The following is a 144179-nucleotide window of genomic DNA, read 5'->3' as shown; positions in this document are numbered from 1 at the left end:
TCTAAGCCATCAATCCTTATTCAGCAGACCTCCCTTACCTCACAAACCATGATGAATATACAGAGATTCATCATGGTTATGTTGTTGCAAGGACAGTTTTGAGACTCTTGCGCTCTGCAGGGACAACATGGTGTCATGCTGACAGAGGACTGTCTTTATCACAAACATCAGATTTTCCAGTACAAACCAGCAGTTATTCAGCGTTTCCTGAACCCAACTCATGATGGACAAGCACCCAAAGGATCAGCCCAGTAAATCAGCGGAACGGCAGCCTAATCATGTTAGTGACACCCACAGACATCTGGTAAACACTTCAGCCGGAACCATGCAAATGAACTCTGGCGTAATAGACAGGCAATTATGGATTTGAGTGATGGGACGAGCAGAGGGGGGTGGGTTGATGAATTTTATGTGCTTGACGATGTCTTTGAATTTTTAGAAAAGCATGTAAGATTAGTATGTATACATTTGCATGTTTTCATATGTGTGCACAGTTACATGCAGATGCTGTGTAATTGTGCACAGAAGCTGTGGGTAGTGTGTTTGTGCTCACTGATGTGCTTACTATTAATATTCATATATTTTTGCTGCATTTTCTTCTGTCTAGGGCTTAATTTGGGTCTTTCATATACAATAAAATCCCATTTCTTTTGTGGATTTCTCATGAGTTTATGTAAATATTTTGTTGCAGGCAAAAGGGAGGACTATTGTATGTTTTTCAGTGTGCATGCAAATGCACCTGCAGAGTTCCTCATCTGTGTGTGACAGCATGACAAATTTACTTTACAGAGCTCACCTGTTGACGTGCATGGGGGGTGGGGAGGCAAAAAAAAAAAAAAAAAAAGATAGCTATCGACATTGCCATGGCAACAGTCACCCTGCTGTTCCCGGAGATCCACAACAACACAATGCAGAGCGTGTGTGTGTGTGTTGAAGGGCAGGGAGGGGGGGCTGGGTTGCTGTTACTTGCGGGGGGTTGGATGTTCTTTTGCAGAGGTATAGTTTGCGACACAGCAGGTAGGTGACAGGGATTACAGCCGCAGCCAGAGGTAAATAAAATGGCCATGCTGCTAAGTCCCTGTGCAGAGGAACCTCTATATTTCTTACTGGTTGCCTTGGTAACTAGGAGCAAATAGTGGCCCTAATTTTGTGTTGGACTTCCTGAGACAGATGATCTGTTAAGCATGTTGAGGAAGGTTGCTCTTGTGTGCTTGTGTTTGTGAGAGGTAGAATCTAGTTAACGCTCTAAAAGCTTTAACAAATATGAAGGCATATGTGAAGCTTCACTGTGAGTTCAGCTGATAAAGGTTCATTTTTAGGTTTATTAAAGTGTTTTCTCTATTTTCTTATTCATGTTTTTGTCTACGTATAAGAAAAAAAAATACAGGGTGTCAATGCCTCTTGAACTCTGATCAAAATCTTATGCTGTAGACATGAATTAAAAATGAAACATCAAAACTTAAATTGCACTTGACCTCACAGCGTTTAAATGCAAATATTGTGTCCTATCAAATTGGCCACTAGCATGGCATTTAAGACGACTGGAGTTTCACAAAAGTCGAAAGTGCGACAAACACCTGCACACATAATGTTTCAGAAAAGTCTTACAAGCAATGGCTGGAGCCAATCCTAGCATCTACTAGCTGAGAGGCAGGATGCACCCTGGACAGGTTCCCAGTCCATCACAGCAACCAGGGAAGCTTTTTCTGGGGAAAATAAATGTTGGAAAAGAACTGATTTTTTTCAAAAAGCATTTGTGAGTAATTGGATGAATCACAGGTAACCTTTAACCTGATTAGCTCAAAGGAGCAGAATCAGTTGGTATAATTCAAACTTTTGCCAAAGAAGTTCAAAGAAGACTGGAAACTTTCTTTTCTTTCTCCAACAGGCCAATCATATAGTTTTACTTTTTGACCCTTTTTCCTCTCATAAGTAGCTCTTCTGTTCTGGTTTAAAGTATTGTGCAATGCTCTTGAGTCATTCCTTATTACTTCATAAACCGAGAAGAAAACAGGAAATCAATGCTGTGACTCACTGAAACGTATCACAACTTAAAGGTAATAAGTTTGAAAGTCAACTTTTGGTAAAAAACACTTATTATTCAGCACAGCTTGAACCTTCTTATGGTTTTAAGGTAACATACTGTACTTGTTTTTTTTTTGTTTTGTTTTGTTGTTTTTTTTTTTGTGCCACTATATAAAAAGTTTAAAGACTGAGAATTGGCACTAGCTAAATAATTAGCATTGCCCACCACTAATGTCACTAAACTAATCCTTTATGATTAAAAGAAGGCACAAGTTCATATTGTAATTGGTATATTTTCTTAAAATATTATTAAAGAGTTGGTTTAGAAACCTAGTTATAAATGCAAGAAGTTAAAAAAAGAAGAAAATGAAAGAAAAAGGCAATAACATGACTGACATCCTGCCAAAACCAACTCAGTGGATTGTTAGCACAGTAAATTATGAGCTACGATTACATTTGAAGATTTTATTAAAGTGTTGCTAGATTGTTTTGATTTGATCTAGAAAAGCAAAAAGTGAAACGTTGTCATGTCTTGGTCTTAATTTAGTGTCCCATGCTGTGATCCATTGCCTCTCTATTCTCCTGATTATGACGTTGTGTCTTATTAAGGAAAACACATAAGAATGATGTTTGCTCCAGTTTTGAAGCCGTCATATTGAGAGAAAAACATATTTTCTATAAGGTCCCTTAGCTTTAAGATGTGCTCTACCTCCTGCTGCTTGTACAGGGTTACCAGTTTAGTAAATGCCCTGATGGGTTTTATTTGAAGGAAACATTGGAGCCTACACAGCTTTGCTGCTCAGCCTCCAGTCTTGTAGTAATGAAGATATGAGGAGCACACAGCTCAGTTTCAGCTCAAAACCTGCATCACTTACTGCTGATGATGATGAAGAAACCAAACCATCATAATCTTTCTTTTGCTATGAATAATGTACAACAACAAAATCTGATATAAATGTGATGTAATAGACAGAAAATGTGATAATGAGCATATTTGCCAGATCTTTCAGTTCAGAAAAAGAATTACACCTGGAGGAAAATTTTACTGGGAAATTACCTGGCAAAAATCTTGGCTTTTACTAAATGAATATATTACAAATGAGGTAACATGATCTATTGATACGTGAGGGTGATTGATCCTCATGTATCAATATTGATTAGTACAGTGAAGACAACAATGATGTCTTATAGAGTTTCAGTCCTGTTAAAGAAGCCGAATTACACAGCAGCACTGTGACATATAGTTGATTGTAAGAAAGCATCACAAGACAGTGTATTTTTATTCATTTCACAGTATTGAAGGTAATATTTATGTTACAAAGTCTGAACCTGCAGCCATCCTAAGTAACGCTACGTCATATAGACGTATATTCTGATCTTAAACTCAAATAAATCGGCTCACACTTAAATTGAACTCAACCAGTTAACAACTGGTTTGGTTAGGAGAGGGGTCTGCAATGTTTATGAATAAAAGACATATTATTGTCCCTCTAAATGAACACGGTTTAGAACCACAACGCCTATATGTGACTCTTAAAAGTAACTTACATTAAACAAAAATACCAATATTTTATTGCTTTTTATGTGTCATGACAAAACAAAACAGCAAACCTGTGCACCATCAGGGTTCATATATCTGCACAACAGCTGTCTGATCAACGTTGTCTTCATCGCTCGACTCATCAGAGGGGATTGAGTCTGCTGGAGCTGAACCAGTTTGCTAAACAGTGATGTTTATTCATGTTTCAATGGTCTTGCTCTCGATGGTATTTGCAGAGAGACATCTCTCTAGTTTTCTTTTTTGTTAAATTATTCATTCAAAAGTACAAAAAAGTGAGGAAAATGTGTAGTCCAGATGTAAATATAACGGATTTAAATGAAAGATTAAATAAAAATCAGAATAGTAACAGTAATATTATGATCACTAACCAAAATAAAATCTGAATCTTCGTTGTCATATATGAATAATAATAATGACAATAAATAATGAGAAATATGCAGGACATAAATAATTGAAAGAGAAGGGGAAAACATCATAACTCTGATTTTCTGAACTATTTAACATTTTTTAAGTCCAAGTAGAGATGTTCTGATTTTTAAAATGAATGATACTTAGTGCATTCTCAGTTTGTGAAAGGTTATAGGTGCCTTACTGTCTCTTAGCAAACCTGCAGCAATAATTGAGTTTGGGGACCTGATCCACTGCTTAAAAGTATCCACTGCTCAGCTTAGATAAAAAGGTTCATAAAGCAGGTTGAAGTCGGGGTGGTGGTTAGACCAGTTGGTAGAGCAGCTGTGGTCTGCCGCAACATTCTGATGCTTACAGCTCCTCGATGCAAGCTCGAATCCTGCCATGAACAGGGGGGTCAGGGCAAGATTCAAACTCTCTCTCTGATCCCCTTTCCTATACTGCTACTCCTAAATAATGGCCACTAAAACCCACAAATCTATAAAAAAAAAAAAATAAACAGTATAATATCCATTCTTAATCATAGAATGAATAAAATAAAACTTAAATATATAATTTAATCTAATGAATAAAAGAAAATCAATCAAATCCAATAAATAGAATCCGTTTCTGAAAATGCCCAAACAACAAAAGACTGTTATGTTATGACAGCATAACAGTCAACTTTGATACAGGAATAAATGAAGTAGGTAACTGGGCTGTTTATTTATTTTTTCTTAAATCATGTTCACCAGCTCAACTGCAAAAGTGAACTGGTGAACAAGAGTGGGTGAGATATGAACAATTTCAGTCACACTATGGCATCCCAGTCCCATTCAGGAAATTTAAGTAGGATACAGGTTTACATGCAAAATAACCTTTAAAAAAATTCAGCTAAAACTCACCAGTTTTAGTGGAATGTTGCCAAGGAGATAACAATGCACCTCCCTGTCTCATTTATACTATATTCAATCATTTATTTGAGCCTGGTACACACATAACGATTTTTAAGCTGTTTTTGTCCTGATTTTGCCTCTTCCCGACCTCGGACGGCAAATGCCTGATCATCGTGAGATTTCCCTGTCCAATCATCACTTGGTCTGAAGTGAGTTACGAGCCGATTTGTCCCGATAATCCGCTCTGAAACGGGTCATAGCGGACAATCAGGAATATTGAACATGTTCAATATTTCAGAGCCGACTTCTGAGGAACACCGATGACTTGTGCATTCGGACTGCGTGGATGGTGACGTGGCACAGAACGTAGCCAATCAGAGAGTGAGCTGGCTGAGGAACAAGGAAGTAAATAAAGTCCGTGTTCACGTCGTCACCAGCCTTATTTTATTTTTTTTTTTTTCAGTTCTGGCTTTTCCTGTTAACAATAGTCCCAAGACCACCACCATTCCTTCGTCCTGTATATCCTCTTCCATGCTGTGTGTTGTGTTTTCCATTTGTTACTATGTTTCTTCTTCTACGTTTTTTGCTAGTTGCTGATATGGTTCTTCTTCTACGTTTCAACGTTTGTCCAGCTTGGAGGACTAGATTGTAGATGAGTTGGGGAACAGAATCGTTATGTGTGTGTTGTTCTGTGATTAGATCATCGGTGCACACCACACACAGTATGTGTGTCATGTGTGTACCAGGCTTTACTTTATAGTCATGATCAAACAACCTTTTGAAGAGTTTACACCCGTCAAATTCCCATAGAAAATGTGTGTTTGGGTTAATTCTAGCAAAAAGCAGTTATTTTATATCGTTTTGTTGGTGAAGTCACACAGTCGCTCATCAAGCTGTGCTGATGACAGGTTGACAACAGCGAAAACAAACAGTTCAGTAACATTAATAATATCATTGACTTCCTGTCTTTTTCTTGGATCAGCATCTTTTTGTCCCTCTTTCAGCATCTCTCACTTGGTCTCTGCCATTCGGTGGGTAATAAATCAATAGTGTATGATTGAAGCAGATGTCTGTGGGAAAGTGGGGGGATGGGGGCAGAGAGGCTGGATTGGATCCTCGGATGAAGTCTGTGAATGTGGTTATTGCTGTGTGTGTTTGTGTGTGTCTCTGTGGTACAAATTTGAGCCAAAGCTGTCAAAATATAAGATGAGATTTAAAAAATTACTGATATGTGTTCCTATGCCACATTTGTGTTGGTATATTTATACAGCTTGTAAGGGCTAATTTTAGTTATGGACACTTGTGGAAAAGTGAGAACTTCAGAAGCACCATTTAGGATGAGGGGGAAAGAAAATAATTAAACTGGAGAATCACTTGTTCATGTCTCTGCATCCATAACTCTGTTGGTGCAACCGATACCTCCCTCTCTGTTATTTTGTCTCTTTGATGGAAGGTGCACTTCATTCATAATGTATTACTGAGACGAGTGCATATAAAACATTACCAGACTCCATCAAATTCCAGACGGTAAACTGTCTGGCTTCAGTCCCAACAGCATTGCCAAAGGCAGCCACATACACACACACATGTGAACACACTCCCATGTGACTAAACCAAAGCACTTCCTATTCAAATATTGATCCGTAGGCTTCTGTTTTCAATTCAACCACACTTATGGAATTCTCTTAAAACGCACTTCAAAGACAACCAATGGCCAAGGGTGACGGCCTGAATTGAGAATGAAAAAATGTGCTGCTTAGAGGGTTTTTATTGCTTTCATTTTATATCCAGAATCTCAACCCTGTTTTGCTGTTGCTGGTTTGTATTCCAGTCAAGTTTCAACTAGGAAAAAAAACAATAACAAAAACAAAAAAACAAAAACGTAGAAATGTTTGTCCAACTCCAAAATGTAGAAGTGTCCCAGTGCACAGCTGTTAACTGTGAGATATCTTTGAGCTGTCGGGTTTCTACGGCTTAGCATCCATAGGCACATGTGGTGCAGCATGTGAACTCGGTGATGACTGAATGTTGAAATAATTAAGCCATAATAAATAAAAAAATAAATAAATAAAGTTTGATTTGATTTGACTTTGATTTAATTAATGATGTATTTTGTTGCCTTGACTGAATATTATTCAAAAGTGGAGAAAAAAGTGGAAAAGTACTTTCTTCTTATAGCCATTTGTGGACAAATTATGTCAAATGTGTAGGAGAGATGTGGCTAATGTAGCCATTACAGGCGATCTTCAACTTATCTCCTCCTTTTACAAAACAAGACAGACTCGGATGTGAAACTATATTGTATACAGTAAAGAAGATTTCAGTGGATTAAAAGGAATTTTTAAACAGAACTCACCATGAAGTGCAAAACACAGAAAAGTTTAGAAAGAATATCAGAAAAAAATGTAGGAAAATAATAGATGTTTTCAAAAAGCATTTGTTAGTAATTAGATCTAGATTAGAATCTGATTAGATCAGATGAGTGGAATCTGTTGATACAAATCAAACTTTTGCCAAAGAAGACTGTAAACGCCACATGTTTCCAGTCAGGAAATCAGGAATCAGTGCGACGCCTCACTGAAAAGGAAGCACAGCTTAAAAGTAACGAGTTTGAATGTTTGGTAAAAAAAAAAAAACACTTTTATTATTCAGCACAGCCTGAATATAGGTAACATACTGTACTTGTGTGTTTTTTTGGTGCCACTATTTAAAATGTTTAAATATTAAGGATTGGCACCAGCAAAATAATTAGCATCACCCACCTCTAATGTTACTAAACTAACTAGCTTTTTTATGATTACAAAAGATGGCATAAGTTCACATTGTAATTGGTATATTTTATTAAAATATTATTAATTTGATTTGGTTTATAAACCTAGTTATAAATGCAAAAAGTAAAAACAAAAAGAAGAAGAAAATTAAAGAATAAGTAGAAGCAAGACTAATATCCTGCCAAAACCAACTCAGGGGATTGTTAGCACAGTAAATTATGAGCTATAATTGCATTTGAAGATTTTATTAAAGTGTTGTTAGATTGTTTTGATTTGATTTAGAAAAGCATAAACTTAAAATTAAAATGAAAATTAGATGGTTGTCCTGTCTCTGTCTAAATTTAGTGTCCCATGGTTTGAAAGAATTGTGCATAATGATGTGATCCATTGCCTTCCCATGATTGATGTTGTGTCTTAATAAGAAAAACACATTAGGATGATGTTTGCTCTAGTTTGGAAGGCCTCGTGATGAGGGAGTAACATATTTTCTATAAGGTCCCTTAGCTCTTAGATGTGCAAAAAAAACCAAGAAGTCAACAAATCGCTAAATATTCCACAAAACCTGTTTATGAAAACAGGACTTCATGACCAATGGCTACAGTTGTGTTTTTGTTTTGTTCTGTTGGTGGCTGGTGTTTTGGTTGTTAATTTTTTCTTCAGCTTGTCCATTTACAGTTGCTCCCAATGATAGTGAGCTTTGTTTTCTTACAAAGGTGCTGTTCACAAATGTTTCATGTTCTGTCTTACAGACAGAAAATTCCAGCATGTTTGGATGCATACTCCTCCAATATACCTGAAATTACATGTGGTGTGCCTCAGGGTTCAGTTTTAGCCCTTGTCCTTTTCAATATGTGCTCCCTCTTGGTGGCCTCAACAGGAGACATGGAATTAACTTTTACAGTTATACTGATGACACACAACTTGTTATCTCCATGTCTCCTGATGATACCAGACCAATGGATGCCTCAGGTATGAAATCTTTGATGGCAGAGAACATTTTACAGCTTAACTTGACAAAACTGAAGTTTTAGTCACGTTAGTGTGCGTATGTGTGGTGATTAAGAAGTGGTGTTGGAGATGGGATGTTGGGTGTATGGTGGTGGTAGAGGTGTGTGTGTGTGTTTGTGGGGGGGGTGGTATTCTTTTTAATGCATTTTAAACTCTGTAAAACACCTTCTTCTACATTTTATCGTACGAAAAGTGCTTAATGAATAAAGTTTGATTTTTCTGGGGGGTTTTTTGTTGTTTTTTTTTTTTTGTTGTTTTTCTTTTTGTTATAGTTGAACAACTGCTGCTGTTGCTTTCTTTTTGGTCTCCCTTTTCCTCTCTTCACTCTCATCTTCTCTCCTTTACGTACTCTCCTCTTTCCTTTGTTTCTCCATGTCAAGTCCTATACATGTAACTTAGCAATAATCAAAATTAGGAGCAATGCTAATACTTAAGCGTCAAAAGGGGCTTTAAATCCACGAAGCTTCACAAAGATCTATCTACTAAGATCCCAAAACAAACAGATTGTTTGGCAAAACACAGCAGCCGGACCATCGTTCTGCTTGCCATGATGCTGGACAAGACAGGATATAACTAACTAACTAACTAACTAACTAACTAACTAAATATCATAACAATGTTTTAAATGGCAAACACAACAAACCTAAATGAAACACTACACAGGAAGCCTTTGTGCCAACATATTTCAGAAAACATTTCAACATTTTATACAATAATACATGTAAAATAACAATGAAGGAAACAGCTTTAAAAAAAACAACAACCAACCCTCCAACAACAGAAAACATTTTCTTGTAGCTTAACAAACTATGTTTCTCAAACAGCAATTAGACAACAAACCCATAGTTTATGTGAAGAAAAAAACTATTTGAAGAACAAAGTTTTAGAAATTTCCATTAAAAATTTATCACTTCAGAAAACAACATTTCACGAGGAAACAAGATTTTCAATTTTATACTAACTATATTTTCTCCATATTTTCATTTTCTGTCTTCAGTTATTTTTTTTAATGTTCTTTTGCACATAATGAGTGAAATCAAGGACCCATTATTTTAAACACAGAAATGTCTGAAAATAATCAAATGATGTAACAACCATTCCACCAGGTTGTGTGTGTTTGTGTATCCTGAGAGCTTGAATAAAGGCAACTGAATTTCTTATTACCTGGTTTTTGAAGACATTTTACCTTGCATCCAAAAAAAAAAAAAAAAAGAAAAAGAAAAAAAAAAACATGAAAAGAACTGAACTAAGAAAATGACTTTAATTGCATTTATTCAAGTTTTAAGATTTACCATAACCTGGATGAATTCACACCAACATGCGGTATTGCCTGGTCCTTTGGGAAGACCACCCTCGGAATGGCGTGGTAGTATGAAAAGATGTCAAAGGCAGAACTGAAGAAGCCTTTTGGATGAGAGGTAAAACATCTTCAAAGACTAAAATAAAAAAAAAGTCCAGTTACATTTATTCAAGCTCTTAGCATTACCTTGACGTGGATGACTGAGAATCGACACTAACATAATATGTGTGTGTGTGTGTTTGTGTGTGTGTAATCCAGTTCCAATTATTTTACCTACAGTGTGTTGAAAGAAATATGGTTTGTTTGACATTTTGCATCACCTGTCAAAATTCTTCCATATCCATTACCTTCACATGTCATCTCTGTGGAGAAGAAACAAGCTAGAACAGCAAATTAAACCTGGCTTCTTAACAAAGGGTGGCATGTTTTTTTTTTTTTCTAACCAACTCATAACGCTGCAGCATTCACCTTACCTACAGTAGATTCTTTATTTAATCAATATTGCCAGGCAACCATTGTGCAGGCACCAAGGACACCTGTTACATAGAAATATACAAGTATAAATAGAACATCACACAAAGCAAGAGCTTTTCAGAAAATAACTACCACAAAACTCATAAATGTCATCTTGTTATAAAGTTTTAATTCCTCCAACAGAAATAAAGGGAGCTGGCTCGCGAGCTCTTTGCAGTTCATTCCATTTAAATGATGCATAAATCAAATCCTGCCAAGATTACTGCACAAATAAGCACAGCCTGCGCTGTAATTATTGGACTGTGAACAATAATTGCAAGATTTAAATGAGAAGGGTGTGAATTCTGCCTCAGATGAATGAGATTTACTTATATAGACAAAGCTGAGCTCACAAGTGTAGACCATTCAGTTTTGCACCTTGTAGCAGGAGTAATTTGTTCACGTCTGCACCCCCACACAAGCTGACCCGTTTCAGATGATGCAATGGTTTATGGATTTGTGTGTTAGCATTCGGCCACACTTCCGAGATTCCCCGACTGAAAGAATGAACAGCTGCTTTCATTCATTTGTGTGAGTAAAATTTACTCTAATTATTGATTGGCCTGTAAACTATCGTCTGGTCTGACCAAATAATCAATGTGATGGAGTGACACGATGTTTCTGCTGACAGGCTGGCTTATTTCTAAATGAGTCATTCTCGACTTGTTTAAACCTCAGACAGAACGGCACATCAGCTCGGATCTTCTTTCTACCTCAGCTGGCTTTGTTTTGGTGGACGAATACATTTAAGGTGCTCAAGTTTTGCAGACATAAGTTTTGCAGAGCTCATGTTGCAGTTATTGATGAATGAAGAAGAAAAGAAATGGGATTAAAACATTCATTAAATAACGAATTTAGGAATTACTTTAAGTATGTCTAAAATAAACCATCTTCAATATATAAAATAAACAAATATTAACTGTAAAACCCAGTTCTATTCATACTTTTTAAAAAAGAGAAATCCATTATTGAATTAATAATATTTACACTGAAGCTAAGTAAAAAGACGTATGGTAAACATCAGCAAACAGTGAAAATGAGAATGTGGAGACAGAGAGAAACATTACTTTGTAATGCTTCAGGCATGCTGATAGCTTTATTGTTCAGTTTCACCGAGTTACATTAAAACACTGCATAGAAAGAAAAAGACTTTATGATTCATGTGTTAGTGCAGAAGCCATTAACATTCCAGTATCCAAGGCACATTATTTTTGTGCTTACATCTGATGAGGGAAACTGTATTTTAAGTACATTTAATGTAAAACCTAAAAGATTTGCTGCAACTTATGAACATAGCTTTTCAAAAGGAAAAAGCTTTTGGCTGAAAACTACACAACTTTAATCCTGAGAGATAAAACTGTTCTTAATATCATTGCACTGATCCAGCACTTTAACCTGTCTATGTCTGTGTAATGTTTTTAAAATATTCTGCTATAAGAAATACCTGAAATTCAATATATCGAGAAAGCTTTGCAACTCACAAAAATGTTTATTTTCTCCAAACGTTTAAGGAGCATTTGACTAATACACAACCATATACACACTCTAACCTGGAGAACCACAGGTTAACGTTAATTAGATCATTCTTGCTAAGCCATGGTAAAACATGGTGGAGGTTCAATCATGCTATGTGACTGCCTGCTGCATCAAGTACTGGAGGTACTGAACATTTCAATGGAATTAAAACTACTACTAGGCACTTTGAAATAAAATGTTATAAACGAAAAGCTGTAAATTGGTAACAATAAGTCCTAACCTTAAAAAAAATTTTTAAAAGCCTTTAAAAAAGGAAAAAAAAAGTGGAGAACTTACTGTTAAAAAAAGAAGTAGAGTACAAAAAGTATGTAGACACTTAATAAGAATGAAAATGGCGCTTTCCTGTATATATTTTTTTTATTATTGGTTTCTTCCAACATCACTGAATTAATCTTCTTTTTGTTTTGGTCAAACATTTTAAAATATTCTGATCATCTAGTTATAAGGCTCTTTCCGACTGTAGGAACCTTTTGCAGTTCCTATAACGTTCTCAGGAACCAGGCCGTTTTGTCGTGCATTCCGACACATAGGAACTAGGGACCAAAGCCCCCAGTTCCTATAACCATTTTAGCTCCTGCTCCGAGGCAGGGTCTGAACGGGGTTCTATAGGAACCCTCATGACGTAGGTGTTCTGTGACTGGTAGCTACGCCCCTTGCCAGATTTCCGCATTTTGTGTCCCCGCCACATTTAAAAACACGGTTGCACATACGGACAAAAACAACAACAGAGCAAGCGATAAATGGACCGACGAGGAGGTCGAAGCTCTTCTGACCGTCTACGCCACAGAGGATTTTCAGAGAGGTTTTAAAGGTTCGCAGCGAAATATAAAAATATTCCTGACGATCAGTCAGAGAACGCGGTATAACGCGAAGCAGCGCACGTAGAAAACTCACACAACACTACAAATAAATTAAGGACCACAACAACCGGAGCGGGACGAACCGAAAAAACAGTAAATTTGACAGCTTGTACCACCGACATGTTTACTCGGGCAACGCCGCAGCAAATGACTCCTGCGTGCGGCAGGAAAAGCCAGTGTGATATGCAGCATATACACACATGTAAATAGTTATTTTTGCTCTGCTGTATTCATTATAAAAAAAATAAATGACTTTGTAAAGAGTCTGAAGTTTTCAGTTTGTGTCTGTTAGATGTGGTTTGGCCACATCTATAAAATATTAGCCAGTAAAAATATTGAGTAGTTATTAACTTATCACAGCTATGAAATATTAAATAATCTTTGGTCTTATCCTGGGTGTAAATTACATTAGTTTATCAACTTTATAATATGCTTCATATCACAGAACGAAGTTTATCATGTTTAACCAAGATCTGGCATCAAATACTTGTGGACACAAATTACACACCTGTAAACATTTCACCACCTCTTTTTATATTTTTACCTTCATCTACGCTAAATCTGTGTGACTATGTCCTCATAATTCTAAACCATAACTCAGTCACAGCCAACCCTTCAGTGACGGATTACTCCTCCACCTTTCTACTGATGATTCCATAAAACACACAAAGCTTTATAGCAGATGATGAGATCTTTATTTTGCACATAACACAAAAAAAAATGAAAAAAAAAAAAAAAATGAAATGATGCTTTTTCTATGGAACATTTTCTCTTTAAATGTGTACATCATGTATACATGTATGTTCTGTCTGTGGAACTTCCAGAACATGATGCTTATTATGAAGAGGTGTGTTGTGATTAGCTGGAAGGCAGGAGGTAAAGCATCCAGGCTGTTCTCCATCTCCTTCAGTATCTGCAGCAGGTGGTTGTGTCCATCCTCTCCAGTGCAGCTTCAGGCGGCCACAGATGTATTGAAATGTCTCCCTGGACATCCAGAAATTCTCTGTCCACTGCTCATCGGTAAAACTTAGAACAACCTTTTCCCACTAGTTATCAGCTTTGCTCCGGACCAGCCGGGCGGTGAAGAGGTTCAATGAGCTGCAGCAACGTCTGAAACACAGAACACGAGTTACAATAAACCCGCCGTCTGAAATATTTACTTATTGTAATCTGATCAACACAGACAGTAGAAAACCGTCTGAAACGTTTACTCATAAGACACGTATACAATCGACGCATGTTCAATAAGTTAAACTTACAAGTCGTCTCCTCTGTCTGCGGCGTATCTCTTGCCGCTGGATTCTTCATCTTCTGACTTTCAGGAGCCTTCCAGCCTCGACGTGAGACGCCTGGTTGTATCGTCCATCAGTAACATCTCCATCAAGCAGAGCATGAACTCTACGATCTCTTCTTTCTCCATATTAGCTTGCCGTGTTGTTTTGTTTTTAGCGGGTTTTGTTTTGTTGTTATTTGGCGCTAAAGTCACACATCACTGTAGCAGACGTATGCGTCAGATCGGTCCCGCTACCGCCCCCAACTCATGTGCGAATGCGACATGAAACAGTTCCCCTGGAGAAGGGCCGTTCTTAGAACTAGGACAGTTATTAGAACTGCGTTTTTAGAACTTCTCTGTCGGAATGCGCCTATAGACATCTAGTCTATAGATCTCAGTGCCTTAAAACCTGCAAAAACATACATTTCCGTATTAAAGATGGCAGCGTTAAAGCCCCACTACTATATTTTGGCATACTGCTGCATTTTGGCGCTGCGTAACGACGGCTAATTCACCTTCCTTCTTGCATCCTGTTTCTTCTCTTAGCTCCAACCAGTAAAATTCGGTCTGATGAGCCCTTTGTATTTTTTTTTTTTTTTTTTTTTTGCACTTCAGAACAGCCAGTTTGTTGATATCCAGTTGCTAGCATGTGAAGTGGTACGGTAAAGCAAAACACAGATATCCCATGATGCCCCATGCAAGACGACATAAGTAGTGCCAAAATGAGGCAGAAGTACAGAGTTTTAAGGTTGAAATGTTATGTAGTGCTGCTCTAACAAACCTTGTCCAGTTGGATGTTGTTTTTCTTAAAATAACACTATGTCAGCATCAGGAGGACTTTGATATTTTGGAGAGAGCTACAGAGTACAGATTAGATGCAAGATGGATGCCAAATTAGCTATTGTTAGGGTACCTTTCAAAAAGTTTTGAATTGTTTCTTTAAATCACAATGGTTTCCTAGTTGTAAAAAAGTTGTTTCTAAGTTGTTTTTATTTAGAAGTCAAAATCTACATCTGATTCTTTTAAGCTGGAGTCATGTTTTAATACTGTCTTTCTCCACACTGGAACTTTATTTATTGCATTTTATCTATTTTATTTTAGCTTCTTCCTTCTGTTTTTATTCCATTAATTGCATTTCCTTTAATCTTTGTTTTTTAATGCACTTGTATTGCTTTCTGAACCCTGCTGTAATCTTTTATGTAAAGCACTTTGAACTGTCTTGTACATGAAATATGCTATACAAATAAATTTGCCTTGCCTTTCCTAATGTCTAAACCTAACAAAAAATAAAAGCAAAAGTAAATGTGGAAAGTTATGGGTTGGACAAAGCGTGAGTCTTTACTAAATATGTTTAGATTTGAATGAGATGGTTGCCTAGTCTTGTTTACACATCCTATGTATCCTTGTACTTTTTCACTTTCTTTTCTGGCTGCAGTGTCAAATGATTGATAGTGCTCTCTTTCCATCCACCAGTGTGGCCTCCATTCTCCACATGTACCTTACTACACATCAACAAGCCGTTTACTGTTGAATGCTCATCTCCTGCTATGATTAGCAAGTTTATTTAATTCCAAAGCAAATTGTCTTTCAAAACACATTGAATCAACATTGATTAAAAGACAAACATAATCATTGAAGTCAACACCACATTTCTGGAAGCTGCTGTATTTAAATGGAAAGTTTGACCTTGTGAAGTGATTTATAAAATACAGATTACATATCCTGTAGAAATCTGCTTTTGCACACTTTTTTCAGGAGAATCATGAATTATACCAGATTAAATGACTTGTTAAGATAGATTTTTTCCTTGTCCTGCTGGCTGCTAGCTGGCTGGCCTGTCTAGAGGAAGGGAACAAATCGGCTCCTTCATGGCCCAGTGAACCATTGACTCTGTAACCAGCGGACGCCGTCAGATAGAAAAGATGCATGGTGCTTTAAACCATTGCAGGCCTCTGCTCTCTCCCCCATCCCTTCCTCTCCTCGTGCTCAGGCTTGAAACCGCTGCTCCTTGACACTGGACATTACACATGGAATAGAAATGAGGTGAGGCAGCCGGAAAATTGAACATGTTGTCAGGCTGCAATGGCTGTTTTCGGTGATTTAGGAACTGAGGGCTTTTCTCGATTAGGGTCATTTAGTCTGGCTAACGTAAATACAGTGATGGTGGGGTTGGTCATGTGAGGAAGGAGGGCGTTTGCTGAGTTTATTGGTAATGGCAGTGATATTTTAAAAATGCTAGTCAGTGGCTTTTTTTCGTATGGAAACTGTAAGGATTATTGCAGTGTAGCATTTTGAGATATAACCATATACAAGCCATAAATGGTGTTCGTATCTGCCAGTTTGGTGGATGGCCTCAGTTAGAGGGTGCCATGGAAGAGTGCAGGTAAATCAAACCCCCAGCCCTGGAAGTGCTCGTGTCTGCTGAAGTGAAACTTAAATAAACCTTATCTTCCTGACTTCTGTTTCTGCTTAGTGTACCTTGCTCTCCCAGACTAAATTCAGAGCAAACCATTTAAGATTCCTCTGAGTAAAGGTGTAACCAGCATCACTCTCCTCATCTTTAGTGCTCCTATTTTTTCCACTTCCGTCCTCCAACAAATGAAAAAGCAGATTATCTCAACAATACCAGACAAGCAAGCCGCTTAGCTTGCATGCAATCTTTGATCCCCATTTCCAGATATAAGGAATCGGCCACACAGAAGACTGCGTGTTCACATGTTGCTGATGTGTTCTGTACAGATGGGACACGTGTGATGTTAAGCTCTTCATGATCAACAAATGAGCTCTGAACTTATCTCCACACACCTAATTTTCCTATTTGGAACTTCACTAGAGTCATATCTGAATTTGTTTTTGTTTCCTCATGAAAATTTCAAACACTTTGTAATAAGTAAACAACATTGGAAGCCATCATTATCTTTTGAACCAGTATTAAGGCATAATTGGATGGTTGTGATCATCTGACTTTTAGGCAGAACTGCATTACAAGCAGACACCATTCTGCAGTGGAAACTGCTGCATGGGGTTAAGAACATAGAAAATCAGTCTATGGATGTAATTCATCTGCCATAGAATTTTACTCTTCATCAGTCAATCATCATCACTAAAGGCTATGTGGTTGTTTCTCCCCCTAAGCTCCTGGTCAGATGAAAACAGCTTCAGTGTGTAGAATTATAGCACAACGCTATCTGTGTCTTCACCGTTAGTATTAACTGAATTCAGGTCGTGGGTAAGAGAAATAAATCGGGGACAACTTCTGGCTTGACCATATAATGCTGCTTTATTCTCAGCTGGCACCTGGTCACCTATTCTCCATGTTCAACCATATCACTCCGCCTCCTCTCTACTAGCACAATATAGTGCCAACAAATGTGTAACTTATGTTAGAATCTCATCTTTCAATAGTAACACGTCAGTAACGTTTTATTCACAGTAATGGTAACGAAATGGTCTGAGCTTTTGAGTCTGCAGTGCAAAACATGCATGTCTCCTGCTTCTCATCATCTCTGTCTGGTAATACTATTTCTCTGAATATTGATTATTTAAGCTGCACACATATTTGGTGCACCAAGTCCTTAGTTACATTTGATCTGCTGCAGTCACTGCAGTGGAAACTAGTGGATCCTCCCAAGCAGATGAGGTTAACAAAAAGTAAATAAATAAATAAAAATAAAAAATAAATAAATAAAATAAAAATAAATACATACATACATCTCTCCTTATTCACTGACTGTAAAATGTCTATTTAAGTTTGGGTGCTGAACTGTCATGCACTGCTGGCTGATTGGAATGCATGAACCTATTATTTCCCTTTAAATTTGGGAGTTCCTTTTTCCACTTTATGTTTACTCTCAAAGTTTTTTCATTAAAGTACAGCAACAAAAACAGCATTTGGAGGTGAAGAAGAGATGGTGGGCACGAGACCTGAGTTTGAAAGAATTTGGCTATTTACTTTTTTATAACATTTTTGCGTTGTTTTTCTTTTCATTAAGCATCTGTGTTTTAATCTATTTTAACATTAAGGTTATAAAATAAAATTACTTGCCTTATTTTAGGACAGGAATTTGTCTAAAATATGTTGCTTTACTATGTTAATTTACTGGAAGATGATACAAAAACACCGTTTCACCATTTTTAGCTCAATGTGCTGTAAATTGGCTCCGAAGGCTTCCTGGTGTGTTGATTTATGAGGTCAAGAGGTCCTGACAAACAGCAGTTACTAAAGCTGTGGGAGTGAGAATAGTCTGGTTATTACTGCATTTTTGTTAGATGACTGTTCCTGTTGAAAGCCACATTCAAATCTTTTAAACATGCTTTTGTTTTTGTTTTTTTGTTTGTTTGTTTATTTTGTTTATTGGTTAAACGTGCATTGAATCATTGAAGCAAAACTTATTAAATCATATTTACTGACAAAGTACAGTTAATTATTCAAGTCCAGCTATCTAGAACTAGTTTAATCAATGTTAGCAATATGTTGCTAGCCACATGCTAATGTACGTCAAGTCAGTGTGAGAGTCTCTGCTGCTTTGTGCCTCTCTTTCTGAACTCTTTCCTGTTTATCTGCTGCTAAACTCAGTTCACCATGGTCATTTGGTTGATAACACCTCACCACAGAAAACACCACGGTGTGTACTTTCTTCATTTATATATGTATGAATGAAGTTCCTTAAAATAGAGTATTATATGGAACATATTTATTTAAACTAATGTCTCTTGTATGTTTGTTTGTTTGTTTTTTTCTGGGTTTTTATTTATGTATATTTATGTATGTATATGTATGTAAGTATGTGCGAAATGAGCGAAATGGGGCTTTTAAAGCATCTGATCAGTTTTGTAGATCATAATTTAATGTACTGGAACAAAGATGGTTTCAGGAAGGAAAGGTAAAAATCTGTTATTTTGCTGATAAAAGTTGCCAGCATTAACTTAGTTCTGTGACCTTTGAAGTGAATCATCCAGAACTTTTGACCCAATAAAAAAAACATTGAATTTAAATGTTTTTCACAAGAACAGAAAAGCAACTTTTTTTTTTACTTTTGTTTTATCTTTTCATTTGTTTCTAATTAAATAGCTTAAAGGATTTTCGAGTCATATAAATCAGCAATTTAGATTCTACACAGCATTCCAGCTATTTTCTTTTCTTTTTGGAAGCATGGTTGTATGGAAACAGTTTTGATAGTTAACATAAAATCAGAATTAAATTCAAATGCCTTTGCTTTAAAAGCATTCATGATTTAAAGTCAGACAAAGCAGAAAATAATACCAGCATTTTGTCTGGAGTGTGTTTGTTAAAATAGTTGTGTGGTGTACTAATGTCAAACATTAAAGGAAAGTAAATAATCTTTGCATAGCAGAAGTGAATATTCTGTTGAAACGTCTAATAAAACAACAGCCGGTGGCCGCGTCTTTCATTCCTTTATTAATTAACTATTCAGTCCCCCAGAAGTCAACCAACGGTGACCTCCCTGCTCTTTGACCTCTTGTAGCTGCTATGCTGTAATTGCCATGTCGGAGTCTCAGGCGGGTTGGAGCATGTTCTTAAAAGATAGTGATAACACCTTATCTAACACACAAAAAGAGACCTCTCCCACACTTTCTCCACTATAAAATACACTATCTTAGGCACATGCTCACAGCTTTAACCTGACACATTTCAATCACACACACTCCCATGCATTCCTGTTTGCAAACACACTCCCTACCTCTCTTATATTCTAATCTGTATCTCATGTAATGTGAACGTTTCCTTCTCCTCGGAGGACTTTCATTTTGATTTTCCTGGAAATGTATCTCAACCTACCACTACATTCAAACCCAACCTCAACCTAAATGTACATCCACACAACATAAATAATACAAGTACGCACTCCCACACATGCAGACCCTCACCTCTCTGAATAAGTAACATATCTCTGGCTCCTGCTCCGGGTCACTGACCACACTCTCTGTGACCTTTCAGTCATGATACCCTCACATTCCCGTTGGCTTTAGTGTGCTAAGTTGGATACATTGCCACCGTTTCCTTCTTTATTTAGTTCCATTACTAAGTGTTTATGCTTATTTAGCAAACTTGTTAACAGACAGTGACTTGATGAGAGAATTATTAGTTAATGGAGTTTAGTTTAGAGCTATGAAATCTACTCTCATGAGAATTTCTTTTTGGTAAAACAAATAAAATTATGGGTAAAGTCAATGACTTTCCCTTTTCTTTGTTGACTCGACTAAGTGAAAACAGAGAGCCACTTTACAGATACATCCTCTGATATCTGTGTTGACACATCATTATTGATGTTCCAGGGATCACTGGGGGCTCTTTCAACATCATACACCCTCATCCAAGTGACCATACCAGGGCTAATCAGGCTCCAGTGACTGTCCAGACAGCTTGTAACTCTGATCCTATCTCTTTCCTTTTCTAAGCCAAAGCCATGTTGAGCCTCTCTCTGTGCTGGCTCTCCTCTTAATCTCCTCATCATTGTCAAAATGTTGAAGGCTTAAAGCAAAGGGGCCGTGAATTCTCCGCACCCATTTCTCCATCCAGACTACTGGTAGTTGCTAACCATATCTGCATACTTTAAGAGCTCCTTTGTGGTAGACCTCACGCAAGCCATCTTCCCTTTAGAAACACATCTCCAAGCAAGATTCATTTTAGGTCTGAATCGTGTCTGAATGAAATGATTTTTGGTTGCAGGGTTGTTGCAGCAATGGTGCTGGGGAATTTCTACTGTTGACTGTCTTGTACAGCTGCTGAAGATGTGCTCTAGAAGTCCTCACTTGAAACATAGTGGGCATGCTAGTAACAGCCCCAAGTGTGCAGATTCGCCCGATTTCCTTTTTCCTCTTGTTTTTTCCCTCTTGGTCAGTGGTCGTGTCAAGGAATATCACCCCTAGCGAGCAGTTACTGTAACTGTCTGACTTTGTCCAGATGGTTTGGTCCACTGAGTAAAGCGCAGTTTGAAAACAAACGAAAAGAAAGGTTATCCAATAAAGTTCAGTGTCTATAATTTTCTAAAGCTGGTTTAGTTCTTATAGTATCAGGCACTTTGCTTTATTATAAGCCTACCTGACATTGGATCCAAATCATCAGAGTGACAGACTGACACTGCTGATGAGTCGGATTAACAGATCAACCCCCCCAATGAACATCAGCTGATTTGTACCATCGAAACATGTCAGGTAGGCTTATGATAAAACTAAGTGTCTGATAACATAAGAACTAAGCTACAAAAGGAAGGTGGGACATTTTTTTACAATTCTCCACCCAAGCAAACCGAATCCATCGGAGTCTGCTGGTGTGTATGTGCCCATGTACTACCTGAATAAGAAAATTTAATGCAGTGAGGATTGGTCTTCCAGGACACAGACCAAATACCCAGAACTGTTTCCTCTGTCCTCCTGCATATGTTGACACAAAATGCTGCATCTAAAATAGAACATTTTTAGCAGAAAAAGGCTTCCAACTTTATTGAGGAACCTCTCTCTGTTAGACTTCAGCAGAAAGTTGTTTTCCATTACATAATACAGTACAGTTCATCTGGTCCTGATTCTTTCCTGGTACCTGCAACCCCTAAACATGCAGCAGGATCAGCAGTTGACATTGCACTTTGTGTAGCTGCAGAGATAACAAAACTTCCCTGTGTGTGTTTATCATATAGTGATATAGAAAAACCTTTGATCCAAAGCAGCTTACAGGCAAGAAGTACAAAGGATTGAATAGGGGTTATTTTACTCAAATGTAAAAGGTTTTTCTATATATTTATATTTAGGGGTGATTATAACTGAGTACGACAGACATCGACTCTGGTCAACCAAGAAACAAATTAACTAATAAACATGTTTATGTATTCATTAGTCATGCACATGATGTGAACAAATGATATATTTGTTATTTATGTTGTAATTTGCTCGCCAGAGTTTCAAATGACTTCATACAACAAGGAAGTGAGCTGGTGTGTACAGCTGTAGAAACATTGTTTACTCAGCATGTGATTATTCTCTCTGGCGACTCAAAAATGAGCACAGACAAGGTTAATTTGAAACCTCAACTAAGTGAGCACCAAAAGAAGTATCAGCACCAATTATGTTTTTCTACTACAATTAAACAGAAAAAAAACTATCCATTCCACCATGTGAAAAAACATAAATGTCTTCAGTGGGAACCATATCCAAGTGATGCCACTAGCAGAGTTAGTGTCACCATGGATACAGTCAAGTACAGAAGTTTGTTTTTGTGGGGAAACATGTATGAGTCAAAAACCGTATGTTAACAAAAGTTTTCCTAAACTTAACCAAAAAGTGACTGAATGAGGCTAAACGGACACCTGGGGTCTAGTTGAATAGTCCTTCTTGACAAGGAAAATTCCTGAGTGAAATGACCTGGGAGTAGCAGTCATGCTGAAATCTGTCTGAATTTTCTAAATCATAAAGAAAAGTGCTTCAGTGCTTCCTTTGACTTTTTAGCAGAGGAAACACTAGAGCATCCTTTGTGAAAAGACGGAGATAATTCGGAACTACAATTCCTTGTGGCTACAATTTTCAAAGCGATGCTGGGTTGTGTTTATCCAGCTGTACCAACTGATTTGTTTGGATAAATATGAGGAAATTGTGTTGATAGTGAGACGCCTCTGGTGTTTTACTTATTTCCTTTTTTTTTTTACCATAATCCATAATACTCCATAATGTCTTAAAGTTCAAATCCTTTTTTTTTCTTTCATTTTTGGTCACATTATTATTTAAATGCGACCTTCATCACACTTCAGTGTGACCTGTACCTGGTAACCAGCATGCGCATAAGAAAACATGATGTCACACGCAGTGCACTGCGTTTACGGAAGCAAATATAGATGCTATGCATGTTTGTGTATTAATTTGGACATTCTTGTTTGTTGAACAGACAAAATTATGACCTACTAATAAGGGAAATCAGCAAGTCATACGTGTGTGGATACAGAGTCAGAATCGTCTGTTTCACTTCAATCAAGTATAATCAGATTAAATGCAACATGAACATTCAGACTGAGCTCACTTTAAAAAGGATACAATATGTACCTGATATAGTGAAAGGTACCTGGGTCAAATTTTAAAAATAAAATCAGATTTGTGCCATTTAGGCTGTGATAAAAAGATCTGAAATGGGTCACACATGAGCAAAATAGTGGGATTTGAGTCACTTTTGCCTGCAGTGTGAACTGAATATAATGGATTCTATGTGAAATGATGCCTTAGATGGAATATCTAAAAGGCTTTTTAAACATTTAGTAAGCATCCTTAGTTTCAGAGCTGCAGATTCACATACAGGTCAGAGAAAGCAGTTTAGTTGTCTTTTCCTAAGTCCTTCCGTATTTTTTCCATGGCATTTTGTAACAAGGGACAGCGCTTAGAGAGAGATGAAAGGTTTTTTTTGTTTGTTTGTTTGTTTTTTTCTTATTTATGTATTTAAATTTGTTTTGGTTTTTTTTACCAGATGTGTTCAGGTGTCTTGACCAAGTATGTGTAAAGGTGAGAATTAGAGCATATTGGTCTTCAGGTTACTCAAGTGAATTAAAGCAATTTCTTTTAATTTTTGTGAAGCTGTTTAGAGAATTTTTCCCCCCATGAGACAATAAAGATTAGTTTGCAGTAGCCTTTATCATCCTGTTTGAAAAAATCAAATTATTTATTAAAATATTGAATAATGCACCATATGGTGTCAGTTTTGTTTATTATTGTCATGCACAAACTACACCACCCTCTGTCTTACACATAGACATTGAAGAATCGTTCTCTCTTGACGAAACAGCTCTTCATGTCCCATCACAGATTATCAGGGTGCCTGGAAGTGTCCATTTTAGCACTACAGCACCAAAGCCTCCCCACAAAGATTTTTCAGTGCCAAGAAAGGACTTGTACTGAACTGCTGATAACTCCTCCAAGAGATAAGAGTACGTTTTGAACCAGTGTTCATCTAAATAAAAGTGGAACACATCAGCGTCTATAGGTGTGTGAGGAATATAAGTGGATGCTGTGAGAAGATCAAAACTGCATCAGGGTCATTTTAAACCAAAGTCCAGGAAAAATACATTTTTGAGTAAGATATGCTGATAACTATAAAACATGATCAAAGACTTGTTTTTGTATAGCTTTCAGGCTAAAACCACAGCTGTTTTACAGTTTAAAAGCTCAGAATGGTTCCACTTTCTTCTTTGGTTGATGATTTTATGGTAACAGCTCGAATTTCTCATTCCTGTTAGACCATAAACTTCAGATTTTTTTAAGTGTTTTTTTTTTAACAAGGAGGGGAAATAATGATAAAATGAATGAAAAATGTACATGTTAAGTCATATGTTTGGTGTACATTTTTGTCTTTAACTGTGTGGTAACAAAAACTTGTAATGAATCAGATCTCTGTGAAATGTTGATTGATGATTTTTGGTCCGACTTTGCGTGATAAACACTGACTCACTACACAGCTGCAGTTTGGTTTAAATCCTGTGTGCATGGCACTGTGGGCTTTCTGAGTAATGATGCTTAAATCCTACTAACAGGCACAAAAGGTATGACTCGGCTGTCTCTGACTCAGATATGAATCAGCAGCTAATGTCACAGCTCTTTGGATGAGGAACAAGTTGAAGGAAATCAGATATTTACCTCAGGCTGGAAATTTTAAACCTTTTTCATGGGAAATGTCAATTTCTGAACTTGTTTGGGTTTAGTAGTATTGAGAGGAAAGCTTTACCTTTGCAGTTTGAGTTTTAGAACCACTATATATGATATATGTTTAACTGAGCCAGCAGGTTGAAGACCTGTATACAAATCATGCTAATAATTACCACATGCCAGCGCTAGCTGTTGCTTTTCAGACAAGCCCCTGCTCTTCCCAGGAAAGGAGCTGACAATACCTTTAATTTCCTCTTGTTTTTTATTCTGGTGATGTTTAGTACTTGGAAAAACCATGTTAGTGGCTGACTTTGTTTGTTGTAAATCTGAAACTTAGAAGGGTTTTAAAAAAAACTTTTAATTTTTGTGTTTGTAATAATTTTCTCCAGCTATTTGGCTATAAAGAGACATCTTTAATCTGAGATAATGTTGCTCTTCTAAAGAAGAAGATAATCAGTCAGAAGACGCAGATGCCTTGGTTTGAATTACAGCTACAAGCTTTGAAATAAACATCAAGGAGATTTCAAAGGATCATCTGCTTAGAAAAGTCTCACTTAGGCTGGAAAGAAAGTTTAATAGCGTATAAGAAAGCCCTGTGTAAGACTGGAGCAGATTATTATTCATCATTGATAGATGAGAAAAAGAACAACCCCAGGTTTCTCTTCAGCATGCCAGGCTGACTAAGAGTCATAGTGCCGATGAGCCATGTTCTCTTAACTCGCAGCTGTGGCGACTTCATGAATTTTTTTTCTGAACTTCTTGAGAAAATAGTATCAACTCAACTATGTGCCCATTTGAGCAGAAATAATCAGTTTGAAGAGTTTCAGTCAGGATTTAGAGCTCATCATAGCACAGAGACAGCACTGGTGAAAGTTAACAATGATCTTCTCATGGCCTCATATAAAAGACTCCTGTCTGTACTTATCTTGTTAGAGCTCAGTGCTGCATTCGACACCACTGATCACAACATTCTGCTACAGAGGCTTGAACATGTTATTGGGATTTGGCTGGTTTAACCCTGTAAGACCTGGATATAGAAATAAATTAGGAAAAGAAAAGATTTGCCTGCTAGATGTCGTTGTAGGGGGCCTCAGATGCAGAAAATAATGTATTTAATCTTTTTAGTTTTTGAGTTAGTTTTGAAAGCAGAATTTCTGTATTTCTGCTCACATTGACTGAACAAATATAAACTATATTTAAGGACTAATTTGCAGGTGTGGTTGTATATTTAGCCCCATAACAGAATATATTGTGAATAATAATCACATAATAGTCACAGTTATGAAAAGTGATTTATTAAGATAAACATGAAAATATACAAAACTTACTTACAGAAGGTCTTGGACTAGGGACTCTCATCTCATGATGATCGGCCATATTGAACATTCAAAGACCTCCTGAATGAATTTTGTCATATCCAGTTGCAATGATAGTCCTGACAGTTCTTTTCCTCAGAGAAGCACTGAACACAGCGTGGTTGTGGCCCTCATGCTCTGCATCGTCTTCTCTTTTTCTTCTCTACAAACTCATGTCTTTACGTACCTCCTCTGGGGGTTTGTCTGCTGACCTCTTGGGTTGGGGACCCGCACCCTCTGAGGTACTTGATAGAGGTACTTGATTTCACCATCTGTGTGAATGCGTTCCTGGTGCCTGAAGATAGTCTCTGTCTTTGGTGCTGTGCTACATGCCAAGCATCTTCTCACTTCTCAATGGGTATTGGTGTTTATAGATGCTCCATTCTCTGGCAAGCTGCAGTCATTTGTGTTTCTTGACAGAGCCTCAGTCATGTCTGCTGTAACAAACTTCTGAAAAGTGGAACAAAAGTAGATCATTGGTGATGCCTGATGCAGCAAAATCAGTCATTGGACTGATGAAATCCTTTCTCAGCCAGCAGTATCCATCGCAGCGCCTGGAGTTTGTTTTTGGTCCAGGTTCACTGTCAACCTCATCAGCTGGTCAGTCAGTAGTTTGGAAGTTTTCTTTATCGATTTCATCTTCATCTGTCTGACTCACTTGCATCACTTGAATCCGATTCCATTTCAAAATCGCTCTCTCCGTTAATCACATCCTGCACAGTGAAGCGAGGACTTTCAGCGCTGGTGGCATTCTGAGATGGAAAAAGTAAAAAATAGTTAATACTTAAAGAGTTCAGGGCAGAAATTCAAGTATTTTCTATGATAAACCATTTCAATGCAAATTAATTCTATTACACTTTTACAAACTGCTGTCTGGCTATCTTAGTATGCTCTGTCAAGATAATTATCACCTGTACCTCAGCAATCCAACACCCCAGACATTAAAACTAAGCCCATCTTCAGGTACATTAGAAGCAAAACCTTGAATAAAAACAGACACCCCTGCCCTAACCCTTCCTGAAACAATTCAGAACATTCAGAGCCTGTTCAAGCAGCTATTTGGAGAAAACACATGATGAAAGAAAAACTGATTAAAGTTGCCCTAAACGTCAGAAACAATTGAAACTCAGTTTAGAGCTCATTTACAACTGAATTATTGTGAATCATGAAAGTCTTTATATTCTATGAGTTCTTTTTGTTCATGAGTGAACACAAGCGTAGTGCAGTGTCCCCATGCAATGTGTCAGGTGCACAGACCATTTCAGCTACCACTCTAACTCAGCATTTCACTATTGCAACATAGATATAAAAAGCTCTTAAAAACTTTTACCGGTGGGTAGCGGCGACCAGACGTGCCAGCGTCCACCCAACCGGAAGTGTATTATAAGTTGTATTATATAAAAAGCTCTTAATCAAATTTGATTGTTTTCCAAAATAACTAAATGTCTATGTGTTCAAAATATCATAATAAATCCCCAAAAATATATTTTAGAAGTTTTACTTACTTGAGTTTTGTCAGATCAAGTTGAATAAAACAAAGAAATGACCCTGATTAGAAGTTTAGTGTGAAGTCTTGGGCAGATTACCAGGCCTGTAAACCCATTTTCTCTCCATTATCCTTATGAAGATAAAACAATGAAACCCAAGGAAAATATAAATTTTGTCCTGAGTTAAAAAAAAAAAAAAAACAAAACAAAAAAAAACATCTGCAGATATTTATCTAGGAAGGCTAATAGTGATGTCTTAATATTGCAACGATCATATCTATCTGATAGATTTCAGTTTGTTAATGTAAATGATGAGTCTTCCTCACACACCAGAGAAAGTTACGGAGTTCTTCAGGGTTCTGTACTCAGATTTACTTATCAATTAAATCTAATGAAATCAATCAGTTTGTTACAAAGATGTCTTAGAGACCTAAAGACCTGGAAAATTTTTAACAAAGCTGAGGTTGTTGTCTTTGAACCTGAGAACCTCGGGACAAAACTGTCTAGCTATGTAATTAATCTGAATGGTAATATTTCAGCTTCCAGTAATACAGTGAGGAACCTTGGAGGTTATTTATTCATTTATTCATTTATTTTTACCAGGATTTGACCAGCACTTCATTAAAAAGAGACATAATTCTTTACTGGAAATCATTGCATGGCCTTAGGAAGACTTCCAGACTGTCTGTGAACACAGTTCACCCTGAAATCCAGAAGTTAAAGTTCCATTATGTATGTGAACACAATCCAAAAACACAATTGTCTTCTGAGGGCCAAAACTGATTTAAAATAGTCAGTGAAAAAACTAAATGCTAAGCCACATACTGCTCCATGAGTCGGGCTGCTGAACTGGCCTGCCTGCAATCCAGACCTCACATCAACAGAAAACATTTGGAGCCTCATGAAACTAAAACTCTGGCAATGAAAGTTGAACAGCTAGAATCCTGCATCAGACAATAATGGGACAACATTCCTCTCCTAAAACTCCAGCAGTGGCTGTGATCTGATTAGTAATTTGTGTAACAGGCTCCTGATTGTGTCCATGTGTGTCTGGTAATTATACCCATGCTGTTCACCGGTTTTCCTTGTATTTAAAGGCAAAGGCAAATTTATTTGTACAGCACATTTCATGATCAAGACAATTCAAAGTGTTTTACATAAATCATGACAGCAGGGTGCAGAAAGCAATACAATTGCATTAAAATAAATAAATAAATAAATAAAGATTAAAAGAAATACAATTAGTGAAATAAAAGCAGAAGGAATATACTAAAATAAAATAGATAAAATGCAAGAAATAAAGTTAAAGGCAATATTAAAACATGATTTCAGCTTAAAAGAACCAGATGTAGATTTTGACTTCTAAATAAAAACTATTGACATGCAGCAGAGAACAGGAGGGTCTTCAACCTTAATTTAAATAAACTGAGTGTTTCAGCTGATCTGAGGCTTTCTGGGAGTTTGTTCCAGACATGTGGAGCATAGAAGCTGAATGCAGCTTCTCCATGTCTGGTTCTGATTCTGGGAACTGATAAGAAACTGGATCCAGATGACCTGAGGGATCTGGTAGGTTCATAATGGGTCAAGAGGTCACTGATGTATTTTGGTCCTATTTAAGCCTCCTCTTTTTACTCCTCCAGTGTCAGATTGTCTGCCATTTTCACAACAATCCAGTGGTTTTTCACAGCTTTTTCACCAGAGTGTATGGTCTTGCTTTTTGCCTCAGCCTTGCCTCAGCTTTTATTTTGGATTTCTGCCTTCATGTTGATGACCCTAGTCTGTCTGTTTTAAACTTGCCTCCTTGCCTTGTCCATGACCAGCCAAGATTACTGTTTACACCCAGAGATACTGACCCTTGCTGGCACCTTTGTTACTATTCTGGCTCACAGATTTAATAATTATATGGATTTCTTACGAACCTGCTCTGCAGTTTTTTGGGACTATGTCATTCATCCTGTCATCCCTAAGCGCTCCCCTCTGTTAACTTCAGTAAAGCATCTAACCACTTTGTCAGCTGCTTCCCATCTCAAGCTCACATCTCCCTCAGCTAGACTCAACCATCTAAAACTTTCAAAACTTCTTTTCAATCTGAGTTAGTGTTGTCTGAGTCTGAGGTTCTCTGGTCTTTACAGCAACTGGTCTCCTCACTCTCCAGACATCTAGAGAAAGCATTAAAAGAAAAGAGGATGCTACAAAACAATAAACATTACCCTGTAATCCAACTGTATGAGACGTTTTGCTGCCATTAAATTCAAAATGAGCAAATATTCTCCATGGAAGAGTAAAATGTCTGTTTCTTTTTGATAAATCCTATAGTTAGGGGGGGATCTAGTCATGCCTTAGCGACTCCCACATGGTTTAAAGTGCCCAACTTTGTAATTTGAGGACTTGTTTTTTGGGGGATGTGTCCTAATATTAAGAAGTTTTTTTTTGTTGTTTTGTTTGTAATTTCCCTCTATAAGCAGGCCTTTTTTCCAGCATTTTTGCATATTTGTAGCTTTCTGTGACATTTTAAGTTTACTTTTGGATACCAAATGTGATGCTTGCTTTTCTGGCAGTACATCTGTGCCTGAAGCATTTCACTGCTGCTGTGTTAAAATGGTAATTTTAATAAACTTTTGTTGAGGTAATGAGGGAAAAAAAACACCACTGTGGCTGCCAGGAAATATGCAGTTTCACAGGACATGCATTTTTAAATGCTTAAAAACATTAAAGAAAAAAAAAAGTACCCTCAATACATTCACGCAATGTGGATGAGTCATCTCTGTCCAGTAGAGTTTTTGGGGTTTTTTTAAGCCGACTTTGTAAATTTATTTCCAAAAGAAGCTCTGGTGTGTTTGGCAACTAGTTTTAAAAGAATATTTATGTTTTCAGTTATTTCCACCAACCTAAAAAGCTGCAGGCCAAGCCAGCGGCATCACAAATGATGGTTTACTCACTCTTTTACAGCTGGACAGCCTGTTTTTCAAATGATCTCCTTGGTAATGACAATAATTATCACAGTCCGAGTCCTTAAGCAAGGTGTTTTTGGCTAGCACCGTCCATTTCACTACTCAGCCCAGAGCCTGTCATCATTAGGTCCTTTGGGAGGTTCATATGGCAAGACGACTGCAGATGTGTGTGTGAAAACAAAAGCTCAGTCCCACTGTGTGAACCAGAGAAGGCAGTTTGGCTTAATGCCAGGCGGTGAGATCTTATCACCAGTGCCATGACCTTATGTTGTGTAGAAATATTTCTCCAGAATGTGGGTACATTGTGTGTGTGTGTGTGTGTGTGTGTGTGTGTGTGTGTGTGTGTGTGTGTGTGTGTGTGTGTGTGTGTGTGTGTGTGTGTGTGTGTGTAAAAATGGGGGTTTGACAAATGCGGTTTTGAAAAACCTAAGAGGGGGTGTGTTAAGCAGAGCTGGGGGGTTTAACTGTGATATGCATCTGTCTTCACTAATGTGTGTTCCTGTAACAACATCATCTTCTGTGTGATCATAACCACGGATAACATTTTTTGTGTATCCCTCCAGGATGTAAAGAAGTTGTGTGGAGTTTAAAAAGAAAAAAGTAATAATAATAATATATTACAAATCAGCTATAATTTTTTAGTGAAAGGTCCAGAGGTACAAGTATAATAACGAGACAGCATTTTATAGAAGCATTTAGAAACTCTGGGAAAAAAAGTGAATAATATTATCTGCACTGTTTTCATTCCCTCTAATGCACAACCTGTCTTCTTCAAATCAGGTTAAATCTACTTCAAACAACTATATAACTGTTTTGCTTTTTTTCTTCTTCTTCTTTTTCCACTTACACTCACCTTATTTTTCAATTTGTCTATTGCTGATTTTACATATTTATGCTGGATGTGACAAGAGGGTTGGGGGGGTAAGAAGAAAGTAAATGAAAAGAAAATGAAAGAAAGAAAATTCAAGAGAAAAAGAGAGTGAGGAGACAAAAGAAAAGAGAGCAAGAAAAAGGATAGACCATATATAAGGAAACAGTATCAGCTATTATTTACATAACAACAACAACAACAAAACACCTTCAACAACTTTAAGAATGTTAAGTTGTTGGTGATTAAACCCACAGTGACTGTCTCAGCATGCAGGTTAGATAACTGGTAAGTGATCAGTGATTGTGCAAATGCAACCAGGCCACCACAAAGATCAGAGCCATCACAGGGGACCCCAGGATCCAGGAGACCAGCACCCCAAAAAAGCATGTATCCCAGCCAGCCTACTACCAGGATGACCACGCATCCGCCCAGAGGGTGGCAGAAAAAGGCCCCAACCAGAACACGGTTCCTTCTGGCAGGACTGCCGCTGTCGACTCCGTCAGACCCCTACCCCCCGTCCTCCGATCGCCCAGGAGGATCGGGTCCCACTAGACAGCCACCTAATGCAGCCAGCGCCCACCCCGACACCCAACAATGATTTTGATTGATAGTAATATTTGTTAGCATCCAGCACTTCTTTTACATTGGCTAAAATGCATTCCCTTAAAATTCAATTTAATTTGTGAATGTGATTTTATAACCAAATATGCTCCATTGCATGTTTAAATGAATAATAATATTAATAATAATACATACATACATACACATAAACATATTTGTGGTAGCATTCATATATACCAGAGGGCCAGTTTGTTGCTGTTGCTGCTCTAAGCCCACCACAACAGGCTAATGGATCACTGTCAGTGTGTCCTGTAATTACTGGGATATGACTGTGTCATTATAGAAATACCGTCCCTCCTCCATCATTCCATAGGGTTAGATGCATGTGTGTGCATGTGTGGGTGTGTATGCTTCTGCTTGAGTATTCACATAAACAATAACCTCAGTGTGTGTCCATTTGTCTGGTAAAGCAGCTTCTGTATCACCACTGGGGTTTTTTTTTTTTTTTTTTTTTGGTCTCAGATTTGTTCAGTTTCTGAAAATATTAATCATTTCAAGAGTTTTATGTCCATGTTAAAATTAAGAAAGCTGTCACTTTGGCTAAACTACTGCTAGGAAAGCTATAAATAACATGATTAATTAAAGTGGAAGAATAGTGCAAAAATAATTTAACCCAACAAGGCTAGTTCAGAAAGAAAGAAAGAAACAGCAGACCGTAGTAGACCAGCTCTAATCCTGCTGATTAGCTGAATTCCTGAATGCATCCAACAAGCAGTAGCCATATACACTGTATTCCCAGCTTTTAGTTGTGTGATTAAGTGCAGAAAAAATTCCAGAAGTCCAAAGTTGGCAGTGTTCCCTAACCATACAGGACTCGTTACCAAAGTATTTAATAAAATGGAGGAGACATATGTTGTAGATGGTACAAGTGAGGATAAATATAACAGAATATAAGCTTGTAAAAAAAATTATTTTTTCGGTCAACAAGGTTTAAAAGATATGTATAAAGTTAGTAAGATTATCTTTTATTATGGCAAGTCTTTTGTTATGCACACCAAGTACTTTTACCCTTTAGTGACCTAAAATACTAAGCAATTTGAAAAATGTGCTTAAAGTGACTGGCTGTTTGCTCTAATTTTTATTATGTCATTTGGAACAATGAAGGATACGTAGCTGAAGATTATAAAATATTTAATAGGAACATGAAGTAATTTTCTTTTAAAGAAAGAAAATGTAAAACGGCTTTGATGTATGATTAATCAGAGATTACTGCTCTAAGACTATATTATATAAGCGTATTAGGAATATATAAAATATCAGACTGGCACAAACATGTTTCACTCTAAACAGCAGACATACTCACACCATCATACTAACGTTCTCACTGAAAACAAACACATTATAATTAATGAACATGGACTGCCGTAATTTATTAGGCTGTCACTATTGTCTCTGATTTATTGGATATACTTTGCATGAAAAATATGTAATGTCAAGGTGTCAATAACCAAATATCAGCGAAAAATGTTTCCAATCACTCTTCAAAAGCTCAGGTTGTGTTGTGGCTGTACAGCGTTCGTCACTAGCATGTCCTTTGCCACTAATGCTATTTCTGTCATGCTTGGCAGTGTTCTGAGCCAAACACTTTTTACAGTTTATAGTCTCCACTGCAGAAAATGATCTGTGGACCAAAAGCAGAATCTGAATCACATTTGACTGGAAACATTAAAGTCTGCTGGGATTTTTTGGATTGCAAAACAAACTGTTTCTGAAAGGAGACTTGTGTGTCTCCCCGCTCTCTGCCAGACCCACTCAGCTGCTCATTTGCTGATCTCTTTTTCTGTTTTTTCTATGAGATTTGGATACAGTTTCTGCTCACGCTTGCCTCCTCGCTGTTTACAGTCATGTTCTTACAAATATTTAATTTCTCTTTCTGTCAAAGAAGTGATTATGTTGAAACAGTTGGAATCCTGTAATTTAGGAAATCTTATCAGGAGCATTTATGTTACAATTTTTTGTGTGTGCGTTTGTTTTTAAAAGGTCAGCTAAGAACCAATCCCAATTTAGTTTCTTGGGGGTTTTTTTCCCCCTGTCCCATTGCTTTTCCCTTCCCCCTCATCCCCTATTCCCCTAGAGAAATGAAATACCCCTTCTTTACCATTATACATTGTCAGAAGTGTCATTTTGAGGTTGTGTGGCCCTCACCCTTCATCCAAAAGAGAACTGAGATAGCTCTCCCCCTAAACATGCACATGCAAAACAAAGGGGAGGGGCCAAGGAGTTGGGCTAAAAAGTATAAATGGGATTCAGCCTAAGTCAAAATTTGGGAACTTCAGTTCAAAATTTCTGTTACTGCAGATGAACATTTTTTCTATAATTCAAATTTCAGTATGAACCTAAAGACAAAACGTACGCAAATGAATGAGCACCTCTATAGCTTTCCCTTTTTAAATGTCTGACCTTAATGTTTTTGTTAGATTTTTAATAAACCACTTAGAGAGGCTAGGTAGCTCGATTTATTGTACATTTATTGACGCTCTCCTTAAAAAGATTTGCCATGCACTCTGCTTCGCAGTTTCTTAGCTTTCTGTAAAAACAGCTAAAAAGTTATGACTGCTAATGCTTGGACATGACCCATTGCTTTGGCTTTGGATGCAGAAGGTACCCAAAGCATCACTTTTGGACCTGCAGGGTTCCTGAACTGATAATGTAACATGTACTGGACATGTCAGTAAGGCTATGTGCAAAATGTCAAAGCTTTCTGCAGAAAAATATTTCTAACTGTGTATTCCAACACCTAACCAGAATGCTCTCTTAACTTTTGTCAGACACTGTTCAGGGATAAAGAAATTGATTTGATGTGAGAACCAAATAAAGACTGAAAACAAGGTAAATGGAAAAACAGCAGTATCAAGGATGGGCCTGAACCTGAGTCTTGTGCTTTGGCATCAGATGTGCAACCTCTTCCTTTCTTCCAGTCTCCTTGCAGAGTATGTTTGTTAAATAAGCAACATAAAACAATGTTTTCCTCTCTGTGTTCATTCTTGGCACAGCTGCTGCATCACCTGCAAATGCAGAAGGATGATTGGCAAAATGCAGCTATGAAGCAAAACTGAAAATGCATGCAAACGGCTCTTGACCAGACGTCTTTATGTGACATGCTGGGAATGAGAATGTGTTGATTAAAATAGTTGATGCCCACAGAGCAGAAGTATTGGTTTGGAATGTGATTTAGAAATTGCAGTTAAGAGGAAAGGCAGAAGTCACATTTCAGATAATGCATGTTGTATGTGTATGAGTGTATATAAGATGGAGAGAAAGATTTTGATCAGGTGTGTTAAAATTGATAATTGTGTGTTTTTATGTAGAGCACTTTGTGCTACTTTTTTGTAGGAAAATTGCTTTATAAATCAAATTTGATTTGATTTATGATTAATAGAAAGAAAAACTGGAAGTTGTAGTTGTCTTACCAACAGTTCTTCGTAACAACAGATTTTTATGTTCCTTAAATGTGTTTGAAACTAAACATGACCTTCACAGAAGAGTTGTCTAAGAGCTGACACAACTTTGCCTACTTTCAGGTGCACAGAGAAGGTAAAAGTCTAAAGAGGTCAGAACTCCAGCAATGTTTTTGGTATATATAGAACGACTTTATTTTTTGACCGAGTTTTAGCTTGTGGCCTTCATAAGGGTCAAACAACAAAGTTGTTGTGTGGTTAGTGTTACTGAAGTTCTGACCTCTTTATAAAAGAAATGTAAGTAAAAAGGAATTTCTGTGTCATCAATGCAAAATACAACATCAGATGTTTTCAGTGTCTAAACAAGCCTGATCCATTTTGAAAACAAGTTCCAGGGACACTAATTTCCAAACATTCCTGAAATTTAACTCCATGTTAACATGACAGCATCACACAGTTGCTGCAGATTTGTCAGCTGCATCCATGACGAGAATCTCCCGTTCCACCACATCCCAAAGCTGCTCTATTAATTGGACTGAGATCTGGTGACTATGGAGACCTTTGGAGTCCAGTGAACTCATGTTCAAGAAAGCAGATGATTTGAGTTTTGTGACATGGCACATTATTCTGCTGGATAAAGGGATGGGCCCAGTTGGGTGGTGGCCAACCAACCGGGCATTGTGATCATGGGTAAGCAGCAAAGGAAAGCCGTAATAATCGTTAGTCGAATTAAAATATCTGGAAAAAGGAACATGAGGAACTGAAGAAATACCAAGGACTCAAGAAAGAACTGGAGAAAGTTTGGAAGGTGAAGGCAACAGTAGTACCAGTGGTCATCGGAGTACTGGGGGCCATGTCCCTACACTGGAGAAGTGGCTTCAACAAATACCTGGAGAACCATCAGACATCTCCATCCATAAGAGCACAGTCCTATGGACAGCTGACATACTAGGACCCTCAATCTCCCAGAGGACCCAAGCTCGATATATCAGTGACTTCTGTAACAAGATACAACTAAATCTGTTATGAATTACTTCAGTGGGCCCAAACAGAAGTTTTTGTCATGGCCTTCATGGTAACTCAACCTAAACATTGTGGGGTCTACAGAACTAGAAGCCAGAAATAACAGGGGGAAAAAAATCCCCCAAAGATGGATTTGAACACAGATGTGGCTACAGAGTGTTTTCAAGCTGTGATACTTGACACAAACGTGCAGTAATAAATTCTAAAACTACGCTCAAACTTGTACTTTGGTTTTTTTTTTCATTCAACTTGTTAAACTGTAAATGTTAACATGACACCTTTTAAAAACTAGGTCAACTTTCATTTGCTTCAGTATAAAAAGTAACAAATTCATCCTTCTGTATTCAATATAACATGCTGCTTGTACTTGCAGTTGTAATTAAATTAACTGCTGTTCTTGGTGCTTTTGCATGAAAACAAAAACTTTTGTTTTGCATGAATATCACTTTCTCTACTCTTTACATCCTTACTGTCTGTCACCAAAACTAATATTCAGTGTCCAGAGTCCTGAATGTCAATAGCAAGGTTATGTGTCTTGTAGTTCAACTTGCGTACAGTCCAATTTGAAATGCAATTCACTACTATTATTTTATTTATTTTTTTCATGTTAAAACCCTCTCCTGAGACGCTGCCCTTAATCTGAGCAACTGTTGAAGAGATTAAACTTCCAGGCTGCAGTTCATTGTGAGGATGATGAACGCTGACACTGAAGAAAACTGAGCAGCTCTTGTTTGCAAAGAGCAGAAAACTGCTTGAATTTTGGTTGAACTCCAACTACGATAAATTACATTGCCTCAGTACATTGTGGTGAACCATTAGCAGCTCATGTAAGTGTCTGATAATCACATTTTTATCTTTATTTGGCAGGCAAGGTGTGCTGAACAAGCAAGCTCTTGTTAATTACAGGCAGCCACAACTGGGAGTTGCACTCTTCTGCTGATTACCACAGAGAGGATCTGACAGGGCTGCAGGCAGGATTTTAGATGGGTCATGAATCAAAATATGCCTCCATCCTCTCATTCTTTTTGTTTAAAAGAAACCCTTTCTTTTTCGATAACGTGTGATGAGGACAAACATCTTTAAAAGTCCCAAATGTCCAGCAAGCTGAGAGCATTTTCTAAATGGAGGATTTGTCCTTGAACTAAACCCGCTTAAAGACCTGCCCAAACCGAAGAGGGAAAACAGTAACAGCGGTTGATTGTTTGTAGGGATTGAAATAACAGACATGTCCTTGTCCTCAATAGCAAAGTGAAACAGAAAAATAAAGTGAAACTTCCCCCAAACAGTAGAAGTTTGCAAGCTAACATGTGGCCAACTTTGAAATAATGAGTCTTAGGAGGTTGTGTTAAAAAGAAAATCAGTTTGCTTCCTAAACACTCTTTCATGCTAACAGTTGGTGCAGCAAAATGTATATGGCGATTTGATTATTTTGTTTTATTTAACCTTTATTTTTCCAGGTAAAAATATTTGAGAACCAATTCTCAACCGAAAGGAGAAAAATATATTAAAGTAATATTAACAGAAAAGAAGAAAGAAGAAGTATCTGTATGTGTATGCATGCATGTATGAGTGCATAAAAAAGATCATTAATAATTTGTTGCAGTTTGAACTTGAAATGGTAAGAACTTTTAAAGTTGTGTGTTTGAGGGTATTTTGGAAATTTTTCCAGTCGTTCTCTGCTGCAAAGCAAAAGGATTTGCATTCAAAATCAGTAGAGGTGTTGAGAATGAAAAACTTAATATATTTTCTTGAGCTAAAGGTACAGGTACTGCAGGCAATGTGAAGAACAGATTTCAGATATGGTGGTGTCAGGCCCAGGGGTTGTGAAACCACTTTCACAGTGACAAAGTGAAACCAGTGATGAAGCCGCCCGAGTATGACGAGAAGAACCAAACCAGCAATTTGTAAAGATCACAGCGGTGAATGGGAAAGCGAGCGCTAGTAGCAAGGTCTCTTTCATAATATTCCAGTCGATGTCTCACTATGGGAAGCAAGCCTCTCAACAGCCCTCAGAAGCATTAATATCATTATGGTTGGTGAACATGTGAACGTATCCGTCCGCATCACGTAGTGCCATCTGCCTTAAATAGCTCATGAAGACGGACCAACTCATTCATAAACCTCTTCTCACTCTGAGCATATCTCGTGTCCACGGCTAGTCTCAGCCTCCCCATGGTTAGCACACCAGCTAGCTGCCTCGACTCCCTGCCTGCACACCAGCTCGCAAGGAATGGAGGCTAAAGCCCCTCATATCAGAGGGCTTGGAGACTCTGGGGCCTGTCCCTGTTGTTGAGGGAACAAAATATCAAGCAGAGACCCACAGCAGTTCTGCTCAATTTGCCTGGGGCTGGAACACACCCGACTGGCCATCAACGTCCCCAGCTCATATCAACACTATTCGGTGTTCACCATTAAGAGTCTCCGTAGAAGACTAGCCCGCCAGGTTAGCCTGTCTAGACAGGACCTCTATCTCCCCTCCGCTGGTGCTGAGGTCGAAGAGGAAGAGAAGAAGGGGGCTGCTGCGGTGGTGGTATCGGAGGCTGGAGCCAGCTGGGGCTCCCTGCTTGATGTAGCTATGGATCCCCCGCATGAGGAAGACGTCCTGGATTTGGACTACAGGGAAGACAATGATGTCGCCTCAAACCTTCTCATTTTAGAGGATGAAGAGGAGGACGACGTCTTCATTACTCCGACCCATGCAGCTCAGCAGCTGCTAAGCTTCCGTTGCTTCTCGGGATGGAGATGAGAGTGGCACACCAGCTTCTCCCCTCCCAAGCTCGGACATGCTCGATGTGTGTAAACGTGCTGCCGCCCGACTGGCCATCCCCTGGCCCGCGGTTGTAGCTGAGACCACCAGATCCATCTACTGTACGAAGAAAAGAGATTGCCCTTGGCCAAGAATGCAATGAAGCAACTTCTCCCCGTCTTCCCAGAGCTGCTAGTTGAGGTGGCACATTCATGGAAGGACCGCCCTTACAACAGCAGGAGCCCGATCTCCCGGGCCTCGTCCCTTGACTGTGAGGCAATGGAGAACCTGGGACTGCTCCGCATGCCTCCGATGGAGCCACTCGTTGCAGCCCACCTTCACCCCTAGCTGTTGGCAGTGTCCTCCAGGAGCCCCAGCCTGCCATCCAAGTCGGACTGTTTTCAGTCGGCCCTGACCAGGAAGGCTTATAAGGCAGCAGCACTTTCGGCCCAGGCACTCAATGTCCTCTCCCTGCTCACTGCTCATCGAGCCGAGTTGTGCGAGGATTTTGGGCAAACACAGGACCCACCAATGTGGGAGGAGATTCCAGTCATCACTGATCTATGTCTCTGCATCCAAAGCTGTGCGGTTCAGACCATGGGCAGAGCACTGGGAGCTATGGTGCTACAGGAACGGGAGCTTAGACTCAACCCCGCCAACCTGTTGGATAAGGAGAAGGATGAGATGCTGGACATGCCCATTGTCCCGGAGGGGATTATTGGCTCTGCATTGGCCTCAATGCAACAGTGATGTGAAGCCAAGAAGAAGAAGGATGAAGAGCTCCAGCTCTGCCTCCCTAGGATGCCTCCTGCTCCCTCTCTGCCTTTGCAGTTTCCCAGGTCCCGCATTTCAAGATACCCAAACAGCCAAGGCCCCAGTCCTCCCCGCCTCCTCTGCCCGGTCGGGCCGGTCGGGCCAGCTGGTCCAAGAAACCCTCAGCTCCGTTTGCAACCTGGCCGGCTCCCTCCACGCAAGATACTACCTTCCAGGCCAGGAAGAAGAAACGAGTGGCCTGACAGCCCATCATCTCCCCATTGCAGCTAGATGTTCCTCGTTCTCTAGCACCAACTGTTTGGCTTTCAAGCGTGCATCTAGGGATTTTCCCAGCTGCCACGAACCTTGCAAGAGCATGGAGAGAAAAACGGACATTTTTCAGCAGAGGTTTTGATGGTTACCCCTCTTAAAAGTCCACAAGCACGCACACACACATTGTTCTCTCAGAAAGAATTAAAATATGTTCCGCTGAAGCATCCAGGCCAAAGGCCGGAGCGCAGCGCATGCTGATCGAATTGGAGCTCTTTTCCCTATGGGTTGGTAGACGCTAGACAAGCTTGTCTGGCAATACAGGAAATACCACATCCCATAGTGAGACATCAAGCAGAATATTATGAAAGAGAATTTTAGGTTATTTACATAAGCCCGGGTTCTCTGAGTAATATGAGCGAGACGTCTCACCAGACAACCCTTCTTTCTTGGGTGAGTGAGAAGAGGTGCTTATCTTGAATGAGTTGGTCAGTCCGCATGAGCTATTTAAGGCAGATGGCACTGCGTGATGCGGACGGATAGGTTCACACGTTCACCACCCAATCAGTGTTGGCATCATGAGATTAATGCTTCTGAGGGCTGCAGAGAGGCTTGCATCCCAAGTTATTTTAACCCCTTAAAATAATGCATTAAACAGTCATAATGTGAATAAATTAGAGCAAAAGTTGTCCAAAATGACTGGCAACATGTCCAGGGTTCACCCCGCCTCTCACCTTATAGCAGTTATAGGATTGGCTCCAGCACACTATCCCACGACCCTGATTTGAAGTGGATATAGACAATAGGTGGGTGGATGGTTCCAAAAGTGGTGTGCTATTTATATGCCATGAGATGTAAGGTCATGGAAACCTTCCCAAATATTAACATATTAACATTCTTCATCACAACATCCACCATCACCATGTTTTCATACATGATGAGTTTCATTTTTCACAAATTCTTTTCTATATTCTTGGCCAAAATTGCTTAAGAGCAGGTCAAAAGGGATGACAGAGTGTGCAAATCATTGACATTTGTGATGTCCTAACCAACTAACCAATAATTTGCTCTGCAAAATATTTTTAACATTCACACTTTAGGAATAAAAGTGCATGGTTAGGGTTATAGTAAATATACATATATCTGGTTTGGTCTACATGTTACAAAATGCATGGTTACAGCTGCACTTGTTTATATTAATGCACTTTGATTCCCAACATCTAACATGAACACTGCCCAACAGAAAACAACAGCCTCAGGATATGTTACCATCACATGATTTACAACACTATATTCACTGCTATGTATTAGACAAGTAGACAAATATGATACATTTTGGTTGGTTTTTGTTTTTCCCACCAATCACAGCCCACTTAAGGCTATTGTTGTGTGTTACGGCAATTTGGTATATTTTAAAATACCTCTGACCTTTTAGGAACTTTTTAAATGTAGTACCAAACATTTGGACACATTTCACAGTTTCTGTATGACTTGATGCTGTTGATTTATGAAACTACTTTTTTTACATATTGAGAAGAGCTTATTTAATCCTAACTCTGTTGTTTTCCAAATTTGCTGACCTAAACTAACCAGGTCTAAACAACATAAACACATGGATCCATCCTGCCTTGTAAACAATTCAGGCTGCTTGTGTTGCAATGATGTGGGGGATATTTTTTGGCCCACTTTGGACTCCTTACTACCAACATGGCCTGGTTTAACCAGCACAGCCTACCTGAGTATTGTTGCTGACCATGTCCACCCCTTTATGACCACAGTGTAGTATCTTCTTCATCTACTTCCAGCAGGATAGTGCACCATGTCACAAAGCCTAAATCATCTCCAGCTGCTTTGTTGAACATGACAATGAATTCACTGGACTCCAATGGCCTCCACAGTCACCAGATCTCAATCCAATACAGCAGCTTTGGGATGTGGTGAAACGGGAGATTCTCATCATGGATGTGCAGCCAAATCTGCAGCAACTGTGTGATGCTATCAAATCAATATGGAGCAAAACCTCTGATGGCCGTGCATGTCTTTGTTCATAATATAAAGTTAATTTTAGGCATTTTTCCATACAGGAAGTAGGGAGAAGTATAGTCAAAAGTTTAAGTAGATTTTTTTTTCAACCTGATTAAGATTTTAGAAGGTTTGGGTGACAGAAATCTAATCAAATCAAACTTTATTTATTTAACACTTTCCAGACAAAAGTAACTCAAAGTGCTTAAAACAAATCATCAGGTGCAAACATATGCATACAAAAAATAAATAAATAAAAACACAAGAGCAACGATAAGAGCATAATTGTGCATAAAAAGCAGCTTCTCCCAGCAGGGAAGACGAATGCAAGTTAATAAACATACACACATACATACATACATACATACATACATACGAAAATAAAAACACGAGTTAAATGCAACAGTAAAAATATAAGTTATAAGAAGTGATTTAAAAGAAGCCAGAGCTTCATCTGACCAGAAGTTCTGTAGGAGCAGCTTCTCCATGTTTAGTCCCAACTCTGGGATACAAAGCAAGCCTGATGATCTAACCTGCCGGGAAGGTTCTATCAGAATGTACTTTTGCCCCAAATCGTTTAGAAGACAAAGATGTCGTTAAAAGTTTTTCAACATGAATTCAAACCACATAATTTAGGCTAATATTCGACAATGGTCTCAGCAAATATTGCCAAAAATGAACCTTCAGTCAGACTCGTGAGCATATCCGGTCAGTGGGGCAAACTATGTGGGTCACCAAAGAGGAAGCAAATAAATCTCCATCACATTTTGCTTTCTCGCAGTCTCATGTTCATACCTTTCTCCCAACTCCAACATGCCACTGTGAGTTTGAGTGCCCTTTCTCTCCGCCTCCAGCCCTGCACGCACGTGTCGGAGGCGCACAGAGGGCGCACCGATGTCATTTTTGCTCCAGTCCTCCTTCCTGGTGGTAACCCGCTCGCTCGCTTGTTCGCTGCCGGCTGCGCGCAGCGGCATCTCGGAGCAGGAATTTTGGGGAGTGGAAATTCCGCTGTTACTTTAACGACTCGTCTAGTATTCCTGACATTTCTGCTGTAGCGGTCATTCGCTGCGAACGGAGAGGAAACGGAACAGAAAAAAGGAGTAAAAGACTCGCAGAAAGGCACTCCAATGGCCCTCACGGCTGTTTTTTTCCCACTTACTACCGATTAACTAGTGGTTTCAACATCTAATTTATAATTTTCTTTTTTATTCCCCACTTGGAAGCATGTTTATCGTTCTTGCTGGGTATTAGAAGTGTGAGGTCTGAGGAGGAAATCAGGGCGCACAGCTACCACTTTTGGGTATTGGATTTTTCCTTTTGATTTTTCCCCCTTTTGCGTTTGGATTATTTTATTTTATTTTTTTTTCCAGGAGATGACAAGTTCCCTGTCAGACGCAGGGCTCTGGTGCTGAAGCTCACAGGATGCTGGGGACCATACAACCACCAGATCTCATACTTTGAGACAATATCGGTTATTTCTCCTCTGTGGACGCAAACTGTGTGGACGCTTCTTCCCGTTGTTTCTTCTGTTTCTTTTTTATTTTACAAAATATGGTGTGCCATTTTATAAGGATGCGTAGTGGATTGCTATTGTTCCTTCTCACCCAAGTCATCTTGGTGTCTTCGTTGGCTCAGACTGGTAGGTGTAAGCTGGTTCTCAGTGTACATGTGGCTTGACAACAGGCAGCCTAGCTGAATATTGATCAGTTTTGCACCATTGTTACCTTTCACCCGTTATGCATCGGCTTTTCCTTTGAGAGGACGTTCGCAGGGTCTCAGTTTGGACTAGTTTTGTTAAGCATCATACATTAAATTGGGTTTTTACTATACTTACAGATGGAAAAAATACAGATTTTTTACTTAAAACATTTTTTAAATTACAACAATGTGTCATATAAATAACAAGTTCGATCACCATTTGAATAATTAAAGCCTCTAACGCACAAATACCGATAATGAGATTTTATAATGAATTTAATAATATTAAACACACATATCTTTTAAGGTCTGTGCTTTTCTTTGATTTAAAGGCGCATTTTTTTTTTTTTTTTTTTTTTTTTGGGAGCTTTTGCAAATGCTGGCATTGAAGCATGATCTCCAGGCAACAAGCAATTTTACAAATCATTCACTGAGAAAATTAAATTTAATCATCCAACATGTTTGTTGCTGAGGCAACCCACCTCACCTTTCAGGAGCGCGATCACACCTTACGGCATGCATGCAATAAAACCCTCACTGTTTACCACACCTTTTCTAAAATAACCTGTGAAGTGTAAAGTTTTAGCACATTTCCAGGGTGAGAGAAATTTCTGCGACAGGAACCTACAGCTCCAATGTGTTTATGGGTTCCTTGCGCAAGATCATTTTTGGATATTTGCATTTATGGTCTCCCTAAATTGAAAATGTATTTTAATCTTTATCGCCAGTCAATATCACAGAGCAGCGGAACGCCCGGAAAGCCGGCGTCTCTCCTCTAAACTGAACTTTTTCTCTTCTTTTGCGGTGCAGATAAATGCGGGGGGAACATAGAGATACATGACGCGGACTACCTGACCTCCCCGGGTTATCCCGGCGCCTACCCGCCCTCCCAGCAGTGTGTGTGGGTGATAACCGCCCCTGAAACGGGTCAGAAGATTCTCATCAACTTCAATCCGCATTTTGATCTGGAGGACAGAGATTGCAAGTAAGAGTTCACTTCTCATTCCCGTTTCTTTAGTCTCTCTACTTTCTTCCTCTCTCACGCTCTTGAGCTTTTTCCTCCCTCCTTCAATCCTGCCTGGATACAGTGGCAAATTCTGCCATCTATTGGTGAGGGACTCGTACGTCTGCTCCTAGGGTAGAGATATGGCACAGACTCTGTGCCACAGAGGATACAGGCCATTATTAAAGAGTAAAACCCACGTTTGATGGGCTTTGTAACTCGTGCTTGATAAGAAGGGAGGTTAACTTATGGCACGTGTCTTTGGTTGATGATTTTACAGAGCAGTAAACTCAACAAAGGACTGGCTGCACCAGCTTGATTGATGATGGAGTTCATTTTGCTCATTGCATTAAAAGAAGAGCTGTGCTTATTTTTCATTTGAAGATAAACTCAACCTGTTTGTATTTGTGGGTGGCTTGCATTGCTTTTTTTTTTTCTTCTTTTTTTTTTTTTTTGAGATTATGCCAAGTTAGATTTGTGAACTTATTTTTTCTCTGTATTTTTGCCTCTTCTTTTCATGTTTGTCATATTTCCTATTGATAAAGCACGGACTATGAAAACAACAGGAAACTCTGGTTTATTTTTGAAGGAGTTGCCAAATAATGCAAAGGTGTTTTGCTTTTCCTTGTCTTATAAGGAACACAGTTTAATTTAAGGTCATTAATTAAACAAAATATGGAGAAAAAGATCCAGGAAACTTGTAATGTCTGTTTTATACTACTTTTTTAGCATTTAATGGAAGCAATGATCATCTCTGAGCTTTAAAAAGACAGTTTAAAGCCAAATAAAAATATGTAACCCTGTTTTTTTAATTTTATTTTAATAAATATATGTTTTGCACAGGCCTGTCAGGAAGCAGTCTTACACATTTAGAAAACTTTCTGATCATATACATGTCACATACATTAACTCGAATCCTTCCTGCAAGCTTGATGGTGCCTTTTTTGCATGACTCTGCTAAACTCGTAAACAAGCTCCCACACAGGCACTACATAACCCCTTTATCCCCTCTCATTGACAGAGGAACACAGTCTTGATTGTGTGCATCCATACAACATGGGCCATGTGTTTTTATGGCGGCTCCTTTGTCCTCTTTTTTAAAGGCTCCATAAACGACTCATGCGTAAATCACAGCTAGCTGTCCCGCTCTGCCTCACAGATGGGAGTTCTCCAATACTATTGGATCATGTTTCACCACCAAGGGACTAATAAACCATTAGTGCTTGGGACAGATAGTGGATATCATGTGTCTTTTAGTGGATTACACATCTTCTTCTGCTGTGTTGCAAGCAAACATGCTGAAAAGCTGCTGCCTCAGTCGTTTATTCAGGAGTTGCGTTATTTTTTGTGATAACCCAGGGAGCAGTGTAAATGTGGAATAATGTGGTTTTAGGGCTTAATGAAATGTAATAAATCCTGGTGATAAAACTTGAGACTGTGGCTGGCACTGTAGTACACCACCAGTGGAGTGTTATTGTCTACCTAGATGATTTTTCCATAGGTTAATGTGCTGTAATAAAGCAGTTGTAGGATAAAATATTACACTTCCATCAGGGATCATCATGAGCTAATTGTTTTAGTATCAGGGTGTGGGAGAGCAGATAGGTTTCTCTATTCTTCATAGTGATGGGATTCTTCACTTTGGCCACACGTGCCTGATTCCCCACATAGAAGTAAGAGAGCCCTGATTTCCACTTTCTGATGGCCGCAGGACTCAGAGCTGTGACCGTTGAACAGGCCGACCACCCTGCAGCCACCTCAACAAGTCATTTGGCTGCTGCCTCAGGGGTCTGTGCCTCGCTCGATTGGTTTCATTATTTGTTGTGCGAGTTTGTGTTGGATGATGATGGGGTGTAGCTCATAGCTTTCCGACTTGGCAGGAACTGTGTTGTTTTTGGGAGCGAGTCAAACGTTCGAAATATGCCCGTCGAGGGAGGCCTTTAAGCCGTTTTGGCGAGACCGCAGTCCCACTTAAGAATTTCCTGAAATGGTGGAGTTTTAGTTTGTGGATGGATGGCCAAATGTCAGGGGCAGAGCGTGATGCTGCAGTCAGGAGAGCATGACTGGAAATTGAAAACAGTTATTTTTAACCTTGGATTTAAATAGTTAAACCTTTTTGCATAACTTATATTGGTATTGTGGGGCATTAGTGAGCTTTGAGCATAACATGAAACCATTATCAGCTGCACATTTGGTTTCTTTGATCATTAATTAGGCCCTTTGTCAAGAAATCAGCTTTTTTTTTCTTTTGTAGCCTTTTGAAGCTAAGCTCATTATCTTTAGATGTTGACTGTCAGACAAAAGAAAACGTTTCAGGATGTTCTTAGACTCTGTGCGGAATAATATTTAATTATTATTTATTTCAATGATAAAATGTCAGATAAAGGAAGAAATGTTCACTTTAGCCAGAAATCAAGATGATGTCTAATTTTTAACTTTTTTTAAACTTAACTAAAAGCCAAACAAATTTAGATTAAACAGTAAGATGAAACCCTGAAAATCCTCACATTTTTTATGTAAACAACAAAATTGTGTTTGTTTACTTCTTTGTCTAATAAATGTTTCTAATAAGTCCCTATAATTATTATAAACCATAAAAACTAAAGCAGTGACCCTACGAATATTTGGCTGTAGTCTCTGAAATCAGTGTGAGAAAATCAAAGCAGTGTGATTGATGTGTCTCTAACATCCTATACGGCATTCATTTCAACTAATTGAAATCCATTGCTGGAAATAAAACCCCGCCTCCTCTGTCATTAAGTTGCAGCTCGCTGCTTGCCCATTACCCCCCCCCCCCCCCCCCCCCCCCCCAGTTCCATAATGAAATTATTCAACCAAAACAGAACAAACGTCTTCCAAAGCTGTGAAAAAACGTCTGCATTTAAGTATCCAAACAAAGAAACCATAGCGCTTGCATCTGCTACAGTAACGTGTGTAACTGATTTCCCTCCCCATACACCCTCATCAGCCATAGTTTACAATTATGCTCCCTAATTACATTTTTTAAAAACAGATATCAGCCAAGAAACAGTTTTAGGGGGTAATTTATGAATGGAGAACTATGGGAGGAGTTGCTATGCAACCAGATAAATACTGAATCTACAGGATTAAAACAGGGGCTACAGTTCAACAACAAATCTGTAGCATCTTTTGAGAAGAACTTTTAGGTTAATAGATGAATCTGAAGCTTACAAGGTCGTGGTTACCTTCTGGGTGATGATTCTATCAATGGCCTTTTCCCTTCCACAAACTCTCCGGCACAAAAGTGTGTGCTCAGTGAACAGACGAGAAGCAGCAACACTCTCCTTCAGATGCATAGAGATCTTTTGGCTTTGCCTCTTATCTGGAGCGGCACCAGAACAACTCTTGTCTCATGTCCATGTCTGAAATAGCCTGCGAAGTGAATCCCTGTGGAGTGCGGGAAAATAAAGCAGAGGCATGGATAAGGAACATGCGTCGGCGGCCGGATAATTTGGGACATCTTTTTAGGAGTTGGCTGAACTGTTTCCTCCTACACGAGGCTTTACTGGAACAGTCTGCTTGTCGCACATACACAACACACACAGGCTGTCCAAACTTTCTGTCACTTACAGTATGCTACAGTATGCACAGTGCAAAATCTCCAACACACATTTATACACAGAAGGTAACTTCAAGGGGAAAATCAACCCTTTCCATCTCCTTTTGAAGATGAATATTGAAATAGTAGATCTATTACGTTTGTTTGGTGCTATCTTTTTGTTTCTTTTGACGTATATAAGTGGAAAAAATGAATTGATGGCAGATTAAAGAAACCTGAAAACCTAGGTAAGTGAAACAAATGGGAGATGCCAGAGCAATATGTTAGTCACTATTCCCCTATTTTGCTCATACAGTTTAAGCAACCAGTAAGTGAATATCTAGGGGAAGAGTGCCTCCACAGGATTAGGTTAAAGAGCACAAAGGCTTATCTGAACATTTTAAACTTGGTGCATGCTTGTCCTTATGTCACCCAGATTCTTATACAGTATATAGCCAGAAGCCATAGTAAAAAACTGACATGATGAGACGTTTAGTATTGATTTCTACAGCCACGGAAGTCTAATTTGACCCACCACAAAGCAGCCATTAATAAAAGTCAGTCAGTCATTCACATTTCAACTTTGATAACCCTTAAAAATGGAATCATGCTTTTGGTCTTAACTATGCTGCCTTTTGTAGAAACGCATAAACCCATGAATAAAATAAAATATCTACTAAAGATAAAAACAAAGACTAAAGTGATTAGTATGGGGCTAAACAGCAATCTATGAGGAAAAAGAAATGTAAATTGTGAACAAGGTGACAAAATATGTTAAGTAAATGTGTGCACCCAGTCAACCACTTTGCCAAAATTTGTTAGTAAAAATGTGAAAAATTAAAAAAAGGGGCATGTATTTAAAGTGTTTCGACATTTACCTTAAAAAAAAGTGGCTACCAAACCTTTGTTTAATATATGGCTGCTCATGCCGCCATCACAGGGATTAATTCTTATGTCCGATTTCACTCTGGTCAGATTTTTATATTCATAAAGATTTTGATGCTAAATACTTGAAAAACATGTTGATTCCTGTGGCGGTTTCTAAAATTGTGCTTTTACGTCAGATAACAACCTTCAAGATTTTATAGCTTAATGTAGTTAATAAACTGGCAATCTGGTGTAAAAGCTACAAATTTACAGCAGGAATGAGAAGGATTGGGAAAAAATCAGTCTTGCCATAAAAATGATTACAGCAGTTAATCATGAAGTTACTGCAATGTGAGGACCACCTTGCAATAATAAATGACCACATGAGATCGAGAACTGAGGCAGGAGGTGGGGATATCGAGAAACAGAATGAAAAGGAAAAATAACTTTTAAAAAAGGAAAAAAGATTCCAGACTCTGATGGGAGATTGGTTTCTCCTTAATGTCTTCGCTCTATGACAAGTCAAGATTGTCACAAGACCAACATCTCACAGCCTGGAGGTGTCACATGAATGGAAACACACTCTACAAGCAGATTTGTGTGTTTGTGATGGTTGAATTATTCCAGTCGATCTTGCGTGGGGTGAATGACATTTGCATAAAGAATTAGGACTTGTTAAGGTGTAATACATCCTAGTCCTTGCACAGTATCATCTTTATATAGTCTGATATAGTTTGATGCTTTAAAGAGTAGGAGGTGGGTGGCAGTATGAATGGTTGGAGGAATAGCAAGATGTTTCTAGATAAAACATAGATGGAAGATTGGAGAGATAAATCAAAAGATGGACAAATATGTAGACTGTCATCTGGAATATCTATTTATGGATAAATGGATCGGCAGCGGGATGATTGTTGTTAAAAAGTCAACCGACAGGGAGGATTAATGAATGGAAAATGATGGATAGTTGGCACAGTTACATTAATTGATCGACAGATGGATAGATGGTAAGATGGGCAGCCAAATAGAGGGTGTTTCTGGATGATAGGGGTTATAAGTGTCAAAATTTAATCACATCTAAATGAACTGATGGATGGATTATGCTTGATGTAAAAGAAACAACCTGATTAGCAGATTATCCCTTGATGGAAGGACAGAATGAATAATAATGCAAGAATATACAAACTGAAGAAAAGCAAGCTGGATTAATTTCCCCAGACATGAACAGATGAACCTATAGATTGATGGTTATTGAATGGAGCTTTGGATTATGGACAGAAGGATGTCAGAATGAAAGGATACAAGGCTACATTGGTTGACAGCGGATTAACAGATGTCTGGATGATGTGAAAGCTGAAAGGAAGGATGGATGGAAAAATGATTGTGTGATAATGAAAGGATGGCAGGCTAAATAAATATGAAAGTAAATGTATAGACAAACTGATTTTCTGGTTATGGCTGGATGGATTGATTGCTAGTCAGAAGAATGTTTTCTGATTCAGATCCTGAATGATAAATGGATTACTGGAGGAATGATGAGATGCATTTTTTCTGATGGAAGGAAGGATGTGAGAATGGAAGGTGGAATCAATGAGTGTATGACAGATGAATGACTGGATCAATGATTAAATAAAACAACATGAAGGAAAAATAAGTAGAAACATGGTTGAATAGTCAGAAATTTATAAATGATAGATTAAAGATGAATAAATGAAGGAATCAAATAGTAAATTGAGGAAGTAATGGTAGAACAGATTAATTGTTTAATGGATGGATGGACGAATAGATAGATGGCAGAATGAGAGGGCATCAATAGATAAAGAATTCATTGACCAAATTGAGAGTTATAAAGGATAAATCCATACTGAAATGCTATAAATAGCAGATTGAACAGTGTAGATGGAAGAATGGTAAACAGATGGACACACAGCTGGATAAACTTTGTTCTTCTGTCGTCTGAAACAACATTAGTCAGCGACCCTGACGTAAGTTGTTTAGTCTTTTGTTGTGCCACAGCATGAAAATACACCACATGAAAAATTGTCGTCAATCACAGCTTTTTTTTTATGTGGCTTTAAACTGCGTGGTTGTTTGACCAGTCCTGCACTCAGTGTTCAGCTAGACTTTGTCATTTTCAGAAAAAATGAAAACATGTAGTCCAGATGGTTGTGTTTTTCAATTATCACTGACCACATAAACAGGAAGACAAAATGTGCTGTTGTCACAGAAAGATTAGTCTGTGGCCCCTATCCAAAGAAATCTGGGGAGTGAGTCTTCAAAATTAGCTTAGTTGTTTTTTGTTTTGTTTTTTTGTGTTTAGTTGTGACATTTTACTTCTTTTTAGCTCTTATAAAATAAGATAGAAAGTAGTTCTCTAGTTTCTAAATTAAATCAGTAATTATATCTTGTTAAAGACATTTTTTTAAATATTTCTTGTACAAGCAAGGTCTTACATAGGTGTAGAGTAAAAAAAAGATTAACCGTACCTTAAATTCAAAGTCTGAATAAAGATTTTTATAACTAGTTTTGCAAAGTTGAAGTCATTAGCTTTCTTTTCCTTTGCTTATCAAAATGTCTGAATTTCCTTGTTGTAACAGGATTTCAGTGTGGCATTCCCTCCTGCCGAGGTTAGAAAGCTCAGAACGAAGAGTCGTGCAGTCATTAAATCCTTCATGGTCACAAACTGAAGAAAGAAGAAAGTGGAAAATGAGCAGAAAATATATAGCCTCAGAGATTAAACTTTGAGACGAATAGAGAACAACGGGGAAAAGAGTAGAAGAGAAACAATGAAATGAGAGATTAAAAAGAGAGATCAGAGGGGTGTAAATGGACTTAGAGAGACAGAGGGCTTCAGGCTGGTTTATCATGGTCAGTCTAATCCTGACCTCTATGACAGTCCTCTCACTGTTTCTCCTCCTCCTCCTGTTTTTCCTCAGGCTGTTCTGTCACTTTTCTTTTTCTCTGTTTCTCATCTTTTTTCTCTTTTCACCCTGAACTCCATGTGCACTTGTCCCGTTTTCATCCTTTTTTTCCATTCTGTTCACCATATGCTCTTCTTCTCTGTCTCTTTGCTCAGTTTGACAAATGATAGTGAACTTTATACTTCGTGAGGCATGAGCTCTTGATTTTAAGGAAGAAAAATACAGAGGGATGGAACATTGCCATACTTACAGCTACAACATGATCCTAAAGACTTTTTGTAATGTTGTTGGTGTAAATTAGTCAAATCTCAGAAAAGCAAATGATTACACAAAGAAAACAGATGGTGGCCATAGAGTTTTAATATAGCTAACACATTAGCATGCACTTACAAAATACAGTCAGCATAATTTGTACTGTTTCTGGTTTAATTGTAAATACAAACTCATCAAACCTTCAGTGTAATAATTAATATTATTATAAACTGTAATTGTAACCTTTTTTTGTATAAGAGGAGGAAAAATATGCTTATACTGTGAAATGTTGTCACTACTTTAGTTTTTTGGCTTTGGAGGATGTGGTTCATTTTCTTTTGCTTGTTGTCTATTTAGTCTGTAAATTAAGAAAAATAAAACTAGGAAGCAGAAGTTAAAGTGTTTTGAACTTAAAGTACTATTTTTCTAAACTTTATCCTTCACCATTTGCTATTCTTGCTCAGCTAACTAGCTAGTAGCTAACTGATATTAAGATAGTTTACTTGCAGAGGGTAGCTAACCAACCAGGCAAAAACATAATAGGTGTCAGTGGACTTTCTTTTTTATTTCATCTTCTTCTGTCTTATATTTATAAATTATATTTCATTATGGGTAATAAACTTTTAATTCAGTTTCCTCTACCAGCTCATAAGGTTTTAACTTAACAGGTTATCTTGACAAACAACAGGCTGCAAAATCTAACAGAATAAGGCCAATACACAGGTTTCTTTCTTAAAAGCATTACAGCTAGCTGAGAAAAAAGTTTATATTTATATTAAGAAAAATCTTTACATTTAAATCCTTGGTTTCATTTAACTATGTTGGCCATGTAGCTAGCCTGGCTTGAATCCACATTCATCATCTGTTCTAATCAAAAGGATGCTATTAGGCTATTCTATTATTTTCATCTGTTTTTAATTTATTTATTTATTGATTTTGTGGTGGACAGTGCAGTTGTAGTAGAACAGCCTATTGTTTCTTCTTTGCCTTGTTTGTGTTTGGCTCTGCTAAATAAACTGGAGTGAACATTGCTTTTAGCACCCAGTTGTGAGGACGTTTAGATGTGGCACAGAAAGTTGTTTTGATGTTGACAGACAGAAGTCAACATTCAGAAGTGGCATAGCTGCAGAGCATTTAAAATATTCAATTGATTCAAAAGACTTGTTAAAACTACATGAAAGCTATTTAGAGGTAGTCATGAAATTGGGATTGTCCTTTTGAAGGCACTGTAAACAAAGACCACTACCACTAATTGTGAGATATGGTCAAATAGTTTGAAGGAACATTTTCATTTGGGTTTACAATACTGCTTGTTGCCAGAAGGTTTTGATTTACATACCAGCAAAACTTCTCCTATGTATTCAGTATATCAGAGTAGGAACAGTGGAAAAATACTGTCGTATAAACAGACTTTCACCAGCTGTCTCTGGTCTTTCAGCAGCAAATATTTGTCCAATGGGAGAAAGAATGAACTTTGAATCCTGCTATTGTTTCTCTGATGTAAGTGAATATTGTTTAGAATTGCTTTTCTAAACATTTATGACGACAAGCTGTGAATCAGCTCGTCCATATGGAAACACTGATGCACACGTACTGTACCAAGGGAGATATTTTATAATAGCTCACGAATACACACAGTAACAATCACAATCTGTTGTTAAGGAATTTAGACCTTTTGTGGCTTCCTGCTCGTCGGTGAACTGCACACAAACTTTCACACAGAAATGAAAACACATGTCAGATTAGACCTTAACGAGCAGATTAACGAGGAGAGAGTTTTTGCAGAGGGAGAGGGGAGACCCACTCTGCGACGTCACACACACCACACAGCTGCAATCCCAGGATTTACAGGATGCACTAGCTGATGCACTCCAGATGTCTTTAAAGCATCCCACCCCCCTCATGCCATGACAAGGGAGCTTCCATCAAAATCAACATCTGGACTCTGCTGTGATGATAAAGCTTGTTTCAGTCACTCAGGTGCTCAACTTCTATTGGCTGTTATGTAATCTTCTGGTAAATAAGTAGATGTTTTAAGAAGCAGTAAGGTTTCAAAATAGATATCATGTATACAATAAATGGGTGTAATCAAGCAATGCTCTATTTTAGACCACAACTGGACAAGAATGAATAACATAAAGATTTTGAAAAAACTGTCTTTTCACTGTTTCACCAGCTTTTTTCACATGAGAAAATCCCTCTGGGAAAATGATCTTCTGTCAAAATGAAAATGTGAAACAGTGAAAATGACCTGTTGTGAACTCTAAAATACCATTAAATGGACAGTATAACAGGAACTTGAAATATCTTGTCAGCTCACGAATAAAGAGAAAACCCAGGCTCATTTCTGTCTTTATCAAATGAAAATCAAATCGAACTTTGTGTGTCAGAATGTCCCAAGAGTCACAAGACACTTATCAGAATCAAAAACAATCTACTAGATGCAGCTGTGACTGAACTTCATGTGATTTACCTCCTGTCTGACTTCCTCCATGAAAGGAAGATGCTAAACCAAAACGAGGTCAGTGTCAGGATGTAAGGGTTGGAGATCAGTCGGCGGGTCAAACTGTGTTTTGACCTCTTTCGGGGCGGATGAGCAGCTTGGGAGGTTTTAGTCCATTTTTCAATGCATATGTGGCGGGAAACCCACCCCAGTTAAGCCGGAGTGGTTGTTCAGTAGCAGGGATGCACAATAAAGTCTTTCTCTTGCTTGTAAAGGAATGTTGTGTGTCTGTCTGGGTAGAAACGCCCAAGGGTGACCACCATTTGCAGAGGATACTTATCTTCTGGGAAGATGATAAACTGATAAATATGTGGGAGGTAGACACGCAAATTCAAATGCAAATATGGATGCAACTTGCATAAATAAACTCATTTTGTTGACCCAAATCTTTAAGGTCAGCTCTACACTTTGCCTCAAATCAAAAGCTGTAGCTTTTTCTTTATTTAAAAAAAACAGCACTCTAGCATAGCTTGCACTCCTTGGCCGCCTGTCTGTGTTTCTGAAACCCTATTATATTAATTTTTCAGAGCATTAAGGAGCTCAGTGAACACTGGAATGACTCTATGTCATGAGCTCTAGTTAATTATGAATCAGACTGCAGAATGAAGGAAAGTCAGCAGGTTTAAAGGAAATTAATGCATTAGTCTCTGTATGTGTTGAAATCAAAGAGTTCACAATCATCAGCGTGTCGCCATTAAGATCATCTGTTCTGGTCTTCTGTGCTCAGTCTGAATTTGCTCCACATTAGGATGAGTGATAATAGAAAGTAGTTGCAGTGTTTGGATGTTCTCCCTAAGGAGAACCTCTCAGGTACAAGCAAAACAAGCATTTAAAAGTGAAGCTTTTCTAATGCATATCTAATATCTAATGTTTTAGCTTGTTCTTGTGAGGGCATGTTGTATAACCTTGTATGAATCACATGCTCTTTCAGTAAAATCTTTTATTAGCATGTCAATTATAATGCTAAATTGCTTACTAGAAGCTTCAGAAGCGATAATCCTAAAAACTAAATAATAATGATTTCAGTGTTTATGCCTTGATGACTGAAAAGCTAATTTAGCAAATGGGCTAATCTCCATATAACTTGTTTTATTTTTCAAATGTTTGTCATTAAGTCCCATCACCAGCAGGCAGTTTGGCTCAATAACATTTTTTTTCTCAGAATAAAGACTGTTTCAGAGCCTCCAGCTCAACATCTCTCTACCCGCCTCCATGCGTCTGTCAGCTAGCTTCTCTTGTTGCCGCACTGCAACAATCCCTGCAGGACTTCCTGAATTTGTATCTGAACAGAGTTGGCTGATTAATGTCACATGTTTTGGGGAAAAAGAGAGGCGAAAGCATACACAAACAAGCCGCCCAGTGAATGCAAATGAACTTGTCAAAGGACTAACACATGTCAAAGCACAGTGGAAGTGACATTGTGTTTATTGCTTTGGCTTTAGAGAGGTGTGGATTGAGTGTCGGTTGACAAAGCGTCTTTTTCCTCCCAAATCTCTCAGGTACAAGCTGAGTTTTGTCTTACTTGGGATTCAGACTCGGAATCGCCCTACTGTGTTTGTTTAAGCATAATGTTACTCAGACAGGACAGAGCAGGTCGATTCAACTTTTACCCATTTTCTCTATAGAAAGAAAGAGTTTGTGCTTACATGTGGATCTTTATTAGCATAAATCATTAATGCAAATAAAGTAACAGAACCTCAAGTCACAGAGGAACTTTAAACTCTCCAACTGTTTTTTTTTACTTTTCCAAATTAAGCACCAACGAGTGTGCACCAAATCTTATTTCATCCTTCAGGGTCCGTAATCGGTGTAAGAGAAAAACGGGGGGGGAGCGGTGTTCTTCTTTTCTCTTTAGTCGAATTAAGGCTTCCTAAATGAGAACAAATTCCACCTCTTCTTCGCCTTCTTTTTCTTTTGGGTAATTTTGGCAATTTCTTTATTTTTTTTTTCTTTAGTTTCTTTAGTTCGACTGTTTAGAGCGGTATGTGTTTGATCCTACTAGCCTTAACAAGATTTGCTCGAATATGTGTTCTCCATTTTTGTCTATTTTATTTATAGCGCAAAAACTGAACTTTAGAGAACTTGTCATCAAACACCAAACTTGTCATTTGAAGGTTTCTGGGGGTACCTATGTGGCGTTTCCATGTTCTCCACCATGAATGTTTGGGTTCTCTTCCGGCTTCTTCCCACAGTCCAAAGAAATGCATGCTGGGTTGGTTTGAGTCTCTAAATTCTTGCTAGGAGTGAGTATTTGTCTCTCTCTGTCCTGTGATCAACTAGTAGCTGCTGGGAAATGCTTCAGCCACGCTGCGACCCCTGCATTGGAATACATTGTTATAAGATAATGAGAAAAGTATAATTTTATCTTGAGATAAAAACATTTTAAAGTTTTTAAAGTGAAACCTAACTTTTGAGGCTCTTTTGAGCAGATCTTGAAGGCTGACTCTGCTCTCATCCAGCGTTTTAGTGACAACATTCATTTATAGAGGCAAAATTTGGATGTTCAAAGTCTTTGAAAGGGAAGTCCACAAATTTAAATAAATAAGTATCTCCTAGGAAGCAGGTAAATCTCTTAGTGTTGGATTCTAGGTATTGACAACTGAGGTATCTGTATGTAATTGGATGTGATTTTTTCTGCATATGGAGGTAAAAATGGTTTGTTTGCATGTGAATCTGATCATACTGTATGTTTTATATGTAAAATCTTTAATCTACATTTCTTGTAATCAGATGTTTAACAGCTTAATTTCTTTAAACATTTAACTGAAAAAAACTTTTCAAATAGGTAAATTCGGATTCTCCAAGGTATTTTTCATCTATAAAAGAGTCAGTTCAGGTTGTGACAGGAGAGGTTTTATGAGGAAATATTGTGTCAGAGGGAGAGCATGATAATAAATGTCTGCACATGTGCATGTGAGCTATATGGTGGTATTAATATACAGGACATGTGGAGTGAGTAAAACAGCAAACAGGAAATTATTATGGTTTTTGGTGAACACGAGGGAGGTGAGAAACTGAAGTGTGTTTGTGTGCGTGTGTGGCAGGTGGCATCGTAGTGTGTTTTTAGCTCACACACACATGCGTGCCATCTGTAGCCTCCCAGCAGAGCTCAGCACGACTGGTCAGATTGAGTTTATGTGCCGTCAAACACAGAAACTGCTTGTGTTTTACAGAATGTGAACATTGTGGCCTACGGCATCCCCTGTGTGTGTGTGTTTGTTTTCTTTTTACTTGTACTGTAAGGACAAGAAAAGCTGCTACACAGTCACTTTGTGGAGGCTTAGCTTGCTGTTTGAGATGAAAGCTGTGGACTTGGGTCGAGCTGGGAGTCGGATGGACACTGTGGTCGGGTTCAGGTCGGGGTGAGTCCCCAGAGAATCAGTGTGAATCAGCTTTCTGGTGAAACGAAATCCTTAACAGAACTGTTTGTACAAAAAGCCCATTTTAGATCAAGGGTACTCAAGTTTTGATCACTGTGCACCAATTTAGGGAGGCAGCATATGACTGAAAGCCACAGAGGAGGAATGCACACATCAAACAAACCACACAAACTCACTGAATGGCTGACTTTGCTCAGAAACATCATCAGCTAGCACATTGCTTGCTTGTTACAGCTTCAGAATTTATCACTTGTTTTGGGAAAATGGTTTGTGCTAAGTTTGACTGAATAACAAATTCTTTCAGTACAGACTTCACTTGTTTGTAACTAATAAAGAAATAGGCAAACTATTTTACATGGTGCCATTTTTGTCTCACTTAAGCATTAAACTGCAGATTTCATCTTTAAAGTTAAAAAGCTTTAGGCAGTGTTGTTTGTAATGATGGCAACATCATTTTAAGACAAAATATTACACATAAAATAAAAAAAAATTGTGCAATACTTATATTTGTCCACTTGTTCAGTAAATTAGTAACGTACCTGGAAGTAGTTGCTCCCTGTGGCATGGCATTCATGCAACATGGGAAGAGTTGTGACACATAAATATAAAAATATTACATTCGATTAATGGTACACTTGTACTGTGTAGTTTGTAACATATAGATGTAACCATGTAAAAAATCTAACACACCCTTAGAGCTGGTGGTTTTGCTTAGTTGCACCTAGATTAAGACTGATGAGAAAACAACATAAGATTAGTCTGGTCTACATTGAGAACAAGTTTTAAGTCCCAGAATCTCTAAAAGAGTTGACCCACGGCAATAAATAAGTGTGTCATTAATATAAAAATGTAAATTGGCATCTGACTTATTTAGACCCACATCAATAATATAAGCAATGGAATACGAGGGGACCTAATACTGAACCCTGCGGCACCCCATAGAAACTTCAGATCTATGTCATTGTTTGATGTAGTGTTTTCCTTTGCACTTTCTACCTGTTCTGCTGATCTGGAACATCAAACAATAGTTGCATTTTATAGGTTTATTCCTTGAAAGCAAGCGTCCATTAAGGCATCTACATGAAGGAAAGACCAAGTATTCCTTTGCAGAGCATCATTTATACAGTGCCGATATTTATGGTTTCGGTGCAAAGAGCACAAGCACAGATTCAAGGACGGAGCACAGAAAATCACATATTTTCTCCATTCTCCATTCACGGACCAATTAAAGCATGAATATTTTAACAGAACAGACTAATTTACCAAATTACAGGATCAATATTGCAGGTAGCAGACAAACAGCACAAATTAAAGTAACCCCAAAGACATCTGTCTTCTGAGCTTTTCCATTGTAGGTCCCATGGTGGTTAGTTTGAACCGTGCGAGCTAACTAGGAAGGACAGGTGTTTCTTTTGCATGAAGGAAAATGACTCTTGCTGTGCTAATTGTTCATCAATATCTTCCAACATATCACATGTATAACAGACTAATTCCTATTTTAACAAAAGTAACTGACATAATTAATATTTTATTAACAGTAAGCCATAAGAAAAGTAATTCAAATCCTTCCACAATGTGAATTCGTGATGTACATGTGAAGCCTGCCTTCATATAATCGCTAGGGGTCATGATTTCAGACTGGTATTCCTTGTTGGTAAAATCCCCGCGTGCTTACAAAAAAATCCAACAATAAAAGAATATAGGCAATAGTTAACCTGCTTTCCTCCATGTTTCTGTTTCTCTTGTGTTGTTGCTCTTCGCTGTAGGGCAAAGATTAACAGCAGTCAGTGTGTGTTTTCACTGCTTGCTTATCACTAAGGTCAGTCTGTTCACATGTAACAGTTACTACTCATATTGCAGCATTTCTAAACACAACCTTCCTAGTTTTAAACATTGCGTTTCACACTTTACCCTACACACCAAAATCATGGTACATCTCTAGTATTCTTATTTTTGTGCCATATGCTTGTTTTTATAGGAAAGTCAAGAGTTGCTATGTGACAAACTTTTTTTCTTAGAGTAAGCTGCGTGGTCTCTGCTGCCATAACTATTTTGGTAACCACTTGTGAAACCAAAGCAGCTATAGCTTGTGTGAGCCTCGCATTACACTGCAACTTCCTGTGGCAGAAAAAAACAGAATTAATATATTTTCTTTCACACTATTAAAAAAGACCATTTACCTCTAAATAATATTACCATTAAATGTAGCATTAAAAGTGGAAGATATAAAAGATTATTTTCAATTAAACTTAAGGCAAAATGATAAATCAAGTCTCCCCTTTGTTTACAGGGAGAATTCACTAAAGAAACAATAACAATAACTTTTATCTTTTTACCTTTTTTTTAAAAAAAAATTAGTGTCTTATACTATGCAAGGATTTCTATTAAAATTGCATATAACCAAAGTTCCATTTTCCACAATAATTCGAGCCTTACTCCAAACTTTTGACTGGTACTGAGGCTGGGCCTCTTATTGTCACAATCAGTGTCTGTGTGCAGTTCAGTGCAACAAGTTTATACCTTTTTGCTGAGGTTGTTAAAGGCTGTTGTGACTGATGACGAAAACCACTGAACAAGACAAAGGAAGAGGAGGCCTGTTGGAGAAAAGTGGGGCTGCCAGAACGTTTATTAGAGTACTTGATCAAATTTTAACATCTGAAAACCAGGTCTGAGTTTACAGAGAATCTCTTGGAAGAACCTTCTAATGTCTAGAGAGGAAGTAAGAGAGTAGACAGTGTTTATACAGACAGATTTAGATGAAGGAAAAGAGGTGGATGGAATAAATGAACGCTGGAGAAAAGGAGACCGTGCCCTGCAGAAACAGTGAGTCCCTATTAGCGCTTTCGTTGCATTGCAGGAGGTGACGGTAATAGCTCAAACTTCAGCCCGTATACACTCCTGAGATGCCTTCCAGATGTGCTGTAAGACGTTTGCCACAGGGGGAATGCAACACAACAAAACACAGCATGTTAATTAGTTGTAATTTATGAGCCAAGCAGGGTGAGGGTGTAAGCTTACGGCTGAGAGCTTGAGCAGGCTTGGAAAGAGGTGGGAAGGAATGCAGGGCTGTGTGAGAATTCCCCTTCTCCGTCTGGATCTGATTTATTTAAAGCAGTAATCCGCCACATCCTCATTTGTGTTAAATTTGGCAACAGTGGCACCATAAACGGTCACCGCTGTGGTCAGTTTGCTGTACACAAACTGTACCATTGGTGGTTTACAAACTGTGACATATTAATAAAAATGTCTTTTGCTGTACTTCCCCTCAAGTTAAATGCCCTTTAAAAAAATTGTGTAGGTGTTTGTTTTCCCCTTCTTGAGTCACTCATGCTGTAAATCATCCTATTTCTAGCTGCCCTCCTCTCACAATTTTTAACTTAGCATAACTTTCCATTCTAAGAGTTAAGTGTAGAGAATGACTGGTTTTTGATATGAGGGAGAGCAGCAATTGCCTCTAACAAAACTGTCTGAAAACTGGCTCCACTGACGTTCTAATCGTCATCCTTTTAGATGGATTCTTCTGGTATTTCCACAACATTAAAACTACTAACAGATGATAATATTGCAACAGTGCTATGTGTAATGAAGCTACTTATACCGCACTTGCTAGCATTACTGTAGACCAAGCATGCCCACTCAAGCCAGATGAGACTACTGCCACAACACAAAAACTGCTCAGGAATAGTTATTTTAAGCAACATGTAACCAACATGTAAAGTCAGGACTTCTTAATTTAATCGAGACACCATGGGGCTACCACGGAATTTATAGCAAGAAGTGATCTGACCAAAACAATCAGCATGCCCATTAGCTAACACACCAGCCACTCAATGCAGGCCCTATAATCCCAAATGAAAGCTTTAATACGATTTAAGCATGTTTATTATAACAAATCCCACCCTTTCTGCAGATGCTGTAAACCAAAGAATTGTCTGTAGGGCCTTTGAGTATGACATAATAGTGACTTATAGTTTCTCTTATGTGCAAAGTGCTATGCTTTGAGAAGTAAAGTCAGGTTTATTAATTAAACATTTAAAAACAGCTGCTGTTGATCAAAGTACTGTACATAAAGTAATAAAAGGAGCACAAATATCAAAATGATGGACAGGAATTTTAACACAACTGTGTAAAAGCAATAACATTAATGGGAAAAAAAAGAAGTCAACTCTTATTCAGAATTAAAAGCCAATTATTAAAAATGTGTTCTAAGATAAAGCACTTCATGAGCCAGCCCGTTAAATGCCTTATAGATCAAGAATAAAATGTTGAAATACTAAGATGTACAAGGAGCCATAGGGCATAGAGCTCCAGGTGTAGAAGCCCCCATGTTATCCTCTCATCTACTATACAACATCCTCAGAAAAGGTTAAGGTTTCCCAAATGACATAACTGAACTGAAAATCAGTGGCAACAGGTTTTATGGAGTGATGGATCCTCCGCAGAGTCCAGACATCAACATTACTGAAGCAGCGTGGCATCTTAACTACTTCTAAAGAGCTCATGACTTAGCTTAGCTTAGCTTAGCTTAGCTTAGCTTAGCTTAGCTTACATAAATCCTTTCTGACTCCCCAAACTGAGTCATCTGACCACTTATAAGACGAAGCAACCAAGGACAATCTAACTACTATATCACAGACAAAAATGTAACTTATTTAGGGAGTTGTGATGACCACAAATGCTACAGTCAACACCAGAAAAGAAAACCATAGAAAAGCTCATAGTGAAAGGACAGGAGTGAAGAAAAACATTAATTTTGAAGCATCATCTGTCGCAATCATCCTGTCTGGACCACAGTTTATTTGTAACATGTTTATTTTAGCAAGTAAGTAAATGAGAACAGATTTTATTTAGGAAAGAGCCTCTAGTGGCCGTCTGGAGAACTGCATGAACTGTTTTTAAGAAGGTGGTGAGAAATGATACAAAGCTATTTGTTGATGTATTAGACATGTTTCTTTATTTCTACCAATAAAATGCCTTGATGTAAGCTGATGTTTCCACGCATGCTGCCAGGCATTGTCTATGGTCACAATAGACTCCAGCGATCGGATGATTGTAGCCTGTGATGATGATTGTATTAGATTTTCATGAACCCACAGATTTTCCTTTCTGGTTTATAACAGACGCAGTCAAAGCAAAGTGTTTAGACAGACTTCTAAATAAATATGACAGTATGAGTATAAAACTGTCAAAGGGAGAGGACAAAATGGGGATGTTTCAGGCTCTTTTTTTCAGTAAAAATTGCACACATATTTTTTAGAGGAATAAGAGCAAAACTTTAGCTTTCATGGAATAAATAAGCATTTGATGTTTTTGAAGTTTTTATTATGAGATGCTTTTAGATTTCTAGTTGAGCCATTATATTTGCACAAAACACCATCTGACTCTTGTTTGCACTTGCTCTGCTGGTTCCTTATTCAGCTTCACATTTAGCCCACTTGCATCAGAGGAGGTGTGAAGTGACAGTTGAAAGCATCAAATGTTAATTTAAGCTTCTGCTCTTGGGCTTCAGATGGAATGGCTATTGTTCAGCCCTTGAGCAAGGCACTTGCTACGGACAGCTGCATTTGCAGGGCATGAACAGCCGCAGTGATTAATGGCTGACGTGAGGGGATGGAGAAGAAGCTGCAGGGCTGCAGACTCTTTAACTAGAGTGTGAAAAGACGGACCCAGTTCATTAAACGCCCTGTCTGTGTAAACACCAACTGCCTCCAGGACCGGCTGAAGTGACTGACTGACTGAGTGTGGCCATCTGCAGGCATTTTCCCGTCAACTGCTCCCTCCTTATTGCTGTTATTTTACGAGTCCCTGCAAGACGAAGAGGGGAGACGAAGTGGAAGTTTGATGCTATGAATAAAAACGCCATCACCGTCGGTGCTCAGACTTTACAGCTGAGCACTTAAGTCTGTTTCTCACCGGATGTGTAAAGCACTCACTTAAAAAATGAAGAATCAAACTCAGAGAAGTTGAGAAAGCGCTGTTTCTTTTCACATGCTGCACATGCACAGCAATGTTTATATCCTAAGCTGACGGAAAGTGTGTGTTTCACCTCTGGAAATGTTTAAAAACTGCTTCACTGTTAAAGTGGTTTATCAGTGCATTTTTGTTAATCATGTTCTCGGAAAGTGTTGATGCAGTAATATGCATGTTAGTTGAATAAATAACTTGCAACATGGAGGTTTAGCCCATTAAGACCAATCTGTAGCTGTGATCTTGTGAGATTTGGCTTTTTGTTTTTGTTTCTCACATGGAGACATCTGTCTCCTGGTTAAATGAAATTAGGAGGGATTTGGGGCTTTCTGGGTCACTCATTATCGTCTATAATGAATGCTATAAAAGAGTAATGTCACTGGTTGGATTCACGCTGGAGACCTTTAATATGCACAATGTTTTCTGTTAGCATGCTCACTGTTATAATCAAAGTAAGAAATAATCTGTAATTTACCCTCTTTAGATGTTTGTGAAGTATAAGAGACCTCAAGTATCATGACTTGAAAGAGTTTTGAGTGGTTAAACCTGAAAAATCTTTGTTTATCTCTTCAGCATCAATCTTTCAACAAGAAAACCTGAACCTTTTAATAAAATTGCATCAGATGTAGGAAAAAAAAAGACTTTTCCTGTGTCAGACTCATGGGGAGCAGGCTCTGTGTCTGCAGACTAATGCTGTTAGCCATGAGGAAGCTCATCAGTCAGCAGTCTGAGACAAGCCCAATGTCTGGAGGAGCCTTATGACTTTACTGTGGGAACGCCGAAGGTGTTTTTATCCCTCCTGGTTCAGCTGTAGCAAATGCATTTAATCTGACATTGTTATTTATCCGTTTAAGTCTAGAAGCTTATTTTTTGGTTTGTGTTTCTTCATTAGTCATACATTCCTGTGATTCCACACATTTTACCTGGAAGCTTCTAACCATCAAGCTAATATAATATTTTGATATTCTACCCAACTTCATCTAATCTGAGAGGTCAGAGGTCAAACTCCAGCTCAAAACAGAAATCCCAAAGTTGCTGTGGATTTTCCTGTCTTACTCAAGGACGCCACAGCTGAGCTTATGTGAATCAATCGCATCCCAGTTCTAGAGCATGTTCTGTTTTCCAAATTATCAGCAGGGATTCTTGCAAGGCCAAACTGCTGCAGTGGATATTATTTTAAATAGAAAATAAAATACCAAGTTTTGAATATGAAATGTGATATTTGCAGAGGCCATACTGCATTAAAATAGACTCTCAGACTAGTACAGAAATAATAAAGGTTAAATCAGGGTCTACATTTTTACACACGTTCAATATGAAGCAGTGACAGTCAGTGGTTGTAAATACTGAAATAGTAACAATCTGTTTCTGTCAGTCCGAGTTGTAACACCACAGCATATGAAGAGAGATATGTATAACCCCTAAAAGTGTAAGTTTGTACAGCTTTATATGTTTTGAAGCATCTAGACCAGCAAATCTGGTCTTTAGGGGTCACTGTCCTGCAGGTTTTAGATGCTTCCCCTGTGCAACACACCTGGTTTAAATTAATGGGTTATTTTGCAGAACTCTGCAACAAGCTTTTGGATCTATTTCTTATAAATCAGGTGTGTTTCAGCAGGAAAACATCTGATTTAGAGTGTAGAAAGCATCTGAAATGTTGCGGAAAAGCAAGAGGAGCAAGTGGCAAACAACAATAAATGCAAAGACTGTATATAGCATTGAGATTAATATTAAGCCGAAAAATTTCGGGTTCCATTATTCATTGTTTTCTGCTATCCTTCTTCTCACTGTTGTAAGATAATTTTCCCAAACAGACACGAGCAAAACATAGAAAGTGGATGTTATGTCAAAAAGGGTATGTAGATCTGCAACGTTAAAAACAAGTTGCACCAACAAATTAAGGAGAAGGAGTAATGTTGGTGGGTTTTCTTAATGATGCAATTGATTGCAATTTCCAATGTGTTGTTCAGTTTGGTTTTGTTGTTTTGTAGCTTAGGGCCACCATAACTGCTGTCTTGATAACATCACACATGTATGATGTTTTCATCAAATTATGCAGGATACACGGACATAGATCTTGATTATTCTCATATTGGAGATGATATCATGGCAACACTGGTGCTGCAAAGATCAGCTTCCTTCCTGCATTATCACTACAAGAAGATATCAAGGATATCTGTCAGCTTTACAAATAGCTTACGATCATTTTAAGTTTGTAAGTGTCACAGGCCTTAATTGTTTCCTGGTTTAAGAAAACGTTTTGTTTTGTTTTTTATTTTATTATAGATTAATTAAAACCTCACTGTGTTGTCAGTGCACATTTTTATGACCAGGAAATGGACCAGAGGTGCGCTCCTTCTCCCCATGGCCTTTGATTTTAAAAGGGCAGCTCAGACTCAGAATCCATATTGTGGGTTTTTTACAATCTGAATCAAAAAGCTTTACAATCTGTTTGCAGACCAAGCATCTACATCCGATCTTATCAATACGGTTGTACAACTCTGATCAGGCTGTACAGCATTTACAACAAAACAGTCCCTTCTCATCAACTATTATGGTTTATGACTTCCTCAATGGATCAGTGATGTAATTTTTTTCATTTTAGTCATCATGTTTATATGTGGTCTGGTCTTTGTGCAACCTGCCATTAAGCTTTGCTCTCTCATAACCTGTAAAGCATCTGCAGGCTCAGTGGTTTAGTCTGTCGCACAAACACAAACACAAATATGCTCTTTTGAGTTATTAGCACCTTAAAACATGCAGCTGAATACATGTGAAGAGCATGCACAGACAGTAACACATTGGTAGGCGGGGTTCTTGGCAGGATCAGGTAGCACATGCACCTCCACACGTGCATCACAGAGCACACACCTTCGCACACGCTTGAGATGTTGTGAAGTGGACAGTGGGCGGACAGAAGGGTGTCAGTGGGTAAAAGATGAGGCGCTGCAGCCGTGGTGGGAGGTCCGCACAGACAGTAGAGACTGATGAAGTCTCTCCGTGGGATCAGCCTCCTGGTGCTTCAGATTTCTGTTGTCGTCGCCTCACTCTGCCATCCTCACTCACAATTGAAGATATCCATGTTCCCTTTTCTTTTCATTTTGCCACTTGAGAAACAGCTGTTCTTTTAACTCTGAACAGCAGAAACATTCACACTTTTTTTTCACTCTAGATTCAGTGCAATCAAAATACTGTATATGTTGACATCTCAAACTTAAGAGGAAGTCGTATTTTCTACTCATGTGCAAATAGAGACGAGTAGTTTCCGTAACACAAATTTAAAGGCCTGTCTTTAAGATCGAATGTGCTCTCCATCACGGTGCCTTGTGGATCATTTGTGATACACTGTGTTCAGAAACAGATTGTAAGTATTAGCGTACAAACAAGAACAACACAAGCAGTTGTGTAATTCAGCCACTGAGAATTTACTGGAGACAGCTGCCATCATGATTTAGTCCCAAGGAGGCGTCAGCTAGGAGGACAATGCTAAAACATTTCAAATATAGCCAGTCAGCTGACCAGACTGGTGGTGTTCAGACAAATTCTTCACTTCAGTGCATGTTTACCAGCTTGCAGTAGGTTAGTAAGACATGTTCATGATATTGTCTCGTAGTAGCTCAACAGTCTGGGTGTCTCTTTAGCTTCAATTTGAAACTCTTTGCTAAAGTGTTGATTGCAGTGTTTCTTCAAAATAGTTGAGGAAACTGTACAAGTGGACAAAAGAAGAGGCAAGTCTAGAAAAAAAAGACAACAAATGAACAATACCTGAAAGTGATAAAATCTAGCAGTGACCTGACATAGGAGCATCTAAACCAGGGATCCTCAATCCTGGTCCTCGGGGGGACGGTGTCCTGCAGGTTTTAAAGTTTATCTGCTGCAACACACCTGGCCCAAATCAATGGGGCTCAAATCAATGAGTAACTTCTGCAGAACTTGACTTTAAGATCTAAGTCTAAAACCTGCAGGACACCGCCCACTTGAGAACAAGGATTGTGGATCCCTGAGATAAACCTTTAGTTGATCCTCCTACTGTTCACCGAAGCCTCATCAGAAATGGTCTCTATAGAAGGATGTCTGGAAGGAAGACATTCTTTAGGAATGGAAACGGGGAGAAAAGGATGAGGTATCCCACATGAAACAAGAACTAGACTGAAAATATGTGAAAACAGGTCTGATGGAGTGATGAATCCTTCCCAGAGCCCAGACCTCAACATTATTGAAGCAATGTGGAATTGTATGACTTCAAGAGCAGATACGAAGGCTTAAATATCTTATTCTGCCAATCAGTGTGACTCTTCTTTATTGGAAACATATTTTAAAGAAGTGCTGGTCAACACCAGTGTTGCAGCAAACATGTCCTGACTTTAAATGCTACACATGCATCGCTGGTGGATCAGCCCATCTTTATCCATCCCTTATCCCGTTTGCAACAACACAAACCTGAACGTGTGTCTCCTCTTTTCTCCTGCAGGTATGACTATGTGGAAGTTTACAACGGCGGCGATGAGTATTCGCCCATGTTGGGAAAGTTTTGTGGGAAAATCGCACCGTCTCCGATCATCTCCAGCGGCGGCCAGCTCCTCATCAAGTTTGTCTCCGACTATGAGACTCACGGGGCTGGATTCTCTGTCCGCTACGAGGTCTTCAAGACAGGTGTGTAGGGGTTTCTAACAACTTTTCTGGAGATGCTGACTGAGCGTGAGCAGCAGGGGAGCGTCAGCTGAAAGTGATAAATGTTAATTAGGTTTTCCAGGGTTTTAGGATTAATCATGAATCACTCAGCAACACGATAAAAATAATTCTTGTTTCAACATATTTTGTGTGGCTGGCAGACTCGTCAAAGGCAGCACCAGATGATTAACAGATTAAACTACCTGTGAGTTGTAACTCAAGAGTTGGACATTTTTGGTATCACTTCTTACATTAATAAAAACACACTCCAGCAGATTAGCAGCAATATATTCCCATAATAGAGATCTATATGGATTTTGACAAACATTTTAAATGCATTTACTATAAAGAAGATTCCATTAAAATGACAAAGTACGAATAAAAACACAACAGGAAGCAGAGACCATGACATCGAGCATGAAGCCTGTAGCACAGTGAAAGCTGCATGTTTTATCAGTGCGAGTTTTGCAGCAATATAAACCTTTGGGAATATTGGTGGAAAATGGACAGCAACACATTTACTTTCATACTTTTGAATTCTCAATTCAGACATTCAGTCAGATTATTATTATTATTTTTTTTTTTTTTTTTATGATCCCATGATAAGAAAATAAAATAATGCATCATCTTAAAGGTAGAGCTGGGAATCCTTTAACCCTTGTTCTCTCCTCCTCTCTCTTGTGAATATCTGGGCGTCACCCATTTTTATAATATAATTCTGGGTCATTTTGTCCTCCATTAACAGATTATTCATGGTCTCATGGTTTGGGAGAAGAAAAGGTCTCCAGTATTTCATATTTCCTATTTGGAAGCAAGCTTTGTTTTCCAGACCTTTGCTGGTTGAATCAAATGAAATAGCTTAAACTTCTGCTCTTCTAGCTGGTCATGGTTTAAGTTTTGTTGTGTGTATAAATATTTAGAGATAAAGTGGTTTTACTGTAGGATGCATTTGTTGTGGCAGATCTTTGCTGCTGCTGAGACATTAATTCAAATAAGCTTTAAACTACATTAATTTTCTCTTCATTTTTGGTGTAAAAATGACCAATTTGATATTGAAATATTATTAAGATGTGTTGCTTCTGTCTGTCAAGACATCTTAATCTGTGCTCAAAATATCCGCACCTATGGAAATGAATATACTCCAGACCTACTGTCAGTGGTGAGAAGTCATGTGACCAGAATAAAAATGAAGATTTAAGTTGATTTATCTAATTTATCAACAATCTCTGCTGAATCCTATAGAATTTGATTACTTTAAAATCAAACTGAAAATATCATAAGTCAAACTAAAAATAACGTCATAAAATTGTGATTTCAACTAATTTTCTTTTTTTCCCCGTCTAGAGAAAACTTTAAATACAAATTAAAGTATTTAGATTAGGGTTAGAAAATCAGTTTAACCTAACCAAAACAGTTCTGGCACAGGGTGCATGGAGGTGGGATGTTGCTTTTCTATTACTGGTGGTTTTAATCAGAGACCACGTGGAAGGCTTTGCTCTTGTGTTTGTCTTCCATTTTCACTGTAAATAAAACGGGATTAAAAACTCACTCATGCAAATTGCCTTGAAATATCAAATCATGACTGTGAATATGGCAACCTGGCAGAATATGGTCCATGTTTAAAATTTGATCAAGTCACATGACCTTTACAGAAGCATACACTTGTCTGATGGATATGCATTGAAACTGCATGAATTTTTTTTTTTTTTTGATGTTCTGCTCTGTAGTTTTGCATAGACTTGCAGCTAACATATCTTCAGCTATGTGAGACTTCTGAAGAGTAATTTGTCAAACAGGACACCTTCCAAAGATGATCATATGGGGAATTATAACAGTCTCTAGGCTACAGTGAATTAAGATATAGATAATTACTCCTCCCTTATAAATGTTTAACCAACAAAGCTCTTCAAAAAAACCAAAGCACTTCTCAATTGTTTGGGATCTATCACCCTGTAGTAGCCTTTTTGAGAAAATAGGGTTTATAAATGCTTCTTTATTTGCATGTTTGACCCCCTTAGTTCTTAACAGGCAGAGCTGAACTTTTGCTCCATTGACCTCTGAGCTTCAAGCTAAAGAGCCCCAGCTCACCGAAGGGACAGCGACTCCCAGGTGGAGCAGGATACTGGCAGGATCAACCCAACATAAACACTCCCTGTGTAGGAAGGAACCCCCGATCCCTTTGTCCTACATTTGCATTTGCTCTTCCTCTTGTGTCCACTTGAGTGGCCGCCAAAACTGCAAATCTTATGTGACCACTTCAATTTTTCCCCAATGCAGCCTGGAGATAAGTCAGTAAGAAGAAAGAAAAGCATGCATGAGAATTCTTTCATTTTTTGTTTGCACCCCAGAGAGCAATAACCATTAACAGAAGATCCAGAAATAACAATCCCCTGGTGGGGATTTGAAAGTGAGAGAGCGATGCACTGTGGAAAAACTGATAGACGTGTGCTCTTCTGTTCTTGAATGAGCCACACTATGAGCAGGGTTAGAGGCCTGGCTCTCCAAGCTTGTCTGTAATCTATAAAGTAAGGCTGCACTTGTGGTAGGAAAAACTTGACATTTCTGCTTGTATCGACTTTAATTTCAGGCTGCAAAGAGTAGCTGTGACTGATGGTTGTCGGGACGTTATTAGAAAGCCAGCATGGTAGTTAATCTACCAAAGTAGGTCATCGAAGTTTTCAGGACCAATGTCGATCCTGACCATTTTTCATAACGATGTAATTTCCTCAGAGAATCTGATTTATGTTTTAGCTTTAATCCCTGGTGATATAAACGATTGGGACTCAGAGCTATGGTGTCACTTCACCATTTACGCAGAATAAAACTGCAACATTAAATTATTCTGATCTGAAACAGACACTTGTGATGGTGGTGAATTTTAAAGCTGAGCGAGGCTGGAGGGTTAGCCAAGTGATGTACAGTCATTAAAGATGCATTAATTTAAAAAAAAACTTACTCAAGTTAAAGTTATTTGCAAGAAAATACCCTGTGAATCATTTAAAATAAGTACATTTAGAAGCTGCTCTGGAGGTTTTTTTTATTATTATTATTTTGTCTGTGTGATAGTTTGAAATCAAGATTAGACTTGAAATTAAGCAGAAAAAAAGGGGGGAAAAAAGAAAAATTAAATGCAGAAAATACCACTCACACACTGACAAACTGAAACATTTGACTGCTGATAATCTGGAAACTGAAAGACAGGTAAATCATGACTAATAGAAACAAGGTTTGAGGTGAACTGGATGGAAACAGAGCTAAAGTGAAGCTGACTTTAGTTCAAACCACCTCCAACCTGATCTTCATCAGTTTGGTTTTCTTGGCATTACAAAATTTTATTCCAAAATTTATTCATTCACTAAGTCTGGCTCTCTTTCTTTTTTGTTTATTCACTTGCAAAACAATAAAAAAAAAAAAAAAAAAAAAGAAAAAAAAACTACCAAGATCAAATAATCAGCTAATCAAATAATCAAGATCAAAGGAATAATAAAATAAAAATATTGGTGCAAATCTCGATTACTTTTTATAAAATTTGAATTTGGTTTTGGTATAGGTCGTGCCATTGAAGTCTAAACAGCAACTGTACAATCAATATAATAAAATTAAATGGATTTAGTTTATATCTATAAGTTTTTGTAAGAACCTCAGCTGATTTTATTTTTTTATTTTTTTTTTATTTTTTTTTTTTTACCTGTCTTGTCCAGCATCGTTGCAAACAGAATGAATGTCTGGCTGATTTTAGCTTGTGTTAGCATGTTAGCAAAAGATCCACAACTGCTGCTAAATGCACCTTGTAACAAGTCTGTGTAACCAATTGAAAGCCAAAATATTTTAGCACAAAAATCCAAACCTTTCACCTAAATCAGAGTCAGAGCTTAAGGCGTGGCCAAGTAGCACTGTCACTGTCAATCACCTGTCACGGACATGGCTCACCAGTGTCTCTACACCAGTTTAAAGTACATTTTAAACTAGTTTCCTAATTAGTAATCCTTTGTAGAAAAGATTTTGTACAACTATTAATGTTATGAAAGACTATTAACCTGATGTTAGCACATTTAGTTTTTAATTAATTTATTTAGAGACCCAAACAACTCAGTTAATCAAGATTTTTACATTAGAGCAGAAAATAAACTATAAAGTGTCCTTCCATAATTAGTCCAAATTTCTTAGCGCTTACTAAGCTACAAGCTACATGAGCCAGTTTGATTTAAACAGAAGGCTAGCAAGGATGCTAGTAGATTTTTAAGCAAGCTGCAGCATGAAAATGTGGATAAATCTGCCTGTAACCAGTCTTATTTTGTATAAAAAGTCTAGCTTTGCCACTGACTTGAATGCTGTTATGTTCTCAACTTTGATTTTCTGATGTTGCCAGAGAATCTGATCTGCGAGCAGGAATCAGGTTTAGATGTCACGTATGTGAGTCTACAGCTGCTCAACTATTATGATTTCCTGTATTTGAGCACGACAGGCTGCCACCAGCTGCAGTGTGAGCTACTCAGCACAGTCTGGATTATTTATGTGCATGTGTGTGTTTTTGTGTTTACATAAACTGCCTATATTTATGTCTTTTCTTACATCTTTCATGTTTCTGTGTGCATGTAACTGCCTCTCTTTGTGATCCAGTATATGTGTGCATCTGTTTTCCTTTGTGTGTGTGTGTGTGCAATAGACAGGTGTGTGGGACCTCAGGCTCATTTAGCTAATGGGCTGTTTGTCCTTGGAGGCAACAGGGGTGACCTGCAGATGAGATGGATGCTGTGGCATAGAAGAGCAGCTCTGAAACTAGGACAGAAGCTTGGGTGTGTGTGTGTGTGTGCGTGTGTGTATGTGTATGTGTATGTGTATGTGTGCTGGCCTAAATATGGGTCCTCCACCTCCTAACAAGTTAAAAACGGTGCTTGTGCTCACTCAGGTAATCCCCTGGCCATGCTGCTGCCTTCCCTCTCGCCACATTTAAAATCCATTACAGTCAGAGCAGGAAACTGTAACTCACTGTTAAATGAAGCTGTTCTGCTTACAAACAGGCTTTAAATTCTGCTGAGACCCCCCCAGCTTTGTCTCTCACTGGCACTCATCCTCCTCTTTGTTTTTGTCCTTTTAATTCGGCTGCATCTTTATTGCCAAACTAACGCAACCTCACACTAGCACGTGTAATAATGCACAAAAATATGGCAATTTCACAACAAACAGGCAAGGTCAAATTTATTTATGTTGCACATTCAAAAACAGCCAAGTTTGATTTTTGTTTTTTTATTGGTTAAAAAATAATATGGTAATATGTTCGCATTTTCTGGTCCCAGTCAAGAGACAAGCAGCAGACACAGGTGACTGATCCAAACCAACTCATGCAGTAATTGTGTTGTGTGGTTTTAAAGGCATTTACTACTGTTTTGAACTTGTTATAAGGCAAATATGGCTTCACTTTGGTCAACAGTTGTAACTGAAAGACGTTAGTTTGACAAAGGACATGATCTGTTTATTAAATTATTGTGCTGCCATAAATCACACCCAAGATTTCAGCAAATGGATGAGTGAACAACCCCGAAAGGTCAAGAGTGGCAACAATTTCTCTATTTCTCTCATTTAGACTCAAAATCATATTCAATCAGTTTTTCAGTTTATTGTGAATCACAACCCCAGATGAGGTCCTTCATTGTGATGTAGATGATAGCCAAATATTTGGATATCATCTGCATCACAATGAAGGACCTCAGAAGCTTTTTTAAAGTATAACATGCTCATATTTTGCATCATGACATGCGACAGGAAAAGTAGATGCTCAAAGGAGATCATAAGGAGAAAGGAGATGGGTAGTGGGGTTAAACCATTGCACGAGAACAGAGCTTTACAACAAACAGGCAAGGTCAAAGGTCAGAGTCTGACCCAATTTTGTCTAGTGAGGTCTCATTTTTCTGTAGTTGAAGAGTTACATTTTTTGTTTGTTTGCTTGATTTATAGTTTTGGTTTTTTGTTGTTTTTTTTTTATATCATGCCTCAGTTTATTCTGTTGAGTCAGATGCTGTTGTATGTGGAATTTAGAAAATAAAAATCTATAAAGACCTTTAACTTGTATATGATAACATAATTAAACACAAATGTTTTCATCCATTACTCAGATTCCTAACTGGAACTTGATCCAAGCTACTGAATATTTTCACAGCTATGACATGGTTTGAATATTTAGACATGAGACTTCATAAAACCTGAAAAAAACTGCAGAGTAAATGACGGGAGAAGGTTTGTTGTGATAACTGTTGCTTTGTTGTTATAAAAAGAAGAGTCATCCTTCAACACCCAGAAATATGTTGATCTGTGTTCTGTATGTGATTAACTACACCTTATCTGATGGATTAATGCTTTAATGCTAATCTGCTGTGAGTCAAATTTAGATGTTCAGCTAATTCGGAAAGTACAACTCCTTTACATTCTTGAAGAGATGCACATGTCCATTTTTGTGCACGTATAAAATGCTTTTCATGACTTCATTGATATTGATAAGCTTTTTTGTACTTTTTTTTGCTTTCAGTTGTGGTTAAAAATCTTATTTAACACAAAAAAAGGCTTCTGATTTCAGATTGTTTGGTATAGAAACAGATTTGTTTTGTGTTGTTTTTATTTTGAAACAAAATGTTTTTTTAAACAAACACCAGTATTTGTTGGTGTATGTTAGAACTGACTTGTGCTTGCAATTTCCTACAAGGAAGTCATTGTGTTTTTTCTAGTATTCACTGTTGTCTTTCACTATTAATTGCAGCAGTAGTGAAATGTTGTTTTGCCATCACAAAACCCCTCTGTGATGGAGCTGGCTGGGCTGTTCTGCATGCACTGTGTGGATTTCGGACAAAAAGCTTTCCTCCTCAGCTGGTTAGTTTTTTGTAACCAGGACCAGTCTAGAGATGGAGAGAGTCAGTGAAATTTCTTTTCTTTTCTGCTGTTTGTGACATACGCCTCCATTGTGGCTTCATCCCTCATCTGTACCCCTCTTCTTTCGTCTGTCATTACAAGAAAAAACCTCAAACACAGCCGCAGAAAGCAGCAGCCTTCTTCCAGATGACATGTTCTGTTTAGCTGTACAGATGGCCCATGGCAGCGGTTGGCAGTGAGTGTTTTGCTGTAATGCTTGGTCGCATCGCTCCACCCTTTGCTGACCACAAAATACATTTTCATTTATGAATGATAGCCGAGTGAAGCCTCCTCATCATCTTCGAACTATATTTGTCCTATTTTTCTCTGTTAATTGGAGGTTTTCAAACCAGAAACACATGTCTGTCTCTTCTATTTTTTATTTTAAGGGGGCAACTTTCCAGCTGCAGCTGATTGAAGTATTGCTGATTTAAAAAGAACTATGAGAATGACAAGCAGATAAACGGAAAGATGAGAGATGAGGATGGCATGTTAAGAAAATTGGGAAACCTTCGTGGTATGCATGATCTGAAATATCTGGTCATTCATGAGGTATTAAAATCAGGTAAATACAACCCCAAATGAACAACATGTCACATCATTTTATCATTTATTGAACTGAAACTGGAAACACCATCAGCAGAGATAATTTACAGTAATCGCTTTCTGCTTGACATCATTGTGGAGGAACTTTGGCCCACCTCTTCTTTACACTTTTTGCTTCAGGTTATTAATGAAGCTGTTCATTTGTTAGAGATTCGTAGCTTTGTTTGGGATCATTGTTTTGTTATATGACCCCATTTCAGCCACGTTTTAGCTGTCAGACAGATGGTCTCACATCTAACTTCTGAATACTGAGGTATACAGAGGAGATCATCGTCACTTCAATGACTCCAAGGTATCCAGGTCCTCTGGCTGCAAAACAAGGCACAGTTTTCTTCCATCCACCATTCTGTGCAACACTTTAATAGCCTGCTCTGTCGCTTGGTAGAACAAGTTTTTCACTAACTATAATGAAGCTTGTTAAAAATGAGTGGAAATAAACCTGCCTGAGCTGTCTCTACCACTTGGTTTGGATATGTGATGCTTGTTATTCCATGGTTTCTAGTTTTAAACCATTTCAGTATTCTTACTATGCTGTTGACTGCATCTCAAACATTTGTTTAAAAAATTCATTCATATATTGCCCAAAGGCAAAGAAACATTTTTATTATGCTTTTTCTTAGTAGGAACTTTAAAGGGTTAACAGTAGTTATGAGGTGTTTATGTTTCACCAAACGTGCTGCTGTTCATTCTGAGGACAGCTTTTTGGACTTTGAGCTAAACTTTCTGGGACATCCACTCCAGTGAAGAAACTATCTTGAGATTTCCATACGTGGCTAATCTTTCCCATTGTAAAAACAAGAGTTTGAAATGTTTGAAAATGGCCTTATACTCCTTTCTAGATTGACAGGCAACATCACTTCTCTGTGATCATTGCTGATGTCTTTCCTCCTTGACATTTAAACATTTTTGACTGCTGCAGATCAGCTAAATGCTAAATCTTCTGTTTCTGTAGAGGTGCTCACATTTGATGATGATTAGCTGATCAAGTTAACTTGATTAGCAGCTCCTGGCTGCTTCTTACATTCTTAAAGGTTTTTGTTTAAAAAAAAAAGTGATAAAAATGATGATAAATCCCATTTAGTTTTACGGTTCTTTGTTTGAATTGGGTCTGTTTTTGGTGTGAATCCTACAATGTTGCAAATCTTTTATAGATTTGCATAAAGCAGAGCTTTGTTGAAGGAATGTACTCTTTGAATGTTAACATACCAACAAAGAACAGATTTCCTGACCATTTTGACATGAAATATCATTAATTTGCTGCCCTTATAGAAATACAGCATTCTGCATTTTCAGCCCTGCTGCACATTTTATACACAATCCAGAACAGTCGAGCAGAATCAAAGCCTTCCTCATCCCTCGCTGCCCATCCCTTCTCATCATTTATCATTTCGCCCTTTTAATGACACCACCTGTGTCAACAGCAAGGGGTCCCCCAGAGTGTGTGTGGATGTGTGTGTGCGTGTCTTTGCATTTCTGTTTGTGTGGATTTGTGTTTGCTAGCATGCTCAGATAACACACAGGTCACATCTGGCCTGGCAACATGAGAACCCTCCTACCCCCTGACACATTCACTCACACACACTCGCAGTTTCTGCCTCCGAGGGATGCTTGACCCTCATCCACGCTTCGTGTCGACTCCCTTTTGCACTCATCAGTCACTGTCTTGTAACATCGCTCATGTCATTTTTCGACAAGCGAGGTGTGAGCTGCCAGCCGGGTTGACTGATGTGAGTCGACGCCAAGACTTTTCACAAGCAGTATCGACAGAGTGGGTGTGACTGTGTCCAAAAAATGGCAATGAGCAGTTGCCAAGCTGGCCAGCTGCTCTGTACTTTTATCAGGATGCAGCTATGTGCAGTTTCTTCCTAATGTTGAGTTTTGTGTGTGAAAGGGTTTTTGTATAATCGGAATATATGGAGCAGCATGTGATGCTGTGGTGGGTCAGTCTCTGTGTCTTGTAGTCTAATAGACAATGATCTCACTTTCTGTCTTTTAGGAATTTAGAGCAAAGTTTCATCATGTGTAAATGTACAAGCAAAGAAAACAAAGCAGTTTTATGGCCTCTTCTGTGGCAGCCCTGTCACAAAATCGAGGGCAAAAGGCTGGAAACAGCTGGAGGAATATGTTGCAACTAATTATGTTTATTGGAAAAATATCAGTAACGTGTTTAGGTGTTAAAAGAGCACCTTAAAGAGGCTGAGTCTCTTCAAGGTAAAGATGTGGAGAAGTTAAACCAATCTGCAAAAAAAAAAAAAAAAACAACTCAGATCTCAGAATAATGTTCCTCAATGCTAGATAGGAAAGACTTTAAATATTTAATTATTTGATCCAATATCTGGTTTGAAATGTTAATATAAACATTTGATATCAACTTATCAAACAAATAAAATGTCTTTTGGCCATAGAAATAGAGTTGTTGATAAGAAAAATAAAATCATCTTCAAATAGTTTGGACTCAGTATTACAAAGTGTGTAAAATGGAGTAAATATGTTCTTTAAGTGGGTTGACCAACAACGACTGGGCAGGTCATGTAACAGTCTGTGAACTTATAAGTAACTTAAAGTATTTTTACATGTTATTGTTCATGAGTTTCCCTTCATCGCATGTCGTGCACACAGTGGTGTGCATGGCATGTCTGCAAGCAGAAAGCTACAGCTTTCTCAGGAAATATGGCTGCATGGAGAAGACAGAGGTTTATTGGGAAAATTAAAAGATTTCGTGGACAGATAAGACAATATAGAATATAAGTTTTGTTTTGTTTTTGTTTGTTTTTTTGTTATTTGTATAAAGGAGAGGCTTCATGTTTGGTGGAAAGAAAACACTGAACATTCAAGAAAATCCTTTGAGATTACTTTAGTTAATCTGGAACATGGTGGTGGTAGTTTCATGGTTTGGAATGGATCAGAAAGTCTTGCTATGAATTATGAAAAGGTCATTTTTGAATACATATAAATATCAAGACATCCATTATGTGAACTGCATCTTCACATAAAGTGGTTCATGCCACCAGATGAAGAGTGCATATAAGTCTTTCTACTAGAGAGCAGTAAAAGAAGAATAATAGTAATGGTTTCAAAGTTATAGTCCTGATTTAAATCCATTAGAAAATGCTGTTATGGGACCTGGAAGAGAGTCCATCTGAGGAAACCCAATAAATACCCCAGAGTTCAGTGAGTTCTGTACACAGTAATGAGCTAAAAATCTTCCTGGAGGAAGTACAGGGCCGATCAACAGTTAATGGAAAAAGATATTACTACAGAAAAAGCTGACACCTGACTCTGAAACCACAGATTTATTTACATATACCATTCACAGAAATATAATTAAGGGATAATTTATAAATATGTAAATGTGCAAGGGCAAATATTGTTGTCTCATCTGTTTCTTTAGGATGTCTTTATTGTCTTTATTTACTTTTAGTAAATATTTAATGGAAGTTGTATTCTTTAATCAATATGCATTTATTTAGTTTAGGAAACTTGCATATGAGAATATGAATGAAAGTATATTCATGAATTATATCATACAATAGAAAACAACCATTTGTTGGTCACCAGTCTCACAGGGTCTGAAGTGTTCAATAAATACATCCCACTGCAATCACAACACAGACACAGCCGGCTCTGTCGGGGGAGGGGGAAAATGGATTCTGTCAATAAAACAAAGATTCTGTTTTTGGATCTTGAAAAGTCCTGTGATGGTTCTCAGAGGTTATATAATCGATTTAAGTCAGAAGCTTGTCAAAGAGAAGAATTGTAATTCTCTTTCTAAAAGACCTAATTTCTTTGATTTCTACCATCTTTTAGAAGAATATACAACACTGAGCCTCAGAAAGATGCTCTAAAGACATCAAAGCTGCAAAGATGTCTCAAGCTGCCGAAGATAAAGACATTCAAACAAGCTTATAGTGCTCTCTTTTTGCATTCCAGAGGGATTTTTTGCAGCTGTAATGACAGAAAAGGTAACAAATCTGAGCACAATAACAAGTCCAATAGACACAAAACCTCTTTAGAATATTGTGGCACCACAGTGACCCCTGTTAAAATGATAAATGAAGTAAAAAAGAAACATGGCTTTGAATTTATTTCTTCTCCCGTGTACCAAGAACATTCATTTAGACTCTAAAACTCATTTAAAGTCCTATTCAAAAAGAAGGTAACATCACCCCTTATCGCCCTCTAACCCTTGCAGAGTTCACACCTCTGTCTGGCCACGAATAACTCACTCTGTCCAAACACCCCTTGACATTTTAAAAACTCATGCGTATCATCTGTCCTCGCAGGTCCAGAGTGTTCCAGGAACTTCACGGCTCCCAGAGGTGTCATCAAGACCCCAGGCTTCCCAGAAAAGTACCCCAATAACCTGGACTGCACCTTCATGATTTTCGCCCCAAAGATGTCAGAGATCGTGGTGGAGTTCGACAGCTTCGACATGGAGCCTGACACCACGCCGCCACCAGGCGCGCTGTGCCGATACGACTGGCTGGAGATCTGGGACGGCTTCCCTGCAGGTGAGGAGACAGATCAGCTCTGAAAAACAAGGACACTAAAATGATTTGTCACCTTGTACAAAAAGAGGTGTGAGCGCATGATAGCTCAGTTTGAGATTTATCTTAAAAGCTGAGTTTCTAGATAAGCTGCGAAATGAGGCTTGCTAATTTGAATTTTTAAAAGAAAAAAGAAATATCACACTGCACACTAGTTGCTGCAAAGATCTGAAAGAGGAAAAACTGAACTGCTTCTCCACAGGTAGGCTGTAAGATCATAAAAAACTAGGCTGCAGAGACAGGTGGAGGAGAGGATGAGTAGGAAAGGTGGAGGAAGGGGGGTTGCTGATACAGACTTGTAAAGCAGGAGAGAGAAGGATGAGAAGAGCTCAGGACAGCTTCCCTCTGGATGCTGACAGGAAACAGACAGACGTGAAGGTGAAATGGGGGAGGAGTGTGAAGGAACAAAAGATGGATAGCTTCAATGCAGGTGGGGTGAATCATGATTCAAGGATGGGGGGGGGCATTCATCCTTAACAGAAAAGGATGTTTGTCTTGACTGGCTGGATCAACTCTTTCCACATTTAATCTGTTAACTGATAAATTTAATATAATGACTGTCTCAGTTTATTTATTTTGTTTCCAAGGACAAAAATATCAACCCTTGTGTGTAGCGTTCAATTTACCTCTCAGGTCGTTAGAGGACAAAAAGTCCTCTGTCAAAACCTGCCATCAAAACTTTACAGATTAATATATTTCAGTCAGCTTCAGTCCCAGTCAAGACTATCAAACATGTAATAATTCAAATTATTTTAACCCTTTAAATGCCAGTTAGGTCACATTATATCAGTTTTATTAAAAAAAAAACACACACATTATTTTCCACATAATAGATTGTGGCCAGCTTAGGATTTTATTTAGTGATCAGTATAAAATATATTAAAAATTCTTAACAAAATTGATTTTGATGCATCGGTAGTTTTTATGGCAGTGCTAATATCAATAATAATTTTTTTGTCCTAAACTAAACTACCAAATAACCAAATGTGTTATTTAAATTGTTTTACCCTTTTAATTTCAAATTTCATTATGTCACATTTTTATGAAACAATAGTCAAAAAGGTTTCATTTCCATTTATTCAAATTTTTTTTTTATTTTCTATTCATTCATTCATTGTCTGTACCACTTGGACACCCTGGACAGGTCACCAGTCCATCACAGGGCCAACACAGAACAAACAACCATTCACACACACTCCCAGGGAAAATTTTTAGAGTGACCACTTAACCTAACATGTATGTCTTTGGACATTTTTATTTTCCAATTAGTCTTAAATTTACTTTTTTTTTTTTATCTTTAAATAAAATTCCAAATTTCCTAACCTAACCTCTAATAAATGGAAAATACTAAATAATTTAGTCTTTTTTCATACAAAGAGTGACATCATGTAATCAACCTTGCATTTAAAGGGTTAAAATAGAAATAATTGCATATTTGGTAGTTTTAATTAAGATTGAAGTTGGTTGAGGGGAAAAAGTGGAAAAGAATATGAACCTGTAATGTTTTTTGTCACATGCCAAGCCGGGAGGAGACTGAGACTGAACAGCTGAAGATTTATTATTTAGGTTTTCCAGGTCGGACAGGTAAAAGAAGTCCAGGTGATCCAGTTTGGGCAGGTAGATTGGAAACTTGGTCAAACAGATACAGGAACGCACAAACTTAGCTTGAGGTTGTTACCGCAGTTGGCTACACAACAATCTGGTGCTGTGTAGGAGGAAGCCCATCCTTAAATAACAGCAGCTGATCAAGATAATGAGACTCAGGTGCGCCTCCTCAGCAGGATGAGAATCAGGTGTGCTGGTGGTCATGCCTCCTCAACAGGTGTGACAAGCTCAGACAAGGGTTGTAAATCTTCTTCCTGGTGTCCTGTTGACCTTTAGGAAGAACTGAAAATGGAAGAAGAGAAATGCTTTCTTACAAAATTAATCGTGTATGGGGTAACACAACCAAAATGGTGGCCAAGGGTTGATGAAAAATGGCCTGAAAGGCCTAAAGGCAACGAAGATGTAAATATTTTTAGAGGAATTTTTTCAGTTGATCCATCGACTGCTCACTGATATTTCTTCATCTGAAATGGCCTCCATGATAGGTGGCTGTCAACAAGCCATTCTTAAGGAAGGGAAACAAGGAGTAAAGGCTGAGGTATGCCACATGACTCAAGAACTGGGCTGAAAATCCTCCCTGGAAGGTTAAAGTGGATAATCTTAACAGAGAACGGAACAAAAGGCTGCCAACATCCAAAGAAGAGCTTTGAAATGTCCTTCAAGAAGGCTGGAGAACTATTCCTGCAGACTACCTAAAAAAAAAGACAAGAAAGCTTGTGTGAAAGGGTTCAGATTGTGTTGAGGAATAAAACTAAATTTAGACCTGTTACTTTTACAAATCTGCTTTTGCCTTATATATGGTGTTTCCATTCACACTTGCACATGTTTTAACACATTAAAAACCTTGTCACTCGCTGTCTATTATGAACTGAATGATCAAATGTTATGGAGTGTGATGTCCATAACATATGACAAACAAGCCAACGCATACAGCTGGTAATAATCAGTTGCTTAACCTTTTGTCAGTCTTTGATCTGAAGCTCACTCTCTTCTGTGGAGGCTGGATAAACTGACAGTAGAAGAGACTCCCACACAGCTTGCTCATTGTTCCTTTATCAACCACGTTTGAAAAATCAGCACATGAATGACAGAGACGCAACCTGCTCTACCCTCTGTTCACACTCCTCCTCTCGCTTGGACAGCACATCTCAGCTTCTATTGTTGCCTAATTAGCCGTAGAGCGTGCATCTAATCGTCAGAGCTACATACCTTGGACAGGCCTGCCAAGGCTGCCAGGATGCCCACAATTCTGGTTGCTGTGCCCAAAGCTTTGCCTGATTACTGCCAGGGAGGAGACTGGCATGGTAACATGAACGACACAAAGACTGGCACAGGTACACAGACAGTGACATACACTTTTAAGCTGCGCCAGCGTACATAACATGCCAATTTTTTCCCTGTCAAATGATCTGTGAGAGCATGTGTGTCAGTGTGCATCCATTTATGTCTGCATGCAAGAATGCATGTAGGGGTGTGTGATGTTAAAGCCGAATGTGCATGTGTTTGCCGAGCGAACATGTCTGTCAGGGCAGATAACAGAGCATCTCTGCAGCAGGGTTAAGACCAGGATGTTGCTCTTCATCCCGTCAAATGCACTCCTGGTGATAACGTAAACATGAAACATTCACAATGTGGACCTTTTATTTTCCTTGTCTGAGAGCTCTACATCAGCTCTTTTAACAGAAAGCTTTTTCTGACTGGATTTAACCAGACAAACACTAAGGGTTCATTATTTTTTCATTTTGCTCTTTAACCCTTTCATGCATGAATATTTAAAAAAAAGAGTGCTGTATTTGCTTTTACATAAAATATTTTACATCTAAAGACGTGATTTTTTTGTTGTTTTTTTTTTCATATATTTATTTATTAGTCAGTGGGTGGCAGTGTATTGGATGACTCACTGCTGTTCCCTTAAGTGGCTAATGTGCACGCAAACCATCCTCACCCATGCATATTCTACAAAACAGCTTGTGAATAAGTGTCCACTGCAGCAACTATGCATGAAAGGGTTTAAAAACAAAAAAAAAAAAGAAAAGAAAGGGAAAATAATCCAGTAGATGTTTGGCATTGACTTTAGTGAAGAAAAGTAAAGCTATAAATGCCTTGGCTTAAAAGTGAAATTTGCTTCTTTTAGTAAATAAATTCTTACTCTTTGTATTTAGTTTTGCTTCTTTAGTTTTATTTTTGTTTCTGTAAATTTTAGCCATTTCTTTGCCTTAAGGTGAGGTGTGCAGGTTAACAACCCCAGTGATTTTAAACTGTAAGAAAAAAATATCAAGAATTTGGTTTTAGGGAAAAGAAAATTGTTTTGTTTTGCACAACATTAAAAAATGACACCTTAGCAGTGACTTAGCAAGTGTAACCATAAGTATGGCAAATTTGTTTATATAGCACATTTTATACACCATGCAGTGGAGTGTGTTGCAGTTGGATCTGCACTGGTTGTGATACTGCGGTCATGAAACGCATGTGACAGACCACAACCTCAAATTATTAACCTGACTAGCATCTTAGACTAAGAACGAACAAGGATTTTTATTGTTTATCAGAGAGAAGCTAAATTTGTAATTTGAGGGAAGAGGTAAAGAATTGTGTTGTGTGGCTGAATTAGCATTGTTAGCTAACGATTGAGCATTAGCATTAGCTAGCACTTTATGTTTACTGTTCATTACTGTTAGGTTTGCTGTCATGAATGAGATGAAGACAGAAGTAGATGTATTTTTTACTACTTAGATTGTTAAACAGCTCCAAGGCTCACTGCACATCACTGTATTACATAATGCGTAACAAACCAAAGCCACGCTTCACGTGCCAAAAATGTCACAGTGGGCGCACGAATCGAAGGGTAACTCAAGAGGGAAGAAAGATTAATGATTTAATTTAAAAAAATGACATGTAGGTCTGTCTGTATTTCATCTTTCCATCTCTCAGTCCTACAGTTTCCTACACCAGTGCCCTGACAGGGTATACCAGCCTGTAATATGGAAAGGTTTAGCTAGCTTTATCCCATCTGTCTAAATATTTTAGGGAACATAATCCTTCTGTCTAAAATGTGTACTATACCATGTCTGCATTTTTGTTACAGTTGCACAAAGAGTGTCCAGGCAGGAAGGATTACTCCTTTATTGGTGATTTTATTAAGAAAAAAACAGGTTCTGTCATGAAAAGCAGGTATTTGAGCAAAATGACAAAAACAGCCTTTTATTTATCCCAGCTATAAAAACGTCACTTAAACTGTACAAATAATCTGTGTTTAGACATGTTAAAATGTATTTCTGCATTTGTGAAATGCATCATGATTATTAAACACACATTTGCACAAAATATTAAATATATATTTTGTAAATAAGACAACCTGTTGTGTTTTAATTAAATATTTAAGCTTCCAAATAAAAGTGACATGACCAGGTTATAAATAAAGCTTTCTCTGTGTGGATTTGATATTTGAGCTTCATTATGTTTAGAAACCTGTAGTAGATTTTTTTCTCTCTCTCTCCTTTTTTTCTCGTTGATAAAACAATTTCTTTATCTGCATGCGGCCATGTTGCCTGCATGACTTTTCCCTATTTGGGGGCTGGTTGTATCATCCAAGAGCTTTACGGTAAAAATATTTTACATGACCTCAGATAAGACTGAAATCTTTCAGAACGTAGTCCACAGCAGAATACTGACTTCGTGCTTCAGCAGACTGTAACTGATAAACATTATCCATCAGATTACTGAGGCCATTGATTCATGTTTCTTCTTTAGTTGCTCTGCTTTCAGTGCTAAAAGAGAAAAATATCTTTTTTAATGACATGTAAGAAAGCTGATATAATTTCTCCAGCTAACAGCAGGCAACACAAGCCTCACATTGTTTCTGTCAGATAAGAACGGGATGAAATAGGCTGCCAGATCTGACTCAGTCATCAGACAATGGATATATATATATATATATATATATATATATATATATATATATTGTAAATGTTTCTGTCATGAACTGAAAATGTGTTTGTCCCTTTAGGACAAACAAATATAATAATAGAAATATCTTTAAAGTGAAAGTTTACTCTGAAGCACTTTACATGAGTTTCATGCTGGATATTACATTTATATTCCTGCTCATATGTGAAGGAGTTTGATAAATGGGTCATGCCTGCGTTATGCTACTGAAGTATTTGCAATCATCCAGATCTTCAAAAACTTGCTTCATTTTGTACAAGCTGCCAGAGTTGGTGTCTTTCCATAAGCAGCATCATATCTGAAAACAAGCCAATCTTATACAGAAGTCACTGATAATAAGCCGACCTGGCAACTTTAGAGACTACAGTGTGATTCTTACAGCAGCACGTTTTATTAGAAATGTTGCTTTGAAACTCTAGTAGGACATTACTGTATATTCCTATAGGTTGTACACATAAAGCAAGATTATATAACATAAACTGGGTATTGATTACTCAAAATATAATCTTATCCAGATTAATGGGATCAGGTGATTTTGTTTACATTGCAGGGATTTTAGGTCTTAAATGGGTTAATACCAGATTATTTATTTACACATAAAGGTATTCAATGCCATACATGGTTTAAGATTGAAATGGTGGAGCAGGATTGGAAAGCAGCTTTTAGTTTAAACAAAGCTTTCTGTATGAGATTTACCAACAGAATGTGCACATCTGATCAGTCAGCTGATGTGGTGAAATGTGGGCTGAAGAGAAAACATATATAGTATTTCTGTGATTTGAATGCATGTGTAGCACATGAGCAGACAATGAAAGGAAAAACAGGTCATTTTGCTCTTTTTGAGGCATGAAAACATCTATGTTTATCTGCATGACTTTAACCACTCTCAGAGTTTAATAATCTGAGAGCCAAAAGGCCTACTTTCATCATTACAGCAATGTTGTATTTGGATATAAGTCATTCTGCTCACGTATCCTGCATTCAAGACTCAGTGTTCTGACTTTGTGGTAGATACCAGGCTGGCTTAGCCTCCAGGTTTACCACATACCCTTCACCCTAAGTACACACTACTTATATGATATGAGTATGTAAACTGTTCACACTGTGCTGCATTTTTAAGAGTGAAAACAATATGTGATAAACCTGAGTGCTTCTACATCCTCCCATCTCACTTTTATTCCTGTCACATCACTCACAAAAGTAATCAAAGCTAACAGGAGGTCGACTTCAGACTGTTCGATCAGAGCAAATGAAAGTTTTTGATCTTTCAATCTTGATTGAACTTTTTCAGAGCCGAGTTCTGCAGGGATGGAAGAAAATGATCCTGTGTGTTTAACTTGAGTCATGAAACATCTTCAAAGAAAGCGGAGGCAGGAGAGTCAAAGCAAATACTAAAAGTTCTCCTCCTGATGAGTGATGAAGCTGACCCTCCTTTTTCTCCACGTTGCCTTCATGTCTTTTCTTTCCCTCACCTCCTTCCTCACTTTCTCCATCTTTTCCTTCCTCAGTGGGTCCTCACATCGGCAGATACTGTGGCCAGACGTCCCCGGGCCGAGTGATCTCCTACACAGGAATCCTGTCTATGACCATCACCACTGACAATGCTATCGCCAAAGAGGGGTTCTCTGCCAACTACACCATCCGTGAGTGGAGCCTCCCACCTGGACATGAAGATGAGGGTGAGCAGCTGTGTGAGTGAGGCAAGCATGTGATGTGGGGGTGGAGATGTCATCTGTTATTAAGTAGGAAAAAGGTTCCCAACTTGCATGTTTCTGAGGCTCAGTCACCTCATAGAGCAGCAAAAACAAACAAAGTAATTCCTCACTTTAGGGCAATTAGCAGATAACTTGTGAGTCTGTCATGTTCTCATGGAAGATGCAGAATTTCCTCCAGCTTGACAGGAAATGCCCTCCATCTGATCTTTGACCTCTGACCTCAAGGATTTAAAGCATGTAATAGAAAAATCATGAGTTTTTCAGAATTTTAAATGGTTGTTGGTGCACAAATATATCAAAATATTTATTGTTTGTTGTATGAAAGAGAGAAAAAAAGCGTTGGAGAGGATAAAACCAAAGAGCCGATTCCCTTTGCTCAATTTTAAATAAAAACAAAGAATGAATTATTAAAACGATCATGAATTTATTTATCATTCTAGGAATCAGATCATCATTTCGCTTGCATAAAAATCATCCGTACAGTCTTGAGCTTTTGAATTTAGATTTCATTCATCCTGGTTACATGAGGACAAACAGATTCAGAACTATTGGTTCAGATCTGCTTTGGCTCATGATGTTAACTCACGTTTCTGCTTCTGTGCTGGTAAGTTTATGTTCATTTGTCAACTCTGACTGAGCACAGAATGAAATGTTTGACTGACTTCATATATAGTAAACAAACACATCAGTCATCTTAGTTGTTAAAAAAGAAGAGAAGGATATTGTCTTTATTGTCTCAATCACTTACTGAGAGTCATTTAAGGCATTTTATTGAATGAATGATATGCAAGCTGGATGTAAACAACAAACTATTGTTTGAGGATTTATTCACTAGGCAGGTTAAAGACAACAAGCAGCTTGCTGAGTGATTAAGGTCAGATGTTTTCTTCCTTGTCAGTAATCAGTCAAAATATCTGAAATATCAACATCGCAGTTCAGTTTGTTTCATTTATGCATTCTCATGCATGACGTGCTTTAGTGATGGCTGGATCGCTTAAGCTTTATTAGACTATTACTGATGGATGAAACTTTAGCACTCCCTTGCTGTCGCTAGCCCCCTTGTATTCATAGCAATCCTGACAACCTTGTTACAGCTCTTTTCACAGACACTTAAAATCTGAGGCCCACAAGGGTAAATGTATTTTTCTTTACTGGATTTATATTTCCCTTCCAATGGTATTCACCTAAGCACTACGCCTTGTTGGAAAACATAATTTGGTTACGAAAAGGTGCATGCTACATTGACAACACTCCAACAAAAATCCAACCAAACTAACATTAACTATAATGTGAGACTGAAGCAGTTAAACTACCAGAAGAGATGATAAAGCCCCTGGCAACTGCCCTGCAGTGGCACTCTGTTGCCCATGCCTGTAGTTATGCAGGGTTCTGCAGCATGCACACCAGATTTTATCCATCCTTGTTTGTGAATGCAATGAAAGGAGCTGAAGGACTGATATTTTCTGGAGGGTTCTATGTAGTCATTTTGTAACCTATACAAAATACTTCCATGGAAATTAGTTTAGGGGATGAATCTCATCAATCAAGCCAAGTTTGTTAAAGACCAAAGATTATATGTGCCATTGATAAGGACTTCCTGTTTCTAACTTAGCTGTTCTCATTAAATCAGCTCCTCATAGATTCAGCTTTAATGAATTTGCATTGTTTCTTGAAGGTAAAATGGAGACAAATGAATGGGTCATTAAGTAATGGGTAATGCAGAACAATTTTATATGAATCAGGTTAGTTGCAGCAGGGAAACATCTAAAACCTGCAGGACACTGGCACAAGAGGTCTGGAGTTGTTGATCCCTGCTCTACATGGTAGAGACAAATTTGGGGAAAGTTATCTTTCTTCTTTTTTATTTATTTATTTTGTTTTTATTTTATTTTTTTATATAATTACCAATCTTAAATATTTGGGTTTGTTTATACTTGTTTTGTGGGTTGCAGGTAGGTTTAATTTATACAAAGAGCTTTAACAACATAGAGATGAGACCCAAAAGATAAAGACCAACATTTAAAATGATCTACAAGTTTGATTTAAATCGACTGTAAATATCAGTTTTTGACATCTGAATTTACTCTGATTACACTGTTTTTCATTTCTTTAAGATATGATTTCTTTCTGATGGGAGATAGCTTTTATTAGCTTTATCTTGACCTACTTTCAGCGCTTATCTTTTTCCTGCCTAACAGTCCATTTGACCAATTTCACACAGCAGGATGTTATCACGAGTGGAATAGTTTCTCATGCTCTGTTTTAGTTCTTTGTGATGTTTTGTCACGTCCACATTTTGTGAAAAGAAGCCGTTTGTCTGCATCGGTACGACCCTGCTGGCATGCCTGTAGAGATTTAATTTATGTTGGCTTGTATGGCTCTTGCTCTCTGGTAACCTCAACCCCTGTCACCCCTGTTAAGGAATGTGTGAATGTGTGTTCAGAGGTGAGTTTATGTAAGGTCTCAAGTTGGGTAACCAGGGCACTTTGAGAGAGTTTCACATTTTTAAAAATTGATATTTAAAAGGCTAAAATTAGTTGACTGTGTTTGGACTCCAGTGTAAGATTTATATGTACAAATTGATAACAGCAGTTACATGCAAAAAAAAAATTATAGATTCACTGAGTTCAGATAACTTTTTTGTGATAACATTTTTTAGATCTTTGGAGGCTTAAAATATATCATTCGCAAAGATGTTTTCTTTTGATTTGTTTGGAGATTTTTAAAGACTTCTCTTCTTTGCTGGATCACAGCTTGAGTTTTAAATATTCATTTTGCATTTGATTTAATTGCTTAATATTTCAAATAAAGTTAAAATACACTTTTTGTTTTCATAAGATATTCCAAATGTCCAAGAGGAGCTGATTTTAAACCCTTTTCACACTTTAACTCTATCACACTCTGCCACTATGCAGCAGCTCTGCTTTAGAAATATTCTTCCGAGTCAGAGGGTTCAAAGTCAGTAGCGTTTGTCTACTTGTGTGCATTTGCAATCAAATTTTAATGGTAAGCATCTTTGACAAAGTGATGTTGAATGTAGCCTGCACATCCTAAATCTGTTTTGCATTTAAGCTGAAGACATAAATCTGTATGTCTGGCGTTATTTAGCATAGCTGAGAGCCACTCAGAATTAGACAAAGCTGCAGTTATGTTGCACATACACAAAAGTCGCACACAGTCTGTTGTTTAGCCTAAGGACCTGAGATGGGCTCTGCAGATTGAATTAAAGCCTCTCACGGAACCAAATCTTATTGCCTTTTCTTCAGTTTTTACAACCACTCTGATGCTATAAACCATTATTCTCCACTTGGGATACATGCACCTTGGGAAGTAAGTCAGCAGTTGCCATGGGATACATGGAAATGTTAGAAATGTTTAACTTTTCTGAAGAGAATGAAATTTTGTATGAGTTGTTGCACTAGAATGGCACTGGTAGCATCCTAGGCTGACAGCTAGGACAATAATTCAGCCTCTTAAAGTGTTCAGAGCTTTAATTCAACCAAGGTTTTTTTTTCTTTGTCTTTCTTCACCCACAGCACCGAGGAATCGGATGCTGATACCCTTCAGTAAATTTATGGCTTTCCTTCAGTCTGTTCTCTTCAAGAATAACCCCCAGCAGGGTCTTTGATCAACCCTACCATCAGCAGGAATTTCAGTTTATGTCTTTTCTGTCTTTTTAGATGGAGAGTTAGAGGAATGAGGTTGATGTCTGTCCCACGTACCTGCTGTGAGGGGGAACACAGAGGTTCTCACATGAATAGAAATAAGTACAAAGTAAGACGAAGAAATTTGAAGATGAGCTGCGAAGCAAAAGAAAGTGGGAGTATTTGAGAGTTTTGGGACTAAGCTGATGCAAGAGCTGGATGACATTGAGTGTCATTTTCAAGCTGTGGTTTCAGGGCATTTTCAGACGCGAAGACTCCTCTGGGGAAAGCTACAGTATGAATGGAGGATTTGGGCCCTGAAAATTGTCAAGTTAGAAAGTAGCGATGATGAGCACAAACTTAAGTTTTCTGCAGCAGTTTGGTGAGGCAAACTTTTTTTTCCTGTTTTATTTGTGGAGCTTGGAATGATGCGGTATGTTTGTGTGAGTCTGGCAGACCTTGCGTCTCCAGACAGCCCTCCCACTCTCACATAGATACACACAAATTTCCTTCTGTGCCCTCTCCCTCTTCCTCCCGACGCTCCCCTGCTGTTATAGACAGGACAATGCCACCTCTGAGATACAGACATGTAATGCAACTGTCCAAATTACTACTTTAAAAGTGGCTGCACTTACATACATGCATGTTTTGTGTAGAAGAACCACTGGATAAAAAGAACAAACATCCCCCAATGGAAAAAAAAAATGCTTGTTGATTGTGGTGGAAAAACTATAAATATAGATAGATTCCAGAAACACATTTAAGTTTAAAAGTCTCTATTTTTATGATCCACTGTGCTCTCTATCACCAGATTTTCCATATGTCATGTGCTTAAACTTAGTCTTATTAGCTTGACTATTTGAATGGCACTCTTTTAATTACATCATCTAGTTTGTAGGGATGTAAATCATAAGTTTGACATCTTTGGATTGATCGCCGTCTCTCAAAAAGCTTTGACAACACCAATGAAACACTAATGAAAGGAGTGTTAACTCAGGTGAAGAGGTTCTTGATTTCATAAATATTGCAAGCTGCATCCCATCAAACTGTCATATATGGTTCCTCTGTGTTTAAAAAGAAGAATGGTTCTCACAGGGGGAACAGATCTCAACAGGGAAACTGGCCTCGACACAGCACCGGCTTTTTGTCACAGTAAAAGTCAGCTTATAAAGCCTGCACAACAGCTTTTATTCCAGCTTTACCACGACTAAAAGCCGACTTTTACTGTGACTATGAAAGCGACTGAAACCACGTAAACAAACACTTCTGTACCAACAAGACTGGTGTATTTTAGCAGGATCTACTATTGTGTTGCCTATGGTAACGAGCAACACTGTCTAACAAAACTGAACATAAAAAGTTAGCTTTAGGCTCATTAAGGCAGTACCGACTTACTTGTCAAGGAGAAAGCTGTCAAAATCAGCATCACTTTTAAAATCTTTCTCCTTCTTGAGCTCCTTTCTCCTTCCAGCTGGGGAAGGCTAGACCAATGTTGATCCTCCTTTTTGTATCATCTGGTCATGCTACCTTTTAAGTGTCCTTTTTCACTTTCTTGGCGATGGTGACAACATCTCCCGTTTTGCTACTGCATATGTATGATCCTGCATTTTTGTGAATTTTGACGATTTTTTAACAGATTTTTCAGCTTGCCGATTTAGTAAGCCATTATCGTTTATCTTCTCCTCCCACATCCCAATCACTGTGCGCTGGCTCACAGGGATTCTGGCTATTTGTACCTTGCCAGCAGCTATGATTTCAAGATGGCAGACTGTCATGGCACTTCCTTGCCAGCTGACCCGTCATATGTATAAACAAATCTAAAATTCTTCACTTACGCGAACGTGTCAGATCATTAGTGGATGTCATAATACACCAATGATAACACGTGTATGGATGCAGACATCCATTCTGGCCGGTAAAAAACAGGAAATGTTACACAATGTCCTTTTATGGGTGCATCTCTCAAATTCTGCCATACATATGAGACAGTATTGCATGCTAATTTAACACAGTCACTTCAGTTCTTATCATTATTTCTATTGGCAAACAGTTTAATGGTGATTTCCTCAGTTGTCTGATCCCACCAATATAATATACAAGAAAAAAAAATATGTTTAAGGACAAAAAAACTAAAATTCAGAGGTAGCTTGTTGTTATTTACCTTTGTGTGTGCACATATGGATCTTGTGTGGGTTACTGCATGGATGTATCAGTGTTACCAAGCAGCCGCTACCAGTGCCACCACAGAAGTTTTTGAAATGACCTGTTGTTGACTTCCCCGCAGGGAGCAGGGACAGGCTGCCTCGCAGTGTCTGAGCAGCACTCTAATAAAATGCTCACTTGTTTTCTTGGCTGACACAAATTAGCTTTTTTTCCAGCAAAGATTTATGGTTGTAACTTAAGGAGCCTTGCGCTGGAGGAGCGATGATACTGTAGAACAACAAGAAAAAGTGTGCAGTGCACTTTTTAAACTTAGCTTAAAGGGGTAATTAGTAACTTAATGATTTGTTAATGATCTTTTTTAACAATCATAACTTTACTTGGTATGTGGATTTCTTCTCCAGTTAGCCCTATTACTTAGCCCTACTTATCTTTTTTGCAACCATAAAGTACCATTTTTCCTTTTGATCTCAAGCAGTAATCTAATCCTTGATCACTGGTAGTGTGGACCATCTGCATGGCTAGATGAATATTACTCCTTGTTGACTAAAGAATACTCGTTGGGTCCTTGTCTGAAGTGTCTCTGTTTTTGGCAGATTTTGCGTGTATGGAGCCGCTGGGCATGGAGTCTGGGGAAATTTCATCAGACCAGATCACCGCCTCTTCCCAGTATAACTCCAACTGGTCCCCCGAACGCTCCCGTCTCAACTACCAGGAGAATGGCTGGACGCCTTCAGACGATACCATCAGAGAATGGATACAGGTCAGTTATGTAACTACAAAACTCAGAGAAGCTGGAACTGAGATACATGAAAATGTCCTCTAATGGTCCCCTTGTTGCATGCAATAGATTGCAATAGCATTGCAATAGATTCAGAATCCAGACCTTGTTTACTGCAGTTGGTCTATTGCAACATTAATTAATGCCATTGGCTGATTTTTATTCAAATCATCGTGGTTGTGTTGCATTTAGTATGCTGCTTTTAGGTATATAAGTATATTTATTTGTTAATGTAACAGCACAAGATAAAATTACATCAAATCAGCTCTCATTTTTAGTCTGATCCTAAAATAAATCCATGCTGATTTCCCTGTAGAAAAACAGTGCTCTTCTGTTTGCACTTGATGCTCATGCTCACATCTGGTCTGAATATTGTTCATTCATTTGTACCACTTCTCTGCACATTACAGGGACACTTGATGGGGAAAAAACATAACCAAACTTGCATAATTTATTGACAGCTGCCTCTCCAGCACAGATGACATTTCTCATCTTCACTGTGAAATCTGACATAGAAGCCTGAGATATTTAAAACCTTCCACTTTTTTGTTTTGTTTCTTTTAATTACTAGTTTACTGAACAGACTGCTGTGCAGACTTAAGAAGTAAGAAGTGCTCAAAAGTTGACTGAAAATTGTCAGGTCATAAAAAAAATCCACTTATGTAGCATCGGGGGTTGAAAGTTGATCAGGAGAAGCACATGATTGCTTCAACTAAAAGGAGTTGAGCCTTAATTTAAGATAATTTCTGAAACCTATCTATGATGTCTGAATCCCCTAAAAAAACTCAAATTAAATGGCTTTAACTTGATTTTAATTTTAATTCACTCCTTTTTCTTTTCTTTTTTTCTATTAGTTTTAATGTTATTGTGCCTGTAACAAAAAAGGAGCTAAAAAGTTGCATCTAACCAATTTGTTTTTAATTCTTCTTTACCCAATATAGCCTTGTTAAGTAATCAAGGTGTTATCCAAAACACAAAGAGCTTTTTCTCTAAGAAAATTAACAAACAAATGAAAAAGGGCTTCACTGAGATAATATCTTTCTCACTAGCTGTAGCTCTTAGCTAGCTGTAGCTAAGCTAACAATACCTTTGTAGACATTAAAAGTAGACTAAATATAACTGTGGAGCCAAGAGATTACCAAATAAATTAGTTAATGTGATTTTGCTTCTTGGTCCTTTTGGTTGTTACTGTTGATTTTCTATTAGCACTGGGGGATTTTTAGGCATATTTTAGCATTTTAGCATAGCTGTCTGTTTGTCTCCTCTAGGAATGCATTGGAATTCAGGCCATTTTGCTAAAATTACAGAAACTGCAATCTGGTTTAGTTGGATTTGTCATGGGGTTAAATTAACAGAGCAGACAGAATTAGAGGTTGTCAAAACTTAGATTATTTATGAATCTGTGCTTGCTCATAATTGTAAATTGAAAATCTAAATAGGATCATGTGTTTTTTTCTTTCTCTAATACGATTTGAAGTAAGAAAACTAATTCTCTGATTGTCCAGTCAGACTTATAGAAACAGTAAAAAAGTGCGGCTGGAGTCCAGGACTGTCCTATTGTCCAAGGCAGGAACTCATAGAGGAAGACTCACAATGCCCTGAGCAATAAGAGCAGACCCTCACTTCCCTCCTGTGGGGGTTACAACAGGAAGCGGACAGGAAAACAGCGTCAGTGCTGGATTAGTATTTGTGGTTTTCTATTGTCTATCTGGGGACTTCTTTTAGCTACTGGCTCACAACAGGGCCCTCTCCGATGTAAGGAAATGAAGGATGGTAATTTAATTGAGGTTAATGGGTTTATATAGCTACTGTAAGTTTAAATGAGGGTCACAGAATACTCTTAAAACATAGTCTTAATAATGCTGGATGAATTTTTTAAGCATTCCTTTTTATTATTTTATACAAATTATTTTGCAGTGTTTGTTAAAAAAGGTTGCATTTAGATTGTACTCCAATGGCCTCCACAGTCACCAGATCGTTTTAGTAACTTTGGGATGTGGTGGAACGGGAGATTCTTTGTGTGATGCCATCATGTCAATATGAAGCTAAATATTTGAGGAATAATTTCAATACCTTGTTGAATCTTAAAACCAAGAGTTAAGGCAGTTCTGAAGGAAAAAGGGGTCCAGTCTGATATTAGCAAGGTGTAGCGAATAAAGAGGTCAGTAAGTGTAGATTTAAAATTCAACAATAAATGGTGATTATAAAGTTAACTAATGTGCCACTATGCTACAGTTTGCAATCATAAAAAAATTCTGAATCACTAACTTAGCAAAGTGAGCAGCTACTACACCTTTTTTAGCTCCATATCTTCAGGCTGTGTGTCCACTCTGAGGAAGTAATGATGTGGTAACATTATTAATAGCATGTGATATTTCAGCAGAGGAGTAGTGATTTGCTTCTGGGCCTGTGGGAAAATTATTACAAAGCTGCCATTTGTAATGTACTGTGTGCATTGGTGAGGAAAGGCTACACCTACAGTTGATGGGCATGATTGGAAGTAGGACAACCGTTTGTTGACACAAGTAAAATGCATTTATGTTAGAAATTTCTCCTTACAGCCAGTAATAATAATGTCCCCAAATCAAGTTTAAAATGGGGTTAACTATAAACTCATTTTATATCATATATATAAAATTGGTTATAAATATATATCAGCTGCTCTCATGACCAGTGTGTAAAAATAGCTGTGGGCTCCTATTGACTTATTTCATACATTGGGTACATGTGGCATTAATTATACTTCTTCAAATGAAAACAACCTGATCCTAGGTATGTTTAGTCGTGCCATTTACATGTCTCAGTCCTTGCTTGCGAAGCAAACACCATCCTGTGCAAATTGCGGTACAAACACATTTAGATCTCTTTTGTTTTATTGCTTCATGAATTTGGTACAAAGTAAACACCGGGTCGAACATCATTGTGTTTCTCTGCGCATGGCCTCTGACTGGCTTTAGTGTTTCCCATCAGGAGAGATACTGAATGAGGTGACAAGTTCCTCAGTTCATCTCTCCAGTCACAAGATTCTCATCAGCAACCTCTTGCGCCTCCAGCCTGAATCCAGAAGCGGCTACATCCAGATTAGCGTGTGAACACAGCTTTGCATGCATGTGTGTCCTTCTGTTGTTCAGGGAAAGCTTCTTTGGCACTTGATCCTTAAGAAACAGCAGACCATCCCCCTGCCTCTGTGATTTATAACTTTCTGAACTGACACTGTAGCTCTGCCTCAGTGAGCCATTTGAGTTATGAATGGTGGTTTTTGTGAAGAGGATTTTCCATTTTCTTTGATTAAGTGTAGTGCGTGGCCGACTCTGCACAGCGACATTAGTTTTATGGCTCTCCATTCATCTCACTTGGGAGAAAATTACAAGTTTGTTAATTTTTTCATGTCTGTCCCCTCCACTGCTACCACCTCCATTATTCATTTGGAAACATATATATATTTCATTGATGCTATTTCAGGTTACTATTCATGATGTTGTCGGGTTGCCTGCCTCAATGACACTGAGCTCGTTATGTAGCTTTCTGATAAATCAGCAACCACATTTCTCACTGTAGTGTCTCATTGGCATAAAACAAGAAACTTGGCCTCACCTTAAATGCGTACAACTATTTACTGGCTTTGAAAGTACTAAAAGAATCAAATAAGCTTGTTTTGTCCAAACAGGGCATTAGGTGCATCGTTACAACTTGTGCTAAATCAATTTGTTATTGAGAGCAGTGATGTAAAACCAGGAAAGGCTTCCTTCCCTGTGCTTCAGGTATTTTTAGACACCATGTCGTTTGTCTTCGGAATCTTATTGAAAACACCAGGAAGGGCTCAGTTTCGTACATCTGGAAAAGACATTTAGGCTTCAAGTGAGCAAAGAGCGTTTTTAGGGCCGGGGAAGAGGGAAACTGGAAAACAAAAGATCCTGCAGGGTCGCTCTGTCCAGAGGAGACCTCTGCCACACTGAACTTAACCTGGGAAATATCATTACCTAAGAGCAACGTCAACACGAATCAGACTTGCAAACACAGATGTAGCATGTTAGTGAAAGTCTAGAGCTGTTACGCAGCACTAATCATAAACCTGAGGTTTTACACAGTGAAATGGGAGACGCCAAAAGAGGCAATGAAATGCAAGTTGTGTGATCCATCAAAAAAAGTAAAGCTCAGAGCTAAGCAGATCTAATTAGTCTTTTCTTCAGCTTGGAAACCTCAAGGCTGCTAAAAGAAAATAAACAAAAATTAGACCATGATTCCTTCGTTTCATCAGTGCCAAAGAGTTGTTAAGATATTCTGCAATTAGATGTTATGAGCCCAGTGTTTATAAAGGTCTCTAAGCAGATACATAATCATGCCAAAGTTAAATTAAATTAATCCAGCAAATATTAAAAAGAAAGTTACTGAAAAAACAAATCTTTTAGTAAATTTTAGACAGACCACATAAATATGCCAGCTATTTTCATATGCATGTTGTATCTTTTCAGATTTCTTTATGTATTTTTCGTAAAAGTAATTTCAAATTTGCCCGTCCCAGCATGAAAATGAATGAGAAGTGAAAGTCTATCGTGAAACTGGACTATGTACTGAAATCTAGCTTAAATGTTTACATAGATGCTCTACAAAAAGTAACAGTAAAATAAATTCTGCTGCTATAGAAGATAAATAAATCTTGATTTTCTCACATACATTAACTATACTCATATTACAACTTTTAAAACAAAAAGTACAACAATGCATTCAGTATTTAGATATTTAGATGGTCTTTTCCAGTACACTTAGTTAGCTTGTGGTTGACGTTCGGGTTGCTGCCTGCTGACCATTTCGCTAAACATCAAGATGTTGTCTTTTCTATTTAGAAGTTTGAGATCAAGTGGAATTGGCCATAATTTTCCCAAATAGATTGCACAAAATTGGTTTTTAAAAAAAAAAGAAAGAAAGGGCAAGTGTGGACTAGATGAAGCAGATGTGTTAAACACTGTCACCAGATAAAGATTCTTCATCTGTGAGAGAAACATAAGGTGTAACCGTGTCCACAACTTATAGCATGTTTCCATAGGATGATGGTAACGCTTCATATATGGACTAAATCTGATGTTTAATCAAAGTAAAGAAAAAAGGACAACTTAGTCGAATATTTAGGATTGAAAAACAAAACATTACATCCAGTCACACATTTCTGATTCATACAAGTCGTGTTTTCATGGTAAAAGACAAAAAAAGAAAGGCTTTTCTCTTAGCTTGCAGTCCACTACATCCACAAAGTCCTTGAGCCTATTATGTGAACACTGCAACTTTAGCTAAGAATTAATTAATAAAGGCTTTTTCTCTTGCTGCTACTAAAGCAGTGTGCCGTTTTGGCAGGAAGTAGCCGTGTTTAATCCCATTTAGCCTAACTTGGACTGAATTATGTCCCCTTCCTGTGTTTTGTTTTCTTCATTAAGAAGTGTGACTGTTTTCTGTGGCATGAATGGTAGGCAGCATCAAGTGTTGAGTAATTAGAAGATGGAAAAGCACTAAAAATGCAGTCATTAGACAGTGGAAGTGTAGAGAATTAAACTGAGCCAAAGCATTACTGTAAATGATGAGCTTTTTCTTGCTTTTAATGGGGAAACTCTTTTCAGGAGACTGTCCTTTTTAAATGTTTTTGCATTTAAAGTTATACCAAACAAACGGATAGACTGCAGGGAGTCATAGAACAAAGTCATTTAGTGTAAAACAATGCAGAGAAATAAAATGGGATTTATCAATGCCTAGTTAGGAGCAGAGAAACTAAATGCTGATTCTCCTTGTTTAATTTGAACTCGGGATGGAAAGCAAACTTGACCCAGGTAGTCATAGAGGTTTCAGAGTCTTATATGGTGTCGGCAGATCAGATATATATTTTGAACTAGAACCATTCAAAGCCCTGAACAAACACCAGCAGCAACATTTCAAAGTCAATTCCTTGGTGTATAGGGGCTCAGTGCAGAGAGTGACATGTTCCCTTTTTCTGTTCTTTGTGAGGACATGAGCTACAGCATTGTCCACTAGTTGCAGTTGTCTCCGTGATTTTGTAGAAAGACTAGTGAAAACTACATTACAGTTTTCAAGACTACTGAACAAATATTTTTCTAAATCATGTTGAGCCATCAGTCCACTTATTTTAGATATATTCTTCAGCTGATTTGGTTACTGTTTTAATAGTATAAAATCACACAAGATTTCTGGATTAAAGCTGAACACTAATGGACACACATCTTTTTTTTTTTTCAATTACAATGACTTCAGTTCTATCTTTATTTAGCTGAAGAAAATTCTGACAGATCTAAGAATTTATTTGACCAAGGCGCGCGCTTAATAGAACAAAAAATAAAAACGTAATTTTCCCTCCATGGAAACGCACCCCTGCACACTTCTAGCGGGTGAGAGGACCTGATTCAGAGGGATTAGTATTGTATTGTTTTATTATTTTATTTTCATTTCTATCCTCACAAATATTTTCGGATTTGCAAATAGTATTAATTTAAATATTTCATTTAAAAAAGTCAACCCTTTCTCAATGCATCTGACAAAGGTTCAAATCCCAGCCTGGATTATAGGTTCATATCATCTCTAATCCCAAAATGTGCATTAACTTGGTTCATCTCCAAAGATTTGTAATAAATGTTCTAGAACATTTTTATTTTCAGGGGGATCAATCATTTCAAATACAGATGAGCTGCAGAAGTAGATAATTATACATTTCTAATTGAAAACTGGTCTAAATTTTTCCAAATCAGGTCTAAAAATAGTTTTATTTTCCTCTGCTTTCAATTCCTTTTGTGATACCCAGAAGTTAAATTAGTTTTATTTATTTATTCATTTTTAATGTCCTCTGTTTAGTCATGCTAACTGGCTAATTCAAATTGGTAGGGACAAAAATAACATTTCACAGCAACACCTACTACATTCAACATCTCTGTGCTTCATTTTATGCTTTATGTATGGGAGGGATACATTTCCTGGGAATTTAGCTGAGAATCCAGTTGGGAGTGGTGACAAGCAATCCCACGCAACATGGTTTCCCAGGGGTGTCCCTGTCAGTCACAGAGCCCACACAGATTTCCTGCTCTTTTCCTGAAAAAGCATCAGTGGGAGAAGCCAGCCCGTGCTCTCTGGGTTCTTCCCATGTACGTCGCCGACTCCCTGGCTAAAAATTATACACCACATCAAACATGCGTCCCCACACACTGAGGCATGAACGTTTGCTGGCATGCAACTGATCATTTCCAACCTCCACAAACAAGCAATCCAGTCAAACGGGAATGAAATGGAAGTCAAATGGGGAGTGGCCCCCATTTATTACACGCTGTAACTGATTTCATGCTTTAATACAGTTTGGAGAAAATTGATGTGACGACTATATATGGAGTTACAGAGCAACTCGGTGAAGTATTCTTCATTTTAGATAAGCACCAGTGTTTGTGGACCACATTACGACTGTGAGGCTCTTTGTTATCGCGTGCTGCTCTCTTTGATGATAAATATCACTTTATTCATCTTTTTCTATCTCCTTCTGTTGGAGCACTTTGAACAGCCTTGTTTCTATATTCTGCTGCTTTGCTGCAGCAAGATAAAAAAACAGACATCTGAACAAATCTTTATCTGTTTTTTGCCCCAAGATCATAATTTTATGAGAAAAAAAAAAGGAAATGGAAAAAGTATTTCCAAGAAATAGATAAAGAAGTTCTTTGAAAAATTAAGCTCTTGGTTAAAAAAAATGATAATAGCATGATCACATTTAGTTATTAGAAATGAAAAAAAAACTTTATGTGAATAACTTCCAAATAGATTCTTTTATATTTTTAGGCTGGTTTGTAAAGTACCACGACCTCTTTGTTAAATGTTCTCAGTAAGACTTATTCTAATTTTATCAGACACAAGACAACAAGCCTTACCTCCGAGTCAAATTGAGAAATTCCCCTTAGCTACCAGACGAGAGTTTTAAACTAGTTTCGTTGAAAGAAAAAGAAAATCTTGCAAATATCGTAACTGTGGAGCTGTTATTTACTGTTTGACTAAAATAACAACATTTGAAAAGCTATTTTTGGTTTTATAATCATCTTCTTTTTAAATGCTATATGTGCCATATATGGAAGTATGTGGGTCTTATCTGCTGTCAAGCCTTTGATATGTCAACTGTTGAAGGGTGTTAATTGCTGTTAGGTAGAAGGGGGCAGAGTCCACACATATAATATCTTTTACAGCTCTAAAGATCACATGAGCTGCCCCAGCTGATTACCCTCCCATATCAGCTAATAAACACTTTTCAACGCAGACATTTTAACATGTTGTTGCAGGAGCTGATTGCTGGTGATCTTGTACAATGGGCTGCACATCACATAAGCTAGAGGAAAGATTTTTCTCCTCTCTTTAGGCTTCCTCAAAGGATATTGTTGGGTTTCTCTAAACTTTACAAGGTTTAGCAACACCAGGAGCAGTAATATGCCTCCTAACGAATGCTTTTTAATCTGTTGTGTATTTTTTTTATTTGATATTATGTGTACACATGAAAGTCATGGAAATGTTTAAACAAAACAAGTATACTAGGTTGCACTCTTCCTTTGAACTTTATGTGAACATAAGTAAAATATGTCATGACAATGAACATGTCTGAAAATGATATCGGCTGTGGAACAAATCTTCCAACAAATCCTGCTTTCTTTTTAGTCCCATATAAGACAATGAATGCAAGGAGCAAATTTTTAAGAGTAAAATAGTGTATGAGGCATTGTTTATCAATTGCATGATCTTTATATCTTTGGAATACACAGAATTGGCTTTTCTGTGTTAGGTTTGGTTAAAAATTGGTTTGGGAAGTGATATAAAACAAGATTCATTATAAATAAATGAAAACAAGTCAATAAACCATCAATTTGGCCCAAGTACATAGCAGGAAAAAATAATTTTGCCCGTTTGTTTCACTTCTTCGCTCATAGCCTCATAAATTGTAATGTTGGTTTAGCACAACATTCTAACCTTGAGGGTTACCAATACACACACACAACAGGTCACACACTAGCCATTAGCAATGCACATAAACAACCATAAAAATCATTTCAGTGTGCTCACACACACACACACACACGTACACCCTTAAACATTCTCTCAGTTTGATGCCACACAGACTCCTCTGTATTTCAGACAACAGACTCTTCTGGACATGCTCCTTGAATCAGCAGCCGGAGGCTCAAACCACAGTGAATCCATGGCTCAACAAGTCTGGATCAAATGCATGACCTAAATCACATAACATGCTTATCCCTTTTTTTAAGAAAAGAATGTTTTCTTAAAGCACAGACATCATAAATCATATCAAATGTCAATAAAGAAACTATTATGAACAGCTTTTGCATTTCTGTACTATTTCCATATCTTTTTACATGATTTAAACCAACATAGAAGTGACGGGGGGATTTTCAGCTGTCAGTTTAATCTTCCACGTTGAACAGAGTAATTTTTACTCTGTTAAAATACTTGCTGGCAGTTTATTCATTGAAAACTCATTATGTTTTTCTGTAAAGCTCTTTATGTGCTGGGACTGTGTTAACAAATCGAGTTTCTTTCTATCAGGCATCCTGCTCTAATCATTCAAAATCTACTGATGGATAGTATAGTACATAAGATATGAGCCACTGTTTCCCATAGACTTCAAATGAAGCATTATACTAGACTGAAATATGGATGTTTATATAATTAATATGTAAAATAGCTGCTAATATTTTGAATTTTAGAATGTGTTTTACTTGGGATATTGAAGAGGAAACTCCCTGAAAAGGTTTCTTAACTGGCAAAACATTGCACAAGTATACCGTGTGACATTCTTAGATGTGCCTAAAGCCAACACAACCTCATGCTGAAGCCCACTCAGGTTTGATAACCTCACAACTCTGAGCCTTTGGATCTGAAGGCTTTATGTTTAAATGCTGTTTGACAGGATTTGCTGGAAGAGGGGGTTATATGTTGTCCCAAATCAACTTGATAAATTGCGACATGTATCAATCAACTTTGGCTTTTGAGGCATTTAAAAGCTAAAGGTTTATTTATTTATTTATTTATTTTTTCACCACTTTAGCTGAAACATTTCTGGCCACCTTACATAAAAGGGCTTTAAGCAGTTTTAGCTAAAAGTACTTTTTAACTAAAAGATTAGCTAAAAAGCTGTAGCTAAAGCATAGCTAACCAACTTAACTAAAAGGTACTTTAAGCACCATTGGCTAAAATCACTTTTTAGTTTAAATAAAATCACTTTTTAACTAATAGCTTAGCTAACCAGTTTTCAGCTAAAGTGCTTAGCAATATTTTAGTTAAGTTTTAGCTAAATTTGTTAGCAAAAAAAGCTGTTTTACAGCCTTAACAAATTGTAGCTACTAATCATCCTCTAAACATATTGACATTATTGATGGCTTTGTATTCCAACCATTTAACCACCACTTTGTGAATATATTTTATCAATGTATTGAGATTTCCACTGTTAGCTAACTAGGTTATTTTAATATTCAGACTAAATATCCATTATTTTTAACTTTTATGTTTTGATTATCATTTGCATTTCACTTATAGATTGCTTTTCAGCAGTTATTTAAACTGTTTACCCTTAAATAATTTAAACTTTTTACCCAGGCTTTCAGCACTAAAATCAAATGTTTTATTTTACTTTAGCTGTAAATGCTTTGGTGCACTACAGCCTAAATCCGGTCAGACATTTTTCATTAATCCATTCCTGTAATTGTTTGTGTTTTCAGGTGGACTTGGGGTTTCTCCGATTTGTTACAGCCATCGGGACACAGGGAGCAATCTCAAAAGAGACCAGGAAGCACTACTACGTCCGCTCATACAAAGTAGATCTAAGCTCTAACGGAGAGGACTGGGTCACGGTGAAGGAAGGCTCAAAACAGAAGGTAACAGTGTGTCAGCTATGCTGTTGCAATGCTCATTTACCTCATACTGATAACTAATGAAGGACTCTGCATTAAAATCAAAGAGTGAATTTGCTGAATCAGTGTTCTCCAAGGCTGTATGTCTAATCTAAGCCTTGACTGAACTGTGTGCTGAAGCTCTGGCTCACTTCGGCTCAGAACATGATCAGAATTGATTACACTGATGGGACTCTGCTTCTCTGAAAATTGGTGTGAGGGCCAATAACCATTTTCAAGACATAACACTAATGGCATTTTCACTCTGTTAAATCGACATCTTTCAGTGATTCAAATAATGGTGGCATGTTAATCCTCACATCTTGATCAACATTATAATGTAATTAATATGAATAAAGTGAGGTATAACACCAGTGACAGGTTTTTTACAGCTGTATAACATACTGCTATAAGAATTAATGTTAACATGTTAAAGGTGCTGTGATTCTGGAAAAACATGCAGATGATGGATGAATGAGCTGAAAATATAGCTCACTAAGCAATAATATGTTATAAATAAAGGTAATGGAAAGAACTTACTGGGTTCTTGCATTTTTATTGCTGTTATTAAAGAACACATTGATAATCTTGGGACAAGCAGATATGCAGACATCAATCAAAGGATGTCCAAATCTCAGCTGTTCTAGTCTAAAGTATATTTTGTGCTTTAAGTTAAATCTACAGCTATATCTAAAACATTTATGAAAATAATATCTGGTGTGTTTGCATGCTGTTACAAACAAGACTGCAGCTAGTAATGCAATTGCAATATTAAACTGAAGGAATCTGTAGCTTTAATTGCATATCTCAGACACTAGTGTAACAGGTGTTGTGCCTTAGCTTCTGTCATACAAGGGTTTGTGAAAGCCTCTGGAGGACCTTTCCACTGATCTGATCTGTAGTGCACGTTTGGAACACTAGAGGTTCATTTTCCAAGATTTGCCTGGGTTCATGTTTGTAACCGAGTCCAACCTGGCTCTTAATATGGATAGTAGCAGTAGAGCTGTACCATTATTGAGCTGAACAGCAAGGTTTGTTGTTGCGAAAAAGTAAATTTATGTTTTAGTAGAAGAAGTAGTAGAAATGTCAAAGAATATATCTAAAACCTAAGTAAAAAAAAAAACTTGTTTTATTCTCAGATCTTTCAGGGGAACCACAACCCTACAGAAGAAGTCCGTGCCGTCCTCCCCAAACAGACTCTGACTCGCTACATTCGTATCCGTCCCATGTCCTGGGAGCAGGGAATCTGCATGCGCTTTGAGATCTATGGCTGCAGAACATCAGGTAACATTTCTTAACTAAGTCTCACCTTAAATGTAAACTTTGCACTTCCAGATTGAAGTTGGATAAATTGAAATCCACTTAAAAATACAAACTGTAGGAATTAAGTAATGCTGATTTCTCTCTTTCCAGTTATCTTTTAAATGCAGTATATCAACATGTAGCCACTGCAGAGGCTCAGGTCACACTGACAGTTAATATTAAACTTTTTTAAAGGAGAAAAGCAAAAAAATCTTCTTCTGTGTCTGCTGCAGGTCCATGGTACTTTTCAGACTGCGTGCTTCCTCTAAAAGACTTCTCACTTTTGCACATCGTGAATCAAACTAACATCTTTATGGCTTGCAGGATAAGAATCTCCTGCCGCTCTCTCAGTTGATCTGAAATTATTATTGCTTCTAAAGTGAGCATTAACTCCCACAAAAGGACATCATTATTCATTTCAGAAAAGCAGAGCAAAATTATTCTGCGTCATTACTCATCTACTAACATAATTCTCACGTTTTTTACACTATAGTAGGCAAACTCAAAGTTGATTTAGGCTGGACAAGTAATTCACAAGACAAAGTGATACTTTTAAGTCATTTAGTCTCTTTTAAATCATATTTTTCCCACAAGCTTCCACACAGAGAGAGCTACAGGGGTTTTCCATAAAGAACACTGAGTAGCTGTATTTCTGACATTATAGATGAGTGTGTTTCCTCAGAATCTGTTTGTAAACAGTGGATATAACTGAGGAGGCATTTTTCAATTGCAATGAGGCCGGATATTAGATCTCATCCATTTAGGGATAATGATCTTGGCTTAGAATGATCAGACAATTGTATCCAAGTATGTTTGAGCTGCATTTGTTTTTTATTCCAAAACAAGCTTAAATCCATTTAGTTGTCATCTCAGAATGTTTTCTGATTCTTAATAATGGCATCATTGCAGGAAACAGGCTGTTGTTCAGCAGATTATGTTCTCCCACAAAGACTATGAGTTTTTAATCGTCAGTGAGCCTCTTAGCGTAAAATGTCTGGAAACAAGACTCTAAACCCATCACATGTTCATGGATTCTGCTGCAAGTTGCCCCATATTTTTTCCTTTGAAATTCTTAGTTAAAGAACAGAACGTTTTGCAGAATGTGTCCACATATGGCCCACAGGTAACTCGCCACAGTCCAAACCAGGCTGGCAACTGACATCTGGTCCACTTCTGGCCCACACAACACTTGCCAGTGCCATAACTGAACGATAAGTACCAAAAGTAGCCCAGATTTGGCCCAAACATGTCTGCTATCTGGGTTAGCTTGGTGGGAGTGGAGAGAAAGACTGAAGGTATGGAGGTAACCATGTAAGATGGCAGGCTTACTGGTCGTTTGTTTACAACACCAGTGCATACGCAGGTGGAAATGATGAAGTTCACTCTCAGTCTCTGGGTAAAGTTTCTCTGCTTTGTGTTGTGGCACAAATCCAGCTGTTCATGTCATATTCAAGCACACGAATCCCTGCTGATCAGTCTTGAACCACATTGTTAGACACTGTGGGATTTAAGCAACTTTTTAAGTTCAACATCATGTTTGATGTCCACAGACTGGCACTGACAGGATATTTCATTTTCACTCCAAATTCATCAAGATTGAAAGTATAAAATCTGTGTTGGCCCTGCGACAGACTGGTGACCTGTCCAGGGTGTACCCTGCCTCTCACCTGTTAAAATGCTGGGATAGGCTCCAGCTCACCCGCGACCCATATGGAATAAGCTGTTAAGAGAATGAATGATTTTAACTTTATCAGATGAAATTTAATTATATTATTGTATATTTAGTTAGCGTAAAATCAATGTATCATATGATGTTACATCGTTGTTTTACTTTTGAAGAATAAAATTTTCACCAGTTTCTCTTCCCACAAAAGTTCTTCATCACTTCTGCTTAATTCAAAAGAAGCTGTATCAGAGATTATAGACGACTCTGGTACTCATATTCTTGAGTATTCACACTCCAGCAGCACCCAGAGGGTATCAACAAAAACAGCTGACTATAGCAACGACAAACTGATGGCTCCGGCATTTCTTATCACATTGTGTGCCGCCCAGAACTTTCCTAACCCCCTTCTCTCTCTCTCCTCTTTCTGTGCAGACTACCCATGTTCAGGGATGTTGGGGATGGTGTCGGGCCAGATCTCAGATGCTCAGATCAGCGCCTCTTCCTACACAGATCGGGGATGGGTGGCCGAGAATGCCCGGTTATTGACGGGGCGGTCTGGGTGGACTGGGCAGCAGACCAAGCAGCCCTTTAAGAATGAGTGGCTCCAGGTTGGTCCATAACTCAGTTATTGTAGTTTACTGATGAGGACTGGTGAGTTTAGTGCCTTAACAGAGTTTGGGATCAATGAGTCCAATCAAGTGTCAGTAAACATCCATCCTGCTGACAGATGAAGTGTAAGAAGCCTGGCAGCGTTTATAAGGGAGTTCAATTAGATTTAGTCTTTTCATTTGACTTCCTCTTCAAACAAGACTTTATATAACTAAGAAAACAAAGAAGCTATGACCTAATATCATTTAGGCTGATTCTCTCAGGCAGTTTTGGCGTGTTACCCTTTAAATAAGGCAATATCTCTTTTTTATTGTTATTTTACGTGTTTTATTATTTGTTTCTCCACATAACCCTGCAGGTTTCCAATTTAACTAATCGCTAGATCCAAAAGGAGATCAATTGCTTATTATTTAATAGGAAAAAAATAAAGAAAAAAATCTAAATATAGGTAGTAGACTGCTATTTTTCTTCTTTCCTATGGAAAAATCCTGCTAAAACCTCTCAGATAGCTGCTGAGGTTGTCAAGATTTGCATTATTCTGCATAGTAAGCTAAACCAAAAGTCTTTTGTTATGTTGTTATCAGCTATTACAGGATGACAGGGTTTGTGACCCTGTGCTGTAACTGTACCTTTAACTGCTTGGCAGGTGGATCTGGGTCAGGACAAGATGGTGAGTGGAGTGGTGATCCAGGGAGGGAAACACCGCGACCGCAACGTCTTCATGAAGAGGTTCAAGGTGGGCCACAGCCTGGACGGTGAAGAATGGACCATTATCAAGGAGGAGAACACGACCAGACCCAAGGTTGGTTCACTTCTACAGACCTTCATCTGTCTGTCTGCAGTCAGGTGTTTACTTTTCATTAGTATTTGCTGTCAGTGTGTTCAACGAGTTGTTTGTTGAGATTTTTTCTGTTTTTCTTTAACTTGAAAGATGCTGTTTCTTTTTCAGAGGTGGTGTTTTAATGCAAGCCACAAACGAAAAGAAAGGTTGACATTAAATAAAGATCCTCTTCCAGTAATCTCTAATTCCTAAAAGCCATCAGATAATTGAGAGATCTCTCAATGTGGCTTCTTAAATTAAATTTTGAGCCACTAAATGACTGAAAACTGATGTTTGCTGGGAAATATTTATTTGATGTTTGGTCTGAACGAGTCAAAAAATCTTTTTAGAGGAAATTTGATTTGTAATTAAAACAAATAGTAATAGAATACAACTGAATATGTGAAAAAAGAACTAATCAGAATAAGAATTAGCTTTATTTGCCAAGTATGAACACATACAGGGAATTTTTTGCCTTCAGATGTTGTCACTTAGTGGAAATATTAGGTCAAGTAAAAATTTATAAAATAAGTAGGAAGTAATAGATAAAACTGGCTCTTTTATAGTGGTGTCTACTGTATACAAAGCAATATATACAAATACAAATTACAGCTACAAATATCAAATCAGTATACACGATATACAGTAGATGCAATAGAGGAGTGGTATGAAACATGTGAGTGATGAGGTTCAGCTGTGGATTGTGCAACCAGTTTGGAGTTTATCGCTTCAGTAAAGTGACTGCAATGTGGAAGAAGCTGCTCCGATGCCTGTTAGTCCTGGTCTGCAGGGTTCTGAGGCACCTGCCAGATGAGAGCAGCTCAAAAAGATTGTGTGCAGGGGGAGAGGAGTCTTTTATGATGTTCCCTGCATTCCTTTGACTCCTGGAGGAGTACAGATCCTGAATAGAGGGCAGAGGGGTTCCAATGTTGTGCTTTGCAGTCCTTACAGTGCGTCTTGTTCTGCTTGGTGGCAGCTCCAAACCTGATGGAGGAGCACAGGACAGACACAGTGACTGCTGTATAGAACTGCTGTATAGAACTGCAGCAGCAGCAGCTCGCACGGCAGTCCCGGTTTCCTCAGGAGGCGTAGGAAGAACATTCACTGCTGGGCCTTCTTGAGGATGGAGCTGATGTTCTGCTTCCACTTCACTTCCGGAGAAATGATTGCGCCCAGGAATCTGAAGCTCTCTACAATGGACATGGTGCTACTAAGGAGTGTGAAGCGGGCCAGAGCAGGGGCATGTCTCCTAAAGTCCACAATCATCTCTACCCTCTTGAGCATGTTCAGCTCCATATTGTTCCAGACCTTGAGCTGATCCACTTGCTGTCAATATGCAGACTAGTCACCATTCTGGAAAATTCAGGAGCTTCACAGAGGGGTCCGTGGAGGTGCAGGTATTGGTGTAGGGGAAGAAGAGCAGCAGAGAGAGGACACATCCCTGTGGAGCACCAGTGCTGATTGTCTGAGGTGAACTGCCCCAGCCTCACCTGCTAGCTTCTGTCACTAAGGAAGCTGAGGATCCACTTACAGAGGGCAGGTGGCACAGTCAGCTGGACCAGTTTGGTGGAGAGGGAGTGGGGGATGATGGCGTTGAACACAGAGCTGAAGTCCACAAACAGTATTCATGCATAGGTCCCAGTATGATCCAGGTGCTGCAGGATATAATGCAGTCCCATGTTAACTGCATCATCCACCAACCTGTTTGCCCAGTAGGCAAACTGCAGGGGGTTCAGCAGGTTTCCCGTGAGGGACTTCAGGTGGCCCAACACCAGGTGTTCAAAGGACTTCATAACTACAGATGTCAGAGCAACAGGCATGTAGTCAGTCCTGTGATGGTGGGTTTCTTGGGGACTGGAATGATGGTGGAGCACTTGAAGCAGGAGGGGACTTCAGTCAGCTCCAGAGATCTATTGAAGAGCTGAGGCCTGGCGACAGGAGGGGGACACTCCATCTGGGCTCGGAAACAGGCATTTCAAAACAAAGGATCAGAGTAATATCCTGTTGTTGTTGTTTTTTTTATATACTAATCCCAGATACAGTGATGCACAAAGGCCTAAAGTTAGATTTCTATGTGTGAAAACTCCTTATTTCTTCTATTCGCTCATTTATTCAAACCTTGTGCTGGAAATACTGAAGACATGAAACCTTTTAAAAAGCAGGACTTTTTTTTGCATGTTCTACAAAGTAGATTGCACCAAGAAATGGTAGCTAAAAAATGGTTTCTTTCTACAAGAACAATGCATATGATGCTAACTAAGGACAGGATAGCATGCATGCATTTTTTAAAACAGTGCAAATGACTGGTTAACCCTGTTTTTGTGTGCATCTTTGAAACAAGACAGTGTAACATAAATTCCTATGGTGCCATGTCTTATGGTTGGGATATTAGGCCCATTTGGGCAAAATTGTTTTACAGACCATGTAAGGGGTTATGAGAACTAGGGAACTCCTCAAAGGACAAAGTATTTCCATGTTTTGTTTTGTTTTTTTGTTTTTTTTTTTTTCCTCTGGTTACATTTGCACCAAAGATATGGAAGGAAGGAATGGGGAATTGGCATAATGTTGAGCTGGTGGGAAGATGGCCATTAATCTGGACATAACTCCTGTGTTGCAGCAAGGCTACGGTTTGCCTTCAACTTCATTGTTGATCTCATCCTCTGCATCTCATCTATTTTTAGATGTTTGTATTTCTTCTTTGTATCTGCAATTTCAGGAGTTTGGCTTGTTTGTTCAACCAATCACTGCACAGTCACCACACAGCTGCTTCACAGATGACTCCCCTCATACTAGAAAAGCTCCTCCACTGTATGAGCTGAAAAAGACCCTGTTAAAGCAACTCTGTGAACAACAGTTGACTGCAGTTCCTGCAATGCAGACACACAAAAAAGGGAGAAACTGCCTCCAGTAATCATAAAAACAATGAAAAGGCTGGATTTTATCAATAGGCTATGTGACCTGTCCTGGGAAGTCAGGAAGCTGTTTTATATTGTAAATTTAATGCAAAATGTAATAACCTGAAGATAATCTGAGCCATTAATTTTAACTTTTTTTAATGAGATGAATGCTGCAGCTGCAGATATGATGGAAAGAGATGCATGTTGCATGTGGTCAATTATTTCATAGTGTTAAAAGGGCTGTGACCTTTTGATGCTCTGTAATGATCTTTTATTTCTTGGTATGAGGATCTGCAATAGTTTTATGCCGATCCCCCTCCTTAGATGATCTTAAATCACTTTGAAGAACATTAGGACGCACCCTTCCTTTCAGTATTTTATAGATCCCATGTTGTCTTAAAAGCTGCCAAGATACACTTGTTTTTTAACCAAACTTGGCAATAAATGTTGCTGTAAAAATATTTTGTTTGATTGATACCTTAAAGTGTATATATAGTACAAAATGGCAGGTCTATAATTGAATTCAGTTACTTTTGCAAGTGGAGTCCTGATAATTACTGAGATCAAACATAAATGAACAGTTTTTTATTCATACAGTACTTGAATATCAGAACCCAGAAGTCTTCATCTCTACATTCTGGTGCTGATCCACGGAAGGAAATTCATGTCATTGCTTTCAAGATCCAGCTTCCCCTCCTCAGCCGGCCCCGTTGGTGCGACATCCTCCTCTATGTGTTCCAGATGGCAGGGAGGAGGACGAGGTGGGCCGTCAGACTCCTGCTGATTTACTGCAGACAGAGATCTAGATGCTTCTCCGCCCGTCCTTTCAGTGGCTCTGCTCTGTTTCCTGTGTTGTTTCTTTCATAAAAACCGCTTCAAAGACATGCCAGGAAGGCCTAAGCCGGTACATGTATTTATGTATGTACCATCCCCAGCCGAAGCACGCACACTGCCAACAAAACAGCTCTGTTGGTACAGATCACAAACGATGAGCTGCTGGAGGTTCATGCCTCAACTGTACACATCTTTGAGTGATTACAGATTCAGCAGCAGAGGCCTTCTGGTTTTATAATAGCTTCGTTTATTCAGAGTTTATCACCTGCAAAGCAGAAGGTCTGTGGGCTTGATCATATTATTTGCATTTTATAATCTTTCTATAATTTACTGTTTCCCAGTTGTGGCTTGAACTTGATAAAAAAAAAAAAACAAGGTTGTCCAGTGAGGCATTGGCTTGAATCAGGTGTTGGACAAGGATAATATCTTAACATCCAGGACTGGGGCACCCCCAGGATCACTGTGCGGTATCTTTTTATTGTTATAGGTTCATAAAACATTCACAAGTGATGTGTGTCACAACAAAACCCCCCAAAGCAGCACAGAAAGATGCATACCACTCCTTACTGTCCAATTTGTAAATGCAATATGCTTTAAAATTCATTATAAAACTAAACATAAAAATCACTCATCCACAGATCCACAGAATGGCAGCACAGCTTTGTTTTACAGATTTTCGTTCCTGATTATAGCTGATGCACTTCTCCATCATTCACTAACACAAACATTTAATAATATATTCCCTTTAAATGTAATAGATTGAAACTAATTAATGAAGCTACAGATTCATATTTAAATAAGTCATTTGTTAGACTACTTATAAAACCAGCTTCTATGTATTGGCATCATAACTGAGTGGATGTGTACAAGTAAAACACTCATGATTACACAGTTCTGTTCAAATACCTTCTTAGTAAATATACCTTCAAGTAAAAATAAGATACATTAACTAGGCAATGAATTTGTACAATTCTGAGAAATGAAGCAAAATAAACTCAGAAGACCATTTTTCACCTGTTTTCTCTTACCAGATGTTTGAAAACAGATGTTTCAAGAGGTTATCATGTTCAAAGAAGTATTTAAATAAGAAATTATCTGGGAGCGGTGTCACGTGCAAACAACCTCATCCTTTTGTACTTTTGTAAACAAATATCTACAGTTTTTGTAATATTTTTGTAAAATTTCCAGACATTTACTGTTGCAGCTTTGTAATCGATCTACATGAAAAAGAAGAAAAACGACCTGCCAGCCCACAGATAGAAAAGTTATTTCCATGTGCGCTGTGAAATCTTTTTGGAAAAGTTCTCAAACATCACTGAATAGCCACAACTTGCAGTCTTTAATAAATCAGGTTTAAGGAAACCTGCGTTGGTCCAGCAGGTGGGGCTGCAGCTGGAGTTTGGTGTCCCACCACTTGACTCTCAGTGTGACTGTAAGCAGTTTCACTAGTGTTGCTTCCATGTTGAAAATGTAAAAGGATGATTCTGCTTTACTTGCTTCACTCATTTTGTTTCAGCTTCTTATGAACCTGTCGAATGCCTGATCAGAAAAAGTGCACTTCAGTTAGTTTTATTCAACTTTGGGTTCTGCAGAGATCGAAATAAAGATGTAAAATTCAGATTTTTTTTTTTTGGGGGGGGGGTTAGTGTTTCTAAAACCAGGTGGACTTCATATGTCTTGTTTAGAAAAGGTTATTTGTATGAATGGTTATTGTATTATTTGTGCCATGCATTCATCTACATGTAGTCTAAGAAACTGAGCACTTAAACCTAAATGTTGCATCATCTTGGATCAGATGTTTGTTTTTGGAAATTCACACCAAATCTAAATGTGAAAATTCTCTTGCTCCAGGTAAAAATGAAGGCTTTGACAAGGCTTTTTTTTCTATTTCCCTCAGATATTTATCGGGAATCAGAACCATGAAACCCCAGAGTTGAGATCAGTTGGTCCACTTTTGACTCGCTTTGTCAGAATCTACCCAGAGAGAGCCACTACTGAGGGCGTGGGCCTCCGTCTGGAGCTGCTGGGCTGCGAACTAGAAGGTAACTCCCATTTATCACTATAAGAATTATTAATCTGCCATTATTTGTATTTTTCTATCATAAAATGAGAAACTAAAGGCAGCAAGATACAGCAGATCTATATTGCCAAAACTAAACAAGCTTTGGTGGAGTTTAGATTGCTAATTTTCAGGGATGATTTACAGAAACTAAGGGCTTTAAGTCAGAGATTGAAGTCAGACCAAATGAAACTATTAATCAATTCTTCCTGCTTTCAGGTACTGTTTTTCTAGATCAGAACTCTTAAAAGATTGCAACCAAATGCAAACATGTCAGTTTAAACTAGATGTAATGTCAATAAAGGTGCCGTGCTGGTGTTCAGTCACATGACTTTTGCAGGTACTTCAGATTTATTCCTTTTATGTTTTGAAAAGAAAATGCAGCAGGTCCAAGTTCATACACGAGATACCTTAAAAGTTGAGCTATGTGATGGCATAGACCCTTATGTTATCTAAGAAAGGTTTAAGCTTAGCTCAGTTCCCCGAAATATCACACTATCTAATTTTATCTGGTTCTGGAGCTTCTATAGGGAAAAAGATGAAAGGTTAAAGGTAAAGGTTTGAAGTTTATAACTTCTTCATTTGTGGATGGTTGAAAGCAGTTTAAGTACACATTTAGGTGTTTTTCTATGTCGTCTTCATCATAAAGATTGCTCAGACATCTTGGTGAATGAAACAAAAACATTAGCTCAAGTTAAAATTAGCTCAACTCACACGTTGCTAGCTTCTAGCTTAGCAACCATGATCTCAAAGAGTAAATCAAGAAAGTAGCCACAGGTTTAATTGCCCCATGAGGTATAATTTTTCTACTATACAGCAGAAGCTAACAGAGAAAAATGATGACCGAATTGTAGAATTATCTATGATATGTGAAAAAGAGAGATTCAGAAACGTTTAACAAAGTGATCTCTGCAAACTGGTTTGTTTTGACTGGGCTTCTTTTGTTCCCAATGTGTTTCACAAGCCCCGTCTTCACTTTTTGTACATTCTTTGACTCGCTCTCCCCCTTTTTTTATGGCTCTATGAGGAACCTTGAAGTTACCTTGATCAGTTTAATCATTTAAACTGATCAAAGATTATTGTTTTATTATCTTAAAAAGATAAAATGAAGCGTTTTCCACATACAAACAGTATTTCTTTATATTTTGCATAAACATGCCAGCTTGTCAACTTCTTACACTTTAGAGGAGAGAGAGCAGACTAAAAGGCTGAGGCGTGCCATGGCATGTTTCTGTCTGTGTTGCTTTTGGTCCGAGCTGCAGGGGAGAGTGGAGGGGAGGCAGGGCGGGACCTCTCACAGGAGGTGAGGGAAGAACAGATGAAGGGAGGAAGTGGGCTCTCTGGTGGAGTATCTGGTTGCTCTGCAGGGAGAATGATAAGAATCAGTCAAAGTAGACGAGATTTTCTATGAGTGTGAGAAGAGAGAGGAGAGCAGGCAACAGAGGGTGGATTAAAGGGAGTGATGCAGATCCCTCAAGATCTGAAAGGAACCTGGATTCATGGGAAATTTTTGGATAAATAACTTTTAATCTCTGAAGTTAGCTCAGAAGAAATCATGAAAGCCTCAAAATCAGATTTTTTTCTGTTAATCTGCACAAGTTAAGAGGTGAGAGGCACAGGTGAAGTTACAGGCTGCGTTATGACTTTAGATCTGCTGGCATAGATAAATTACTGTAGCTGCATCAATATTACACATTTTATTTAGCCCATAATGTACAAAGGTTTTTCACACATTCAGACCTGATGTAACATTTCAAGCCTCATTCTACATGAGTGTCTCACCTTTTCTTGTGGCACACAGAAATTCAATCAAACAAAAGACCATAGGCAATAACTTGCCAATAAAACCAAACATTTTTATTCACTAATTCATTGTTTTGATATTTTCCTCATTCGGACTCTGAGCATTTGTACTAAAAATGCACACTGACATCAGCATGTCATCACTGGACAGCAGACTTGTTCAAATGAAACACACTTTTACTAAATCTCAAAACTGACCTGAATGTGGGTACTTTCATGATTGTTGATGGGAGAGGATCATCTAAGCTTCATCCAGGAGGATTAAGTTTAAAGTTTTGCTTAAAAATATTAAATAAAGACGAAGAAGCCATTTTTAAAATGTAAATTTGTTGTTCTTAGTTGCTTTTTTTTACTAGTAGCTCTGTTGAAATTTGGTATCACCTTATGAGTAGGAATGATCTACAGAAAAGGCAAAATTATCTGTGTTGACATTGGGAATCAGTCAAAATTAGCTGGAAAATATCTGCATGTTGGAGTTGACTGGAGATGACCAATCACAGTTGTATATCCCTGACAGGCTGAAAAGCATCTTGGAAATATGACAAAAAGTGCTGATTATGTGAATGCATGAATTAATAAGCCAATCAATTCTTCTACTCTGACATTAAAACACTATATTTACAATGTGTGTTTTGTTAAATGAGTGTGTTGCAGGGTTATTTTGAGGCACACTATAGCGATTCATCAGTCTTAATTCTGTCATATACAATACTGGCTGTTTTGAATCATCTTTGCAGCATCATTTATCATAAATGTCCAAGTAAGTTCATCTTCTGGCTTCTAGAGTCTGAGAATTTAACTTTAAAAAGATGCAAGTTGTCCAGTCATTTTAATAATCAAGATAAATGTGGGGATAAATGTGAATGTAGACTGTTTGATAAGCTGCACAAGTCAGAAACTGCAGGAAATCAGTTTTAGTTCAGTGGTGGTTGTAGATAATAAATTGGATTAAAGCCAGTTTCAAGTCTTTAAAAGTCCACAGGAACAAACTTTAGAGTGATCAGTCTCTGTTTTAGGCAAGAGAAGAAGAACTTTGAGGCTAGATCTCTACATCTGTCCCAGATGAGCAGTTTCACTTCAGTCAGGAGACAAGGAAGACGAGAAATACTGTTGCAGGAGACTTTCATCAAACATGCACATGTACACAATCAGATGCATGCAAATCATGTGTGTACAGTTTACTCAGCATATAGACACAAACTCACACACAGACATCAGTAATCATGTTTAATTATCCAAATTATAGCTTTTTTGTGTGTTTTGGAGCTCTCTGAGTCAGTTTGCTGCTCCATTAATGCTCATAATGATAGAAGTTTTTAACTCGAGGGCCCTTAACAAGTCAACAAAATGTACACAAGTTGCTTTTAAATATAAGGTTTGAGATGTGAGATCACTTAACAAGCTGTTTGTTTAGATTTGTTCAATAACTGTGACTCAAACTGTGTTTCTTTTAATTATCTGAGAGCTATTAAAGTCTCTTCTCATGTCTACAAAAGCTCACATGAGCACAAAGCAGAGAGAAACTTAACAAGCTTAGCAAAGCGCCTGCAGATCAGTTTCAGCAGCTTTCATTTAAATCGTCTGCTCTGCTCTTACATCTAAGCCTACATCCCACTTAAGAATGATGCAAACAGTCTAATCACAAGCAGACCATCTGAGATGTTTTATTTTATGTTAATTCAAGTTATTTCCATGAAAACACATCAGTAGACGTCGACTACAATAGAATTTAGAAAGAAATTGATTCTGCTGACGGTCTGGATCGTCCTTTTCTTCTTTGACTCAGAGCACACAGCATCTATTTCTTCCAAAGCAGATCTTGAAGACTGATTTGTCTGACCAAAACACACATTCCCCATTCCCAATCCCAGACCAGAGTCTACGCCACCTCTGGTCAATATGAACTATGTGGTTATATTAACGATGATTCTTATTGCAGTACTGTCTGAAGAATCTATCACAGCTTTATCTTCTTCACTTTACTCACTGAAGTTCCTTCGAATTCCTTACATGGTCTAATGATTTTATGAACCGTAGCAAATCCCCTTCAATTTTTCTTTTGAAGAACATTGTTTTTAAGAAATTTTAAATAATGTCATTCTGTATTTATTGACTTATTTTTACCTAGTTTATCACCCCTTTATCTGTTATTCCTTCGTTCTCCATTATCACTTCTCCATCTGTCTCTCCAGAAATAACTACCACAGCGCCTCCCACCACCCCACTCGCCTCCACACTTTCCCTCACCACGTTTGGTGCAACCACCACAGCGCCGACCACAGCCCCTGGCACGACTCTGAGTACAGGCTGCGAGGATGGACAACTGGACTGTGACGATGAAACTGAAGCGCCTGATGACTACGACCCAGAAACAGGTAAACCACCAAAATATTCCTTTATTTTCCACCGTTCTGCACACGTAAAATTCCAAAACACTACAAACGATCAGTGAAAACTAAATTTTATTCCTTTTAAATGTGTTTTTTTTTATGCCTGCTACAATGCCAAAGTGTATCCTAATGACACAAGGGACTGGTTTGAACTGGATCATGAAATATTCTCCCTCTTCTTTGCTCTCACTGCTGTTGTTTTGACTGAATTGTGTCTTTTCAAGTTCAACTTCGTGAAAAAAAAGCCACTAAAAATGTTATTTCCCTGTCCGTGTTTTAGATTCTCCTTTATCCTCCTGTTTACTGTCAGGCCCAGTCATTAGGAATTATCTGAGCTTTGAAAACCTGGAGCAACTCATATAGAGCTTCAAAATGAAAAATGAAAACCTGGATCTAATGGGGTTTTTTGTTTAAAAACGGGCAGGTGTATTGTATTTGTCCTGGCATCTGTGTGGGTGGGGCAGTCTTCTCTGACCTTTGACCAAACCCTGACTGTCCCATCTGTCTGTAACAGGAGGCACGATGTTCATCAACCCTACTGTGGACTTACCAGGTGAGGATGTTTGCCACAATCTGCTCCCATGTTTACAAAACTCTTCTCCATAAAAATCTGTCACCTCTGAGGTCATACAGAGTCCTTTTTAATGACAGACCAAAGTCACAAAAAAAGCTGACTTCCATTACAGTAAATGGCTTTTTCATCACATCAGTTCATAAATGAGTCTGACTGTGTTCAGCTCAGGCTCTGAAATTCATCTGCTTTATTTATTTTAACAAGGGTTTTATCTGTTATGCCAGTAAATGAAAGTAAAGGAGTTTAATTGAATTGTGGAAAAATGCAGAGACAAGCCGAGATACATAACGTGAAGGAGAGGATGTGAAGCAAAAGAAACTCAATACCAAAAAGGTATTGATGTCATTGTGTTTATCTCAAATAAGTAATACCAGTGAACCTCTTCTTGACTCCTGTCTGAAATTACATACCCAAAATAAATTAGATATATCTTCACAACTACAAGGGCTCTTATGTATAATCTTGTATTACTGTCAGAGTAAATTCACCTGGAACGCAGTAAAAATGTAAATGGTTATCTCTTCCTAAAAGAAAAATACATTACTTTCAGTAAAAACCAGAAGATAGCAGCCCAGTTAATCTAGGAATTAGTCATGTCTGATGAAGAAATGAGCAAAAGTATATTCTAAAAAAAAAAAAAAAAAAAAGTGAACCTGAACAGTTTTACAGATTACTTAATAGACGTGTTATGCAGGTAAATACCTCAGCAAACCCATTGGTTGATGTTGATGATGGACACCTTTATCAAAGGTCAGAGGAGAATCAATGGTTGGTCCTCAAATTCACCTTAGAAACACCATGAGGATCCAGAAAGAAGTGGAGTCCAGGATAGTACAGTATATCATAGGAAGAGTGATTTTGTTTCATCTTTCGTTTTTTTATTTGGCTTTAGAAGATATTAATAAGAAATGGTGAATGAAAAAAACTCTAAAAAAGAAAAAACAAACTTCCACTTAATTGCAAAAAACACGTCTAAACTTTCTTGATGTGATTGTTGCTCATCTCCAAAAAAAACTTGAGTTGTAGAAAAAACTTTTTGTTTTATGTCCGACTGAGCTAAGATTAAAATGGCTTGACTCAACAGCTGTTTCTGGTCTGAGCTGGCAAACAGTAAATTTTTGTGACTGACCAGATATATGACATATAATCCCAGAAATTCCCAGAGATAAAAGTAATTCCCGAAGATATTCCTTAAGTGAATGTCCACTGCAGTTGTTTTTTCCATGTGTTGACTAATTTTCAATGGAAGCAGCCATAGTGGCCATAATTTATTTTTGATGCTCGAGACTACGAATAAATTTTTCTGTTATGTCAATGTGACATAATAACAAGCTACATTTTCCCATTATCTTGAGAAATCGGCATCTTTCATAAAAGTTTAAAGCCCCACTACTGAACTCCTCCTTAGTGAGTCTCTACTAGCGAAGGCTAATGCAGTATCCATCTTGCATCCTGTCTCTTCTCTGAGGTCTCTCCAGTCAGTAAAAGTCAGTGTTTACTCTTCTCATATCTCTTGCTATTTCCTTTTCTCTCTTTCTTTTCATTTCCTCTTCCAATAATGTCCTCTTGGACTTCTTTGCAAAATCAGCCATGATGCATATTCAAAACATACAGTTGCTAGTGTATGACACAATGAAATAATGCTGTGAAGTGATGCACCAGGATGGAAAAATAAGTTGTAAAGTACAGTTCCTCAGCTTCAGTACACTGCAGGGCAACTTTGGCTTCAGGAATGGTAGCCATTACTGCTAAAAATACATCACTATATCTAATAACTGAGTAGAAAAGTAGATATCATTCTTATTGTCACTTTGCATATGAATTATACAATATAATATAAAATATAGGCGAAAGTCTCAGAATTTAGTGGTGACAACGGCTGTTTAAAATGTGAAAAATGTTTACATGGTACATTACTACAAGCAGAAGAAACCAGCTCAGATCAAACGTCTGTCACTCAAACTCATCTTTATGAATTCTGTGCAAGCATATTTACTACAGACAAGGTGATAAATAGATGCTTCCTTTGGCATTGTGGAGCAGCTTCAGGCACTAAAAAGCCAAAAGCAGGGCTTTGTTTTAAACATTTATAGCTCTTTTTCTTCTTAAATGTTGCTGCACTTTGTCACAGTTTAACATGTTAGGAGATATCACCAAATTTAACTGATTTGGGATAAACAGCTGACCTGAAAATGCTGAGAATGTGCAAGCAGGCTGGCAGGTGGAAAAGTGCTATGATAATGAGACAAAGTAAAAAGTGAGGGAAAAGGCTGAAGAAATGAATGGAGGTGAGACAGAAAAAGGGGGAAGAGTGAAAAAAAAGACAGAAAGTGGAGATTCAGGGTAAAAGAGAGAAATGGAAGGAGGTGCAGTGAAAGCTGCAGAGGAAGAATAAAGGCCTCTTGGGTCTCAATTAGCTGAGCTGAAGTATCGTGTGAAGACAGCTTGGGGTTGAGAGGGGAGGTGTACAGTGCAGGCTACGGTCATCTCTGCATCCTATTAGCTTCTCAGAATCAACATGGCCACTGCCCAGAGATTTCTGTTTGGATGCTGTGGTGGACCATTGCTGCCAGCCAGAAAGAAGAAAGGGACTATTTTTATTTATTTATTTAAGTCAGGGCACATCCGTTGACATTGGTGGCATCCTTCACTGTTCCACAGCCTCTTTCTTGCAGTGCTGATCCCAGTGTGCAGACACTGGTGCTGTTTTCCATCTGTGGTCATGGCTGAGGATGTGGAGGGAATTGCCCTGCAGCACTGTACATTGTATACAATCACAACTGGCTCTTTTGTTTGGCGCAACGTGCCTTCCACAGCCTGCACAATTTATAACATGCGCACACAAAACTGCTCAACCGCTCTCTGGTAATGATGCCACAAGACCTGGAGTCCTTTGAGCTGTCTCCTTAGACTTCGTGTGAAGCAGGTTAGTCAGCGAGCACAGCATGGATTCATATTATTTAGCTTTGTCTTGTCACCATATGCTGTTAGCCTCATAGCAGCTTTACAAGAACTTCTGGTAACACATGATTTGGCTCCCAGGAAGATTTTACAAGAGCAGATGGGGGCTTTGTGTGAGAGAGGTAGCCTATTAGTTAATAAAATACTTGCAATTCAACAGAGGGATAATGAATTCCTTAAGGTTGTTTTTTAAAACGCTTTTAAATTTTTCTCCAATTAAGATACCTTTACAGTCCTACAAAAAGAGAGGTTAAACCCTCCTTCAGCTGTTAAGTTTTATACATCAGGACATGATTTTAAAAAGGATAAGAATAAACAAACATCTGGACAGGGGTCAGATAAACAGCAACACCTAACATATCGCAGTGTGTTGCAATTTATTTAATAAGACTGAGTCAAACTACAAAAGCAGTGAGAAATCTTGCTACTTCCACAGGAATTAAAAGGGTAGATAACTGCCAGGTGCTCCTAATCAAATTTCCTTCAAATAACCAGCAAGATTATTTTATATTGCTTTATAAGCCTTCGCAGGTTGATCGGCAACAACGATCTGGGAGGGGTTATAATTATTCTACAGTGAGAAAGATTAATCAAAAGTGAAAAACATTTAACGCAACAACCAGTCATCCCAGGAGTAGATGTCCCAACAAGTTCACCTAAACCTCAAAATATCCAAGAGCTACGTCTCAGAGTCTCTAGGCCTCAGGTAGCTTGTACATTTTAAAGTTCATGACAGTACAATTTGACATAGACGAGTTCCAGCAGAAGGCCTCTTCTCTCTAAAAAGAACATGGCAGCACAGTTTAGGTTTGCAAAGCTGTATCTAAACAATGACAAGACATGTGGAAAATGTCTTCTGGACAGACTAGACTGAAGTAGAGATGTTTGGTCATAACACCTCAGACCACATTTATTAAAAACCAAACACAGCATATCAACAGAAGCTCCTCATACCAACAGTTAAGCACGGTGGTGGAGAGATGATGATTTGGCTTATTTTGAGCACCCGGTAGGCATTGAGTGGACCATGGACTCCACTGTATAAAAGATTTCTAGAGTCAACATGAGGTCATCTGTGTGAAAACTAAAACTTGGCTGAAAGTGGATCATGCAACAGAACAATGATCCCAAATACAGCAGCAAATGTGAAACAAAAGTTGTTCATAAATGAAAATTTAATAACCAAAAGCAACTTTTTTAAGAAGAAAGGGCCAACATTCCTCCACAGTGATGTGGGAGAAAACATTTACTTCAAGTTATTGCTGCTAAAAACTATTAAAACAGGAGATTTTATGCATTTTCACAGACAGCTCCTGCATTTGGACTTATTTTTTACCAAAAGAGTGTCAAGAGATGTGAGGTTGTATTTATCTAATTTAAAGACCCGATTAAGAGCTAAATAAACCTTTGTGTCCTGATACATATACAAGAACTGACAGTACACACACCGGTCATATCCTCCAGACTAACAGGTCATAGATTAGTGGAGACCTGTGCACATTTCAGGCTGTTAATCAGTTGCATTTTGTGGTTCTGGCTTCTAACAGTCGTCATCTCTTTCCTGCAGCTTATCTGTGGTTCGCCTGTAATTTTGACTTCTCGTCATTCTGTGGTTGGACCAAAGAGACCGGTTCAGGAGCCGAGTGGTTCATCCAGACCAGCGGGGTTCCGATGGTCCACAGAGGGCCAATCCTCGACCACACAGGTAGTGCTCATTTTGGTGCTTCAGCCAGCGGCACTCAGCAGATGCTTTGGAAGAGCACTGGATGTTGCTAAACTGCTGTTGAAAAACCTATTGTGCAAGAAGAAAGGAAAAATATGTTGCAACACAAAAGGACAAAATGCTGGTGAACATAAAAAAGTAAACCAAACATTTCTCTAGATTGGATATACATTCCTCGAGGCTGACATTTACGGAAGTTGGACCACATGTGTTAAAACTAGAGCTCCACAATCAAAAACAAGGAAAATGTGTGGATTAATAAACAGTAACATCATTTCATCCTAACAACCATAAGCAAAAGAAAAGTTGTATATGTTTTCATCTTTAGACGATTTAAACGGCCTTGAACTCCTCAAATATTTTTTAAAAGAAGTATCACACAGAAATCCAGCAGCATCCTTCACCTCTCTGGCCTTGTCTTCATTCAAGCCTGATGCGCGTGATGGATGTTTGTGTGGAGACGGCAGCCGCTCGAAAATGAATGATTTCTCCTTGATTTCTTGTATTTAACCAGATCACAAGTAAAAAATAAGCTCTTTGTGTCAGGTTTTTCTTTTGAAGCGTGCTGATACCGAGTCTTTTGTATGCACTAAAAACCTTGTGAAATCCTTGAAATCTTTGGGGTGTGGAGAGTAGATATATCCACCTTGTGAAAAGATATTTGGAGCAGAAAACTGCTGAAGTTTATTTATTGTCACAATAGAGCTTGCTCTCATCTGAGTTTAAATCCTTTCTCCATTAAAAATACACAGAAAACAGAGCAGTATTCATCATGTGTGTGTGTGTGTGTGTGTGTGTGTGTGTGTGTGTGTGTGTGTGTGTGTGTGTGTGTGTGTGTGCGTGTGTGTGTGTGTGTGTGTGTGTGTGTGTGTGTGTTGACAAGCTGTCAGGAGTACTTTCCTGCCTCATGCAGTCTCTCCTTGTTTTTTACTGCCCCCTGCAGGCGGACCGGGGAACTTCATCTACATGCAGCTGATTGAAGCAGATGCTCCGAGTAAAAATGGCGAAGGCAGAGATGAAGAGGAGAAAATGGCCAGGCTGACCAGCCTGCCCATCACCTCACCAGACGCCAACCTGTGCATGTCCTTCTGGTACCACATGTTTGGCGAGCACGTGGGGACACTTCACATAAAACACAGGAAGGAGCCAGAGGAAGAGCAGATCCTGTGGATAGTCAGTGGCCATCAGGGCAGCCAGTGGAAGGAGGGGCGAGTTCTGCTGCCCCGTTCCAGCACCTCCTATCAGGTAATAAAGGGCTTACCTTGGAAAACAAAGCTAAAATCTGTTGTGGAATTAATTAATGGTGGAGTTTTTTTCCTCAAAACACATTTACTTTGTTTACCCAAAACCTGATAAACAATAGAGTCCAAAATATGCTGTAATAAATATAATTAATAAAGTCATGGGTGAGGTAATGTATCAAGTTCAATATTGATATGTACTAAAACAGTCTGATAGCTTGACAGAGGAAGCTATTTAGCGATAGCTGTACCTTTAAATATGCTTAATCTAACGCTTATTATTCGTCTAGCTTTTTTTTGTGTGTATGTAATATTACATACACATTATTACATTATTACACATTATTTTATTGCACATTATTTTGTCGTTTGCAGGTGGTTGTGGAAGGCGTCGCAGATGGACGCAGCACAGGTCACATTGCTGTGGACAACATCCAGATCATAGATGGACTCAATGCTGAGGACTGCAAGGGTGAGTCTTTCAGTGTGTGTCACTTCACAACAAGATATTTATTGTTTCAAGCCTAGTTTTAAAGACTCAGGACATGAGATAGCTAACATTATGGTGTTTTCTTCAGTGTACCTCTGTGTTACATCCCATCACTGTGCTTTAGTCTGACGGAGGTTTTGTTTTTGACTCCAGATCCAGAAACGCCTACGTCTCCACCGACTGAGATCTTCATGCTGCGTAAGCATTCTACATCACTGACTTTTCTTTTATTATCAAGTGAAGATTTTTATTTTAGAAACACTTCCACAGACCTTCAGCAACAGCATGCAGATTATTATGCACCATGTTAATATTTGTTAAACAAAAACTGAGCCCAGTTCAGTAACAGTATGTGAAAAGCTAAGCACACCCTTACTGCATCCATAGAAATTAGGAAGGTAAGTAACAACCAGATGCTGCTGGTCAAATACACTAATGCATTTATTGATAAATTCCATTAATTTATTTATTAGTAAAGCAGAACTGCTGAACCTGGGCAGATTTTTCCACTTTGGCATCCCCTAACGAAAGCTAATTGAACATCCATCTTGCATCCTGTCTCTTCTCTGAACTCTCTCCAGCCAACAAAAGTCAGTCTGATGTTGACTCTTGTCTCCTGCTCCATATCTTTCTCTCTTTCTTTTCCTCACTTCATCCAATGATGGCTTCTTGCTGAAATAGCTATGATGCATGTTCAAAACAGCCAATGGGTTGATATCTAGTTGCTACCCTGTGGCATAAAATGAAACACAACTGTTATGTGATACTCCAGGCTAAACAAAAAAGTTGAGAAATGCAGGATTCTTTTGGGATGCTGCAGTGCAGTGACAGCTCCAGGAATGTGCATGAATGTTAGTGGGTTATCCAAGATAGAAGCAAAGGGTTTTAAACTCAGAAACTTCTATGGTGTTGCTTTAAAGATTTTTAAAACAGTGCCTTTTCAGGAGTGGACATCCCAACAAGTTCATTTTAGTGTCAGACTGTGCAATGTTCAGAGAAATTGCAAAAAACCCAAAAGTTACATCTCAGACTCTCCAGGCCTCAGTTTGCATGTTGAATGTTAAAGTTCATAACCATACAATTGGAAAAAATAACTGAAGATGTATAGCTTGTTTGGAAGTATTACAGCAGATTATGTATTCTCCTTTAGGGTTGCAAAGTTGTATCTAACACATTAAAAGTGGTGTGGTGGTAAGCATCGCGACATCACAGCAAGACGGTAACTAGTTTGAGCCTCGGCTGGGGGGATTTTGGAACAGTGGCCTTTTTGTGTGGAGTTTGCATGTTGTCCCCATATATGCATGGGTTCTCTCTGGGTTCTCCAGCTACCTCCCACTGTCCAAAGACATGCATGTTAGGTTAATTGGTCACTCTAGATTCTCCCTACGAGTTACTGTGAATGGTTGTTTGTCTCTCTGTGTTGGCCCCACAATGGACTGGCAACCTGTCCAGGGTGTACCCTGCATCTCGCCTGCTAAAATGCTGGGTTAGGCTCCAGCTTCCTCGCGACCTTTAATTGGACTAAAGGCGAATTTCCATCAGGTGCATGTGTGTTGCATTATGACTGATTAGTGGCCTCCGCAGGTATTTGCGGCCATTTCAGTCAATGAGTACTTGTCCAGAACGCATCAACCTCAGCAGTTCAGATAGGGCCAGACAGGAAATCAGACACAGGAGCAGTGTAAAAGCTTCTGGTCATTTTCAAAATAACAACCCCTGTGCAAATTTGCGATCACTGAACTTTGTAAACATTACATCATTAATCGGTTAGGGTATCTCAGTGTTTTTTGGGATGTTTTTTTCTCATGATGGATGGACTGAAACTGGGTCATGTAACAGGACAATGATCCTAAAAACAGCAGCAAATCTGCAACAGAATGATTGAAAATGAACAGAATCAAGGTATTGTAATGATCCAATGTCCAAACCTTAACCTTAACCTAAATAAAATGCTGTGGTGGGACCTTGACTAGGGTGTATTTAGCTTTTCACATGCTTGTAGCTTCATGCAATGACAAATAATTCCGATTTATGACAAACATGTTGCCTACTTGTGATTTCTTTTTTAAATTCATACCAATTAGTTTGACCTCAAAATGTTGAAACTTAACTCTTTTCTTTCTGTCTGCTGCAGCTATAGACTCCATCCCTCCAAACACAAACGAACTCGGCAGCCCAGGCAACATGCTGAAGACCCTGGACCCCATCCTCATCACCATCATTGCCATGTCTGCGCTGGGCGTCTTCCTGGGCGCCATCTGCGGCGTCGTCCTGTACTGCGCCTGCTCACAAGGCAGCATGACAGACAGGAACTTATCCGCCCTGGAAAATTATAACTTTGAGCTGGTGGATGGCGTGAAGCTAAAGAAGGACAAGATGAACGGACAGACTAATAATTACTCAGAGGCGTGAGCGAGAAACGAAGGGACGGAGCCGCAAACGCTCCGCCGGTGGACACATCAATGCAGCCAATCAAGTGAGAGGAACACGGGGGGCTGAAGCCACCAATGGGACGGCAGGATGGGCTGACAGTGAGCCGATGTAATTTTATTTCTCAGGAGCGGCAGTGGAAAGGACTGACCTGTAGGGGGCACTGTGTATAAAGAATCTGTACAGCAAAAAAAAAAAAAAGAAGAAGAAATCTTAGGATTCTCTTTGTTTTTTGGCGTGCTTTGTTGATTTCATGTAATCACATGCTGGTGTTGAGACCAATTCAGATGAAAGTATTGTTTGTGTACTTTTATGGAAAGATAAGATTTGACGTTTATTGTTTCTTTTCTCTGTTGTTTTTCTTGTCTTTTCCTTCAGATGCCCTTGTTACACAGAAAGAGAAATTTTATGTGAAATTTAACATCTGGCTCTTAAGCTGGCCATACGTCTGAGTGAGTGTGTGAAAGTATGTACACATCTGCATCTAAGGCATGTGTATGTGTGCATTACACTCATGTTTATCTGTGCACATGAAGTGCAAGCATCTGTATGCGTGTTTGAGTGTGTGAGATGGTGTGTGTCTGTGAAGCAGGCACCACCCAGGCCCGTTGCCCTTCATCCAGCTCCAACAGTGCCTTTTTTTTCCTCCAGTTTTCTGTTGCCTTTTTTTCTGCTGGTTGTTTTCCCATCGGCTGGCGCTTTGTCCAGGGTTCCTACACAGACGTGTGGAAAAACCTTTGCAAGACTGTGATCACAAAACTTAAAATTTTTAAAAAAGCTGTAGTGTACCATTACTTGGCTTTCCACACTTGTTGGTGTACATCTGTAGATCCTCATGCCTTGTTGACGATCATACCGACACAGACTGAACTGCTGAATTCCAAGCAGAAAATGTGTAGGAGCCCTGAATGCCTCATTTTCACGGCACATGATACATCTAACATATTGTACATAGCTTTTAATATATTTGAGGGCCCTTTTCTATAGAAAAAGACACCAGTGCTGCAGTATCCTTTCTACATCTGAACTAACTCATAATGCCTCAAGAGAAGTGCTGATTTTTTTCAATACAGGGTAAAACAGAGAACCTCAGCACCACTAAGGAGGAAATATTGATTACAATCATGGATCAGAGCTCCTCTCTGACACGTAAAGTGACTATTAAACCTTTGGCGTGTCAGTCTGGGAGTTATCAGAAGGACTTTGAGCATCTCTCTTGGGGATTTTTTATCAGGCTTACAGGATATAGAGGTATCAGGACGGAGTCTGACCACAAATTATGGTTTGCTGTGACGATGCTGTACTGTTTGACTCTGAGAGGAGAAACATTGGAGGGATCTGTCATGGAGGTAAATGCAAAAGAAACTCACAGCAGAAATACAAATGATATATTCCACATTTCTTTCCCCATATAAGTCTGTCTTGAATATGTTTTTTTTTCTGTAAGATTCACTGACTTAATAGTTTGTTTTGACTGCTGCAGATCAAGTAAACATTAATTTGATATATGAATTTTCAGTATAAATATTAAAGGTGCAGTGTGTAACAACTTCAAAGGTCAAAAAACCTTTAAGATATATATATATTTAAAAGAAAAAAACTTTTCTAGTTTCTATTGGTATCTAAACACTTACTAAAAAAACTGTTATGTTTTTATTATCCTAGAATAAGCCATTTATATATACCTGCCATGAGTCCACATACATGGAAGCCACCATATTTGTGCTACCATTTTTCTACAGTGTCTCTGAATGGACAAAGAACTGTGTGTGTAAAGTGAGAACCCTCTGAGCTTTAAAACAGCAGTACTGATTTTGTTTGATCGGTGTTAGAGGACCGTTTGGGATAAGTAGCATTTTAAAAGGCACATGGAAGAAGAGAGTACACATGTACATGTACATGTACAATGTTAAAGTAGCTACATGTATGAAAACGTTTATGTCTGGCCACAGACGGCCACTGTCTATTCACAACTGTGATTATCATTTAAAGTCATCACTATGCTCATGTTAACCACTAGATGCCAGTCATTCTTACACACTGTACCTTTAAATTTTTATTCCTGACCTGCATTTTCCTCATTTCATTTTATTTCAGGGCATTTTTTCTTTTCTGTTCATGTTAAACCATTTTAGAAAACAGGTGATCTTGAAGAGAATGTTTTTCTGACCCAAATAATGCACAACTTTCTTATGTTGTTTTTTTTTTCCTTTTCTTTTTTGATAGCCTGTGATACTGGTAACTCAAATATAGAGCACCTTATAGATGGGCCAACTGAGTCTTGGAAGGTAGGGATTGTAAAAAAAAACAAAAACAAATGATCACCTTCATTCATGTCTATGTATGCATGTTAGAACATGGTTTCCGGAATGTTTAGGGCAAGATGAAACACTTTTCTGGTGGTTTCTGGTCTAAACTCGCAATCAGCTAAAGGGAATTGTTGGGCTCATTTAATCCTTTTTCTCCTGCTTCACAGCTAGTTTTGTTTCTCTTCTTCCTCAAAGCTTCATGACCATGACTATTTATCGCAGCCATGCTTACAGAAACAAGTTGGTTCTGTTAAATCTGTTAATAAAACAGCTTGAACCACATTTTTACAAATTTAAGATTTGCTTTAAGATTTACTTATTTGGCCAATGACGACTAATTAGCTTTTCCCTGAGTTCTCACTTCCTCCCATAATGTCCTCCTGTGTTTCTTTGCTGAATCAGCCACTATGCATGTCCAAAATGGCCAGTGAGTTGATATCCAGTTGCTGGCGTGTGTCGTAAAGCAAAACTTTACTGCACACAGCTGTTATGTGATGCCCCAGTTTCTCAGCCTTGGAATGCTGCAGGGCAAAGACGGCTGAAGGAATGTGCATAATTAGTGTCGGTGTGCCATCAAAATGAGTCAGAAACCCAGACTGCTTTAACATTTTAACAACTTAGTTTGTTGCAACAGATGGTTTATGTGCGTAACTATGACCGTTGCTGCTTTATTCTTCTTTAATTGAGGCAAAGTTTAGCTAGTTTGTTTCCTATATTACTGCACTGTGTGCATCAGATCTGTCCATTTTTAATGTAGCACTATCTTGCATCGCTCATTTCAAATTGTAAGAAGAGAGAGCAAGTTTATAAAAGATGTCTTTAAAAAGTGAGTTTTCTCCCCTCTTGTTCATGACTGTCTGGTTTTTCTAACTTTTCCATTTAGATCAGCTTATCTGGCTGTTTGGATGCTCCTCTCTTTGTTTTTTTCTGTAAAAAAGTTCATTTCATACATTTTTACTGCAAAATAACCAGTGGGCCTGGAAGAACGCAGCAGCCAGACGTTAACAAGGCTCCTCCAACTTGAAACGAGAAAGGATGCTGCAGCACTCGACATGAAAACAAATGTTGCACTGATATATTTAAAACAAAAAAAATCTATGTGTTTATAATCTTGGTTTATGAAAAGAGAGGAGGGAGGAGGGAGATTAGAGGGCAGTGTTGTTGCTTCTTTTTAACATGGTTTCAGATGACAGTGTTATAATTCTGAAATGTACAATTTACAGAGATGATTTTCATTCTCGAAAAAGCTTATATGCATCTCTTCGAAGCGTAACAGTTTTATTTACTTGGTATAATATCACCTTGTGTTTTTGTACTGTCACTGATGTACGTGCCATTGGTTAGATTTTTTTGTTTTCTTTGTATGACAAGAAAAAAAATGTTTTATTTTCTGTACTGTTCTGTAATTTTGCTGTCTCAAAAGAAGAAAAAAGGAGACAAGGAAGTAAAAAGAATTGGAAAGCAGTGAGGCCTTATGTGACTAAAAGTATTGTTTGTACTTTGACTTTCGGGTCAGCACCCAGACTCATCCGTCTCTGTTGTCTCAGACTCTCATCACTGACTATTACATTCCAAAGAATTGGGTCAAATAAATGTTTTAAGTAAAACCAGCTTTGCTGCTTGTTTCTGTCTTAAAGAAAATATTTTATTGAGTCCATTTGGCCAAGTCCACAAGACCTGGAGATCTTTTAATCATGAACAGACGATATAGTTAAGTATTTTAGTATTATTGTCTGAAAAGGGTTGCCAGGTTGTGTTCTGCTATGTGACATCGTTATTGCTTTTTTGGAAAACCCAGCCAAAGAGACTGTTTGACCACCTACAGCAGCTCCTGAGAAGGTGCAGGAGGATAAAGGTAAGAGGTGAAAAAGTCTGATAGAGCTACCTGGGTGAACATGCTGCACATAAGAGTCTGTGCTGTAATAGATCTGCACTTTGTGTGGCCACACCTTCCATTGCCCCACACTCATGTCCTGCTCATGCAGACCAAAAAATTCTGTCTATACCTGCTTATTCCAGGGGAGGGTGGTGAAGAGCTGGAGTCTATCACTGCTTCTGGGAGGCGAGAGGCAGGGTACACTCTGGACAGCTCACCAGGAGCCAACACAGAAAGACCTGTCCAATACCAAACTTTAAAAACTTATTTCTGACAGAAGTCCCACAAAATCTGAGCTCAGTTGGGAATCAAATGACTACTGAGATTTTGCTCCATATTGACATGACAGCATCACACAGTTGCTGCAGATTTGTCAGCTGCATCCATGATGAGAATCTCACGTTCCACCACATCCCAAAGCTGCTCTATAGGATTGAGATCTGATGACTGTGGAGAACATTGGAGTAAAGTGAACTCACCATCATGTTCAAGAAAGCAGTTGGGGATGATCTGAGCTTTTTGACATGGTTCATTATCCTGCTGGAAGTAGCCATCAGATGATGTTACACTGTGGTCATAAAGGGATGGACATGGTCAGCAACAATACTCAGTGGGCTGTGCTGGTTAAATGATGTGGAGTTGGTGCTAGAAGATCCAAAGTGTACACACCAAGCAGCCTGTTGATCCATAGCAGGATGGATCCATGTTGTTACTTACTTTCTGAATGTTGCAGCTAAAATTGAGACTCATCAGACATTTTTCCATTTTTGATTCTCCAGTTTTGATGAGTCTGTGTGAAATGAGGGTTGTGTGTGAAAATACCACTAGATCAGGAAGTTTCTGAAATACTTAGACTAGCCAGTACCAACAACCATGCCACGTTCAAAGTCACTCAAATCCTCTCTCTTCCTCATTCTGATGCTCAATTTGGACTTCAACAAGTCATCTTGACCATGTCCACATGATTAAATGCATTGAGTTGCTGCCATGTGATTGGCTGATCAATTAATTCTATTAACAAGCTGTTTAACAGGTGGACCAAATAAAATGAGCAGAGGGTGTTTACTGTATATATAGTGTGTTTACATATATAGAATAGAAATACTTTATTAATCCCTTTGGAGAGTCCTCATGGAAATTTGGGTTTTATTAATTAACCTTAACTAGACTAAAAAAAAGGCATATATGTGATTTGCACAAGCTTCACATATCCATCTTTTTTTTATATATATATATAAAAGCAGAAAGATAATTATATAATAATACAGCCGTTAGTTATTCTTTCGTCTGATGGCTAAACACTTTAGAAACTGTGACCCAATAGCAGCATATTAAGACTATCTGTTCACTACTCTTTGTGAAAACATGAATGTCTGCAACAGTTTTTTCCACAATATTTATTTATTCAGTGAATAAATCAATTCCTCTTCCCTGGACAAGAACTGTGGTTCAATTAAATACTCAGATCAAACTGTCGTTTGACTCAGCTGTACATGTGAGAATGCCAGACTGCAGCTTTCATCCTCTGATTTCTCCCTCTGACATCCTCTTGTCATGTTTGATGAAGACTGTTGCCAAGGGCATAGTGTTTGGTACTAACAAAGATAACAAAAAAGGGGATAAATGGTCTTTATTTTATCTTCAAACAGTTTGGTCAGCTTTTAAAATGCAGTCCCTTTGATACTATAGTGTCTTTGAATCAGTAAATGAAAAGTAAAAAAAAAAAGCTGCTCAACAGGATCTCCGGAATTGTATCTGCTTGTTGTATTGTATTTGTCCACAGGGTGGCAGTATTTCACCATAGATAGTTTAATTATGAGGCCAGTATTTGTTGAGGTGCTCTGATGCAGTCTGTGTCAGCTTTGTGAGGATGGTTTGTAAAATGAAAACATCTTTGCTTGAGCTGAGTCTGATCTCATGTGAATTTCAGTTATGTGTTTTTGGTTTATGTGAATTTTCTGGCTCTAGATGGTGGTGGTGGTGTCATTTTTCTGATTTAGCTCAGTTGTTCTTTATATTTTAATAACCTGTGTTCTATTAAATCTTTATACTGGAGTCTTGGATTTTTGTTTTGCTTTGTTTCGTTTTGTTTTTCATCTATTGCCATAAAATTAAAGCTGAGAAATTTTTCAGGTATTTATGTAACACAAATATTACATTAAACCTGATATAAGGTTTGAATTTCTCCGTAATCACGATGTAGTTCTGCGCACCTCCAGCTGTGAAGAGTTTCTCTTTGTTTATTGTTATAAAGACAACAGAAGGCACAAGGCTGGTTTTAATTCTTCAGTGGTTCAGACTATCGTCAGAGTCAAACAAAGAAAAGCTTCTTATCCATGAATTAAAGGATGGTGATCAGTGAAGGTTGGACTCATGTTAGAGATTTTCCACATAAATATTTTTTGTGACACAGATACTGAAGAGACAACACTCAGCCAACTGTCCCTGGAGGGATATGTGCCAGGATGAGTAAACACTGATGTAAAGATGTGTAGAGGAGCCCATGACTTCATGATGTGCTTGGCCAGCTGGAGGCCTCAGCTGCTAGATGGCAGTGTTGATGTCAGATGAACTCCCATGTCATTAAACTACTAGCACAAGTAATTGTTTAAGACAAGATTTTGTTTTGGTAAGTATAGATTGTGATGGTAAAAATTAGATCTTAACAAATAAATAAATAAACTGAGTAAAACTACAGGCCCATTTTCAGATCTGTTCTTAAGTTTGTTTGAGTACTAAAAAAACAGGGTGCTGTACAGCTAATTTGCCTGAGCTGTGAGGAATAGATGAGAAGTGAGCTAGCAAACTTTTAGAAGTTCATACAGGCTGGGTGGTGAACAAGCTGATAAAGGTGCCATAGCATTTGCTGAGATATAGGAGGCAGCAGGTATAGCTTGCTCCTGGTCGAATGGGAGCTAACTGAATCACTTTAACTCTGGCACAGGTCTTAAAGTGGTTGGAAACTGGGCTAACCCATGAACTAGCAGAGTAGACTTTCTGTACACTGTAGAAACAAGGCCAAAAGAGAGGCTAGTGGAGAACAGTTCAGTTAAGGAGCTTTAGCTTTTGGTAAGCTATGTGAGACAGGAAGTATTTCTTGCTCCTGGTCGAATGTGAGCTAACTGTGGGGAGAGAACTGGACTTATCAGGGTCAGGAACAAGGCTAACTTAACAGGAACTAGCAGAGTGAGCTCTTGGCACACAGCAGGAACAAGGCAAAGTGAGAAGTTAGTGGAGAGCAGGCTAATAAGAGCTGTAACATTTCAGTGATGGTGGGGAGCTGACATGTACAGCTTTGCTCCTAGTTGACTTTAAGCTAACTGTGGAAAGGCACTGGGCTGGAAAGGGCTGAGGTCCAGGCTAACCTAGGGATTAGTAGAGTGAGCTGTTGGTACGCAGCAAAACTAAAGCAAAGTGAGAAGCCACTGAACTCAGTGAGCAATGCTACCAAAACCATTAGTTCCAGGAGCTAGGCTTGTTAATCCTGGTACTCCCAGAACTAGCTGGCACTGAGCATGTTTTCAGTCAGTGTGCAGTTAACTCCTAGGCTAGCCTAGCACTCCTGGAACAAGTAACTTCAGTAGCAAGCACACCTCTGGTCAGCTTGCAGTCCAGTTTAGACTTGACAGTTGTAGCCAGACTAGCCTAGCACTCCTGGAGCTAGCAGCTAGCAGCTCTAGAAATGCCAAGTTTGGCTCACCACGTGTAATAACTTCTCACTTGGCCTTCCTTCTCCTTTTGCTAGTCCTGGGAACTGGACTAGCTGGGTTCACTAGGCTAGCAGCAACTCTATTTTAGCATGTATAGGAGCTACCTATACATAAATTATTGAAAGCAAAGTGAATACATTACCATTATAATGTTTCTATATGCATACATACAACTCTGCATAATTCATTAAGGTTCCTTGAGAATCATGATAGACTTTTTTTCTAGTTTTGTTTTATTACTGGGATCTATTGGACATAGAGTGATATCACAATGGATATATAAATGTGCTGCAGAGTTACAAGAATACCAGAACTAATACTAACAAGCACTTTACTCCACATCAAAAAGAGGTTGGCTGGACGTAAATATAAAACTCTTGGGCTGAAAACTGGTTCCATTCCGCCCCTGAGACTCAGAATGGTGCTTCAGTGTCAAGAGGAGAACGATCTGAGTCAATATAAGTCTCCTTAGGTGTTACTTGAAGACGAGAGAAGTGTACAGTTAAAAGGTTCACTTTGTAAAGCTCTGCTTCCTCAGTAGATTTCCTGACTCTGCTTATCAGACATCTCTGATTGATTCTATAGAGGCTCAGTGTGGGAAGCTGACATCAGGAAGCGTCATTTTCAATATTTATCTCAACTGAGAAAACATGCTTTGGTTAATGATTCTATTATTGATTCTAACACATTATTACATGCATGTTTCCACCGATTGCAAACCTTTTCTACAGATTTACTTATTTATTTTTTCCATTGATTTCTTCCTTTCATTCCTGAAATGTTTTAATTGATAATCCCAAGCAGTTTTTACCACAAGTTTTCACCTTTTTCGTCATCTTATTATGATCTTATTTGATGCTTTCTAACAATATATGTACTGAATTATCAGAAAAATCTTGAAAAAATAGAGATGCATATTTATGTTATATGGTATCAGCTTTCCATATGATCTGTCTTTGATCATTTTAGCCACTAAATTTAGCTTAACAGATTGCTGATGCCAGCACATTTTGAGTTTGTGTTAATATTTAGGCCCACCACCTGGTGATCCAGGGCAATTGAAAATGGTTACTTTGTGCACTTACTGACTTTATTGATAATTATACTGTATACAACATATATGTGTATATACATACCTCACAACTGAGGTGTATTTAACAAGCTAAGCTTTACAGTATATTCCATATTCCATCAGTACAACATGTATTTAATCTAAATTTGATTTTATGGACTTTATGTAAACAATACTTTAATATAGTAAATGGGCTTTTTAAAAAAAATAAATAAATAAAACATTAAAAACATACTCAATAAAACAGATAATTCAAATTTAAATTTGAACTTTCAAATTGTGGAAAATGATAGGACAGCACTTAATTTCCCAGAATACCTTGCTCTATCCAAGTCTTCAAAATGGTTGTCCAAACATTTTGGACATTTAGACTACACACTTGTGAAATAAGCTAATTGAGGGCCAGAGCTGTTTTGTACTTTTTATTTTTTTATTTTTTATTTTTTTTTGTAATTACAGCAATATGCAAAATAACACGTAAAAGGAGATCTGAGCCAATTCCGACAACAAATGGAAACCACACAGCAATCTGCAATTACTGCAGTGCTCCAGTCTGTGGTTCCATAAAGGCAAGCTCACATTTCAAACTTCACTTCCAGGTAAGTGTACAGATTTGTAATATGTCTTTCATTTTGTTGACAATGACATGTATTTACACTGGGAACTGTAAATCAGTCAGTAATAGATTACACTTTACTCACTACTTGAAATATTTAATATATTACTGTAAGATTCATTTAGTAATTCGTGCATTGGAGTTAATTTGTTTTAAGGTGCTAAATATATGTTATGGCATTGACTAGTTACTTATTTGTGTTAAAGAGTAATCTTCATAGGTTTAGCTCTCTTTAGTTGCATTTCAAAATAAAGAGTGATAACTTGTTGAATCTGCCTCTGTGTTTCTACTCTTACCTTTCAGGTAGCCCCTCCTAGCTTCTGATTGGCTAGCACTGTCACATGGGGGAGGGGGAGAAGGAAGTGTTCAGTTTTTTGTAGTGTGGTTGACACAGAAGAGTAAAAGGCTGCTGAGTAAGAAATCTGTCTTCATCCTGTTATTTATCCCTCTATAGAGTGAACTACACACCACATATCAAACCCTCACGTTACAATTGGTGGCAGCGGTGAGCAGAGGGCAGTAGATGATACACAGGGCAGTGTTTCTCTTTTAGCTCCACATACGGTTTTTGGTAACCTTGCAGTTGTTCTGCCACCTGCTTTCAAAGGAGATGGGACTGAATCCTTCACTAGTTGGTCACGTCGCTTGGAAGTAGCTGTGCAAGCAGCAATTGCACCTGATGCAGATTTGCCTACAGTTCTGTCCTCAATACTTCCTACTCGTCTGGGTATGTTCTTCCTACTCGTCCCCCTCACGGGATGATGGTGACACACAGACTCGACACCGCCCTATGGTAGGCCCATCGTACCAGCAATCCAGGTTTGGCTGCCATGACAAAGACACTAACAGATCTGGGCGCAGCCCTAGCCCAGCCCCTCATAGGAACAGAGATGCAAGCCCACACACCAGGGCCAGCGTTCATTTTCAGTCTCCTGAAAGGCCGGCCCAGTATGGCTCACACCCCGAGGGAAACTGGCATTAGCTGCTGTTGAGGGGCAGACATCAGCTACTGTATCACAGCCCCAATTTGACACCCCCATGTTAACTTTTGATAATGACTCTCAACCTGATGGCTCTGTGTCTTCCAACATTTTGGCTGTTGTTGAAGGGATTGAAGTGTGTGCATTAATTGATTCTGGTTCTTTTGTCTCCATTGTGAGTGAGGAGTTTCAGAACTCTCACCCTGCTTTGAAGAAACGCCCTATGGCAGCCTCTTCTGTACCTGCTCGTTCAGTCAATGGGCAGCGCCTCGAAATCCTTGGCAAGCTGACTATTGGAATCAGACTTGGACAGCCGGTTTGGCAACAAGACTTTGAAGTTCTCAGAGGTGCTTACCAGCCAGTCATATTGGGTTGGGATTTTCTTGAAAAAAACTATGCTCTCCTTGATCTACAAAAACGTGTACTCCAACTATGGGACATGAAAATTCCTTTGCTATCCAAAGGATATGAAATGGCCGCTTGCTGTAATGTTTCAGTGCTGGCACCCACTAAAATCCCAGCTATGAGTGAAACTTTAATCACAGCCTGTGTTTCAGCAGCAACACCAGCATCTCCTGTGCCAATTGGCTACTGTGGTGTACTCATGCCAAATCCCACTTTTGACATCATTGTGGCACACTCTGTCAGTGAGGTGCAAAATGGTACCACTGCTGTTCGAGTCCTAAATCCTTCCAGCAATGACATTGAACTGCACTCAGGTCAACACCTTGGTGAGTTTCACTCGGCCTCATCCACTGACATTATACCAGTTGAAGGGACATGTTGTACAGCCTCTCCGGCATATGATGCAGCTCTGCCAGTGGAGATAAATGAAGCAAACTTGTCACAATCCCAAGTACAGTCTCTGAAATTACTGCTCCAGAAGTACTCCGCTGTATTCAGTAAAGACCCAGAGGACAGGGGTCGTACAGGCATAATCAAGCATAATATTCGTACTGGCGAGGCCACCCCAATAAAACAAAGAGCCTGCCGGGTAACACCAGAACAGAGGGCTGAAATACAAATTCAAGTTGAAAACCTGCTGAAAGCAGATGTCATCGAAGAAAGTTACAGCCCCTGGGCTGCACCAGTTGCTTTGGTGCGTAAAAAAAATGGCACATGGCGTTTTTGCCTAGACTATAGGAAACTCAACGTTGTGACAATCAAAGACTCTCACCCTCCTCCAAGGGTAGATGATGCACTGGATGCGCTCTCAGGCTCTGCCTGGTTCTCCACAGTGGACCTACAGCATGGCTACTGGCAGATTGAACTGGAAGAGAGAGACCGCGAAAAAACAGCATTCACAACAGGCAGTGGACTTTATCAGTTCAAAGTCATGCCCATGGGACTCAGCAATGCCCCAGCCACGTGCCAACGCCTGATGGAGATGGTACTTCATGGGCTTCCATGGAAAATCTGCTTAGTGTATCTTGATGATGTTCTTATTTACAGTCGCTCTTTCAGTGAACATCTTCAACATCTGGAAGAAATCCTCTCCAGATTTCAGGCAAGTGGCCTCAAGCTAAATCCCTCCAAATGCTGTTTTGCCAGAAACCAGGTGCCATTTCTGGGTCATATTGTATCCGAGAGTGGCATACAGCCAGACCCAGGAAATGTGAAAAGTGTCCAGGACTGGCCTACTCCACATTCAGCGACTGAGGTGAGAGCATTTCTTGGACTTTGTTCATATTATCATAAGTTTATTAGGAACTTTGCACATCACAGTGTCGCACTACATGCACTCACAGGGAAAAATGCACCTTTTCTATGGACCCCTCAATGTCAGGACGCATTCACTTATCTGAAAAATGCACTCTCTAACCCACCGGTGATTGCACTTCCTGATTTCACATTGCCATTCAGCTTGTACACAGATGCTTCATGCTCTGCTATTGGTGCTGTGCTGGGTCAGAGACAGGGACATCAGGAGAAAGTACTTGCCTATGCTAGCCATGTTCTCACAAAAGCAGAAAGGAAATGGTCAACCTATGATAGAGAACTCTGGGCTATAGTCTGGGCTGTATGACATTTTAGTCACTATCTTTACAAGCAGCCCTTTGTTATCATCACAGACCACAAACCCCTTATGGGTCTCAGGAAGATACCCATAGACAATGATAGAACAGGTCGTCATGCACGCTGGGCCCTTGAACTTGATCCTTTTGAATGGACTGTGATCCACAAAGACGGTCCCTGCCATCTCAAGCAGATGCAATGTCACAACGTCCTGCTGACATCATGGTAACAGAGCAGAGCAGTGACACTGTTAATGGTAGTCCCCTGCCTGAGAATGGACACTCTGATCCAGCAAGTACAACCCCTCCTGTGAGAACAGTTCATCAGCGCAACCCCTGCGCTGCTGACTCAGATTTAGCCTCTTGTGACCGAGCTAGACTGCAGCTTTCCAGCTCTGATGTACTTGGTCCAGCACAGTCTGTCTCGTCTACATTTGTGCTGGAGCTCCCCGAAAGAGATCTCAAAAAGGAACAGCAACACGATTCTGTACTGTCACAGGTCATTAGCTGGAAAGCCAAAGGTCAGAAACCATCATATTGGCGTATGAAAAAATCTACACCAGATAAGAAGGCACTTTGGCACGAGTATCACAGACTCACATTTCATAAAGGTTTGCTCTGCCGCAAAGTTTATGATCCATCCACAAAATCGGTGCTTCATCAAGTGGTTGTTCCTCATGGCTTGAAGGAGATTGTTCTGCAGCTATTGCATGGTAATCCAGTTGCTGGTCATATGTCAGCAGAGAAAGTCCTCAAGCGTGCTCAGAAGCTGTATTACTGGCCATTCATGTCACGTGATGTCAAGACATGGTGCAGGCAATGTTCTTCTTGTGATTCCAGACGAAGCCCCATACCCCGTCAACGAGCTCCAATGAAACCAATTGTTGCGACGGAGCCATTTCAAAAGGAGCTGCTGACATTCTTGAACTCCCCACAACAAGCCGTGGCAATAGGTACGTACTTGTGGTTCAAGATTACTTCACCAAATATGTAAACCTCTTTGCCATTCCAGACCAACGCTCCACAACAGTTGCAAAATGTTTGTTTGACAACTACATCTGTCAACATGGCATTCCTGAAATGTTGCACACAGATCAAGGACGTCAGTTTGAGTCAGACCTAGTGAAACATCTGTGTAAACTGCTGGGTATTCACAAAACAAGAACAACGCCTTATCATCCCCAATGTGACGGTATGATGGAGAGATTCAACAGGACACTGATTGATCAGTTAGCCAAGTTACTTGCACAGCAACCTGGGGAATGGGATGACTGTCTAAGCCAAGTTGCTTTTGCTTACAATACCAGCCCTGACTCCACCACGAGTTTCACTCCGTTCTTCCTGACCCATGGTTATGAGGCCAGGATGCCGGCCAATGTGCATCTACCTAATAATACAACACTTTCATCCACTCCAGACTCTACTACAGACTATGTTGGACGGCTGACTCAGAAACTTCAGTCGGCTTTCAGTTCTGTCATGTGCCTTCACTCAGCAGAAACAGCAGTATGACAAAGGCATTAGACACAGCCCATATGTTTCAGGACCTTGTGTGGTTAAATGACCCTTCCACAGCAAAACAGAAACTGGCCCCACATTGGAAACGCCCTTTTGAAATATTGGAGTGTCTTGGTTCTGATGATGAGACTCCAGGTGTGACGTACAGAATTCGTTATCTTCTGGATGAGTCAGATAAGTCCCAAGTTGTTTATTACAACCGTCTCAGGCCGTACAAAGCCCCAGTGCCAGATCATGGACAGGGGACATCTGTTGGTGACTCCTCTATGCGGTCTCAACCCAAAACTTTGACTGCATTGTCAGGTGCTCTGCCCTTCAAAAAAACGGCTATATCGGTGCCAGTGGCACCTACTGCTGGACTTGGGCCCCTAAGTGGTTC

The 144179-nt window shown here is 38.5% G+C and overlaps 1 protein-coding gene across 1 annotated transcript; it reads left to right on the top strand.

The window, feature by feature from the left end:
- The first annotated feature begins 43235 nt into the window (after nucleotides 1-43235).
- On the top strand, nucleotides 43236-133620 carry LOC121644214 (neuropilin-1a-like). The gene is made up of 19 exons (XM_041992017.1): nucleotides 43236-43562; nucleotides 43633-43901; nucleotides 44771-44945; nucleotides 68881-69062; nucleotides 80870-81097; nucleotides 88192-88362; nucleotides 94799-94965; nucleotides 105735-105890; nucleotides 107045-107189; nucleotides 109306-109481; nucleotides 110129-110284; nucleotides 115931-116075; nucleotides 120088-120270; nucleotides 120800-120838; nucleotides 125388-125525; nucleotides 126487-126788; nucleotides 127160-127256; nucleotides 127428-127472; nucleotides 129409-133620. The coding sequence occupies exons 2-19, from the start codon at nucleotides 43814-43816 to the stop codon at nucleotides 129684-129686; spliced, it is 2871 nt and encodes a 956-aa protein (XP_041847951.1). The 5' UTR covers nucleotides 43236-43562; nucleotides 43633-43813; the 3' UTR covers nucleotides 129687-133620.
- Nucleotides 133621-144179: the final 10559 nt, after the last annotated feature.

This window comes from Melanotaenia boesemani, chromosome 8 (assembly GCF_017639745.1).
Source record: "Melanotaenia boesemani isolate fMelBoe1 chromosome 8, fMelBoe1.pri, whole genome shotgun sequence".
NCBI classification, from domain to species: Eukaryota; Metazoa; Chordata; class Actinopteri; order Atheriniformes; family Melanotaeniidae; genus Melanotaenia; species Melanotaenia boesemani.
Note: the sequence above shows the minus strand (reverse complement) of the source record. Positions and strands in the feature narration are given on the sequence as shown.

Excerpts from the sequence above, each read along its gene's own strand:
- LOC121644214 (XM_041992017.1), top strand. The coding sequence starts at position 43,814 with ATGGTGTGCCATTTTATAAGGATGCGTAGTGGATTGCTATTGTTCCTT. Across the intron at positions 69,063-80,869 it reads CTACGAGGTCTTCAAGACAG|GTCCAGAGTGTTCCAGGAAC; the intron begins GTGTGTAGGGGT and ends CTGTCCTCGCAG. Across the intron at positions 107,190-109,305 it reads CTATGGCTGCAGAACATCAG|ACTACCCATGTTCAGGGATG; the intron begins GTAACATTTCTT and ends CTTTCTGTGCAG.